The sequence below is a fragment of the Peromyscus eremicus genome, chromosome 8a (genome assembly GCF_949786415.1).
Source record: "Peromyscus eremicus chromosome 8a, PerEre_H2_v1, whole genome shotgun sequence".
Classification (NCBI taxonomy): Eukaryota; Metazoa; Chordata; class Mammalia; order Rodentia; family Cricetidae; genus Peromyscus; species Peromyscus eremicus.
In genome coordinates this window covers 92121807-92265985 of record NC_081423.1, presented here as the reverse complement: position 1 = coordinate 92265985, position 144179 = coordinate 92121807, and the positions used below count along the sequence as shown (strand labels likewise).

The following is a 144179-nucleotide window of genomic DNA, read 5'->3' as shown; positions in this document are numbered from 1 at the left end:
GTGTACTAATGTGGGAAGACAGCCAAGAGTCATGGGAGAGTTTAAGGAAAATATTCCATACAGTAAAATAACACATTTAAGACTGTATATACAAAGATAGTCATCAAAAGTGAACAGTAATTATCTCTGGGTAGTTTAAGGTGAGTGTGTGTGTGTGTGTGTGTGTGTGTGTGTGTGTGTGTGTGTGTAATTTTTAAGATAAGGTCATACTATGCAGTCCTAGCTAGCCTAGCACTCACTATGTTGACCAGGATGTTCTTCAAATAAAAGACCCACCTGCCTCTGCCTCCCTAGTTCCAGTATTGAAGATGTGCGGCTGGTTCCAGTCGTATATTCTTATCACGAATTTCTCTTATATTTAAATTTTTCAATGAATAATTTTCAATAATGATAATAAAAAGCCTAGTATCTGAAATACAGAGGAAATATTGGGGGATGAGGGAGAAGTGGACATCCACAATCTGCAGTTGACTCCCTGGAATTTAGTCTACTGGTATTGTATGCCTTGGAACACGTAGCAATATGCCTGATACTGAAGTAAGCAGACTCTGAAAGTCTATGTTAGAAAATGCGAAGGAATTGGATATTGCAAATGTAGAAATACACTGACTCAAACACACTTCATAGTAGCTTGGTAAATGAAATAAAAAGTAGCCTAACAGACACTAGTGATGCACATTTTCTTTTCCGTTTTTCACATACATGTGTACAAACCAAAAGTCTGAAAGAGTGTATATCACAATGCATTCTGCAGTAATTAGTCATTTTTTGTTTTCCTCTTCTATTGAATATTCCTATAATAAAGAAGTACTATTTATGTACATTTTAAAGTTTTAAAAATACTTCTTGCAGATTTTTTAGATTTTCACAGATGGAGGATTCTTTAAAAATGGTATTAATCTGTGAAAAACAAAGAGATGAGAATCCCAACCCTTGTATCTGGGAGGAGCTGCATCACCAACACACACACACACACACACACACACACACACACACACACACACACACCATTTAGCTAATATGCATCATATTAAAAAGAACTGTAGGCAACAACACCACACACCACGCAGGAGGCCCAAGGTGCCTATTCTGACTGGGTGTCCCGAGTTATAAAACACACTAGCTCAGGTTACAGGCTCAGCATGACAAGTCCGTCTGATACAACCCAACAAAAGCATGTGCGCTGAATGAGAAATTTACACATCTGGTTCCCCAGGATGGAGTGAATTACAGAAACAGAGATTAACTCAGTAGGGTTGGGAGTGTCCCTGCTATATCCCTATTCCCTTCTGAAGTCGGCCTTGTGAGCATTTCTTACATGACTTACTTATGACTACATTTAACTCAAATAAGCTCCTGTTGTTTTTTTGAGGTGAATAGGAAAAGAAGTGAGAAAGACTGGCTTCTAAAAGAGTCAAACATGTATTTTCAGGTAAACCAGGAGATGCTAGACGGGCCTCCCTCCCTCCCCCTCCTCTCTCCCTCCCTCTCTCTCCCACTAAGAAGACCATTCTGGCTGATAACAATAGTTTTCTCGCCCGGGTAGTGTAGATGACACATTTTTCCTGTGACTTGCCTTCCTGTAATGTGCAGGAATTCCTGCACTCTCTGGTACCCTTCCTGTTAACTTACATTTCAGATTTCCTCAAAAGGCACACTACTGCTTTAATATTTGAAAAATGTCAGCTCAACCCCAGACAGCTAATACAAACAAGCTGAGAAGCACACCACCTAAACTCACAACTGTGGAAAACAGAATCTCTTTTTAAGAAAATTCTTTCTTGGAATCTCACTGTTGGTAAGGCTAGGGAGAAGGCACCCAGTCCTTCCAGCTCCTGGGCAGTCTGTAATTCTTTGCCTCTGCTATGCCTTAAATTAGAGGTCTGTAAAACTGAATTATAGTGATCTAAAAAGTTCATAAAGGTTTGTGAATTGAACATGTTGTTAAATTCTTCAATACTGTGAGACTGTACCCACCTCTCACTTTTTTCCCATTTCATTTGCCTAAAGTATTAGAAAGAAGTCTGGAACCAAGAAGAAGAAGAAGTAGAAGAAAAAAAAAAAAAAAAAAAAGAGTGCTTTTGGCCATGTAGGAGAGCCTGGCTGTGCTAGGCCAAGTCCACATAAAAAGTCCAGGCCAAGACTCCTTGGCCATTTCGAAAATGATTGCCCACGTCTTTCCACCAATAATTTTCTTTTTGGACAAAAACCTCATGTTCATACCAGATATAGTTTGCAAGCAGGATTCCGTTGAGAACGTTCATCTGCAGAAATGGAAACTAACTTGAGGACAACCAATCCCTGATCAAGAGTGGGAAAATGCCACACAACAACCCTGTTAGCTTCCCAAGGAGAAACAAACAAACAAACAAACAAATGACCTGCCGAGAAAGACCAAAAACTATGCAAGGAGGAAGTTAATTTAGAACCCAAGGCCCAAAACAAGTGGGGAGGATGGCAGTCCATCTAAACCTCTTCAGGCAACCTCCTGACAACTTACTAAGTAAAAGAACCACTGTGGCCTCTACACTCTGTAGCCCCATTTCTCTCCAATAGCTGGGCTTTTAAAAAATTTTTTATTACATTTTTATTTATTTATTTTGTGTGTGTATGGGCTGTGCAGGGTGCACGTGTGGAAGTCAGAGGACAGCTTGGAGGCATTTCCTTCCCCCATTTGGGTTTGGTGGATGGAATTAAGGTGGTCAGGCACCTGTCCCCACCAAGCCATCTCACTGGCCCAATCCATGCTGCTATCTTGTGTCACAAAAATTTCCTCACATTCCTGCTTTCTCAAACCAGATGGTAATTCTTGAAGAAAGAGACTTCATTTTAAATATTCTTGTGTATCCCAAAATTCTATGCACATATACATACATGCAAATCTACATGTGCCTATACATATATAGTATGCATGTATGTTTACAGACATAAGCATGTATATCATACATACAGATTTTAAGCTGAATTGAATGAATGAGTGAATATTTACCAAATACAAAGTAACTAGAAGTCATCTCTTAAGTATGTTATAGCATGGACTGACTCTTGTAAACTCTTATTTCTCTGCTCAATTACAAGATTTTGAGTTTTCCCTTAATATCTACACCTTAAAAAAATCCCCATTTCTAGATTCATAGGCACACTTCTGAAATAGCTAAAATATTTCATCCTCCCCTAATATTAAATACAAAACAAAAGCCAACAACCACCACAAGCAATCTTACTTTAAACTCTGACGAACATTCCTTTCTTCCTGGGATCAGACACACCACGTTCATCAGGTAGAATTAAATCCTATCACAACTCCAAAAAGAAGTGTGGCAAAAAGCTTATTGGATACTTTAATGTCTCCAGATCTTATTCCAGTGGTATTCCCAGGTAGACTAGCTCACCAGCAGCTAGCGCACCTTTCATTTTGGGGGCGTTTTCAAATGATATCTGATTTCTCTGTGGAAAGGAAGATTGCTCCCGAAACAGGTCATTAAAGGTCTCTCTCACAAGCACCTAAGGGCCCCTTCAGCTCTGACGCCATACCAGGACGTTTTTTGTTTGTTTGTTTAATTCCCTCCACAGAACATCAGTAAGTCTGCAAAATACACCCTTACAAAAAAGTTTTTTAATTAAATAAATTTGAGAAATAAAAAGAAAAAAAGACAGCCACAGCCCTGAACTTCTGACCTATTCTGACCAAATATATGCAGTTACACACTTAGAAGATTTCATTGCAATTGTCAGTGAGATGGTATGGTAGTCTTATGTTGATGCAATGCTTTAAAATGCAGTTACCCCCTAAAACCCTTCCCCAGGTGCAAAAGCATCTTCCAAATGGCCAAACATATTCAGGTCTTCACCACTACAAGCGACTGATAAAAGTGTAAAATCTCAGAAGAGCAAGGCTTGCCTACTTTATTTTTTTAATAATATATTGCTCTCCACACTTCACCTTTACTTCTCTTAAAAATCAAAAGTTGCCTAATGTCTAAAGCAAAATCAATACAAATTTAGCTGAATACTGGCACCGCAGTAGCTCATTCCCCCAAAGAATACAAGATCACATTAATTTCCTAGTAGTTTAAGTCGAGTTTTACCTTTCCTCTTCACCTCGAGACTTTTCGAAAGTTTGGATTCCTGTTGCACACAAAATTACTTAGAATGTGCGTGCATACTAAAGAAATGTACTATTATATAAAGCATTGCACATTTAGACGCTACCAACCTGCTATCTCTCTCCTGACTGTGCAAAAGGCAAAAAGGCTCAGTAATCCTAGCAGAAGAATGCAAATAATGTCAATGCACAGCTGAACTGCAAGCCCTGCCTTACAGGAACTCTCTGTGTCTGCAAAAAAAGACACACACTAAACAGGAAATGCAACTGAGCTGTGGAAAACCTCAAACTTAAAAATGCAATCGCCGGGCGAAAATTGCATCCATGCATTCATGAATGCATGCATAAGCCTTTGCATTTTTTGCAACTAATGCAAACAGGCTCTTACCTTTCGACTGAGACATTTTCCCCTTTCCTTTGATGGGGGAGGGGAGCACAAAAGACTTTGCCTTGCTTCTCTTCTGTAGCTAGTTTTGCAACAAAGATGCAAGCTGCAGGCGTGCAATCTTCATGCAAGTAGAGTTTCTCTTGACCGATGCAGCAGATGGACTTTCAGGGAGTCAAGATGGAATTGCACACCTTGCAAAACAGTCTGGAAAGTGATTTTTCCCCTAGTTGCAACGTTAGGGAAGGCTGTGCTGCAGCTACATGATGGGCCAGGGCTGGCAGCTAAAAGCTCCAAACTTGGAACTGAGTATCTTAGTGCGCAGACGTCCTTCCTGCGAAGGGCGCGAAGCCCTCTGGGTAATGTAGTTCTCCTGTAGAGTTCACGGGTCTCTGATTTAAGGAAACGTGCTCCTGTCGGTGGCTGAGCGAGATGACTGACTGAGCGCGACAGAGATCTCACTCAGATAAACAAATCGGACATACACTCCTTAGTAAGTGAAGGGTGACCGGCGGCAAGGTCCATGAAAGGAGGCATTTTGTTCAAGAAAAGCCCCTGAACCAACAGCTTAGAGAACACAGGGGTGGCTAAGGCGCTTTTGTCACCCGTAGACTAAGGTTTAATTGGGGGTTCAACGCGTTGGGTTTTTTTTGTTTGTTTGTTTTTGTTTGTTTGTTTTTTTCTTTTCTTTTCTTTTCCAGTTTTGTACTGTTCTGCCCGTAGACACGTCCTGACAACTCGTTTCACAACAAACATTTGTCTTGAATGGGGATTTTGGTGGCGATCTGGCCCTTCAGAGTAGACACAAAGTTTTATTTAGTAAGACAAGATCCTGGTCAGTTCTTTTCAAGAAAGCTGAAATTCAGTGCTAGGTAGGGCCGAAGGAGAGAGATTTGGGAAGTTCTTATTTCTTACGGGATAAGAAAAGAAATTTTGTTTCTTATATATCAAAGCCAATTTTAATCAAATTAATATTTGATTTTTTTTTCTCGCCTGAGGCAGGTGGGGATGAAGGGGGAAGTCCCCGGCCTTGAGAAGAAAGGAGTGGGTGGTGGGTAACAGTACTTTTAAGTAAATAAAGTGGAATTTCTTCCTTGTTGTCAATACCATCAAGAGATGTTTGCTGGGAGCCCAAAGTGTGCCCGGCATCTTCCCAAGGCTTGGAATTTTCCCTTTTTCCTACTGTACTCAAGGATAGAGGGTGGGTGGTCTGTATCCTGATGGGGAAAAGCATCTCCGCTTTACTTGGAAGTCAGAGATGCAAGCAATCCCTGAAAGGGGTGGAGAGGAATGGTCAGGGTGTGTGGGCCGGGAGCGCCGGCTTCCCTAGTACCTAGTATAGCACCCTCAGGAATGTTCTTTCAAGGCAAATAGGGAGGGTAGGAGGGTTTCGGGCTGCTGGTCTGCAAACAAACCAGTGTGGTTCTGGAGAATGAGGACCAACTATCCATTCCTGGGACGCTGAGGGTACCATGTTGCCTTGTAAGCAAGAGTGGTGGTGCTCAGAATTAACCTGGTGTGGGGGATTCTACCCCTCTTTAACTGTTTGGGCTTTATTGGAAAACACATAGGAGATGAAAGGTTCTGAAAGGGGAAACTTAACCAAAGCACTGTTTTAAGAATGTAAATTTTCCCTCTGAGATCTAGGTGGGTTGGACTTGGGAGAGGCTAGAGATAGGGAGGGTCATTTGTGGAAAGGCACTAGAGTCACTTTGAAAGAAGATTCATATGTGACGGCTGCTAATGAAAATTCCTGGAATTGTATTAAGAATTCTAGGAAGCCAGGACCATCTGAGTAATGCCCGAGTCACAGAGAAGGCCACCATGTGTTAGCTGCAAATCAACTCTTGTTTTCTCTCCCTCAAGTGCTGGAGATTGAATCTAGGGCCTCAGGCATTCCAGGCATGCACTCTATCACTGACCTACAGCCTCAACCCCCCACCCCTACAGCCTCAACCCCCCACCCCCACCCTTTTTTTTTTTTTTTTTCATTTTGAGGCAAGATCTAGGTGAGTTATCCAGGTTGGCCTTTGAATCCAGTCTGTAACACAGACAGGGCCTGAATTTGCAATCTTCCTGCCTCCGCCCACCCCCAACAAAGTTAGCAAATCAGCTCTTAAAACAAATATGCGCCGGGCGGTGGTGGTGAACACCTTTAATCCCAGCATTTGGTAGGCAGAGCCAGGCGGATCTCTGTGAGTTCGAGGCCAGCCTAGGCTACAGAGTGAGTTTCAGGAAAGGTGCAAAGCTACACAGAGAAAACCTGTCTCAAAAAACCAAAACAAACAAACAAACAAACAAACAAATATGCATTGAATGGGGGTGAGGGGTAGCACTAGTTACTTCCACTGATGCCCTTTACTGACATTTTTACCCCCTTGAGATATTGCCTTGACTGGCTGGCTAGGAACTCAATTTGCAGTAATTCTCCTGACTCTGTGCCCCTGATGGGATTGCAGGCGTGTCCCACAATTCCTAGCTTCCTTGACTGACATTCAGGAAAATTCATGAAGGCCACGTCACATAGGGAGGGGCAGCCTCTACCTGTAAGAGAATAGCTTTCTATCTCATGTATCCAGATGTAAGGATTTTCTTTTACCTTCTCTGTCTTTCATGTCTTGTGGTGATATTGTGTTCCCCAAAATATTGTGCACCCTAATAAACTTATCTGGGATCAGAGAACAGAAGAGCCACTAGATGCAGAGGCCAGAAAATGGTGGCACACACCCCTTTAATCTTAGCATTCCAAAGGCAGAGATCCATCTGGATCTCTGTGAGTTCAAAGCCACACTGGAAACAGCCAGGCATGGTTTAATCCCAGAAGTGATGGCAGAAAGCAGAAAAGTGTATAAGGCGTGAAAACCAGGAACTAGAGTCTCATTAAGCTTTTAGGCTTTTGAGCAGCATTTCAGCTAAGATCCATTTGGATGAGGACTCAGAAGCTTCCAGTCTGAGGAAACAGGATCAGCTGAGGAATTGGCAAGGTGAGGTGGCTGTGGCTTGTTCTGCTTCTCTGATCTTCCAGCATTCACCCCAATACCCAGCTCCAGGTTTATTTTTATTAATAAGATCTTTTGAGATTCATGCTACAGGGGCTGGAGAGATGGCTCAGAGGTTAAGAGCTCTTCCAGAGGTCCTGAGTTCAATTCCCAGCAACCACATGGTGGCTCACAACCATCTGTGATGAAATCTGGTGCCCTCTTCTGGCCTGCAGTCATACATGCTGTATACATAATAAATAAATAAATCTTTTTAAAAAATTCATGCTACAGTGTCTAATCCATGCTCTACCTCTCTGCCTTCCTTCTGCATATAGGCTTAGAGCCTCCTTCATGAGCCTATTTTTCTAAGTCTCACTGAGCCAGGAGACACTTGTGTAGGGATCCATTTCAACACACCACCACTTTCCTTTTGAAACAATGATAGGAACGCCTGTTCCGTACAGGCACCAGGATAGCTTCAGGTAGCTGCTATCCTGGCTTAGTCCAAGCAAGAGCTGAACAACTGCCTAGAGCTGTCCATTTGTATTCCATGTTGTCATCTGCACTGCTCTCTAATGAACCCAGTCTGATTTATAAAAAGAGTTCTTTCCTTTCGTTACAATTATTCAATGTGCCGACGTGCGTGCGTGCGTGCGTGCGTGCGTGCGTGCGTGCGTGCGTGCGTGTGTGTGTGTGTGTGTGTATACACGCACGCATTTGTACACACGCCTAACACCACAGAGCACATGTGAAGGTCATGGGGCAACTTAGCAGAAATCATTTGTCTCCTCCCACCATGTGGGTCCCAGACTTGGTGCCAAGTGCCTTTACCAAAGCCAGCTCGACAGCCCTAGGAGAGCTCAACTCTCAGCTGGTGTGGTGCATTCTGCTCCTGTGTTTGGGCTTGCACTTTGTCAGAATAAGCACACAGAAGTCACAGCTGCTAAATGCAGTGCATTCTGAAAATCAATCTGCCCTTCACTCTCCACGGAAACAAAGAGGTGATGTGCACACGCAAGCACACATACACGAGACACCTCTTAACCATAAGCCAGCTGAACCATATATTGTGACATGACAGAGTGGACCATTTATCTTATATATCCTGAATTCTGAGCAGGTCCCTGGAATGACAGGGAATTCAACTTCTTTGAAAGGGTTTGAAAAGGAAGTTCTCCCTTTGGTGCGAAAGGGTGTCTTCCTCCTTGATTCCCTGCATGGTAAAGGAGCTGCGCCCCCTTGTTCTGCCAGGTTGCAGTGGTGTGAGAAAGCAAGAGTGACTTCTGACAGTTCCTTTATAGGCACATCAAGTGTTTATCTTGGGGTGTGGTGGTATTGTGTTCCCCAAAATATTATGCACCCTAATAAACTTATCTGGGGTCAGAAAACAGGACAGCCACAATATTAAACATAGAGGATAGTCAGTGGTAGCACACACCTTTAATCCCAAGAAGTGAGCCTTTAATCCCAGAGAGTGATGGCAAAAACAGAAAGATATATAAAGTGTGGAGACCAGAAACTAGAAGCATTTGGCTGGTTAAGCTTTCAGGCTTTGAGCAGCACAGTTCAGCTGAGACCCATTCTGGATGAGGACTCAGAGGCTTCCAGTCTGGGGAAACAGGATCAGCTGAGGAACTGGCAAGGTGAGGTAGCTGTGGCTTGTTCTGCTTCTCTGATCTTCCAGCATTCACCCCAATAACTGGCCTCAGGTTTGATTTTATTAACAAGACTTTTTAAGATTCATGCTACATTGGGATTTTCCAGACTTCAGATCCGTCTAAAATGTAAATCTGACAGATTCTACTCATCTTCAGAACCAATATCCAAACTCCTTGGCATAGTACCATTGGCTCCTTAGGACCTGAGCCCTGCATGCTTCTCAGCTTCATTCCTCATCCCAGGCTGATACCATACCCAGGAGAGAGCAGGATTTCTGGCTCTTTTGAATACACTGCTTCTCTACCTGAAAGACCCTTTCATTTTCTAATGGTTCTGATTTGTCCTTGACCACTCTCAATATGCTTTCTGTATTAAGGGTGTCCCTACCAGCACACTCCATGGGAACTCGATGCATTCCCTAATTCTGTCATACCTCATGTATGTGTCTCACCTAAGACTCATCCCAGGGCTGACAAGGGTTCCTTTGTCTATGTGTCCCTGTAGGAGGCTAGAGTACTAGAGATCAGAGATTTTACCAATGTCTCTACTTCTTGGGGCCCAGGACAGCATTTAGCAATGTCATACACTTCAAGACCTGCTGCAATCATGCGTGGAGTAGATGGGGTGAGGACCTGTAACCTTGGCTAGCCTGGAATAACTAGATTCCAACAATAGAGTTAACACCTCAGCAGATCCCAGAACACCTGGGGAAAAAAAACCCATGCTGTCAGGTTGAAAGTGTGAAATTCTTGGAAGGAGGCCCTTAGGTTAGGTCATACTGGTTTCTGAAGTAGTTATTCTGGAGTTATAGGTTGGGTGGGGAGGTGGTAGCATGAGTATCAGGAATAATCCAAAGGCCAGGGAAGGTACCTGCTATAACTTAGTGGTAATAGCTCTCCATCAGTTCACCTCCTGGGTGTTCGGCAATGCCTGCTTTATTGTAATGAAGAAGAGGGGTTGACACTAGCATCTACCAGATAGGAATTACTAGATAGGAATTCCATGATACACGGGAAGTCCCGCCCTCAGCAAAGAACTATCTGGTTCAAATACCAGTGTTGAGTACGAGAAATGCTGTTGCATAGCATGAGAATTTACTCCCTACTCTACGTTAATGTAAACTAATGAGATTTGGTAAGATGTGATTATTTGGATGTGAGAGATTTAGATTTGAACCATGGCTATAGACATGAGCTGTGTCTGCTGAAGCAAGCCATTTCGCCTTTCTGCAATTCTGTTGGTAAAATAAGTGTAAACTAAGGAGAGTGAGCCTCAGGCCTGTGTCAGTTCCAGCCTTCCAGGGCTCCTGACCCAGCTCACATGTCTACTGAAGCCACTAATGATTTAAGAAGTACTTTTTTTAAAAATCAGCTAAACATCTTTCTATTCAGTAGTTAGAAGGGTTACTGGTCCCTTATTTGGCGACATGAGGAGTGACCATCCTAACATGTCTTAACAGATGAGACAAGAAATGTTCTTATGATGTTTCTCAACGTGACCTCTGAGGGAGCAGTGCTGATATGGGCAGGACACTTGTGAATGTTTTCCAGAAGTGTCTACTAGACATCAGGAGCAAGGGAAAGGAAGGCGTAATGTTAAAGCTGTTAAGTTGAAGGGTCCAAGGTGAAGCATAATGGGGAGAAGCCCACAGGGATTCATTTAGATGTTTGGTTGCCTTTGCACAACATTGCTAAGGCTTATTTCCATTTTTGTAATTATATGCATATGTGTGGGTATGTGTCCATGAATACAGGTACCTGTGGAGGCCAGAAGAGGGTATCTGATCCCCATAAACTAGAGTTACAGGTAATCATGACCAACCTAATGTGGATGCCAGAGAACTTGGGTCTTTTGGAAAAGCAGCAAGCCTTCTTAACCACTGACTCCTCCTCTTCCCCTTATTTTATATATATATATATATATATATATATATATATATATATATATATGTATATGTGTGTGTGTGTGTGTGTGTTTACTTAAAGCATCCCAGTGAATGATGATTGACAGCAGAAAATTTGGTTCAACTCTGCTCTCCATGTCCTCCCCAGCTGGCACAGCTATACCTGTTTAGCCTTATCTCCCACTCAGCAATCTGATCAACATAATATTCTTATTCTATTAGGTTATATATTTTAGTCCACAGCTCTGTCTTCTTATGGCCTCCATTTTGGTCTTCATTTTCTGTGCTCTACTCTCCATCCAAAATTCAAAATCATTCCTCCAATGAAGATGTTCTTGATGGTATCATCCCTATATCCTATTTAAGAAACCCTCCCCATTTAATCTAACTTCACATTGGCTCTTATAAGGCCTATATCTAGTGAAGCATATATCTACTAATATCTCACAGTAATCTTACTTGCATACAAATATTGTATTTTTTTAAGATTTACTCTTTATTTACATGTATGTATATGTGATATTTGCTTTGAGCCAAATGTCACTACTGCCCCTTTATCTCTCTCATATCCCTCTCTTCGGTATCACAGACTACTATAAATGGAAGTTTTTGTCCTGCCAGCAATTCCCAAATACCCAGCAGCTTCTTCCCAAATAGTTGACTTGGAAGCTTAATATTACTTATAAATGCTAGGTCAGTAGCTCAGGCTTATTACTAACTAGCTCCTACACTTAAATTAACCCATAATTCGTATTTATGTTTAGCCACGTGGCTTGGTGCCTTTTCTTAGTATAACATTCTCATCTTGCTCCCTCTGCGTCTGGCTGGTGACTCCTGACTCCTCCCTTCCTCTTCCCAACATTCCTAGTTTGGTCACCCCACCTATACTTCCTGCCTGGCTACTGGCCAATCAGCGTTTTATTAAACCAATTCAAGTAACTAATCTTTACAGTGTACAAGAGCAGTAAAACAAGTCCACAGCAGACTGCTTTAACTCCTCAGGAACACACTTTGTGGGCACCCTGGATTCCATAGACTTTGATAATACCATAACCTTAGTACTATCACCCAGTACTATGTCCAAATATTCGCAATGCCTCCATTCTCTGTGACACATAAGTATACCACTGCCTATCAGCTAGGTGGTCTGGGACTTATGTCCTGGTGTTCCCTTTTCCAAAGCTAGGGGTTGTGCCTGGTGAAGAACTCTTGCCAATTCCCATCCCTGAATTTAGAGCGACAGGGCATGAGAAATGAGCAATTCAGGTCATACCCCTTCTTGCAGCCCTGGGCATAACTGCCAGTGTCACCACTTTTTTGGCCTGAAGGCATATATACAGGCAGAGCACTGTGTACATAATACATAAATATTTTAAAAAAATTCTTTTTGTTTGCTTGCTTTTTATGGTTTTTTTAAAAATATTTATTTATTATGTATACAGTGTTCTGTCTGCAGGCCAGAAGAGGGCACCAGATCTCATTACAGATGGTTGTGAGCCACCATGTGGTTGCTGGGAATTGAACTCAGGACCTCAGGAAGAGCAGGTAGTGCTCTTAACCACTGAGCCATCTCTCCAGCCCATAAATAAATCTTTAAAAAAAAAAAAAAAGAAAGAAAGAAAAAAAGAGTTTGATGCCTCTAGCCAGTGGATCACTGATAGTCCAATATGGAACTGGACACTACCCTTCTTAAACCCTCTTCTCTTCCTTTTCTTAATCCTACTAGTTGCACTCTGCCTTAAAATTTCTTGTCTAGATTCCTTCAATAACAGATCCAAAAGATTTCTAACCAGACTTTTAACCAGTTACTATTACAAGATTACCAGCCCCTAGCTACTGAGTCAGAAACCTACAGCACCTGGTTATATCCTGACAATGAAGATCAAGATTGCCCCAAAAACCTCAGTGCCCCAATTCAACAGAAAGTAGTCTAATGATAATATCGCCCCCTTTTCAACCCCAGTTGTTTATTAATAAACAAAAAGGGGGGAATGTGGGGTAAAGGGGCCAGTCAAAGAAACACACCCTGATCCTGAGACCAGAGCCAATTCACTGGCCCAGAAAACAGAGCCAAAAGGTTAAGAAAGGCCAGTAAAAGAAACACACTTTGGCCCCGAAAGCAGAGCCAAAGAAACACACTCTGCTCCTGACGAATTCAGCACACACACAAAAAACAATCTCTGAGCTTGTCCCAGCTCAGGGACTGAAATCCAACCAATTCCCACCCTGAAAATCTTCACTCTGGAAAAACTCTGCCCCTAGGAAGCCCCATATAAGTCCTGTACTTGTTCAGTTGGGAGCTGCCTTTTCCACCCTGGCAAAGCAGCCACCCTCCTGGACTCCTCCCTCCCCACAAATCTCTTGAATGAGGTTTGAGTGAGACCTTCTGTCGCTGGAATAGAGTAGAGCAGAAAAGTAACATCTTTCACAGGAGCAGAGCAGAGCAGAATTGTAACACTTTCACTTTGGAAACTTTCCCCTAGCAGAGCTGAGTTGTTACACCCCAGGGGACCTGAGCAGAACTATAACAACTTCATTGGGGAAACCCTCTCCTGCAGGGAGCAGGGCTGTTACATTGGAGAAACCTTTCCCTGGAGCAGAGATGTAAGCTGCTATGCTTACGGTGACTTGGTGGTATTCCTCTGCTCCCGACTGCCAGGATCCCTTTCCATCCCAGTTTCAGTGCTTACAGTTCCTACATAAGTTTATGTACACCACGTGGAGATCACAAGAGGATATTAGGTACCCTGGAGCTGAAGTTACAAACTATGATGAGCCTCCCAGTGTGGGTGCTGGGAAGAAACCCATGTTCTCTGCAATAGCAGTTAAGTGCTCTTAAACACTGAACCATTTCTCCCAAATCTTACATTTTCTGTGAGTGGTGAATTCCCTGCACATTGCTCAGGCACTACTTTGGGAAGACCTCTTTGCTTGTCTATTTTTAACCCTTAACTCTAAGCTTAGCTGAAGATGGTTTCATGTTCATTGAGTCTTTCCAGGTTGCCATGGAGACAATATGTACTCAGCCTATACTCATTCATCTGATGTGGTCATGTGTTTACTACCTAGATAATAGATGATTATCTATTAGCTTAGGTCAGCCATCTTTGTGAAAAGTTAAAGAAATACTTGAATAGGGATTTGTTAGAAGAAAAATTATGATGTCTTATTAAAATATTTTGGCTGATATTTTAAGACTCCTATAAAGATTCTAGAGTTTCAAACTACTGTGACTGAACTTTTATAACTGGCAGTGCCTGTGAAATGCTGACAGGCTATCTAGTCCTGAAATGACTACATTCTTGTTGAATTAAAAGGAAAAAGTATGATATGATTGTTGAATGTTCCTTAGCAACTCAGAAGTCATATAGAACTCCAATATAATATGATTTTAACCTTTGCCCCAAATCGCAGAGTCCTAGATAGGAATGTTAACATGAGCTGACTGAGAAACAGTTAATAGTTTCTAGGAAGGTAAGAGTGAAAATCATTGCCATGAAACCCTATAAATGTTTCAGGGCATCATCTGTGTGGAGTGTTGAAGTTCGGCACGTAAATAAACACCCCAAATCATTAGAAAGTAGCACAGCCCCACAGAGATTTCCAATGCTGTTCAAGAGACAAAATTGGGACCCTGTCTAATCAAAACTTCTGCAAAATGTTTTTTTTCTCTTCCCTACACCTGATGCCTGATCTCTTTTTCCATATTCGTATGGAAACATATACACATCTGTACATATATAATATATATATATAATATATATATGCGTGTGTGCATTTATCTATCTGTATAATTTTCTCTCTGATACAGTACTGTTATGTAGCAGTTTCCTCCAAGATATAAAACATTCCACCTTGGAGGGAAGCTTGTTAAGATGCAAGATATTCTACAAGCAGGGTTGAGGAGGGTGGGAGTAGAGAGGAGAATGTGAAACATCCCATGTTTCAGAGGAGCTTCTGAAGACTTAGGCTATTCTAAGGGGAAGTGAAACATTCTAACTTTCAGGGAAACTCCTTAAGCAGACAACTCAAAAGTTCCAGGAAGACCCTAAAACTGATCAAACTCACCAGTTCCTTCCTCCCCCCAGCAAATATAAGCTTTAAGGACTGTTGGGAGACTCTCAGACTAGCCAAGCTGCCTGGAAGAAACACTGTCCAACCTGTCAAGCTTCCAAAAGTTGTATGATAAGCTCCAGGTTTCCAGCTTTCATGAGCCATTACATCCATGTTGGGTTGGGCTTATGGTGATGCAGCTGTCTTTTGAGTCATTTCCACTCCTGAAAATCACACCTCAGCCATACTCCTGTGAGTAATTCCAATAAAACTCGGCTCACCAACTTGGACTTTGGTGGTATCCTTATGTTGTTCTGTTGTTGGCTCCCTATCTAAGTGAGTCCAATGTTTGTTTACATCTCCATAGAGAATAGTGTCACACAACAAACACTAATTTCCTGCCAGAATCTAAGTCTGTGTTATATAAGACAATTGAAAAGAAATTTCACACTGTCCAAAAGGAATTCAAACTGAACCTGGGTCCTTTGCAAGAACATCCAGTGCTCTTTACCACTGAGCCATTACTCCAGCCCCATTGGGTAACTTGATATGGGCTCTAAAATGTACCTCTTTTAAGTTAAGAGGAATATGGTAGCATTTTGAGTCATTTTATTATCGTTTAATGATACAAGCTCAACTCATGAGCAAGCAAGTCCATATAATGTGTATATAAGTCCTTTATATTCTGTGCCTTGGACAAGACACTGACAACTCAGTAAATACTGCAGTTTTTGAGGATGTGTTAGAAACACTGCTATAGGACATAGTGTCATGCCCTTCAAGCCTCCTTGATCTGTTTATGTTGATATTAATAGACGGTTCTGGGCTCCTTTCACAGACACAAACTATTCCGGTCATGCTGACCTGATGCACTTTGTAAAAAACTATTAAGTATTCTGGGAAATTTCTTACGTAGATGACATATTAAAGATATAGAAAAAAAGTACAAATTGTCCACAGAAAGTTAAGCTGTTTGAAGTACAGTTATACAGAAATAGCATACCTTTTTTTGTAAAATCACTTCCTTTGAATTAATATTCAAAGGGTATATTTTGTAATTGACAGTGTATGTTTATGACAGGAAACTAAAAATGATACTGATTTTTCCATTTTACTATCCTTTTTAAAAGTTCTATTTTATGTTTATGAGTATTTTGCCCGAATGTATGTATGCGTACCATGTGTGCCTGGTGCCCAAAAAGACCAGGAGAGGGACTGGAAATGGAATGGGAGGGAGCAGGGGCAGGTATGTGCAGGTTAATGCGCATATCCTCAGCAGCCAGTGGCATCAGATCCCCCCTGAGGCTTAGGTTGCAGGCAGTGATGAGGAGCCTAACATTGGTGCTAGGAACTGAACCATGGTCATCTAGAAGATCAGCCAGTTCTCTTAACCACTGAAGCATCTTTCCAACACCTCCAACTTCTTTAAGATTTGTCCATTAATGATTTTATTTATAGACCAAAGTAAAAAAAAAAAAGAACGCAATTTATTATCAATATATTATATAACTGAGTAATAGTTTTCCTAAGTATTATGTAAGTATAAAGTATTTCTCAGGCACTACTTGAAAATGTAAGAACATTTGAATAAAGTGGTCTTCATACTATCCATAAAATGTAAGGTCAACTAAGGTCAACAGCATGACCTAGATATTATGCACATCCACAGTTCTGCCTATAGTACCAGAGACAAAGTAGCAGGCTGTATCCCATTCTGCTCTGCTACCACTGGAGTTCTTCTGCAGGAGTCTATCCTGAAGCCTCTTTCCAGTACTCTCACTTGATTGCCTTCAGAAGAGTCGTGAAGAGAATCGAGGAATCATGTACTCTTGCTAAAGGCAACTGGAGATTTCCATTTTATAAATCCTTATTGTTTCTGTTTAAAAACAAACAAATATGAATAGGAAGGTACATTTGTTAACCTTTTAGAAGTCTATGGCCAAACCACTTGGTATTGTAGATAAAATAATTGTAAAGACACAGAATACCATTTGATGCTGTGCATAAACTTTTAAATGCTTGTGACATTTTCAAAGGAAAGTATTGGATGTTTTTCTTATGTGTTTCTTAAATTTATCCCCATAAGTTTAGGAAGCTCCTTATGCAAATTGTCAGTATGTATTGAGATTTTAATATACCAAATGGTTCTTTATGAAAAAAATACATGTTTTTAGTCTTTTGATAACATTCAGTATAGGAACATCTACTAGTAGTTACTTAAAACATGTCCTGTATGGTGGCACAAGCCTATAATCCCAGCAACCAAGGAGGTAGAGGCAGGCCACTTAGGTGTTTGAAGAAAGCCTGGACATCATAACAAGATTGAGGCTAGCCTGGTCTTCACAATGGAATCCTATTTTTAAAATGCTGTATAAAGTTTCGAGCCCATTTTTAGTTATTCTTAATGATGTGTGTATATGCTAGCAGTGATGGTGTGGATATGTGCACATGAGTGCAAGTGCCCTTTGAGGCCAGAGGCATCAGATCCTCTAGATCTGAGACTGCAGACAGTTATGAGCCATCTGACATGGTTGCTGAGAACCAGACTCTGATCCTCTGCAAGAGCAGTGTATTCTCTTAACCACTGAGCCATGTCTCCAGCCCCCTCAAGTCCATTTTTAAAATAAAGACTCAACATGTGTTGCATGAAGAGTTATTCTGATGTCTTCTGGGTATTTTTTTTCTCCCTCAGATATTCAATTTTAAATGGGAAGGGAATTTAATAAATAAGGCATAAGCTTATGTTGGATTTTCATCTCCTAAATTATGGTTGCTATGACTTCAGGCTCAGCAAATCACCTTTCTCCACTTTGATACACAGCACCTTTGGAAAAGATGTTAGTAATGGGACCTTTCCTCACAGGGTGACAAGATTACTTCAGTCAGTACATTCAAAACACTAAAAAAATACCTGGTACTTTTGTGCTCCAAAAACCCTGCTGAGAGTTTTTCTCTTTTTTTTTATTTGTTTGTTTCACGTATATGAATGTTTTGCCTGCATGTGTGTCTGTGCACTGCTAGTGTGCCTTCAGAGGCCAGAGGAGGGCATTGGATCCTATGGAACTGGAGCTACTGGCAGGCAGTCATGAGCCATCATGTGGATGCTGGGAACCAAACACAGGTCTTCTTCAACAGAAGCAAGTGAGCCATTCTCTTCAGCCCTGATACTGAGGATTTTAACTCTAACTGTGGTGGTGTTCCCAAGCACAGGCTCCTTTCCTAAGAATGAACATACTGCATTTGATAGAGGATGTATGAATCTGTTTGCATGTATGTCTGCAAGCCAGAAGAGGGCACCAGATCTCATTACAGATGGTTGTGAGCCACCATGTGGTTGCTGGGAATTGAACTCAGGACCTCTGGAAGAACAGTCAGTGCTCTTAACCTCTGAGCCATCTCTCCAGCCCCCGAGGATGTATGAATCTGTACTCGATCAAGTAAAAAGAAAAAAACAAATTTAAAAAACTCTATTTTAAAACCACAGGAAAGAAAACTATGAAATTAGAACATAACTACCAACATGAGGAAATATGAATAGAAATTCTTAGATGAATGGAAAGAAAGAGAAGGGGAATTTTTTTTTTTTTTTTTTTTTTATTGCAGCAAATCAAAACACGGTTGGATGCTTACTTAGAGGAAATGGAGGCCATCTGGAGAAAATTGTATTCCATAGGGTGGAATGGCTTTTAAAAGCAGGGAATAGCTAGGACTAATGAATCACACAGGCCTTGGGCCGTGGGGTGTCAGAGAAGAACAAAGCAAGCAGCAGGGCCCATGGTGGTGGTTAATGAGAGACTGGCAAAGTTGCCCAGAGCCCATCAGTCATGTTTAGGATGTGGTTTCCTTACGAGAGGACTAACATAATGGCATTATTTGGGTTCCTTGTTATCACCTGATAGTATTAGAACTTTAACTCTATGTGCTTCCATTTAATTGATTCTATCTATAGGTTTCTTTTCTTTTTCTTATTAAGTTCATTCTTTAACGTTTTCATTTATGTATAAAGTGCATTCTAATTCATGTTCCCTCCCACCCCTATCAGTCCCCCTGCCCTAAACCCCTTGCCCATATTCACGTCTTTTTGTTTTGTTTTGTGACCTATTGAGCTTAGGCATAGCCACCTGTTATAAGCAGGGGTTCAGAACCATCCCCTGGAGCCTGGTGGGCATATAGTGAGCTCACAACTGAAGACGGTGATTTCTTCCTCTCCTCAAATCTTTCAGTAGCCAGCATTTCAGCAGGGCAGGACCTATCTACATATTTTTTTATGGCCATTGCATTTGCATCCATTGTAGCCATTACTAATGGTTGTGCATTGTAGCCATTACTAATGGCTGCTACCTTTTGGCTAATTAATTTGTCCATTAATTAGCTCAGCATAAACACATATATTAAGCATATTTTAAGATCTTCAAGATGGGTTTCCTCCAGTTTCTTACTTATGTAAAGCATAAACAGTAGAGGGCTGTTTCATTATTAATCAAAATGTCAATCCTATCATTAAAGATCACTTCAGTCTGTATTTAGAGTAACTATTTAATGTCTGTCCAAAGTGATCCACACAGTGAGTTTGGAATTCACAGGGGCAGGAGAAAAAGCAATGAAGCAGAGGGGAAATCAGATGATTTTCTTATTAGCTAAATACTTTACTTTCCATCACAACGATTTTTAAAACCTTTGTGGAAGTTGGATGTGGTATCACTTGTCTTTTATCTCATCACTAGGGTACAGACACAATAGAGTTTGAAGTATGAGGCCAGCCTGGGCTACATAGTCATACCCTCTCTATATATGGAAATTGAACAGCCTTCCCTTTTCTGTTCTAAGAAGTCAAGTCATAAATGACCTTCTACAAAAAAATCTTCAAGGTCCAAAAGCTTAGAAAGAATTATACTGAAGCTTTTATATATTCAAAAAATTCAAAAGGCCTACCTATTATAAACAGACCATACATGCAACCACATTTTTATGACATGTTATTAGCATTTTCTGTCATTACTATGACTTCTAAAGCTGAGTTTCTTATTTCAGGGAAAAACTGTATATATTTAACCATTTGTTTTATTTATTCAGATCAACTTATTTTAGGAATTAATGGCCAATGTTTGTTTTGAGAAGATAAGTGAAAAAATTTAAGATTTCATTTTTTTTCACAATGAAATTCCACCAAAGACAAAAATATCTGCAGGGTTAAATATCCATTAACACACCGTTTTAAAAACGACTGATTTATTTATTTTTATTTTGCATGCATTGGTGTTTTGCCTGCATGTATGTCGATGTGAGGGTGTTGGATCCTGGAATTACAGACAGTTGTGGGCTGCATGTGGGTGCTGGGAATTGAACTCGGTTCCTCTGGAAGAGCAGTCAGTGCTCTTAACAACCGAGCCATCTCTCCAGCCCCTCCCCCATTAACACACCTTTAAAAAATGAGTTGAGCCTTCCTTGTCTCTTGAAAATGGTACTTTAAGAAATCAGTCATGGGGAGTGCTGGTGAAATGGTTCAGTAGTTAAGAGCACTTGCTGTTCTTGCAGAGGACCTAAGTTTGGTTCCCATCACCCATGTCAAGTAGGTCACCACTGCCTGTTACTTCAGCTGCAGGGGATCTGACACCTTCTTTTGGCTTCCACAGGTGCCTGCACACACAAACGCATAAATAAAATATAAAATTAAAAAAATAATTCATAGGGGAAATGAAGAGCTGGAGAGCAATGTTCCTCAGTGGTGGGTGGTATTCCAGTTTCCTTTTCCGTCAGTTTTATATACCGTTCTGGATGCAGAATGATAACTAATATGAAATCATTTTTCAAGTTGCTGTGTGCACACACTCTTGGTTCTATTTCTGTATTCATTGGAACAGACAATTTATGTGGTGCACTTGAAATACTCCCAGAACAAAGACCAATTTCCCTGAAGGTTATGAGCACTCTTGAGTTTGACAAATACAAAGGGAAAAAAAAATTACTTTCCTATTGTCACATTTACATAATGAAATGTGCTAGATTTACAGAGTCCCCGATGAGCCTCAGGAAGCATGCCCACTGTGTGTATTGATTTTATTTGAAGAGTCACAGAGTGACTGTAAGCAGTTCACAAGCAGCATTGACAACAGTAATTAACAGTGAGTATTTCGGAGAGTGGGAGGCTGAGAGGATGTGGGCCTTAGCTCTGAACACGGGTAGCTTCCATTCTTGGGAAAGCAAGTGTTCTATTGATCTGTTTATCTTCCTTAGTCTAGGTTTGGGGACTGGAGCATGATTCTGTGTGTGACTGCAACCAACCACCTGTTTTCTTCAAATGGAAGTGAGAAGGTCGCATAAGGACAATACATTAATCCTTTTGGCATCTGATAGTCATTTGCTTGTTTTGTTTTCCTTAGAAGAGGTACGTGGAGCTTTGAGCAGAACTGCCTTCCATTTGGACCCCTCACGTGACTTCACCCAGTCTTTCAGCACGCTGTCTAAGCACACAGTAGTAACGCAGGGGATTCCAAAGTTCAGAGTAACCCTGAGCCTTGGCTCCCTCTGCTTTTCTCCGGGAATGTTTACACAGTGACTCTGGTTTTCATTGCACCGATGGTGTCTTGCAGGAGAACTCAGTCCCTCAACCTAGGTAGGAGCAGTATTCATGTTTAAAGTGTTCGTTACTGCCTGGCGAACAATCAAATGTGCAAATCCACGCACCACAAGAAGCACAGCAGCTGCACTGTTTTCTTTTTCTGTTCAAGAAAATCAACCTGCGGGAGCAGAGCCCAGAGACTGGTTGTTTCGTCTGTGGCGCACACTTCCCCTGAAGCTCCCCCACGGTTGGGGGCGCAGTCCTGCCCGAACTTGCTTCTGTCACATTCCACACCCAGGGCAGAGTTCTGCATGTGGGAACACCATGCCCTTGCCCAGGACCTTGTTATGTAACAGCCATAAATGCTCTCATGTGCCTGTGTACAAGCCAGGAGGAAGAAGGGAATGCAAAACTTAGCTTTGAAGCCAGCCATGGTGACACATACCAGCAGTGCCAGCAGCCAGATGGCCGAGGCAGAAGGATCGTGAGTTTGAGGACAGCCTAGGCTACATAGTAAGACTCTTGTGTCCCAATAAGCCAACGACTACAAAAAAAAGTCAAACTAAGCCTTGATTTCATTTCTACCCAAAAGAGAAGCATTAGGGCCTTCTCATAGCATACAAGCCCTGGCATAAAGGCACTTTTAACTGTTTTACTGAACATCACAAATACACTTTACGATCGCAGAGGGTGACTGAGACAGAAAAAGGGTAGGAATTTATAAACATTGTTGTAGTACTGAGTGCAGAAATTTAAGGCTGGTTTAAAGTTTTTAATAATTTGCTTTATTAACTGATAATTGGATTCTAGCTGCTGAAAGACCAACATGCTCATTCAGGTATATCCAGCCATTGGAGTCATCGCATTCTGTGACTGGTTGGAACCATTGGTTGAGGGGAATAAAAAAGTGGGGTGGGAAGCAGGAAGTAAAGATTCAAGTACCTAAAGTGAAACCAGAAGCATGCTTTGAGGTCAGCATTTAAAATAAGGTCTGAGCATAACGTCACAGATTGTTCCAACAGACAGAGAGGGAAAATACGGTTATAGGGATCTGGCAGTCAGCTTCTTTCATTCTTCCACTAATTTAAATGCTGTTTCATTTCTTCATTTGCTCACTCATTCATTCCTTCAGTCTGTTTCACAAGGAAGAGCAAAATAGGGATGAGAATGAGTCTGCGTATCTGATTTGATGATCTCTTTCTTCTGCAGAGGTGTGCTTTTGTGTTGTAGGTAGGAAGACCTTTGATTGTAAAATCAGTTTTTGATAGCTATGTTTAAATGGTTGGCAACCACAACCGTCAGTTTTTTTTTTGTAGATGCATTGGGTGGCTTGGAGTGTAGCTCAGTTAATTCCCATCACTGAAGGGGGAAAAAGAAAAAAAAAGAAAGAGAGAGAGATAGAAGGGAGGAAGGAAGGAGGGAAGACACTATGCTTTGGGAATCTGAAAAGCTATTAGCACCAATGCTCTAGCCTTTGGCAAAAGAAAAGGCAGATAATGAAAAAATAAAACGACAATGAAACATTCCCTTGCACTCTTTAGGGTAGACACTAGCAAACATAAACAAAACCAAAAGAAAGAAAACAGAGCTGAGTATGGTGGTCTACTCCTGTAATCTCAGCGCTCTAGAGAAAGAGGCAGGAGGATCATAAGTTCAAGGTCAGCCTGGCTGACAAAATAAGACCCTGTCTCAAAACAAACAAAAAACCCAGAGAAAAGAAGTACTGGAAAGACATATCTGTGGGATCCCTTGTGTATTGTGGGCAAGAATGTACACTGGTATAATCATTGTGGGAAGCATTATAGAAGTAACCCTCAATTTAAAGATAGAATTATCATATGATCTGTCAATTCCAGTTCTAAGTTGATACTTAACTAAAAGCAAAAGTTTGAAAAATATTTCCATATCTGTATTGTATCATATTCACAATGACCAAGGCGGGGGGGGGGGGGGGGGGGGGGGAACCTAAATACTAATCTATAAGAGAACAGATAGAAAAAACAGGGTGTTAACATACAATACTACTTAACCTTTAAAAAGAATAAAATCCTGACGTAAGCCACCACATGTTTAAATCTTGAGGGCATTTTGCTATGTGAAATAAACCAGTTACAAAAACACTGCAGTATTTAATTTCTGTACAGTCACTACTGTGGTGAAATAAAAATAGAAAATAAAATGGTGGTTTTCATGAAGTAGTGCTAATGAAAGGGGGAAAATTATTGTTCAACTGACATCATGTTTTATTTTTGCAAGATGAAAACTTTATAGAGATCAGTAACTCAGTACACAACAACCTGCATATTGTGGAGGTTTGAATGAAGTGACCCTCCAAAAGCTCATATATTTCAATACTTAGTCCCAGTTAGTGGAACTGCTTGAGAAGGATTAGGAGGTGTGGTCTTGTTGGAGCATGTATGTCACCGGGGGTGGGCTTTGAGGTTTCAAAACCCCATGCCATTCCCAGTTAGCTCTCTCTGCTTCATGCTTGTGGAATGAGATGTAAGCCCTCAGCTACTGCTCCAGCTACTGCTCCAGCACCCTGCCTGCCTGCCTGCCTCCATGATGGTCATGGACTCTAGCCCTCTGGAATTGTGATTGCCCAAGGTAAATGTTTTCTTTTTACAAGTTGCTATATCATGATGTTTTTTCATGACAATAGTAAAGTAACCAAGACACGTATAAATAACACTACGTACAAGACATCTACAGTCAGGAATAAGAGTGAGGCATGCTTGTGCTTTGCTTTTTCTCCTTTTCATTCAGTCCAGGACCTCAGTGGATGGGCTGACACCATCCACAGTGGGCAGGTCTTTCTACATCAGCTAAGCTGACCTATATAACCCCTCAGTGGCATATCCAGAAACCTGTATCCCGGGTGATTCTTGAGCTCATCAAGTTGACAGTCAGCACTAACGGTCATACACTTTCCTTGGCTTCATATCTATGCAGAGTAAGAAGCAAAGTCTTCTCAGTAGCCCCAAAGCAGCCCACAGGACTCAGTGTTCCAGCCATACCAGCTTCCTGGAAATTCCTTGAAACACATGCACACTGAAGTGTCAAGGCTTTCCTACCAATTTCTTCTGTTTCTAACCTCTTTCTTATCTGGATATCCATATAGCTTGCTTTTTCATTGTCCAAACTTGTGTTTTCCTGTCACAGTGAGACATTCTTTGACTATACAGTTTAAGGACACACCAAAACCCATCCCTGGTGTGTGTGTGTGTATTTTAAAGAATTTTTTTTAAAATTATTTTTTTGTATATGGAAGTATGTCTTTGTATATATGCCACATACATGCAGGTACCCTTCAGGTGTCAGAGGGCATCAGATTCCCTGGAGCTGGAGTTAACAGGCAGTTGTCAACCAACTGATATCAGTGCTGGGAACAGAACTTGGAGCCTCCACAAGAGCAGTACATGCTCTTAACCACTGAGCCATCTCTCCAGCTCCTTCATATTCACTTTGTTCTAGACAAGCTAGACAGAACAAAAGTGAATGTAATATGGTACTTACCTTTAAGGAGCTTGTGATCTCATCAAGGCACACAAAAATAAATAAATGAAGCCAGCAGAACAAGATGTATAGCATAAAGGGAAAAATGAAGACACTTGTGATTTCAAGGGATGGCACTGGGCTGTAGGAGAAGTAGAGGTAGGTAAGGATGCTACTTGAGGCACCTTTTCTGACTATCTATCTCCAATCTGTTATCTGAACAACTTCTGCTGTACAAATGTTGACTAAGGGGTGATGCCAAGCCTTGCTTCAGTGGCTCTTTATCCTGTATGCCTCTCTATCTGCAGGGTGGAATCATACTTCATGGCATGGTAAAGTAGGTCCCTCTAATCCTAGCTTCCTGCCCAGACTTGCCCATTGCCATTCTCCTGCAGAGAGCCCTTACCTCTGAATAGATTGGTAGTAGTATGGGGTAAATGTGTCCATTCAAGTATTTTTTAAAATCTTAGGTTTGTTAATGTATGTGAATGTTTTGCCTACATATATGCATACACACCACACACATGCCTAGTAACCTAGGAAGTCAGACGAGAGCTTTGAATGCCCAGGAAGTAGAGCTATGGATGGTTGTGAGCTGCCATATAAGTGCTAAGAACTAAATCTGGATCTTATAAGTTCTCTTAACCCATTAATAAGCCATCTCTCAAGGTAAATACCAAAATCAAGTAGACAAGAATGATGTTATAGCCAAGATTCAAGTAACCAGAATACATGATATAGATTTGTATCTCTCTATATGACTGTTTCTATTTATTCAAAAACTTATTGGTTCAATATTAGTTAACTATTCAACTTAGTATGCAATTGAATAATTCAGTAATTGGAAGTCTAAGAGTCAAGCGTTGTCCCAGTTTTATGACCTATTCATGACTTCTATAAAATAAGTTCTGTTTTCTCCACTAAAGAAAAATGAGCTTGGCATGGTGGTGCATGCCTTTAATCCCAGTACCTGAGGCAGGCAGATATCTATGAGTTCGAAGCCAAACTGGTCTACATAGTGAGTTCTGAGACAGCTAGGGCTATGTAGAGAGACTCTGTCTCAAACAAACAAACAAACATAAACAAAAAGAACAAAGAAGAAAGAAAGTAAAGTAGAGGAAAGGAAAAGAAAACTGAAGCTGGAGTTTAGGGCAGATTGTTTCACAAGGTAGACTCCAGGTCTAAGCCTCGCTCTTTACAAAGTCAAAGATTTTTTTTAAGTACATTGGTACTTTGAATGTAGTTGGCCCCCATAAACTCATAGGAAGTGGCACTATTAGGAGGTGTGGCTTTGTTGGAGTGGGTGTGGCCTTGCTGGAAGAAGTGTGTCATTGTGGGGGCGGGCTCAGGATACTGCCCAGTCTTTCAATCAACTTCCTGTTCCCTGCAAGATGTAGGACTTTCAGCTACTGCTCCAGCATCGTGTCTGATTGCATGCTGCCATGCTTCCTGCCATGCCAATAGACTGAATCTCTGAAACTGTAAGCTACCACCTAAATTAAATGTTTTCCTTTAAAAGAGTTGCCGTGGTCGGGCTGGAGAGATGGCTCAGCAATTAAGATCTCTTCCAGAAGACCCGGGTTCAATTCCCAGCACCCACATGGCAGCTAACAACTGTCTGTAACTCCAAGATCTGAAACTCCCACACAGACCAAATGCAGGCAAAACACCAATACACATAAAATAAAAATAAATAATAATAATAATAATAATAATAATAATAATAATAATAAGGGTTTCCGTGGCCATAATGTCTCTTCACAGCAATAGAAACCCTAACGAAAGCATATATGAATGTTTGCCTGTATGTGTACCTTGTTCACTGTGTATGTGTACTGCCCTCAGATGTAAGAAGAGGGCATTTGAGCCCATAAAATGGGAAGTTAACTGCTGTGGGATGGTCTGTATGTCAAATTGCTCTGATTGGTCAATAAATAAAACACCGATTGGCCAGTAGCCAGGCAGGAAATATAGGCGGGACAAGGAGAGAAGAGAATTCTGGGAATTAGAAGGCTGAGTGGGAGACACAGCCAGCCGCTGCCATGACAAGCAGCATGTGAAGATGCTGGTAAGCCACAAGCCATGTGGCAAGGTGTAGATTTATAGAAATGGATTAATTTAAGATATAAGAACAGTTAGCAAGAAGCCTGCCACGGCCATACAGTTTGTAAGCAATATAAGTCTCTGTGTTTACTTGGTTGGGTCTGAGGCTGTGGGACTGGCAGGTGACAGAGATTTGTCTTGACTGTGGGCCAGGCAGGAAAACTCTAGCTACAGTTAACTGTTTCTGAGCTGCTATGTGGGTGCTGCGAATCAAACCTGAGTCTTCTGCAAGAGCAGCCAGTGCTCTTAACCACTGAGCCATCTCTCCCACTCTTCATTCTTAACACTGCCAAGCATGTCTGCCTGTGTGAATCTTAACTCCAAGATTTCATTACAAAGACACATGTCTCTGAATTGAAGAAACCCTTTTGCACTAAATATATAGATATTTTGATGGCAACCCACATACCAGGAATTATGGTTCGTCAGAGATATTTGTCTGATCAATCTGTAATTGTATCCTCAACTCATTGAAATTAATAAATCAGCTGGTAACAGTTTGGGTTCAGCATGTTGGCTTGGGCAGGTGCACAGCAGGCATGGTATCTAATTGCAGAATGCGCTTTTGTAAAGACAGAATAGTTGAAAGACTGCTATCAGCAATTCCTGAATTCCAAGCAGCAGCTGACAGTCCTTTGAAAAATCCCCCTGGGTCTGATGGATTTTGTTTTATATGAAAATGCAAAGCAATTGAATTTCTTGAAACTGAATTCCTTAATTGTACACAATTTGTATTGCTTATTTCTTAAAGTTAATCTTGGTTTCTTTCAACTCTGCAAAAATATTAGTAAATATGGAAAAAGACTGGAAGATGATATAGAAAAGAAGATACCTTTGGTCTAAAGGAAAATGTTTGGTCAAAAACTCATGTAAATCAGATGATTTGGTCCCCATTTTTGAAAATCTATGGTTTCCCATTTTTATTTTTTAAATAATATTTTAATTAATTCTTTTGAGAATATAATGTGATATGTTTTGATAATATTCACCCTCCTTTCCCTACTTCCTCCCAGATCCCCCACACACTTCCTTACGCTCCAAACATTCTATGTCCCCTCCCCCATTTTACCCAGAGAGTCCATTTGGTGCTGCCTAAATACTCTTGGTTGTGGGACCAACTGTGGAGCATGACTGGACCTACCAGGGTTCAAGCCCTTAAGAAAACTGACTCTCCCCCTCCTAGAAACTATCAGTTGCCAGTAGGTCCTTAGATAGAGGTGAGGGACTTCATGCCCACTTGACTCTTTCATTGGAATTTTCTCATGTTTGCTACATTACTCTTCAATTATATACATTCATTTGAAGTAATTAACATAAGAGCAATATATAAAAAATATGAACATTTAAATGCTTATATTTTCAACATTAAACACCAGGGCAGGTACCACTAATGCATAGTCAACCTTTTTTGCATATGTTCAGATAAAGGACAGGTGCCGGACTGATCACAAGAAAGATAAAATGCTCCTTCCTATCAAAAAATAATTATAAATGCTACTGTAATTAAAATATTATGTTTTCTTGAATTCTGCATAAGACCAAAAAAAAAAAAGGAAATGAAATTGAAGAAATTGGTGAACTTCACACGTTTCTTCACCACAGAAGAACTCATTTCCTAAAATATGTCTGTAAAGTTAACTTAAAAAAAAAAAAAAGCACAGGTATAAAAGAAAACAGAATCAGTCTGCTGTTTGGTTTGGCTTTTTTGCTTTTCATTAGCTTGTTTGTGGCACTGGGGATAAACTCATGACTTTATGCTTGTGAGGAGATTCTGTTTTAAAATACAATGTTACTTCCATTTTGGTATCCATGGACTATCTTCTGTGAAAGACTGAACTGTTCTTCCTCCCATTTCCCATGTGAGGGAGAAGATTTTGAACATTATATTGTCTGTTGTATTCGCATTCCTTTCTTTAACTATAATCTTCCTGGCTGTGGGGCTCTCTGTTCAGAGAGATTCAAAGTTAACACCACACTTTCACTTCTTGTTTCTTTGTTCCTAAATTCTTTTCTTTTTTTGAGACATCTGAATTTTGTTGTCTAGCATTCAGAAGGGCTCATAATTGCTTCTCTTTAAGTAATTTCATGTTTGAGCATATGACCTTACAAGCAGAATGACCAAGCAAATACAATAGAATGTTCTTTGCGGCATCATCCCATCAGTTTGTAGGGAGGCTCGGACTTCAGTGTGCACACAAATTACCTAAGACTTTACAGGCTGAGCCATCTACCTGGTCTTCTCTTTTCTCTTTTCTTTTCTTTTTTCTTTAACTAGCAAATAAATTGCTAATAACAAGTTTCCATATGGTGTTTTCATACAAGTTTGGTTTTGGTTGATCACCTCCCCTCCCATTCCTGTCCATCCCCCTGCCCCCACCCCCACCCCCCACTTACACTTTTCTCCCTTACTTTCATAGCACACGTGTTCTACTCTCCCCACCTTCTCTCTTCAACTCCCTTCTTTCCCTCCCCTCTCAGGCCACTTACTGGTTTCCTGACCTCTGTCAACACTGACCCCCCCCACACACACACATACTTAATTATGCATGTAATAAAATGCAGACATTGGAAGACTAGAAGGAAGAGCTCCTTAATTGGAGCCCTACAAAAAAATCCAAAAACTGGAGGGACAGCTGGCCATACTGAAGGAAAAAAAAGCAGCAAAAGCGGTTTCAGCTAGATTCTTGTTAAACTCTTAAGTGCTGGTGTTTACCTGCCTCAAGGTCTTCCACCTGGAACTTTCCCCACCTCCCATGGCCTCAGGGATGACTCCTTTACCTCCTTAAAGTCTCAGCTCCAATCTCACTTTCTCTGGCCCTCCTGACTTCCCCCTTTCTCTGCTTGTTGTTGTTTTTCTCTAGAGCACCTGTCTTTTCCCAGGGTACCCTATCATTACCACTTCTTTGTATTTTCCCATCAGCCTCTCCTGCTCTGCTCCTCACTCCCTACCAAGGTCAGGAAGCAGAACCCTTTCTGTCTATCATACAGCATCTGGCCTGTGGTATTTAATCAATGCGAGCTGAATTTGTTTGCTTTTCTTGCTCTCCGTGATGCGGAGGCTCAAAATCCTGTGTGGGCCTTTCTACTGTTACCTTTGTTCTTCTCAGTCTCCTCAACAACCCATGCCACATATTTTTTAACATAATATTTTCATTGATTATTTGGGAATTTCACATAAGGCACCCTTATCGTACTCACTTCCCAGTCCTCCCAAGTCTGCCCCTGACACTCCTGACCCTCTCAAAAGACGAAAGCAAAATAACAAAAAACAACAACAACAACAAAAAACCCTCACAAGTCCAATTTGTGTAGCCCATACACTCACTGGAGCATGGTCAAACACCCAGTGACTAGCCCCTTAAAGACAACTGAGTTCTCCCCACTTGCACAATCCATCAATTGCCATGCCATATATTGTAGACCAGGCTGGCTTCAAACTCACAGAGATCTGCCTGGCTCTGCCACCTGAGTGCTGGGATTAAAGCGTGCGCCACGCCCGCCTGGCTGTGTCCTTGACCACACCAAGACTCTGCCTACCAAGTGATCAGATTAAGGGCGTGTGCTAAAACCGCCTGACTTCTGTTTATGGCTATCTGACCTCTGATCTCCAGGCAACTTTATTTATTAACATACAAATAAAATATCACATTTCAGCACAAATAAAATATCACCACAATATATTTTGTTGGAAGCAGTCTTGTGCCTAGAAAACCTGCTCACCCAAACTACATCTCTAACTGTAGCCAACTCAGAGGGCTTTGTTCAATGGGGCAATAGAGAAACACATACATAAATATATATGTGCATATATAATATATAGAGATAAACACACACATAAATGTATATAAGAATATATACTATATATTCTTAATTTCTCTACATCATTTTGATGGTGAATTAGGCTAGGAGGGAAAAAAAATATGTCAAATCAGAATTTAAAAGCCTAGGATTGTAGCTAGGCGGTAGAGTGCTTGCTTAGCAACCACAAAAGCCTGGGTCCATCCCTGGCGCAGCATAAATGAGGTGTGGTGGCACACACCTGCAACCCCAGTGCTCCAGAGACAGAAGCAGGAGGAACAGTGATTCAAGGTCATCCTCAGCTACATAGTGAGTTGAGCCTGCCAGCCCTACATGAAACCCCATTGTAAAAAGGGAAGTTCAACTATTTTTTAACTGATTTTTATTTCTTTTTAATTAAAAGACATTTTCTGTGCTGGGGATTAAAGCCAAGGCCTTGTGCATGCTATTTTTTGTTTTTTCACTTGCCTTTTCTCCTGGTAACTCCTGCCACGATGCAAAAACCATTAGTATGAATTAATCTTCACTAGGTGGGTGATTTCTGTAAGTGGCAAAGCTATCCTATAAACACTTTTATAGACAGTTTGCTTGAACCTCTGAATCCTAGGCACTTTTGGTAGAAGCTGTAATGATGCCAGCTGTCTCATGGATTTCAGGACTGCTTAGTCTAAAATCAAAACATATCTTACAATGGATAATTATCATGATTGTGTCTTAGACACTTTGCCAAGTGCTTAATATACTTGTTACTTTATCCTCAAAGTAGCTTAGTGACTTAGGCAAATTAAAGAACTTTATTTTCGGGGCTGAAGAGATGGCTCAGCGGTTAAGAGCACTGCCTGTTCTTCCAGAGGTCCTGAGTTCAATTCCCAGCAACCACATGGTGGCTCACTACCATCCATAATGAAATCTGGCGCCCTCTTCTGGCCTGCAGGTGTATATGCAGACAGAACACTGTATACATAATAAATAAAAATAAATCTTTAAAAAAAAAAAAAAAAAAAAAAAAAAAGAACTTTATTTTCATTGCTGTAGGTTGAACTCGAGGCTTCACACAAGCTAAGCAAGTGTCCTACCACCGAGCTTCACCTCCAGGCCAGGAAAACGTTTTAACAGACTTCAACTCTGTTATAAGTATAAAATAAATGTATGTCCCAGATCTTATCAATTCATTGTTTAATAAGGAAACTCATAAGTTGTTGTTGATTGATTGATTCAAAGGAAAAACTTATAAACCACTCCTGTGCAGCTGGAAGTGAATGTACATATACATGCACAGACAGAAAGGTAATATTAGCAGCAAGGGGCAAACTTTAATATATCTTCAAAGTACCCTTTGTTTTTGTTTTACTAAAAACCTTTTTGGAAAAAAACTAAGTTTGTAATGATCAGAAATAGTCCTATCTGTTACATTTCTAACAAAAAGTGATGATCCCAGAAGAATTTCAGTCGGTCACTTTAAACTTTTGAATGCATGCTTCCCAACCTAGAGCTGAGTATCCCTAGCTACCTAGCTACTTTCTTTCCTTCTTGGCCAATTAAGAAAGAGTTACTAGGCAGGAAATTCTGTCAGGGTCAATGGTCAGCTCCATCATTGTACTATCCCCACCTCTAATGTACATATCATGCAATAAATATCCTGTCTTCTCATCATAAAGAAAAGGAAGTCAGCCCTCCCAAATGCTCTCTTGGATCTTTAAAACCATTGCTAACCACAAAGCCCCTGAGAGTTGGCAATTCCCTAAATCTCCCCCAAGATGATGAGTATATAACTTTCCACTGAAGGTGCTTGAGCAGTTATAAGAAACTGAAGGGAAAATTGACCTCACTGTGCCATGTACCAACAGCCTAAAGTATGGATATTATAGCTTTAGGACCACAAAGGTGGAATCTAGTCAAGTGATCCCCACTAAATACTCCCTCCTCATCACTATGAGCCTATAAAAGCAATACCCCAAGAAACCCTAGTGTGGTCCTCACTATGAGGTCCCTGAACTGCTTTATACCATGTATGCTTTAAAAAAAAAACAAACAGACAAAGAAAAATCTTTCTCTTCTAAATAAATCATTTGTTTGCTGGCCTTTTGTGCCTATAAATTCTTTCTTTCTTTTAAAGATTTATTTATTTATTATGTTCAGTGTTCTGCCTGCATGTTTGCCTGCAGGCCAGAAGAGGGCACCAGATCTCAATATAGATGGTTGTGAGCCACCATGTGGTTGCTGGGAATTGAACCCCAGTCCTCTGAAAGAGCAACCAGTGCTCTTAACCTCTGAGCCATCTCTTTAGCCCCCAAATTTTTTCATTTTTTTTTATGGCATTATAAATTTATTTGGGGAGATTAAAAATATGGTATGGCATGTGTGTGGAAGTCAGAGGACAAACTGTGGGAGTCAGTTCTCTTCTTTGGTCATGTTGGTCCCAGGGATTGGACTCAGGTTGTCAACTTGGTGGCAAGCACCTTTATCCACTGAGCGCCTTACTGGCTCCTACTTGTATATTTTTCAAGGCTGAAGTTTGAACTGAGGGTTTTGTACATACTAGACAAATGTTTCCCCAAAGTTGGTCATCGAATAAAGTGAATAAACAGAATATTGGAATGTAATCAATATTACAAACCAAAGCTCACATTTTATAGGTAAGAGTCCAAAGAGAAGCAGTTTGCCCCAAATCAGAAAGCTGGCTATTAGCTCACCTGAGAGACAAGCAGAGTAAATCAGGGTTTTCTCCTTAAGTATTAATAAATAGGAAGAAGCAAAAAAGTAAAACCCACATATTAAATTTACCTTTAAACACATTGCCTTTAATGAATTACCCTTCTGAGATAAAGATACATGGAAAGGAACACCAGTTAGGTAACTACCATCCCTGAGCTCCTAACGAAGCAAGACCAGAGGCTGTGTTGGTATCAGGAAGCCTGTTTTCTTCCACCACACCAAATATCATGAATTCTCATTATTTAATTATGCAACTACAATCATTTTAAATTATGAATATGTTCTCCAACTGTAAGTTTGTACTGAGATAATGATTTGATTTAATATATATGCAAGGAGACATTTTCTGGGAAGACTCACTCATCAGCTGACATTCTCTTTTTAATTAAGTCAAAATATTCCTCTGCCTTAAAGATACATTATCAAGGAAGTTCAATTATAGATGTGAAAGCTGGTTTTGTATAATTAAGGGTGTGCCTGACATTTAATCCAACAGAGTGCTACAAAACTTCCATTGAAAGTTCAATCATGAGTTAGGCCCAGTGTTACACCCCTTTAATCCCCACTCAGGCAGCAGAGGCAGGCAGATATCTCTGAGTTCAAAGCCAGGCTAACTTACATAGTGAATTCCAAGCCAGTTAGGTCTATGTAGTGAAACCCTGTCTCAAAAACAAACAAACAAACAAACAAACAAATAATTGCCATTGTGTTCAGACTTCGCTCCTATGTAACAAACTTGTATAAGAGGCAAGTCATTTTTCTCACTTAAGCTGCTGAACTGAAATACAGGGAGGTTGGAAAGTCCTAGAAAATCTGATGTGTTCATTCAGTTTTTTTTGTTTGTTTGTTTTTTGGTGTTTTTTTTTTTTTTTTTTTTTTTTTTTTTTTTTTTTTTTCGAGACAGGGTTTCTCTGTGTAGCTTTGCGCCTTTCCTGGAACTCGCTTTGGAGACCAGGCTGGCCTTGAACTCACAGAGATCCGCCTGGCTTTGCCTCCCGAGTGCTGGGATTAAAGGCGTGCGCCACCACCGCCCGGCGTTTTTTTAATTTTTAAAAATTTTCACGTGCATTGGTGTTTTGCCATGGGTGTCAGATCCCCTGGAACTGGAGTTGCAGACAGTTGTGAGCTGCCGTGTGGGTGCTGGGAATTGAACCTGGCTCCTCTGTAAGAAAAGTTAGTGCTCTTAACCACTGAGCCATCTCTCCAGCCTGCTCAATCAGTTTTACATCACAAATATAGTGAGGAAAACACACACAGGACCCTGAGCCAGACTGTTGAAGTAGCTCTGTTGTTCCAACTTTTTCCATCTCTGAGCCTTGTTCTCTTTGAGAAACATTCAATCTGATTTGAGGAAGGCATGTCTTCTTTGATTATAGCCACTGATCAGTCAGCTGCAGTACTGGAGAAAGGTCACTTAACTCTCATTTGATCTTAGCCCAAAGGCCCAGAAGCAATGGCTCTCTTAAATGACCCCAAGGCTAGCGGCACACAGGGGAACCGGAGCTGCAATCTCTTTGGGACACAGTATCTGTCTTTGAGGTAGTGTGTGCTTGGCTTAAAGAAATCCTTTGTGCTAGCAAGGGCATGGACTTTTCCAACATTAGGCGATTGTCTTTCCAGGTAGATCTTGCACTGGGAGAAAAAAGCAAAACAAACAACAACAACAAAAAATGCGGGAGAACTTTGTGCATGCCCATTCTTGAAAAGCTTCTTTCAAACCATCCTTGGTGAGTTCTAGGGGCTTTTCCTGAAAGACAACACGTGCACCTGGTTATCTGATGAGGTCCCATCTGGGTATGTCCAAGCCATTGCCTGTCATCTGTCATTAAAAATGTGCCTGATATTTTCAATGCAAAGTGGGCTTTGGGTTATATTATATAGTCTTAGTCTGTTCATGCTTTAATAAGAAAATTCCATAGGCTGGTTGGCTTAAATTACAAGCACTTACTTCTTTTTTAAAGGCAGAAATGTGATTTTGGCTTTGAAGTTTTATTTTGTTTTATGAGTATATGTGTGTGCCTGCATGTATGTATGCGTACATCACGTGTGCAGGGCCAGCTAAGCCAGAAAAGGGCCTCAGATCCCCTGTAGTTGGAGTTACAGGTGGTTGTGAATTGCCCAGGGTAGACACTGGAAACAAAATGTGGATCCTCTGCAAGAGCAGAACGTACTGTGAACTACTGAGCTGTCTCTCCAGCCTCTACTTCATTTTTTAAAGATTGATTTTTTTAAAAAATTATGTTTATTATTTGTGTGTGTGTGTGTGTGTGTGTGTGTGTGTGTGTGTGTGTGTGTACCTGAGTACAGTACCCAGAGAGACCAAAAGGGAGCATGAGATATGAGATCCTCTGGAGCTGGAGCTACATATAGATGCTTCTTTGTGAAACTCCAGGTGTGGGTCTTACAGGTCAAACTGGTCCTCTACAAGAGCAGTATGCGCTCTTACCCACTGGGCCATCTCCAGCCTCTCTCTATATATTTTTTATGTTATTTATTTCTCCTCTTCATCATTAGAATTGAGTCTGTCTGCCTTTCTGTTACCTCTTTAGCATTTATCTAGTACAGGGTGGCTTAGTATACAGTAGGTGCTGAGTAAATATTTTGTTGAATAAATGAATGAATTAAATTAAAGTGAAGAGACTCAAAAATGACTCTGGAAAACCTTACAGTCCCTATCTTAGTTATATAGGTTAGAAATGGTACAGCCCAGTCTGAAGCCATGATACTCTAAAGGGATATATTGGCTAAGAAACAGAAGAGTCACATTTACCCATCCCTAGATTTAATAACTAAGAAGTATGAAATGTAGCTACCTTGCCCTACTCTGAGACCTGCTATGAAGGAAATATATATATTCCCCCAGAGTATATTCTCACACACACACAAGGTTTCTCTGTGTAGCCCTCGCTGTTAAAGGCATGCACCGCCACCACCTGGCTTGAAGGCTATATCTTTTGAAGACCTCCTGGGTACAGGTAGGATTTTGTTTTGTTTTGTTTCATTTTTCTCCTTGCTTTTTTCACAATACTCATAAGCAGTGTTGTTGTTGGTTTCTGAAGCTTAGCTGTTCCCAGTCACCTAGGATCATCAATTCTCTGTCCAGTCGAGACCATCAGTGATGTTTCTGAAGAAGCTCAGTAGTGGCTTGCCCCTGAGCATTGCCATGTTTCAGGTCCAACTATGGGCCCCAGCAGAACTCAGTTCAAAATCGATGCCAGTAAGCAAATGTGGCTCAATGATGTCTCCCTTTCAACCACTGATATCAGGCACTCATTCCAGATGAGCTATCAATGTTGGAGTGTAATAGCTAACACTTATTTTGTAAGGAGAATATCCTTCTCTCCCATGTGCTCAACATGTCTGGAGACTTTTGCATGTTCTCCAATTCAGAAGCCACACTTGGTCATTGACTTGTCATAGGACAGTTTAGCTGGCAGGTCCATACCTATGGCCTGTAGGACTTTCTAGACTTGAACTTGGGCACATAGCACTGACAGACCCCCATGGTTCAGACAGGAATGACGTTGGGCCTCGTAGGTGTCCTTGTTCCTGAGGCTGACCACAGATTACTTCTAACATGGCTTATGTCATCTCTTTCCCCTCCAGGGTTTGGGGGGGGGGGACTTTCCATGCATCTGAGTTGCTCCTGGATCTCACAGTCCATGGGATGGATGATGATATGACATTCATCAGAAAAGATGTAGAGCGTGGGTCTCACTTTTCTGCTGAGAAATGCAGGGCAGTGTCTTTCTACCTGAATCCTCCATGAAGAGGGCAGAGATGACTCCACACATGCCCATGTCACATGGGGCAGTGCACATGTCTTGATGCAGTGCATCCTGACATGATTTTTTAAAATATTTATTAGCAGATGTCAGTGCTGATCTAACAGTGTTCCAGGATAGTCTTGGTATGGCTACTGAGACCTCAGTCCTGACTGAATTGTGGTGTCTGTTGTTGTTGCCATAGTGGAGGATGGCATGGCTATGAATAAAATAGCCTTTCTAAAAAAAGTTGTTGCTGGGCGTTGGTGGCACATACCTTTAATCCTAGCGCTCAGGAGGCAGAGGCAGGTGGATCTCTGTGAGTTCAAGACCCGCCTGGGCTACAGAGTGAGTTCCAGGAAAGGTGCAAAGCTACACAGAGAAACAAAAACAAAACAAAACAAAAAGTTGTTAAAAAGGGGTGGTGGTGGCAGTTAATAGTGCTCATGTAGAGGTCCTGGGTTTGGTTTTCAATAACCACTTGGAGTATCACAACTACCTGTAACCCCAGTTTCTGAGGCTCTGTTGCCCTCTTCTGGTCCTTGTGAGCATTACATGTATGTGGTACACATACACAGGCAGGCAAAACATACACGTATAATAAAAATAAGTAAATCTTTTATTGTTGAAACGAATTTCTTACTTTATAGACTGTTTTCTTATGTAGACATGATATGAAATTATAATCAAAAAAAGTGACAGAATTGAGTCAGCATGGAACATTATATATTTATAGAAGGAATGTGGGCATATGTTTATACAAAATAAATGTTTTTCAAATATATCTATATAGCTGTCTTGTTATTTATGGAAATGAAAAAGTCAACCAATAGATTTCTCTAAAAGTTTTACATTTGTCATAGGAAATGTATGTACGTATGTATGTATGGGGTAAACTAATACTCATTTAATGAAGTTTCATATATACATACATTTTTGTCATATGTATATTAAATAACATAGATCTAGTACATCATAATCTAAAGTATATATATATATATATACATTTGTTTTTTAAAACATAGGCTGTTAGTCCTTCTATTATGTTTTTACATTTTTTCCTTTATTTTTATGCTAGATATACATGCCTGCATGTATATCTGTGCACCACATGTCTGCCTGGTACCCTCAGAGGTCAAAAAGAGGCATTAGTTCTACTGGAGCTGAAGTTACAGTTGTGAGCTGCCATGTGGGTGCTGGGAATTGATTGAATCTTGGGTCATCTGGAAGAGTAGCCAGTGCTCTTAACTTCTGAACCATCTTTGCAGCCTATATTATGTTGTTTTTATTTGTTTGTTTGTTTGTTGTTTTTTTAAGATTTGTTTTTAGTTTTGATAACATATATGCACGTATCAGGGGAGAGTGTACATGTCGATGGAATGGGCATAGGATCCCCTGAAGCTGGAACTGTGTGCGTTTCTCACCAACATGCGTTCTGAGAAACTGACTCAGGTCTTCTAGAAGAACAGTCTGTGCTCTTAGCCACTGGGACGTCTCCCCAGCCCTCTATTTATGGCTTCAGATTATGGTGATGTGACCACAGCAGAGTGAAATGATACTCCGAAGAGACATTCTGTCATTGGATGGTAGGCAGTCTCTGAGAAGGTGATACTTTTTGTATGGGATACAACGAGTTTAAAATGTTAAAACAATTAGAGGTCTTCTGGAGGTTCCCGGTGATAGACTGCTTCCCTAGCATATGAAAGGCTCTGGAGTTAGTCTCCAACACCACAAAATAAACAAACCAACCAACAAACCATCAGGAAGGGAGTGGGCAGCAAACACTTGGGCTGTATCATTAGTCTTTGGAAGATGCGTCAGGGCAGTAATGGTATAGATTTGTAAATTGTCTTTATTGGGGACATGGTTGAGACCATACAAACAAATGAACAAATTAAGTTAGCATAAACATAAGTAAATATATTTCAAAACTATATTGTTATTTTAATTACACATGGGTATTACTAATTTGTTCCCGAAAAGATGCTGCTTATCAATGTTTTGAAAGTATAAAAACCTAAAGAGGCCATCACCGTAGCATGCTCATGTTGGAGTTCAGTACCACAATGTAAGAAATATTTTGGTAGGGACTAGGAAAATAACTCAGTGGGTAAAATGCTTGCCTTGTAAACTGGAGGACCCAAGTTCAATCTCCAGAACCTATGTAAAAATGCCAGGCCTAGTGGTGTGTGCTTGTAATCTCAGCTGTGGGGAGGGAGGGGCTCACTGGCCAATCAGCTTAGACCAGCTGATGAGCTTCAGGCCAATGAAAAATCCTGTCTGAAAGAAAGCTGATGGTGTTCCTGAGAATGACACCCGAGGTCATCCTTTGGCTTCTATATATGTGCACGCATGCACACACACACACACACACACACACACACACACACACACACACACACGCACAAAATTTTAAAACATGTTCTGGTGGATTGATAAGACCAGACTCAAAGAATTATGCCAGTTTCACTTCCCTTTGATCTGTTTCAAACTTTCTCATGCATTGGATCACAGCGTGCTTGGATTTCTTTTAGTGTATCGATCTATTATTTTGCCTGACCTAAATGAGTGATGCTCCGTGGTTTACCTCAATGCTCTTCTGGAAATTTACTGGGTGAGAGTCTGCTTTTGCTACTAGTTTATAGTTTTATACAGGAGGTGATACGTCCAACTATCTTGCCAACATCTGCAGAATAACACACACCATGATTCAATCTAGTACAACATACATCTAGGTCACCAGTAATTCTTTCACAAAGCTTCAGGGAGGGTATACATTTCATAGCATGTAAGATCTGATTATATGTCTATATTTTGGTGTTTGAATACAGTATATAGGATAGAGCCTGACACATATTAGTTGGTCAGTGAATACATGTAACACAAATGAACAGAGGTCTTGTACAAAGATGATAACAGCCTGAGTTATTCCACTGAGGTTCTCTCCACTCCTGTAAGTATAAAATTTGACCTAGTCAGTGGGCTGAGCATAGGAATATAAAATGTGAACTCTAACATAAGCTCTCGAAACACTCACATAACAATTTTTGTTGGTATGTGTAGGGCTAGAGATTTGTGGAACCCCAGGACCTCATGCAAATACTCTACTGCTGAGCCACACCCACAGTGCAAAGACTATTACTGTCAACCTAAGGTTTTAGTTTTCAGAGCTGGTCTTTCCCAAAAGACAATCATAGCTGGAGTTTCAGGATTTGAAATCGACTAAATAACAAGTAGCAAGGAGAGACTATATGAAGAGCGAAAGGACCTTGCCTTTCACGCTCATCTTCATCAACTTTGCCCTAATTGTAAGACGGTGTACCTGGACTTTAGGGACTCTTTGAAGGTTCCTTTGCCCTGTCCTCTATAATTTGTTCCCAAGAAGCTGGTGAATGATACAGCTCTGAGTCTGTAAACTCTACAACAGAGAGGACTCATGTGCCACCTCCCAGATGAAGCCTAAGGATGAAGTAAATCAATTACAGGAAACCTTTCCCACCCAGAATAGTGTAATAGTGTCCAAGAGTAATGCTGTCATAACCTGAGTAGCTTTAAGTGTCAACTTGACACCACCTAGAGTTATCTAGGAAGAGAATCTCAATTAAGGAATTGCCTAGGTCGAATTGGCCTGTGGGCATATTTCGGGGGGGGGGGCATTGTCTTGATTGTGGATCTGTATAGGAAGGTGGGCGGCACCATTCCCTAAGCAGATGATCCTGAATTGTGTAAGCGAACTATGTGGCAAACAGCATCTTTAAGGTTCTTGCTGTACTTCTTTGACTATGGGGGTCACATATCTGATATCTTGCATATCAGATATTTACATTATAAGCATAATAGTAGCAAAATTACAGTTACGAAGTAGCAACAAAATAATCTTATAGTTGGGGGTCACCACAACATGAGCAACTGTTTTAAAGGGTCACAGCATTAGGAAGGTTGAGAACCAATGGTTTAGAGGAGGATTTATTTTAGCTCATGATCCCAAAAGTTCCACTGCATGATTGGCTTTGGGCTCGTGAGGCAGGGCTCCATGGCAAGAGAGGGCACCATGGAGCAGATCTGCTGAACTCATGGTGCCTGGGAAGCAGAGATAGGAAGGAGGACATAGCCCCCCAATCCTGTCTCTCATAACCTACTTCTTCCAACTAGACTCTAGCTTGGAAAGTTTTACTTACCTCCCAACAAAGCAATCAAACTGTGAAATCACGAATAAAGACTATGGTGGACACATCTAAGCTTCCATCTAAGGCTATACTCCAGTATCTTCCTTTAGTCTCCATCACAGCCTGTACCACATACAAGGGATAAAGTGGTAGAAGTTTAATACTAGTTCAGAATATATGGAAATTGCTTTGGATTGAACTGTGTTGTCCTTAAATCCATATTTGATTGTATGTATGTATGACTCCAATATGACTGTATCTGTTAAGAGGGTTACCAGGAATTAATGGTACCAGACTTGGCCCCAACCACAGAGGACTTTGTTTTTTATTAAAAAAGGAATATATTTCTTGCTCTCCCTCTTATTTCTGACCAGGCAGTCATCTACAAGTAGGAGGAGTCCTCTCCAGATATTAAATCACCCAGGAATTTGATCTTGGCTTCTAATGCACCTAATCCATCCTATTTTGTTATAGCAGCAGCAGCAGACTAATATAAACATTTTAAACAGGATGTGTGACACATATTAATAATTCAGTTTTGGAAAGGTATTACCAGTATAAGCCATTCTAGTAGCTGGAGAGATGGTTCAGAAATTAAGAGTGTGTACAGATCTTTCAGAGAACCTGCGATTTTTGTTTTGTTTCTCAAGATCCATGTTAGTAGGATTCAGAGTTGCCTGTAACTCCAACTCCAAGGGATCTAATGTCATTTTCAGACCTCCCCAGTCACACTCCTCCTGGACACTTACACCAGTGCATGAGCATGCACACACACACATAAATAAAAACAAAATACATCTTTAAAATAAATAAATAAACACCATCCCATCAGCACACAAGGAGGCTCATGACCTTACACCCTCAACCCAACATTTATGGGATATAAATCATTATTTTTTTTTTTTCTAAATTTCATCCTTTTAAAGGACTAAGCTGCACGTTCCCACCTAGGTTGATGCTAACGTTGTACTGGACTCACCACAAAATTCACAGCATAGACTATTGAACAGTGGCAGGTTTTGCCAAAGAGTGACTGTTGACAGTCATCACGAGGGCAAATAACAATGGTGTGAGTTGGTGTGTGAGTCACTTTTCCATTCTGATCCACTCCTGCCTCACCTGCTCCATCTAGGGTTACTTTTCTGTGAACCACGCTCCGGTTCCCTAACTCTGCCCTGAGCTGGCACCAAGTCTGCAGAGATGAAAATATCTCTCACGTCAGTCCTCTTGCCTCAGAACATTCTCAAGCTGTTTTCCCTATTTTAGCATTTCAAGTGCCATTCTTTGCCACTGTCTCCTCTGAAAGCTGCTTGGGTATCTAGGGAAGCCATGCCTGCTGAGTTGATAATAGAACAAAGAAAATTATATCCACCTGGACTGGCCATAGCAGACAAAAAGGGTGCACCAATATCCAACAAAGATAATTTCAGGAGTCAATTTAAAAACAAGATTTACTCATTTTTATTTTTTCTGTGTTATTGCTTTGCCTGCACGTATGTCTGTGCACCACCTTCATGCAGTGCTCACGGAGGCCAGAAGAGGGCAGTAGATTCCTCTCTGAACTGGAATTAGAATGATTCGGAGCCACTATGTAGGTTTTGGGACTAGAAGGCAGATCATTGCAAGAGCAACCAGTACTCTTATCTGCTGAGCCATCTCTCTCGCCCCTCAGAAGTCATTCTTAATGGTGTTCTTTTCTCATGGAAAACCCAAGCAGGAATGTTCTCAGCCCAGAAATTTTTTCCTATGGACTTTGAGTTGGCATCTTAATGTTATTTTTATACCCTGTATGCTGGTTTTCATCTATTATATAAATAGAAAAAAAATTCAAAACCAATGAGCAACTAAGTTGAGGAATTAGAATAGAAATTTGAACAGTGAGGAATGGGGAGAATACAAAAGAAAAATACCATTTCCTCCCTCTTTGGTGATTCAGAAAGCAGTCACAGCCAGGAGTGGTGGTACATGCCTTTAATCCCAGTCCTTGGGAGGCAGAAGCAGGAGGATCTCTGAGTTCTAAGCCAGCCTGGTTTACAGACAGAGTTCTAGGACATTCAGGGCTACACAGAGAAACCCTGTCTTAGAGGGGTTTTGTCTAATGTGTTTTAGACAGAACAGAGGTGATGCTATTGGGTATGTGTCATTTACTTGGAATTAAATTAGTTTCAGATTTAGTAATTTGCTGTGGTCATTGCAGTGCGGAAAATGACGTCCTTCAGTTCTATAGAAAATTATTTGACTTTGTATTAGAAGGCAATACAGTTGAATGCAGCTGGGAAAATAGCTTTGTTTGTGTTTCCATTGCAGACTTTTAAAAGAGACTCAAGTATAAATCAAAGGACAGGAGCTGGAGAGATGACTCAGTGGTTAAGAGCACTTGCAGTTCTTGGAGAAGAATCAGGTTCAGTTCTCAGCATCAATACCGTGGCTCACAACCACCTGTAAATCAGGTTCCAGAGGGTCTGAAACTCTTCTGGCTTCTGTGGGCACCAAGCACACAAGCAGTGGACATGCATACATGTAGCAAACATTCACACACATAAAATAAAAATAAATACATTTTTAAATTAGAAAAACACATTGATTCCTATAGAAGATTAGGCAAATGGTATTGCGTTTAGTTTTGGTGACTAAAGTGTGTCCCCTTTGATAGATGGCAATACCATGCTACAATACTTTATCCAGGATGTAGGGAATTAAATGTATTCGTGTTTCCTACTCAAAACAAAACTTTCTTTGAAATATAAAACTCGGATACAAGAATAGTAACTCAGCTTTATCAAGACTATCCAATATGATAAGTATGTTGTAAAATTTTAGACTAATTAGAGGTTAACAAGCTCTGATCTAAATGCAAAATAGCAATATCATATGAAGACTTTGTGACAGGTGGAGTGTCACCCACAGCTGCAATCATACTTATCCCAGTCAGTTTTATTCTTGTTGGTAGGACTACTCTTAGTCTTAGAAAATAGCCCCCCCCCCAGTATTTATGGGGCAAAAGAGAATAATAGATGCAATTCACTCTTAAGTAGCCATAAAAACTACATATAAAGATATAATGAAATGTAGATTCTCTTAGATCTTCAAGAAACAGAATATGGCTGTTACTCAAGATTTGCTATCTCCTGTCTCTGATTTGGCCTCTCTCTCTCTCTGTCTGTCTCTGTCTCTGTCTCTGTCTCTGTCTCTCTCTCTTTCCTTTCTTCTCTCTTTTTCCCCTTGTTTTGTTTTTGTTTTTGCAAAGTGTCTGCATAGTTGAAACACTTCCCTAAGATCTAGGTGGAGCCATATAGCTATCACTCATAAAAACCAGAGACAGAAAGGTCTGTATTCATTCCCCCCCCCCTTTTTTTTTTTTTTTTTTTTTTTTTGAGACAGGGTTTCTCTGTGTAGCTTTGCACCTTTCCTGGAACTCACTTGGTAGCCCAGGCTGGCCTCGAACTCACAGAGACCCACCTGGCTCTGCCTCCCGAGTGCTGGGATTAAAGGCGTGTGCCACCACCGCCCGGCTATTCATTCCCCTTTTAGCATCAGATGTTCTCACAGAGTCCTTTGACATGCCAGGGCTTTACCTATGTGTGATGGCCAGTTTTTAATGTCAACTGATTGGAGCAAGAAACTTGAGGTTTAAAGCCCATTAATGAGACACATCTTTGGGTCTGTGTGTGAGGGCATTTCTAGAGAGGATTGATTGAAAGGGAAAGACCCACTAATGTGGATGGCACCATCCATCCCAAGGGATGGAATCTCTAAACAAATGAAAAGAGAAAGGGGAGAAACCAGATGAGCTCTGACATCATCCCCACTCTCCCTTCTGCTTCCTGATCCACCCAGATGTGAGCCAGCAGCCTTACACTTCCGCTGTTTCAACTGACAGCAGCTCTTGTTACATGCCCCCCCTCCCCCATCCCACCATGATGGACTGTGATCCCAGACAATGAGCAAAACTCACTTGTCCTTTGTTAGTGATTTTGTCAAAGCAAGGAGAAAAGTCATTAATCATATTGATATTCTAATTCTATTTTCTTTTCTTTTCGTTCTTTCTTTTTTTTTTTTGTGACAGAGTCTCTACGTAGTCCTGGAACTTGCTATGTAAACCTGCAGACTGGCCTTGAACACACAGAGATCTGCTTGCCTCTGTCTCCTGAGTGCATGCCTGGTGGTATTCTATTTTGTAAGTTTATTTTTGTAAATTGATCTTCTCAAAATGTGATTATAGCACACCTCTTTTCTTGAGAATTAGGTACATGAAAAAGATGGTATTAAGTAACACAAGCCACATTTTTCTAAATATTAATAACAGTATTTATCAGGATTTTTCTCAAAGTTGGCTAAGAATCAGAATCATGTGGAAGGCTTTTTAAACTTCCTATTTATTTTTATTTTATGTGCACTGGTGTTTTGCCATGGCTGTTGGATCCCTGGAACTGGAGTTAGAGATAGTTGTGAGTTGCCATGTGGGTGCTGGGAATCGAACCTGGGTCCTCTGGAAGAGCCATCAGTGCTTTTAACCACTAAGCCATCTCTCCAGCCCTAAGCTTCCTATTTAAATTCGTATTTCATATTGCTCCTCTCCAATCTATGAAAATGATTAGATGTAAAAGCACCAAATTAATATATAGAAATATATATACACAGTACTTTAACATATAATTGACTTTAAAAACTATTTGTTTATTCAATATGTATGTGCTTGAGTGTGTCTGTGCTACATAAGTACAGGTGCCCACAGAGGCCCGAAGAGGGCTTCAGATCTCCTGGAACTGGAATTCCAAGGGGTTGAGAGTCACATGATATGGGTGCTGGGAATGAAATCCAGGACCTCTGCAAGAGCATCAAGTGCTCCAAACCACTGAGCCATCTCTCTAGACCGTAAAATTGGCTTTTGAAAGCTGAGAACTTTTTAAGTTTAGGCAACTTGTATAAAGAACCATAAACATGTTTGTACTGGCTGGTTTTGTGTGTCAACTTGTCACAAGCTAGAGTCATCACAAAGGAGCCTCAGTTGAGGAAATGCCTCCATGAGATCCAGCTGTAAGGCATTTTTTCCATTGGTGATCAATAGGGGAGGGCCCAGTCCATTGTGTGTGATGCTACCCTGGGCTGGTGGTCCTGGGTTCTATAAGAAAGCAGGCTGAGCAAGCCATTAGGAACAAGCTAATAAGGAGCATCCCTCCATGGCTTTTGCATCAGCTCCTGCCTCAGGATCCTGCACTGTTTGAGTTCCTGTCCTGACTTCCTTCAGTGATGAACACCAATGTGGAAGTGTAAACAAACCCTTTCCTCCCCAACTTGCTTTTTGGTCATGGTGTTTCATCATAGCAATAGAAACCCTAACTAAGACATACTTCAAATGCTCTTTCTTCTCGTTTCCAGTGTCTTTTGGCAGAGTTTGCTAATAAACAAAGGTGCTCTTTTTTCACAAAAGTAGGATTTGGCTTTAGAACTCCTATTCACCCAATATTCCATGCAATTAGTACTGAATTATGTGGAGAGGCATGTAAATGAGAAAGTGATTATCCATCCTTTTTTTTTAAATCTCATTTCTTAATTTCTTTTCATCCCCTCTTGCCTGCCGTTTGAATTCCCCACCCTGACCCCAATCACTTTCCCTCCCCTTTTCCTTATTTACAAGTATTGTATCTTTTAATTTAAAGTACTGTACCTTTTCATTGAAGGTCAGTAAGAGATCACCTCGGTGCAAGGTACTAGCTAGGAGAGACTCACAGACCACAAAAGATGCTGAAATCACTCTTTACAGAAGCAATTTAAAGCACAGAGCAAAAAGCCAGGGAAAGACAGGTGATGATACTAAGGCATTTAGGGAAATGTAAAATTGGTATTGAAAGATCAAAATTAGCCGGGCAGTGTAGCTAGAGTTTTCCTGCCTGGCCCACAGTCAGGACAAATCTCTCTTACCCGCCAGTCCCACAGCTACTCAGACCCAACCAAATAAACACAGAGACTTATATTGCTTACAAACTGTATGGCTGTGGCAGGCTTCTTGCTAACTGTTCTTATAGCTTAAATTAATCCATTTCCATTAATCTATACCTTGCCACATGGGTCGTGGCTTACCGGCATCTTCACATGCAGCTTGTCATGGTGGTGGCTGGCAGTGTCTCTCTCTCAGCCTTCCACTTCCCAGAATTCTTCTCCTTGTCCCGCCTATACTTCCTGCCTAGCCAATGGCCAATCAGTGTTTTATTTATTGACCAATCAGCAACACACTTGACATACAGACCATCCCACAGCAGGGCAGTGGTGGCGCATGCCTTTAATCCCAGCACTCGGGAGGCAGAGCCAGATGAATCTCTGTGAGTTCGAGTCCAGCTTAATCTACAAAGTGAGATCCAGGACAGGCTCCAAAGCTACACAGAGAAACCCTGTCTCGAAAAACAAAAACAAAAAAACAAAACAAAACAAAAAAAAAGAAAGATCAAAATTACTGGAATTCTATAGCACAAGATGTTCATACATCTTCTCTCCCATCTGCCTGCATCATTTTTTTTTCATGCTAGCTTTATGGCTATAATGAAGATCAGAGTTTAGAGTGAGCTAAGAAAGATCAGTAGGTAGAAAGCGCCTAGTGCCAATTCTTGATTGCCCTACCAGAAACACTTAGGAGCTTGTGTGCCTGGCAACACTTAGACCTTGCTAATCAACCACACAAATTATCCAACTACTTTGAATAGAGCCAAAATGAGTCTTCATAGATATTTAGTGTTGCATGTGTTTCACAGATATTTAGTGCTTACCTGGTTCTCCCATTTCTTCCTGTCTATACATTCAGCACTTGTGAGATCTACTTAGTTCAAATCTAATATATCTATACAGCTCTTGTTTGTTTTGTTGTTGTTTTCTTTTATTTCTACCTCGTAACTATACCCCCTGCCCCCGTCCTAACCCCCTCCATTGTCCCCCTCTCTCCCTCCAGTGGCAGGGTGACATTCAGGAACTTGTACATCACTCCACCAAGGGAGCCACATCCTCAGCTCAGAGTCACATATTCTATTTTTGTTTCGTTTTGAGGCGGTGTCTCGCTGTGTAGCCATAGCTGGCCTAGAACTCACTATGTAATGAAAGTCTTTAAGGTGCCAGCCTCAAAGACTTTCTCCCAGAGTTTGAAGAAGACTCTACAACCAGCTAAGGATCTAATCTGAGGGCTAAGGAATGAGTCTATGCACCATGCTCTTTCAGTCCACGTCTCTTTATTGTTCTAAGTAAGCTTCTCTAAATCTACAGCTTCTTTTCAGCTCTCATTCTTAGCCCCTCTCTTGCCTGACTCCTTACATTTCTAACAGGAGATTCCTTACATTCCTGAGAAAAGCTTCAAAACCCTCAAGGTCATAGCACATTTCTAGAATAGATGATAGGGAGCAGAGCCTTTACCATGGTAATACAAGGTTCCAAAGTTTCAGGGCCAGAAGGAGGGGGCACAGTACCCAGTGCCACAAACTCTGAGACATAGCTTTTTATCAGCAAACTTGGCAAGGAAGAACTGGCGGGCTTTTCTTAGGGTATTTTGTGTTAGTAACCTTGGTAGACACCTGCAACTCTGACCTTGTGCATAACTGTAAAGTTTTAAACTTATGATCTGTATACAAAGGCCTTTAGTTTAGTTTGAACTTGCTGTGAGGTAAAAAAATAAGCTAAATGTGGGCAGTTTGTGTTAGACTGAGGAGAGATTATTATTTTGTTAGTCTGAGTAAAAGGAACAAGGCAGGCTTTAAGTGTCTACAGTCTGGTGGGACAATAGATCTGGCTATGAAGCATATCCTAGTATTTTCTATATACCAAAATTATACAGCTAAATGAAAAGTCATCTTCCTGACTACCCGCAGATATATGTACCCATAGGACTGAGATATAATCATAAGATTACACATACACATTTTATGAAAATGCATGGCAATGGGGAGATATCATAGCTGTTATTGCACAAGAAATCTACAACAAGAAACAGCCAATTCATTCAAAAGGCAATAACTCCAACACACCTTTCTTAATGGCTTAGTCCTCCACCAGACTACTTGGTTCTGATGGACTGACTTTTATCAATGACAGCTGAATCCCTACTGCATAGTCCTGTGGGCTGTAATAGCTCATGATAATGGCTCCTGACAACTATGTAGACCAGGGTGGCCTGGAACTCACAGAGGTCCACCTGTGTCTGACTCCCAAGAGCTGGAATTAAAGGCCTGTGTCACATGGTCAGCCTCAGAATGACATATTCTTAAATGATACAGCAATATACAAATAAGTAGTCACTCTTAAAATTTTTAACATTCACATTGGATCTTAAAATATATGTAAAATTAATAACTATAGGCATCCATCAAAAGACAAAATTAAGAAACAAAAATTTTAAACTGATTTCATGTTATAGTATCTTAATTTTTGGGAGTTATAATATGGCAATTACACATTAATATTTATGTAGTTTCTCAAATATTTTAAACTAAATTTCTTTATTTAGTGTTTATTCTTGCATATTAAAGCTTTCACTAGATATATATTGGTTCTTATGAAATTATTAAGGAAATTTATCTCTTATTTAAAATATCTCAGGAGTAATTTCCTCAGATCTATTTTCCAGTCTACTAATCACTTCTTTCACTGTATCTAGCCCCTGTTTAACCCATCAGATGAGCTTTCTTTAATTTGCAATAGAATGCTCAATGATAATAGGGAATTTGTTTGTCTCAACCTTCTTAACCTCTAGAACTTAGAAGAATAACAGAATTTAGTAAATGTTCAACAATTATTTGTCACCTGTATAAATAAAATGACAAATCCCTATTCGTTTTCAAATATTTCCATTTTTAATCTTACTTTGTTCTTTCATTTAAGTTTTATTTTACTTATATGTTTTCAGTCACTTTATGGATTTTTCTTTGGTCATCACTTTCAAGTTATTTTATTTGCTTAGTAAAATACAGATTTAGGGAACAGTGATATTTCTATTTGTTGGGTTTGCTTAGTCTGCCTTGTGGCAAATTGTTTCCTTATGTAGCATTCAGTTTTTAATTATTTATTCTTGTGCATCGTGAGGGATTTATTTGTGCCTTGGGTTATGTAGTTATCTTTATCAAGGACTTTTACATTTGCTTTTGTAGGTGCCCAGTAATTTCTGTATGAGCGTGGGATTCTATTTTCACACCATAATGTAAAATTGGACTTCTATAGTTTGATACTTTGAATTTGTATGTGAACCATCACCCTGCTGAGATTATTGGGTTTCAACATGGGAGTCTCAGCAAGTGCCTTAGGTTTCAGAAAATGAAAGCTTTCTTAGGCTCTCACATGCTTTACACAAGAATGCTAGTTCAAGTTCCTTGTGTCTTCAGAGGCACCGAAAGCTCCACTCCTGCCCTTTGGCACACTGGCTTTGAGTTTCTCTGTTATGGATGTCTAAAGGCTGTGAGTTCTCTATTTTGGCTTCAGTTTTATGCATCAAAACATTATACTCTCTGTATAGATAAATCAGGGAGGAAGCAAGAGTCTGTCACTCCTGGGTAGAAAGATAATCTGGTCTTGCTATTTTTACCAACATGTCATTCAGATCACCTAAAATACTATTTATTGATCATCTCAATTTTTTTCTTCTTTGAATTTTGGGTAGTAGTAGGGTTTGAAGAGATGGCTCAGCAGCTAAGTCATACTGTTGTTTCTGAGGAACTGAGTTCAGTTCCCAGCACCCCTTGTCGGGTGGCTCACAACAATCTATAACTTCAGATCCAGGGAGTCTGATACCCTCTTCTGGACTCTGCAGGCACTGTACTCACATGTGTGGGCAGGCACACACACACACATACACACACACACACACACACACACTTCCATACACATACACAAACACACACACAATTAAAAATGAAACAATTTTTAAAAGAAGCTTGGATGCTAGTATTATGGATATAATTATTGAAATCAGTTCCATAAATAATACTGTTATATTTAATATTTAAAGATATATTGATGACTACGATATTATCTACACATAAGAGTCGAGCATTATGCAGAGATGGAGAAAGACTCATAAATAACCACAACACAGAAAGTCCTTAAGTGCTGCAGAGATGCATATAGCTCTTCAGAATAATGCATGTTCCATCTATTATTGAAGAAATTACTGAACTGTTTAAAGAATAGAACAGAATCAGAAGAAGGCATTTTCTAACTATTGTCAGGTTAACAGGGGACACTTCCTGGTTAGCTATGCTAATTGGAATGTACTTGAAAGAAGGGTTGGAATATCTAAGAGATAAGGGGAGGGTTTGTGCAGAGGGAGTGCCTTTTTCAAGTAGAAGTGAAAATATTCACTTAGATAAGGGACATTGAGGAGCTTCAATAGGAAGGTCGGTCTCATTTCGAGGTTCAGCACTCAGAAGGAGATTAATACTAGTATATACTGGATTATACTAGGAAATGAAAGGGAAGCACAGGTGGGGGTGGTGTGGTATAAGGCAGACAGGGAATTGAAAGGTCCCTTAATTTTCCAATTTCTTAAAGTTATATTGATCTGAAGAGAAAGGATATTGTTGGGTTGATAGATAGAGGTGAATTTGCAAAGCAGAGTCGCTTAAAGTTTGGGGTGGTGAGTTTCTTCCCAATGTTCGGATCCTTTGGTTACTTTCCTTAGTTTGCTAGAAGGTAAACTCAATCAGCATTTTGTCTCTGAGGCGTACAAGTACCATCTAGTGGTAAAAGAAGGAACCCACAAGAACAAGCTTATTAGAAGGAATGAAAAACAAAAACCAAAAAACAAAAAACCCACATTAGCTTTTCACTTGTTATTTATAGTATTATTAACTAATAACAGAAGGCCATATTGTAATCAGATAGTAAAATAAAGCCGCCTAAAGCAACTACTTGGCTTGATTTTTAGACTAAGAGAACACAAGATAACGGGTTCTGAATAAAGGGTTTGTAACTTCTAAAATATTTGAAAATTTCACCTGGGGAACTTCACATCCCATCACATTTTAGAAATAAACCTTGAAACAAGCTCTATTTGAGTTTGGAGAGAAAGTCGAGAAAAAGAAAAGTCAGTGTAAATAAAAACAAAGCTGAATAATGAAGACAAAAAGTTCTTCCAGAATATTCTCTTTCCCTTTTGTCCAACTTAGTTGGCCTTCAGATCTTGAGACAGGTGTTCCTCTGGACACATCCTCTCAGGGTTGGATTCAATCAGTCTCTGATGTCCTCCTACAGCCCAATGGCACCTCCATGTGACCATTTTCCATGGTCACTTCCTGTCTCAGAGCCCTCCTCACAGTCTACTGCTTATCAGTTGGTGCTGAGTCTGTTTCTTTCCCAAGACTGAGGATGGTACCCGACATCAAATACGCCCTTCATAAATATTTACCAAATGAGTAGGCAGCTTAATGAAGAAAGCAACCACAATAGAAATGTGCAAGGCACAAATATGGGAAGCCACCATCAGTCAGAGGAAAATGAAAAAAAAAAAAACATTTCCAGGAAATTATTAGCAGAACATGTTTTTGTTCACCGTGTATTGATTTCCTGCCTGCTGTCCATTTGTTTGTAATCGCGAGTGCTTTTTCAGTTTTCAGTTACTTATCTCCTCTCTACCTCATTCATGAAAAGAAAACACAGGGCTTCTTTTGTCATCAGAGATGACATGAAGTGCTACAGAGAAAAATACGGAAGAGTGGGCAGCAGAGTTGTGCTGATCAACTGTGTTTTCTTATTTCATGCAACTCGTTTCCTGAGCTCTCTGAAGCAGCCCAGATAGTCAGAGGTGGTGGCTATTTTTAATAATAATAATTAATAATAATAATATGATTGGGGAAGTTATCTGTGAGTGGTAGGTAGTAATGAAGGCATGTCTAACACAAGGTTTCTGAATCCACAGTGTTTGAGTCGTAGGTTCGTTGTCCTTCCTGTAGCATCATGTTTCTTAGCTAAGGGGAGAATATCAGAGAAGTGACATTTGATTCTCAAAGATCACAGTGCTACAATGCAGAGGATGAAGAGCTATTATAAGAATTACATGGGGCTGTACTGGAGAGATAGGCTGGGCGAGCCATCAGAAAGCTTGATGATCTTACAGGAGATCTGAGTTTGTTTCCCAGCATGTTGGTTGGCTCACAACTGTTTGTAACTCTAGGTCCAGGGGATCTAACACTCTTGGCCTCTGTGGGTGCACATGCATGCATGTGCATGCACGCTCGCTCATGCACACACACACACACACCTTTATAAAAAGATAATAACAAAGGGTCTATTAGTTTTCTATTGCTATTGTAACAATTACCATAACCTTAGCAATTGAAAACAGTACCAATCTATTGTTTTGCAGCCCTAAATTTTGAAGTCTTAACACACGGGGCTCATGTTCGTAGGTTCTGTTGTCATCTTGAAGCTCTGGAGGAGGGTCTGTTTCCTTGCTGTTTCAGCTTCCAGGGCCATCCGTGTTCCATCCTCCATCTTCACAGGCAACAGTGGTGGATCAAGTTCCCACACTGAACCTCTCTGCCCTCCCCTTCCATAAGGATATATTTAGGAACCAGGACCACTTAAAGTTTAGGTTGGGCAGTTTCCTTTATTTAAAGTCCTGATCCTCTGTTTCATTAACTTCAGCACTTTTTCAGCTTCCTCTACCTTTTACGGACCCATTAATTATACTGAGTCCACCAGCATAGTTAAGGATAATCCCCCTGTCTTAAGGCCATCTGATTTACTAACAATAGTTGCACCTGTAATACTAACTCCACACAAAATGACACCTTGCTCTGTTCCCAGGATTAGGGTATAAATACTTGCGGTGACTCCTTATTCTGCCTTTTATGCAGGTGGCAGATGTAGTGAATTTTCAGGGAGTAGTGGTTGAGGAGGAAATGAAGGGGGAAAGGCGAGGGTTGGAACTTCAGGTGGAAGTGGAACAGGCATGACCGCAGCTACCCCTGGATATTATTGATTTACACTGATCCTGGGAGAAAGCTGTGCCCGGCGGCTCGTGCCCGCCATTCTGACTCCACTTCTCTAGAGCTACCACAGTAAAGGGTTTTGGAGGCTGACACCAAAAGATTGTTAGGACTTTTAGGTTAAACTACATGGTGAGTCCTAGCCCAGCTTAGGCTACAGCAGGAAACATTGCTTCAAACAACAGCAACAACAAAATATTGGCATACATGCACACAGTAAGACATCTGGGTGCTTTGTACATGATACACAAAAATCCATACTATTTTGTACCTGGGTAGCCTTATTGTTCAACTTGAATGTAGGCATTTCCATATATTTCAGTTAAATTTTGTCTTTAAGGTTTTAGCTCAGAATTCAACATTCAAAATAATTTCATTTACTATTTCTGTCTTTAATCATATTTTCAGTGCTATGTAGTTTTTGATTCATTTTTGAATTGATCAGAAAGAATTCTGTGTTTTTGTTATGGAAAAAAACAGAGCACAAATATGACTAACTTTGAATTTGTCTAATTATATTAAACATTTCATCTGGGGTCTTTCCCATAAAAAGGTCATGAAAGATAATAACTAAATGTTTTGCTGAAATCAATTTATGTCATGCTTATAAAATTTCACACTAAGTCAAGGTCAAGTAAGCAAAGAAGAACAACATGGCTTATTTTAGTTTGTCTTATTTCTAGCGACCACTAATGTATTTAATCATCTATTCTGAAATTGCACTTTTCTGATCAGAAGTTTTCAGTAACCACCCCCCCTTTTTTTTTTATGACCTGTTGTCTTTCATGTTTTACAGTTTCTCAGAACTTACCAGCCACGGGGCTTGGGTTACCTGTAAACAGCTGTGGGATGTAATTTGTGCCTGGAAACATGAGCTTATTTGAAACGGATAGGTGTTTCCTTACTCCTGCCTCACCTAGCTCAAGTTTCAGTCATCTTTCTGTGTTTCAGCTGTACCAATCTAAAGTCCACGTCCTTTCCCAAAGTAGGAAAGAAAACCCAAACAGAGACAAGCCTGTCTTGACTTTGTTCTCTCAAGTCAATTGCTAACTCCGTGCTTATAAATGCCTAGGGAGTCTGTCTTTTCTCCACTTTCCACTATGTTCTCCTCATTAAACCTGTTCTTCCATCTTTTCTTCTTAGAGTTACCAGATAGCTCTATCTTTTGACAGTTTGTTCTTTATAATTTAACAGTGAAGCAGATATTATCTTCCATGGTTTGCTGGTTTTTTTGTTATTGTTTTTGTTGGTTTCTGAGATGGTTTTCACCAGTTACCATACTGATTTCTACCTCACAGGCTCAAGAGAACTCCCTCCCCAGCTTTCTGAGGTCTGGGACTATATGAATCCCTTTTGTTTCATCTCTAAAAAGTTGGATTCATTTATTATGTAGAGACAGGGTCTCTCTCTACAACCTCAGCTGACCTTGAACTTATGATCCTCCTGCTTCAGCTCTGCTTTTCTAATACCAGACACTACCCAGCTTGGTAGCACAAGCCTTTAACACTATCCTAGCCCTTGGGTGGTAGAAGCAGAAGGATCAGGAATTGAAGTCCAGACTTGGTTACATAGGGTGGTTGAGGCCAGCCTGAGGTACAGGAGACCCTGGTTCAAAAAAAAAAAATCAAAACAAATCAACAAACAACTAAAACCCAGACACTTAGCAAATACTTGTTGGGGGGGGGCCAAGTTTTAAACATTGCTTTGACTTCATAGTCTTCAAACATCAGTTTCTTTGACAACCTTTTTTCTTTTTTTTCTCCCTCCTGTTTAGGGAAGCAAAAATGAGGAATAATTTATTTTTTTCTTGTGAAATAGGCACAATTGTGACAACAGTGACAATATTAATAGTAAGAAAGATCAAACTGAAATTACCACCAACTCACTCCTTTGGCTACCTCCCTGGCAACCATCCACAAGCATTCATCTCTTCTTGAGCCACTTAACAGTCATTTCAGCCACAGTTGGTATGACAGTCAAGACCTCTGCTGTCACAGCTGCTTCCTTCTTGTTCTTTGATAGCCTAGTCTGAGTTTCTTTGTCATGCCTATGCTACACCCAGGTTATCAATGTGAAAGTCTTTCAAATTATACCTACTTTAGAAACCACACTACTTCTCTTGGCACCTTTCTTAACTTCCAGAAGTGGCAAACAACAACAACAACAACAATAATAAATGTTTAGTAAGATTTAAAGATGGTACATAGTGTTTCCAACATACTGATAATCATGTTCAATACTGTAAGAACAGTATTAGACAAAAAGTTGCTGTAATGACGATTTAATTACTGAATATTGCTGTGGGGAGACACCATGAACAAGGCAATTTATAAAAGGAAGCATTTAATTGGGGACTTGCTTACAGTTTCAGAGGGTGAGTCCATGACCAACATGGCAGGAAGCATGGCGGCAGACAGGCATGACACCGGGGCAGTAGCTGAGAGCTCACATCTGATCAAACTGCAGGGAGGGAGAGAGAGAGAGAGAGAGAGAGAGAGAGAGAGAGATAGACAGACAGACAGACAGACAGACAGACTGAGGCTACTCTGAGCTCTCAGTGTCATAACTCTTCTGAGAAGGCCACGCCTCCTAAACCTTCCCAAAATAGTTTTACCAACTGGGAACTAAACATTCAGATACACAATCTTATGGGTGCCATTTTCATCCAAACCACTAAAAATGATTTAATAATCTTGCCATTAATTTTAGAAAGATATCCTAGAAAATCCATTTAATTAAGTCTTTAGTGTCTAGCAAGCAAGAAAAGGGACACACATAGCCATTGTTCATTGGGTTGTACATTAGTATTCAGGTAGCAAGATTTATTCTCTTTCTCCACATTAAATGTTGTTAAAAATTGTGGCCTACTGTAATTTTCCTGGCTAGGAATCTTCTCAAAGAGCAAGCTGGAACGTCTATGATTTGTGAACTCCCATGTGGTTCATTTGTCTATAAGGTCTATTAATGAGATGTGAGGATTTCAGTTGCCACCATGACAACCAAGACGTGAGTATTGCTTCTTTCCATTTCCCAGCTACATAAATGTAGAAAGGAGCATCTTTCTCTCCAGCGGCTGTTTTAATACGAACATCTGGTAACCGTGGAAATTGAGGTGATCATGTGACCAACATGGTTACAAGATGCAGCCTGATAAAGAGCTTGCTCAGAGGCAGTAAAATATGTCATAAACCACACATTAATTTGTAGCAATCTTTTTGTTTAAAAAAAACCTTGCTTGTGTTCTGTTGTTCTCACAAGCCTATAATTTTGCTGTCCATCTTAAAAGGTGAGTGTGTGTGTGTGTGTGTGTGTGTGTGCGCGCAGTGTATGTGTATCTGTTTCTGTGTGTATGTGTTTGTGTATGTGTGTGTGTATATGTGTGTGTATGTGTTTGTGTGTGTGTATGTATATGTTTGTGTGTGTGTGTGTGTGCCTGTGTGTCTCTGTGTGTGTTTGTGTGTGTTTGTGTGTGGCTGGGGATTAAACCCAGGACCTTGTGCATGCTAGGCATTCTGTCACTGAACTACAAGTCCAGCCCTATAACAGAATTTTAATATTTTCTGCTTGTATGTGTAAGATTTTGTTGGGTGAGTAGAGATATTTTGTGAAGATAAAATATTTACATACTCTTTCTTGTATGTGTTTTCTCCCTTCAGTAGTACTGTTAGCAACATTTACCATATACTATAGATCCACAAGACCTATAAATTTAAATTGGTGTGAGAAAAAGCTCTTAACGTCAGACTATTTATCATGTAGCTGGAGAGATTAGCACATAACAAACTGAAATGGATCATATGATGCAGTGTGTGATGATGAGAGGAAAGAGATCATTTTCTCAGGATGATGGGAATTGAAGTGCAAGTACAGATATGTCAGAGAACACATACATACAGGCACAACATCCATATACATAAAAAAATACAGCAGAACAAATTCTTCAGATTTGGTTTAAGTTTGGGAAGTACACACACATACACAAAAGAAAGAAATGTATGTATGAATGATGTACACATTTACAGATTTTAAAAAGTCTTTGAAAGTAACTGTGCAACACAGCAACAGTAACTGCATGCACAAGACCCATTGAAGATTGAGCCAGCTAAAATCCCAGCATGGTGTGTGTGTGTGTGTGTTATGAAGTCCCAACCCTATCCGAGGAGCTGTTGGCAGTTGGTAGGCTCTGCATAAGAAAGCTGGTTTCCGTCAGGGATGTGTAATTTTGGTATTGTGAATTTTACATTGAAATACCTTGACCACTGCTTAGGTCACTTCGGGTAAACAAAACTCCAAACCTCAGATTGCATATTAAGTATGAATTAAGTGTGGTATATAATCTCTGCCAGAAGTCCTATATTTGGACTTTGGAATAATTCAACTTTTATCATACTTGCAGATTTTTACGAGGGTATTTGAAGGAATCCAAAGCATCCTCAATTCCAGGATGTGCAGGGTCCCCGGTCTGAGGCTGGGGAATGGGGCGGCAATAGTTACAGAAATGAGGACGCTGCAGTAGGATGAAGGAGCTGCAGCGAGACTTTCACAAAGCCTTTAAATGCAAGGAAACAGAGGCAGATGGGAGGGCAGAGGACCAAGGTCGTCCTCCAGGAGGAGGCAGGAGTGGCCTCAAGGCTATCGGACCTCTATAGAGAGTGAGGCAAGCTCGGCAGGAGGTTCGAGACACCTGAGCTTGAGTCAGCAGGACTGGCTGCAGCGTCAACGCCTCAGAGCCCCGCCCACTCGTAGCTCCGCCCCCAAGCGCGCTCCCGTCTTGAGCCCCAGGAGCACGAGCCTTACCCTCGCGTGGTGCTCAGGTGCGTTCCGAGGCGGCCGGGGGGGGGCGTGGCTCCGGCGGCCGGGGGGGCGTGGCTCCGGCGTCGCGCGCGGCTCTCGGTGCGTAGCCGGGCGGCGGGCGCGCGCGCGCGCGCTCTCGCTCTCGCTCGGTCTCGCGTCCCCGCATCTCTTCTGAGAATTTCGGAGCTCCGTCACTCTGGCGGTCCCCGCGGAGGAGGAGAGCTCGGCGGCGTGGTGGGCCTGACGGCGCTGCGGCTGCGACGCCGGGGCGAGGAGACGCCGAGGCCCCAGGCGCTCGAGGCCTGCGGTCCGGCCAGTCGCGTCTGCGGACGGAGGTGACGAGGTGGCGGGGACGGCCGAGCAGCCGGGGGCCCAGGAGAGGGTGTGGCGGGCCGCCGGGGGCCAAGGATGCTGGTCCGCCTAGGATGCTGGCGGGTGGCGGGCGCTGACCGGGACCTACAGCCAGCGGGTGGGCGACGTGGAGCGCTTCCACCCTCAGAGCTTCCAGAGAGGCAGAAGGAAAAACAAACAAAACCCCAAACCACACCGGAGTCTCCCCGCCCCCGCCCCCGAGGGCGAAGGAGCATCGCCCCTCTTAGGGGACTGATTCCCTGGCGGGTCTGTGTGGCTAGAGGACTTTGGGGTGAGAGGAAAATCCGCAGAGCTCGTGACATGGTTTTGGGGACTGTAAATATCTGAATTTCCCAAACATAGCGAAGATTCCCGAGCGCGGAAACGTTTCAGGGAGGAAGAAAAAGCGAGGCAGATGGGGGGCAGCCGCCTGGAGGCGATCAGAGTTGAGGGTTTCGCCCGAACTCTCTTAGGCTTGACTTTACGTTTTAAAAGGATCGAGTCTGGGGACAAAAAAAAAAAAAAAAAAAAAAAAAAAAAAAGAAAGAAAGAAAGGCAGACACTTGTACTTTCTGCCGAGGACATTCTAGGGCCCGAGACGAGGTTGCTTGCATCCTGGCTCTGAGCCAGGGTCAGCATTACTTCATCTTGACAGCAGCTCTGAGGTTGGAGATGGTACTCTAGTTGAGTAGATGTGGGAAATGGCTCTTAGAGAGGTTAAATAACTTTATTAAGGTCCCAGCTGGGGAAAAAAAGTGAAGTGCTGAGATTCTACCGCAGGCATGCCAGACTCCTTAATTCCAGTGCTCTGCCCAATGTATTTTATGTTTGTCCAGAGAGCATTTTTATGTATCTTCAGAGAAGACTCAATAGATGGGGCATTATTAGAACACTTTGTGGGCGTTTACCCAGAAATCATACTTAGGAGACAATGGTCTTTGAATGTGGGTCGTTTAATCGGATGTATTCCTGAAAATGAAAAACTTCAAATTAAACACAGGGAAATCTTAAATTTGGTATAAATTTATTAATACTTTACATTTATTGTCTTTTACATTCCAGATAATAATTTTGTTCCTAGAATACAAAGGTGAATATAATTTTTAATGTCTGCCATTGAGTTTAATTGAAAAAGTAATTATATAAAAGCATTTCATAATATAAATTGTAATCTTTATTAGTGTGTAAATTGAACTGGAAATAGTTTAAAGTGCAAACTTTAAACTTTTATACGGAATTAATATTGTATATAAGAAAATCTATTAGCTAACTTGCCATATGGGCACCATTGCCTTGTTTTCTCCAGCAAAACATAAAATTTAGGTTAATCTTTATTGGCATTAATATTTTGTTTTATTATGTCACCACTGTCATAAATTTTAAAAGATCAATGAAGAAAGCATTTATGATTGATCTTCTATTAAATTTTGTCCACTGAGAAGCCAGTAATATAGTTGGGTAGGATTTTCTTTCAGCTCATTGTTGGATAGGTTAATAGCTCTTTTCAAAAAAATTAAATCTTACCTTAAAAGTAAAAACTAAAGCCAGAGTGCATTTAAGCTTTTGTGGTTTAGAGTTCTAGGGAAAATGGAGTCTTTACTTTAGGCTGTAATGGCATATTGTTTAAAATGTACATGATTACAGGCACAGATGTAGATAAGTGGATAGACTACTGGAGAAATGTCTTTTGACTGCTTCTGTGTTCTCACTAAAGTAGGAATCCAGATCACTCTTGGAAAATGATGCTAGAGGTAGAAATGTAGGCAGTTTTGAGGATGGGGAAAGTGAATGGGCTTGTAAAGTGTGATTGGCAGGCAGTGGAAGCATGTCCCTTAAGGTGCAAAAGGGGTTTAGAGGTGCTTCTTGGCTGTGCACAAAATTAGTGTTTAGTTTTTGCGTGGAAGGTATTTCACAGTCTGTTTTCAGTTTTTGTCTTTATATTGTTTTCTAGGGCATGCACCCATATTCTGTCCCAATTCAGTCTGTATTCTGCCCCCACCCTCTGCTCTTTATTTTACACAAGTCAAGGCTTTTGGAAATCTAGCTTTCCTATAGTTTTCTCTGTGCTTAGAAATTCCGTTTGGCCCTTTCCCAAACTGTTTCCCTCAACTGGGATTAGAACATTGCCTTCAATTTTACTTACCTGAAGTTAGTGATAGCAACATACTTTTTTTTTCTGTTTTGTAGAGAAATTCTTCAGAAAAGTGACCCACTTTTTTCACTTGCTTCTGTAACCGGTAGCTGATAAAAGGAATTAGTCAGCTTTTTTGGATAAATAGTAAGGGAGTTAAATCTTTTAGGTTTTGAAGACTGAGTAGAAACTGTCTCAGCTTAACTCTGTCCTCATTGCAAAAAGCAGTCAAAGACAGCACATATATGAATCAGCATGGGTTGGGTCTCACTTCTATTTGCTTTTCTGACACTTCAATAGGCCCTGAAGTCTGAATTTCATATTTTGACCCATCACAAGTTATCAGTATTTAATTTTTCCTCCAATCATTAAAAAATGTGGATACATGCTAGGCAGGTGGATCTTTGGGAGTTAATGGCCATCCAGGGCTACCCAGTGAAATCTGGTCTCATCCTACCACTCTCCAAAAACCCCTCACACATTGTTAACTCTTGTTCAGAGCAAGGTGGGGGTTGGGTTTAGACACCACTACCTTTTCCATCTTTGTTTGCAGACCCTTAATCTGTAAGGACTCTCAGGACAGGGTTTGATAAAGGAATTTGTATTAAGGTAATATTGGTATTACCATTGGTGGTGTCAGAAAAGCAAATAGAAGTGAGACTTTTTTTATTTTTTCATTAAGGATCTCATGGTCAGGCTCAAGGTTAAGACATAAAAAATGGTAATGCAGTATGTTAACTAATTACAGTTATGTGTACTTAGTGAAAAGGGAAAATAAAACAGTAGTAATTAGCTTTGCTTGAGTTGGCCAGGCATGACCTCAGACGAAGTACAGAACATATTTTAAGTTGAGAACCTTTCCAAGAGTCTTTCAAATATGCTAAGAGGGTCACTGACCACATCTTATCAGTAAATAGTTCTGATTGTAAAGATTGCTGTTTCTTTATAAGATATAATCTTACTTCATACATCATAGAAGTAAATGTGGATGAAAAATGGGCTGTACATAATAAATTTTAATTTCAAGGTGATTTTGCCTCTTACAAAATGGTATTATTTATTCCAAAATATTTGATGTATTACTAGCCAAAATGCTTGGTAGAGGTAATGGTAATATTAGATAAATTGGAGATCCTTTTTTTTTTTTTAAATGAAGAGTCTCTTAAGAAAAACACATTTTTTTTTTTTTTTTTTTTTTTTTTTTTTTTGGTTTTCTTTTTGAGACAGGGTTTCTCTGTGTAGCTTTGTGCCTTTTCCTGGAACTCACTTGGTAGCCCAGGCTGGCCTCGAACTCACAGAGATCCGCCTGGCTCTGCCTCCCGAGTGCTGGGATTAAAGGCGTGCGCCACCACCGCCCGGCTAAGAAAAACACATTTTAAACAGGCAATTAATAAAATAGTATAATTCTCTTACATTTAAAAAATCTCTGTAACTTTCAAATTTTTCATTTAATAAACAATCTTGATTCAGTGAAATGGCATAGTGGGTGAATGCACTTTCTGCCAAGCCTAAAAATCTATAGTCTGTCCCCTAAACCAACATGTAACAAGTTTTTCTCTGTCCTACCAGCCAGCAATAATGACAAGGACACTTCACGTTAATTATGAAAGCTCAGCCTATAGCTTAGGCTTGTTCCTAACTAGCGCTTATAACTTAAATTAACCCATTTATATTAATCTACGTTCTGTCATTACCTCTCTTTCATCTTGTACCTCCTGTTTCCTCTCCATTTCACCTGGTGTCTCCTGTGCATCTAGATTCTCTCCTCTTCCTTTCTCTCCCTGGATATCCCACCTGTACCTCCTGCCCAGCTCTTGGCCATTGAGCTTTTTATTACACCAATCACAGCTAATACATGTTTACACAATGTACAAATACCCTACAACACCCACATGGTGGAAGGAGATAACCAACTCCCAAAATACACACACATACACCCACAGTAAATAAATAAAGTTTCCTAATTTTTAACTGACTTTCTGGTATTTGGCTTGTGTAATGCTTTGTTTTTAAGTTGATTACTTATATATTAGGAAAGAAAGATTACTTCAGTAGACTTTCCGATTTTCTTTTTACAGTTGTCACTAGTGTCTAGTCAAGTTTTACTACTTGGATAGAAAGAAGCTCAAAAATATTGAAATGTAATATTTTTTACACAATTAGATCTGCTTTTCAATAAAAAGTTCATGATCAGTCATCATACTGATTTGTCATATGTAACAGATTTTATACTTCATTGTTTTCTCCTGTTTGTTCTCTATCATCATCCATGCTGCTGGATTCTCATGATGCGGCCTTACTTCTAGTTTACCTGTTTGTCTTTAGAAGTTATTGACACTGTAGAAGTTCTGTTTCTGCTCATTTCAGTTCCATTGCTTTTTCTTGAATCACTCTGTTGTTATTCCATGAATATGGTATTCTTTATTATTATTTGTGACTATTAGTTCTACTACTTTAATATACATTAGTGATCAACATTTATAATTAATTACTTGCCTTGTACCAGAATTTGTTTTACATGTACCAATTTGTTTACTTATTTTAAGAACCCCAAAGAAGTATTGTAATTATTTTACAAAAGACAAAGAGACAAAAAAGTTAAATAACGTACCTAAGATCTCATAACTGAAATGAAAGAGGCAGGATAGTTGGCTTGATTAGAGAGGTCACATTCTTAACCACTATACTATACCACTTCAAGTATTAGTAATTGTTATATTTGTTGATTTTGGTGCCTCTCTTGTGTTGGTTAAGATGCTTTTGGTTTTAAGAAATAATTATGGGAAGATAATAGAGCATCTGCCTCAAGGAAGAAAAATCAAGTTTGAGCATAATAAGAATTTCCCATTAGGTGAAAACTTAACAGCAGAAAGTTAAATTTTCATAAATGTTGTCTTTAAGGTAAATTCAGTTCCCATAACTTTTGGAAGGCAGAGGCAGGTGAATCTCTGAGTTTGTGACCAGAGTGAGTCCAGGACAGCCAAAGCTACACAAAGAAACTCTGTTTCAAAACAAACAAACAAACAAACAAAAAACAACAAAACCCCCAAAACAAACAAGCAAAAAAAAATCTATACTGCTAGAAGAAAATGTAATGAATGCAACGCAAGGGGTATTTGTAGTGGAGGAAATGGAAATGGTGTTTTTTGTTGGGGTCATTGTTGGGAAGTAAGACTTAGGGTTTTTATTTTGTTTATTTTTTATTATTTTTAAAAGACATGCATGGTCTCTTTATATAGCCCTGGCTGACCTGGAACTCACTGTGTATACCAGACCAGCCTCCATCCCATAGAGATCCACCTGCCTCTGCTGGGATTAAAGACATGCTCTACCATACCCAGCCTGGATTTAGTTTTGTTTTAAAAAGTTCTCACAAGATGTGAAGTGGATAATTAGATTTGTGAACTTCAGACAAGAGACTCAAATTTGAATTCAGGTGACAGTTCAAAGTAAAAATATGAGTCCAGCTATTCTGTGGAGGATTTGGTATATAAAAATGGAATGTTAAACATTCAATTTGATAATTAATAATTTTGTGATACTTTCTAAGTTGATTTTTGTCAGAAAAGTTAGGAATATTCACGTTGAGTTGGTTGATGTTTCTGTTTGTTTTGTAGCAAATTACCTTTGATTTGCTTTTTCTTCTTTTCTTTGGCCTAGATGTGATTATCAATGTACTCTTGATTGCTTTTGTTGTGCTTTTCTAATTTCTTTTAATCATTTTACAAAGTGTTATTATTTTTCCTGCGTAAGTAATTATATATCAGTGACAAAGTGGAAAAACAAAAGTAAAAGCTGTAATTTTATTGTTATTAAAAGTTGTAGTCTAATCATTTTTCTATGCACATAAAGAGGATGCTCATTTAAGTTAACTTTCAATAATAAACATTTATTCAGGAGAAGATATACCACTTCTAAAAAGTTATTTGCTTTTTTATCTGAAGTGGAGACAGTCAGAACTTGCAACAGATTGTCCTTGCTTTGGGGAAGACTCATATCAGTGGCCTTCATTAGGTATATTTCTATAAAACAAGGCAGCACCAATGGCTTTGGAAGGTTTAACAAGACCTTGGTTTGTTTGTTTGTACTTTGGGTTTTTTTTTTTTAATTATTCACAATTTCAAAAATATATGTGACATACTTTAATCATATTCTGCCCATTATCTTCTCTTAGTTCCTTGCCCTTCCATTAAAAAACTTTCTAACAAGACCCCCTGTTAGTTTTTTTAAACGGAAACAAACAACTTTTATTTTTGTGGCCCAGTGCACATAATTAGAGTTGTTTGCAGGCGCATGGGTGGGTGGATGGGGGTTATTTACTTTAGTAAGGAAAACTTACCAATGGCACACCACTGAAGAATGTGACACACCCAAACAACTGTTTATGGCTTCTCAGGGAGGTGTGTATTGTTCCCCCCTGCCCCTCAAAGCTGATAGCTGCACTAGTCATTATGGGCATAAACATAGTTATTTAGAAGGCAGTTTAAGATACACATCATGTCCATGTAGCAAAACAACAGTAGTGGTTTTCCCACCGGGGCGCATGATTTCCCTAGGCATGGGCTTTTGATGGGTTTACAGATCAGGTGTAAATTCCCTCCTGTGGCATGGATTTCAGATCCATTAGAAAGTGAGTGGTTACTTCTGGAACAGACTTGCCACTCTGTACCAGTTGTTAGTGTTGTATGCAGGGTTTGCAGTTAGTGATTTTATTGACAGTTTTACCCTAGCACTGTGCGTCCTAGCCACCAGGGAGGGACTTCCACTCTAGTTTCAAATTTATTTCTCTATGTCTCCCAAATCACCAGCTACTTAGAAGTTTTTGTCAGATAATTCTAAAATTTGTGTGTAGGAACTTACAGTCCTTCAAATCTTAGCCAGAACAACTCCTATCTTTCAGCAAACACTGTTTGCTGTTCTGTGTACCAGACTGACACTATATAGAGCATTCCTTCCCATGGCCTGAGAGTTTTCTGAGACCAGCAAAATCTACAGTAAGAGCAAGGATAGAGAACAAGCAAACATGTAACTTTCTCAGAGCCTAGTTTTATCTTTGTCTTCTGTTACCTAGGCTTTAATTCCTGCTCCAATTTTGCCACTGCAGCATTGATTCTTAGTCCAGTTTTTAAATTATTTGCTTATTTACTTGAAATCAGTTCTGCTGTACAATTATAGCTGTGTAAAATAAGAACTTCTTAGATGGGAATGGTGACTGTGGTGCACCAAGAGTCATCTATCTAACACTCCATGAATAACCTTTTATACACTTCCTTTTTTTTTTTTTTTTTTTTGCTTAGTAAGCTGGACAGATTTGACTCTGGTTTATCAGTAGCATCACAGTTTGAAGACAGATGCTGCTTTTGTGGCTTTTGGTGAGAGTCATGCAGTACTGTCATTTTGATAGTGGGACATTGGCCATTTGCCAAGTAATTTGCCGTTGTTTGAGACATTGGGCATTTTATTAATTTTGTGCAGATGTTGATACTTTCTGTTAGTACATTGTGAAGGTATTTAGGTTTTGGCTGTAAATTTTTTTCCCACATTCTTTGAACTATTTGCATCTTCAGTTGAGTTTTCAAAAGGTTTGTAGTTTGGATCTTTCATGTGCATGCTGCCTGGTGACCAGTCTGGATCAGGCTAGTGGTGTCTGCTGGTTTGCTTTCTCTAGTCTTTATTAACAGTCATAGGAGAGACCCATATATTCCTAGTTTGGGAATTAATTTAAGAGACAATAAAAAACTTTATTTTTTGCATGTGCATTTCAGAGCTCCCCTTTTTATTTGATCTCCCTATTTTCTCTTTCTGGCTGCTTTTTTGGTCCTTTAGGGAGAAAGTTTCACTGTGCCACTTAACTTCTGCAGCAATAACCACTATTCAGGACCCAGGGGTAGGAGAGTAATGTACAAAGAACAGTGGGGAAGAAAAACCTAGGAATTGGCCCATTGGAATTTTCTTGGAGAGGAAGTTTCTCTTCCTCAGAGTTTTGTGACATTAGGCTTTCATTACTGTAGTCTGGAACTGCCATGAAGGGGATTTTTCAGAATAGGGACACAGAAAAGAATGGGAATAAATAAAAACAAACTTGACATTTTCACATCTCCTTGAGTATTAAGACTAACTTTTCCTCCAGTCAGAATTATAAGTTAACTTCTGAAGCCCTTCTGTCTTGGTGCTCAGTTTTCATGTGCTCAGTTTGAGTGATACCAAAGGAGAAAAAAGGGTAAGCTCACTGCTAGTTTGGGGCTGTTTCACATTTTGATGTCTCCCTGTTTCATATGTTGTCATATACTTTGTAGAGCTGTCAGAATGTTCTTTCATGCATTCTGTACATGTAGGAGAGATAGCTTGCAGTATGCTTAACTTCATTTTACGTAGGAATGAAAAAAAATTCACATATGCTTTCCTGTGTAGTTCAAGCTTTGTTTGTTTTTCCTTTTAATAAGCTGACCCAGAGAACATGGCTACTGCAATTAGGGATGTGGGAGTTTGGAGACAGACTAGAACACTTCTACTGAAAAATTACCTAATTAAATGCAGGACTAAAAAAAGTAGTGTTCAGGTAAGTTAAAAATACTCATTATTTTGTCTTCGTATGGTTTGTTTTGCTTTGATGTGTTCCATTTTAGGAGAATTTTTTGGAATACATTTTTATTATAATTTTATTTCCTTCAGTTTGCTTATAAAATAAAAGCATATTATATTGTTTATGATAGCAAGAAAAAAAAAAAATGAACTAATGCTCCTAAATGTATCAGTGATTACTCAATTCAGTTAACTTCTAACATCATCATGTCTCTTTTGAATTTTAGGCATGCATTTTCTCCCCATTGATGAAGTAATATTCCACAGATAACTTTTTGAAACAATATTACACAATTTTATACCCCACATTTTCCCAATTTATGGTTTATGAGTTAAGTTGCCAAAGAATACTAAAACTATGTCACAAGAGTTGTACCCTAGCATGGTGTGCTTTTGGTAAAAGAATGAAGTCTAGCTAAGCAGTTGGCAATAATTTCAGGTATGGGCTATCCTCTGAAACTAGCAGAACAAGGAACAAGATAAAATAATAGCTCATGCCTAGTAAAGCAGACCATAAACTAATTAAGTGTAATTTTGGTAGTATTTTAGGTATTGTTAATAAGGTACTATTTTTAATTCCAAACCAGTGAGTTTTTCATTTACTTATTTACTTATTTTTCTTTTTCTAAAGTTCATTTCAGTTTAATGATAATCTTTGTAAGGATTTGTTCACAAGTTACTTTGGAATTTTATGAGTAAATATAAAATGGGTATTAAATCAGTACTCTTAAGACATTTGAACATTATGTCACTTTATTATATAATTTGAATATTAAAACATTTCATTAAACTGAATGCATATTGAAAATGATCAACTATGTTTTGGGGTTTGGTGGGATGTTCAATATAGTAATACTTTTAGGATAGGATTGCTTTTACTTTCTCTGTATATGAGAGGACAATAATTTCTTTAATAGTACCTGTGTTATTTGCATAGAAATCTTGATTTTGCCACCATCCTTATACTTTGTAATAACTTTGTTTCTTTTATTGTAGGAAATTCTTTTTCCTCTATTTTTTTTATTCTGGCTAATATTAATTAGCATGATGCATCCAAATAAGAAATATGAAGAAGTATCTGATATAGAACTTAACCCCATGGACAAATCTAGCCTTTCTAACCTTATTCTTGGATATACTCCTGTGAATAATATTACAAGCAGCATCATGCAGAGCGTATCTACTGATCATCTCCCTGATGGTATTGAAGTCTTTTCTAAAAAAAAAAGATTTATTTTTATTTATGCATATGTTGTATGCCTTTGTGTGAGTGTATGTACACATGTGCAGGTGCCCATGGAGGCCAGAAGAGCCCTTAAGATTCCTTGGAACTAGAGTTACAGCAATTCAATTAATTAGCTAGGTGTCATGTATGAGAACATTAACATTTGAAGAGTTAAGTCACTAATGTGAAATTACACAGCTAATGGATAATGAAGCCAAGTACCAGTCCTGTGTTCCTTTACCACAAATTCTGGAGCTTCTGTAGTGAAGTTAACTTACTGTAAACAACATGAGAAAATATTTTTAAAGATTGTCTAACTTACGTGATAGAATGATGGCAGTGTTTTCTCCATTTCGCTTCTGAAGAGGAATAAGCAATATTAGGTATAAATGATGATTTTTATTCAAAGAAGACTTCGCAGAGTTTTAGCATAATTGCATAATTGCTAACATGCATGTAGGGATGCTCAGCTGTGGATCCATGGGCTGCATTTAGTTGAAGTAGAGGATAGGTATGGATATGGCTCCACACAAAATACTTAAAACATTAGTTTTTTTTTTTTTTTTTTGTGGTGGAGGGGCGTAACTTGATTGTGTGCTTTTTAGCATGAACATTGTGGATGATTATTTTGTACACAGTGTCAAACAGCTTGCCATGCCTGGAAAAATTTTCTCTATAAAAACAAATATTTAAAAGTAAGACTTCAATTACTAGGAGTTATTTTACTTTGAAACAGGTAATTGAACTACATTATTATTTTATAATTTCATTTCTGTCTGAAATCTTACAGACTTTAAAAAGTATAGCTAGCATATTCAAGGACCTAGGTTTTTTTTTGTTTTGTTTTGTTTTGTTTTTTTAAGATTTATTTATTTAGTATACAGTGAGTGTTCTGTCTGCAGGCCAGAAGAGGGCACCAGATTTCATTGTAGATGGTTGTGAGCCACCATGTGGTTGCTGGGAATTGAACTCAGGACCTCTGGAAGAACCGCCAGTGCTCTTAACCTCTGAGCCATCTCTCCAGCCCCTAGGTTTTTTTCAGTACCAAAACCAAGACATTTAAAAGTGGAGATGATATAAAAACTACTCAGCATTAGAATATAGAATTAGAATGTATAACAACACATTGAAATTATCAAATAATATATTTTGAAGAAATATTCTAAATATTGTTTCATATTATACTGTATCATAGACATAAATTATGTATTATAATGACATAATTTCTGCAATCAGGTCACAACTTATTATCTGTAAAATAATATTGTTGATCATTTTATGTCATTGTTTTCTTTGCAGTTACCTTCATTTTCTAAGAAATTAGTGACTAAGACAAAAGTACTGATAAAATATACCATTCATCAAATATAATTACAAAATGATTCTACTGTATTTCAGTAAATGGTTACAAGTTCTGAGTTACTTGTTCTAATATTTTATAGTTATAATTACTGAAGAATATGCAAATGAGAAAGAAATGCTAGCATCCAGTCTTTCTAAGTCAAGCAACTTTGTAGGTGTGGTTTTCAAAGACATCATGTCCTATGAACTTCGTTTTTTTCCTGATATGATTCCAGTGTCTTCTATTTATATGGATTCACGAGGTAAGTAACTTTATATATAATCATTGAACTCAGTGTTAAGTGCATTTCTTTATAATCAAAATAAGAGTGTGTCCAATATTGTCATTTTCAACTGTACTTACTTGTTTAGGTAGGAAAACTATCATGAGCAGCATAAAAAAATTTAGGTATGAGGTCAGACATTGTGGCACTCACCTTACTCCCAGGCAGCTTTCTGTGTATGCAAGGTCAGCCTGATCTACATAGTTAGTTCCAGGGCATCTGGGGTACATGATGAGACCTATATCCAGAAATAAAAATTGTATATGTACATTTTTCCAAATATCTATCTACACTAAAGATATGCTATATAAAATAACTATAACATTCATTTTAATTTTAATACACTTACGTAAATATCATTTACATTAAAAAATTGTATCTTTCATTTTATGAGTTTTTAAATGTATAATTTTTCCTACATGTAATCGTTTCCACTGTGGTATGATATAAATGTTCAAAGTCTCAAGGTCTCCTACCAATGAAATTTCTTAAGTTTACGTTTGAAACATGGAGAATTGCCTTCAGTTGTTTAAACCCATGAAAAGATAATATCAACTCTGTTTATTATACAATATTAAAGTCACTGTATTAAGTACAGAAAGTTTTTCCTTTATTCCAAAAACTTGTTAGGAAAATTCTTATTTCGCTTTTTATGAACTTGGACCTACTCATGTGTCAGAGATAAATGTGCATTATAGAATGATTTACCTTAAAACATTAAAGTGACTTACTTATTTTATTTTGTATTTATGAGTATTTTGCCTGTTCATATGTATGTGCATTATGTGCATGCCTAGTGATCACAGAGGTGAGGAGAGGGTTTTCAATCCCTTGGAACAGGATTTTCATGTGGTTGTGAGTTATCCACTGGGTATTAAACCTGGGTTCTCAGCCCGCCCTTCCTCCCTCCCTCCCTCCCTCCCTCCCTCCCCCTCTCTCTCTCTCCCTCTGTTTTATTTACTTATTTGTTACTTAAAATAATTTTAAATTTAAATATATTTTGGTCATATTCTTCACCTCTCAGACCAAGTTTGTCCAGATTCTTTCCTCTCCCTACCCACCCAACTTAGTTATTTCTCAAAAAACCAAAAACCTAATACAACTACAAAATATTTAAAATTTAGAAAACAAAATATATTTGCCAAAAGGGAAAAGAAAACAAAACACCAAAACTGTTACTAAATAAAAACATATACACGAAAGACCTATGGAGTCCATTATTTGCTGGTCAGCTACTCCTGAACATGAGATCTGCCCTGGAGTAGTTGATATACCCAGTGTCATTCTGTTGGAGAAAACTGGTTTTTCTGTCTCCTAGCAGATATAAATGACAGTTCCATTGTTAACCTATACCCTAGTGGCAAAGTTTATATTCATTCATTCATTTCATTCATTCCATTTTTTTTTTTAGAAATATAACAAAATAAAATATAAGATAAAACAGAAACTATCACATTGAAGTCAGACAAGACAGATCTACAGAAGGAAAAGAGCCCAAGAGAGGGCACAATAATCAGAGACCCACTCATTTGTACATTCAGGAATCCCATAAAAAACATTAAACTGGAAGCCATAATATAAGTGCAGAGGACCTGGTGCAGACACATGCAGGCCCTATGCATGCTGCTTCAGTTTCAGTGAGTTCATATGAGTTTTGCTCATGTTGTTTTAGAGGGCCTTGTTTTTATTGGTGTCCTCCATCTCCTCTGGCTCTTAGATTCTTTTTTCCTCATCTTCCCTGGGGTTCCCTGAGCTTTGAGATTTGATGGAGACATCCCAGTTAGGGCTGGCATTCCAAGGTCTCTCACTCTCTGTGTAATGTCTGGATTGGGTCTCTATATTCATTCCCATTTGCTGCAGGAGGAAGCTTCTCTGATGATGATTGAACAAAGCACAGATCTATGAGTATAGTAGAATATCAGTAGTAGTCATTTTATCACTACATTTTTTTTTCTTTTTTGTTTTTAGACTTGGATTATTTGGGTTTGCCCTAGGTCCCTAGGCTAGCTAGTCTCTGGTTTTTAGTGTTGGTTATGGGTTTCGTCTCATGGAGTTTGCTTTAAGTCAGATCAGGAATTGGTTGATAACTCTCACAAACTTTGTGCCACCATTGCCCTGGCATATCTTGTAGGTAGTACACCATAAAGGTTTGTGGCTGGCTTTGTGTTTCTGTTTCTCTTTTGATAGCATATAGAGTACCTTCCTGTAACAAATTTACCCTGTAGCATAGAGTGAATGCTCTATGTAGGCACCAGTTTGACATCTCCATGTTCAGTGAGTTGTGTAGGTGTTGTCTTCAGCAGTGGGGCCTTGATGTCAGTTTGTAGAGAGAAGCCTGTAGTGTTGGCAACAGCATAGGTTGTTTGGGGATTCCTGGGTTGTTTCTTGGCTTTTGGCTAACAGCTCAACTAGTTATAACTCAAACCTGGTACTGGAAGCTTCATTTGGTGACAAGAGATGGCCAGTTAGGTCTCTATCTATTCCATTATTTGGCATTTTCATTTAGATCAACTTCATATATGTATATATTTTAGGAGGATTCTACTGTATTAGGTTTTCATACTAACCTCCAAATGCCCCTTAATTTTGTCTGTTTCTACTCATATTCCCTCTCTCATCCCTCCCCTTTCCATTCATACTTGATCTTCCAATCCAGAACCCCCCCATCAATATGTTCATAAAAATAATTCTGTTTCTCTTTCCTAATGAGATATATCTGCTATTTCTAGTCTCTTACTCTATACCTATCCTCTGTGGTTCTATGGATTGTAGCTTGGTTATTATTGACTTCACAGCTAATATCCACATATAAGTGAATACATTCTATATTTGTCTTTCTGGGTCTGGGATACATCACTCAGGATGATTTTTTTCTAGTTCCATCCATTTGCCTGCAAATTTTATGATGTCATTTTTTTAAACTGCTAGATAATACTCTTGTGAAAATGTACCATATTTTCTTTATCCATTCTTCTGTTGAGGGGCATCTAGGTTGTTTGCAATTTATGGCTATTATGAAGAGAGCAGCAATGAATGTGGTTGAACAAATGTCTCTGTGGTAGGACGAAACATACTTTGGGTGTAGTAGTTAAAACTTTGAGGTAGATCGATTCCCATCTTCCTGAGGAACAGCCACACTGATTTCCATAGTGGCAGCAAGTGTTCTTAATCACTGAACCATCTCTCCAGCCCTAGAAAAGTGACTTTTCAATAATTGTGTTTATAATGAATTTATATCTTTATTCATTTACCATCTAGTATCCTATCATTTTTTTGTTTTATGTGATATGTGTGATATGTGTTATATGTGTGACTATATGTAAATCCACTGCATCTGTGTTGGAGGCCAGAGAACAACTTTTGGAAGTTGATTTTCTTCTATCTTGTTGAGGCATGGTCTTTCTTGTTGTTTCTACTGCTCTGAACTCCAGGCTAGCTGGCCCATGACATGACCTTCTTGGGTTGTTCTGTCTCTGTCTATCATCTCACCATAGGAATGCTTGAGTTACACATACAAACCACCATATCTGGCTTTTTGTAGCTTTCATGGATAGAATTTGGGTTATCATGCTTGTGGGGCAGGTACTTTTACTCACTGACCCATCTTGCCAGCCTCTAACATGTGTAATTTTGTCTGAGCATTCAAATAAGTAGGAATCTTACAGATACTTGTCTTTGAAGGTTAGTGGCATATTCTCTTTGGTCCTGTAGAGAGTGATTGATTGTGCTACATTGGTAACCTTCCATGTGTTATTTTCAGAAGAAAGTCCTTACAATATTGTAAAGATTCTTATGTCTCGTATTTTTCTCCCTATAGCTGGTTGTTCAAAGTCGTGTGATGCTGCTCAGTACTGGTCCTCAGGGTTTACAGTTTTACAGGCATCAATAGATGCTGCCATTATACAGGTAAATGTAACAAAGGAAGAAAAATCAAACCACAATTTAATAATTATTCCTCAATTCTTTAAAGTTGGATTTGGTTAAGTTACTTAAAAATATATATAATACATAACATAATCATTTGAGAAAAAAGATAAAATAGAAATAATATTTTCTAATTTAATACTTCTTGAAGTCTACTTTTATTGTATAGTTTTATGAATATTATTCAGCATACTATATATCAATACCATATATTTATTGATTATAGGCAATATTTCTGAAATATTCCTGTATTATGAAGGATCTGAAATTTTAGACTTTTCACTTGAATGCAAATAAGTTAAAGAAGGCGACAACCTTTATTATCTTAATTGTAGTGCTAGATTTTATTTTCTATTCAACATTTATCCCTTATTTATTAAACAATGTTTCTAAGTTATATTCTCATATAAATTTATTTAATGTTTACCAACCCTCTGAGACTGAAACTGAAAATAAAGTTATATCAAGTAGCTTCATGACCCTGAATTACTGGCAGAGGATCAGATTATGGTCTTTTGACTCCTAAGTCTAAGCTTTAGTACAATTCTGCCTCTAAGATGGTGTATAAATTCTTAAATTATGCTCTAAAGGTATGGCCTTAAATTTTGTGCCTTAAGTGAGAGCCATTAGAATTACATATCACGCCGGGCGGTGGTGGCGCACGCCTTTAATCCCAGCACTCGGGAGGCAGAGGCAGGCGGATCTCTGTGAGTTCGAGGCCAGCCTGGGCTACCAAGTGAGTTCCAGGAAAGGCGCAAAGCTACAGAGAGAAACCCTGTCTCGAAAAACCAAAAAAAAAAAAAAAAAAAAAAAGAATTACATATCACATTTCTACATTTTCCCTAGTATCTGTGGGGGTTTTTCCTATTTGCTTTTTCAATTTGAAATTTACTATAAAATATTTTAATATAAAAATGCATACAAGCAGTCTTCTCTACCAAACTGTACATTCAGAGTATGCATGATACAATAGAGGTAGGATTGGAGTCTGTAAACAGCAGTCTTGTCTCTTCTAGCTGTTAAACTTCTAGGTAGCACACTGACTGTAAATGTAATACTTTTTTGTGACAGGACTCTTGTAAGAACCAAATAAGATAATGTGTGTAGAATTGTTTTAAAAATGATTGCAACTTGCATGCTATGGCTATATTAGGGTTTGTAATACTGTGTTACTTCAGTTGTACTGTTAAGATAAAGATTGAAATATTAGATGTGTCTCTATGATGATACTACAGAACTTAATTGTGTTTCAGTCAGACATTAGCCCTCACAAGCTTAGACCACTGTGTTGTCTAGTACAGAGTTGTATTTCAGGCATTTATTTGAATATTAGAAGTATCAGTTGGTAAATATTTTAATTACATAATTCTGTAAATATATCCTGTGTATCTATTTTATTTTATTTTATTTTATTTTGGTTTTTCAAGACAGGGTTTCTCTGTGTAGCTTTGGTGCCTGTCCTGGATCTTGCTCTGTAGACCAGGCTGGCCTTGAACTCAAGAGAATTCTGCCTGGCTCTGCCTCCCAAGTGCTGTGATTAAAGGTGTGTGCCACCACTGCCCGGCCTGAGTGTATCAATTTTAAAGCAGTAAGAAAACATGCTCTTGCCGGACGGTGGTGGTGCACGCCTTTAACCCCAGCACCCGGGAGGCAGAGCCAGGCGGATCTCTGTGAGTTTGAGGCCAGCCTGGGCTACAGAGTGAGTTCCAGGAAAGGTGCAGAGCTACACAGAGAAACCCTGTCTCGAAAAAAACCAAAAAAACCCAAAAAACAAACAAACAAAAAAAAAACCCATGCTCTTTAAATAAAAGAGCCTTTTAAAATATAGCCCTAGGAATGGTGGCTGTTAATCATTCCTATAAGCCTCAGCTTTGAAAAAGCAAGCATATTCTTAATATGCCTTTAATCTGCTTAATGTGATAATAAAATCATATGATTTTATTTTATTGGATGAATTAATCAAAATTTATTCATTCCAATTCTTCAAACTTTTAATTTCCAGAATGAATTAAAAGGAGAATTCTGCTTTATATGATGATATTATGGTCACTCACTTTATTTCAAGAGTATGGTTTTTTTTTTTAGTATTTTATTTGCATGAGGTTACTTACTAATTTTAGGTAATAATAATCACATTTTATTCGGAGCTATTGTCAGAACTAAATTAATTTAATGTGTTTACATTTTGTAATTATAGCTGAAGACCAATGTTTCTCTGTGGAAGGAGCTGGAGTCAACTAAAGCTGTTATCATGGGAGAAACTGCTGTTGTAGAAATAGACACTTTCCCCCGAGGAGTCATTTTAATATATCTAGTCATAGCATTTTCACCTTTTGGGTACTTTTTGGCAATTCACATTGTAGCAGAAAAAGAAAAAAAGTTAAAGGAATTTTTAAAGATAATGGGACTTCATGACACTGCCTTTTGGTATGTTTAACGATTTATTACTTAGTATAGTTAACAGTTGTATTAAATATACAGATCTTGAGCAGTATACTCTAATTTACCCAATTTGTTGTAATGCTGATCCTGAACCTTGTAGTATTTCCGTTTTTCTTAGAATTTGAGATTAGCTAATTAGTTGCTTGTTTTACTGTAAGGGAAAAGCAGTGTGGGAAGTTTGTGTTGACAGTACATTTAAATTTTATCTCACATTCTGTTTGAACCCATGAGCCATGTACCATGTATTTCATCTCATCATTGCACTGAAGATATGAAATCTCTAAAAATTAAAAGTTGACTATTAATGTCCTTCCCTAATGTCATAGCATATACATAACACTGAAAATTTAGTTAAAAAGATCAGGGTCTGCACATGTAGTTCCTGAACTCTTTTCCCCACTTGAAAACCAGTAAAGTAAGATGAGGAACATATAGGTAATTTATAGAGACACAGTGGAGAAAAAAGTTCCCATGAGTGAGTGTTACTATATCAGCATTTTTATACAGTGCTAATTTTATGGAGGCATGAATATTTATAAATAGCTAAGTACTTTTTTTTCTTTCTACTGTATATTAAGACACATTGTTTATAAGCTGGCTGGCTTGTGCCTGCCTATAATGCACTCAAAAATTAAGTCAGGAGGGTCTTGAGTCTGAGGCCAGCCTAGGCTACATTGTCAGATGCTGTTTCAAACAAAAACTGGTTTCTTTTAGCTCATTTAGAAAGAAGGTTAGTACTGTGTAAGTTGCTATTAAAAGATGCATTTACACATTTTTATTTGGCCTATTGTAACAATTATAAAACTTTTGTTATGTCTTAACATTTTCTTTACTTTTTAAATTTATTTTTATTTTGCATGTATGAATGTTTTGCCTGCATGTATGTCTGTGCACCATGTGTGTGCAGTGTTTGCAGAAGCCAGAAGAGAGTATTGGATTCTCTGGAACTGGAATTACGGATGGTTCTTAGCCCCTGTGTCAGTCCTAGGAATCAAACCCAGGTCGTCTGCAAGAGCAAACGAACAGTCTTAACCACTGAGCTATCTCTCCAGCCCCATACTGTTATTTTGAAAGAGGTCTCTACAAGTAACTCTGGCTGTCTTGGAACTTCCTAGGTAGACCATGGTGGCCTTGAACTCACAGGGGTCTTCCTTCCTCTGCCTCCTGAGTGCTGGGATTAAAGGTGTGCGTGACTACACCTAACTTTTCTTTTTTTTTAAATGTTCTAGAAATGGCTTTTAAGAAGCAATGGATTATTATTTTTGTATTGAAATTGCTAGATGAATTTAGCTCTAAGTGATAAATATATATTAACTCAAATAAATGTTTAAATTTGAAGTTTTCTTTAAAATGATTTTTCTTCAATGCTAATGGGAAAAGAAATAAAATGTGAAATTAAATACTATAATAATTCCATTGAGCTCTGATTTGAGGGAAATTCTTGAGTAAAAATAGTGACTCTAGTTTGATCTTATTAATCAGCAGCTCACATGGTGTGAGTGTGGTAATTATGTCATTAATTGGTAAGGACTTTTGTGTTTTTAATAACCAAAGGTTCAGGGTTTAATTATAGTTCGTTTCATAAAGAAAACAATTATATTGACTTACTAAACTTTTACAGTTTAAGAGAATCAGAGATGCTGGTGCTCTTTTAGATTTTGAGAGTATTAGCTTTAATCATGAATAGCTATTACATTTTAAAACTTTTTGATGCTGAGAGAGAGCATTTTATCTCTATATCAGTCACATTCACCTATGACTTGACTAATACTTTATTCTTGGTTATTTAACAATATTAATTTTCAGTACATGAACACATGCAAATAAATTCATTTAAAGAATAAAATGGCTAAAACAAATTTGAAGCTTAGTTTAAAGCTTTTTTTTTTCACTGCTGAAGTGCGTTCATTTGACTTTAAATGTATTTGCACTTTCATTGTAGGCTTTCCTGGGTTCTTCTGTATACAAGTTTGATTTTCCTTATGTCACTTCTTATGGCAGTCATTGCAACAGCTTCTTCCTTATTCCCTCAGAGTAGCAGCGTTGTAATTTTTCTACTCTTCTTTTTATATGGATTATCATCTGTGAGTATTTTAACCGGAAATATCAGAGTACCTTCGTAATGCAGTTATAATCTTTTCATTGATTAACTTAGTCAATTTTCCATAAAGATATTTACTAAGTTACAGATAAATAACTAAATAGTACATGATGTAGTATTATATAATAATGCTTTTAGAAAAATTATAATCTCATGTTTAAATCTAACTTGTTTTTGGCATATTATATTTTACATGTAGTTCTGCTATTGTCTTTGTATAGTTTGTAGAAGATTGTACACTGCTGTATTTTTCCCCCTTTCATGAAGCCTTGACTTTTTCAAATTAGTTTATGCTCTAGGACAGTTAGTTTTTTTTTTTTTTTTTTTTTTGAGACAGGGTTTCTCTGTGTAGCTTTGCGCCTTTCCTGGAACTCACTTGGTAGCCCAGGCTAGCCTCGAACTCACAGAGATCCGCCTGGCTCTGCCTCCCGAGTGCTGAGATTAAAGGCGTGCGCCACCACCGCCCAGCGACAATTAGTTTTAAAGGCTTTTTTTTTTCTTAAATGTAGTTCTTTAGTAGTCTGATAGTCATTTGGTATGCTAACTGATGAATATAATGACTGACCATTGTTTTAAATGATTCCAGTTTTCATTATGATTGATTTATGTGCCTGTCTGTATATTGTTAAATACTTTTACTATCATTTCCATTCTTCAAAATAATAAATTATAAATAACTCCTATTTCTAGTATAATGACCTAATATATCATTTTCAACACTCAGTTTAAAACATAGATTCTTTGTTTAAAAACTTACTGGGGACTTGGGTGGAAGTGCTTGCCTGACGAAGGTAAGGACCTGAGTTTAGATCTCCAGCACCCACATAAATGTATCTGAAACCCCAAGGTGGGAGTTGAGGATTGGGAAGGTGAGGGGATAGAAACAGGTGGGTCCATGGGGCTAGCTAGCCAACACATGGCTCCTCATGGACTCCATTGTATAAATGTGCTTATGTTTCCCTATTATACAGATAAATGTAGGCATTAACGTTTGTCAGTTTAAAAATTTTAAATGTGTATCTCTATTTCTGTAAAAACAAAGCTTCTTCCTGTAGCATTTAGAAATTATATTTTAACAGCTGTAGTTTCTCATTAATGCAACTTTCTTTCACAAAAAAGTTAATTTGCTTTTCTATCAGTGTATATGAGTTATAAATTAACCTTAACATTTCTGCTTTTTAGGTGTTTTTTGCTTTAATGTTGACACCTCTTTTTAAAAAATCAAAACACGTGGGAGTAGTTGAGTTTTTTGTCACTGTGGCACTTGGATTTGTCGGCCTTTTGATAGTCCTCATGGAAAGTTTCCCCAAATCGCTAGTGTGGCTCTTCAGCCCTTTCTGTCAGTGTACCTTTCTGATTGGTATTGCCCAGGTAGGTAATGCATTCATCTTTCATTCTCCAAGTGTTTTCTTTGCTTGCCAGTTGGTTACAGTGTCTTGTCCTACCACTAATAGCACCTTTTGTTTGTAAACAAACAACACTAACACTTCTTGAGAAAGAAATGGAAGAAAATTGTTAAATTTCATCAGAAAGAAATATACTAGAGTATACCTTATATTTACTGTCACTTATAATGTCTCCAATTTTAAGTTTTCAGTTAAATGTCTTGCTTACAAGTTCTTCAGTTTTTGCTTTAGTGTATCTCATAACTCTGTTTCAGTGTAATAACTCAGTTTATTAGAAGTCATTGGTTGAGTTCCAAATAATCTTCATTGCTCTATTGTGAACACTTAAATTTATTTCAGAAGAATGCTGAGCAGAAAATTGTATATGACACAGAACAAAGTTATCACGAGTAAAATAATAAAATATGTTAAGTGTGTAGGGAAGGTTTTATTAGTCTAGGAGCCATGGAATTGTCATTCATCTAAATAATATTTAGAATTAGGGAAACGAGAGATATCTTAGTGGTTAAGAGAACTAGCTACTTTTCCAGAGGTTCAGAGTCCAATTCCTAGCACCCCCATGGTGGCTTTCAAGTGGCTATAATTCTAGTTATAGGAATCTGATGCTCTCTTTTGCTCCTCCGGCACCAGGCACACACCTGGTGCCCAGACATACATGCAGGCAAAACATCTGTATACATAAAGAAATTTAAATTAAGAATACTTACATTATAAATTTGTTTTTTTATTTTTCTTACATGTATAATCAGAGTCAAATGAAAAAAAAATCTCCTAAGAAGCTATTTATAGAGTAGAACATAAACTCAGTTATTATATGTGATTTATGTTTGATGTTATGTAGATGTTTTATGAGGTAACATTGCAATTGATTATTTATAAATATATTAATCAATTGATTTAATTACTTGAAACTTAAGAGTCATTGTTACACACTTTGAGACTGTACTGTTGCATACAAGCTTCAGAAGCATAGACTGGGAAAAGGAATTAAAAGGTGGGCATGGTGGTGCATGCCTGTAAATCCTTTAATCAGGAGACAGAGACAAGTAGATCTCTGAGTTCAAGGTCAGCCTAGTCTACAAGACCCTGTCTTAAATAAACAAAACAAAAAAACTCACACAGAATAGAAACCATGATTAAATGAATCATTTAGATTCATTCTCTCTCTCTCTCTCTCTCTCTCTCTCTCTCTCTCTCTCTCTCTCTCTCTCTTTGGGGTGGTCCTTACTATTTTCCTTATAATGGCTTGTTTCTAGTTACTTTTTAAATAGTTTTGTTAATGTCACTCTGGATAAAACAAATGATGCTTAGTAGTGTTAGCTTTGTTCTAATCATCTTTGTGAATAAAGTTGGTGTTTTTGTTTTCAGGTCATGCATTTAGAAGATTTTAATGAAGGTGCCTTATTTTCTAATTTGACTGAAGGCCCCTATCCTCTAATCATTACTGTTGTCATGCTGGCTCTTGATAGTGTATTCTATGTCCTCCTGGCTGTTTATCTTGATCAAGTCATTCCAGGTATGTGCTTGGTTACTGTAAAGATTCTAAAGAAATTTTGCTCATATAGGGTCAGTTTAACTTTTTTCCCCTTCCTAGTCAGAGTATTTTAAGTCTTTGGTGGTTTAATTTGCTTTTAAGTAATATATGTGCATATATTCACAATATACATTATGTTGTGTATTCACCAGCCACTAGTGAACATAAGGAGATTGTGTAAAAAGAGAGATGTTTGTTTTGAAAAGTTAGTTGAACTTCACAGCTCAATCCTTACTTATGTTAATTTCTTAAAACTATTTTATTTAACCCTTTAAAATCTAAAACTATGAAGCAATCTTGTAACTCCAAACACTTTTCTTCACCTTTTAAAAATTTAATTTCGTTTTTAAAAATTAAAATACAATTACATTATGTGCCTTTCACTTTATTCCCTCCAACTCTTTTCATGTCCCTGCCCGCCCCCCAAATTCATGGCCTCTTTTTTTTGTTGTAGTTACATCTATCTGTCTTTCTGTCTGTCTATCTAAATATCTGTCTAAATGCATAAGTATGTAAATACAACCCACTGAGTACCTTTAGTGATGTTTGTATATGATTGTCACCCTTCATCATTTACCATGTGTTCTTGATGTCCTTATTATATTTTTCTGTATTCCAGGTCTATCTAATATGGTAAATACCAGCTAATATGACTTTATTTAATTAATTATTACTAATTTTCTTTTGAGACAAGGTCTTACTCTATAATCTTTTCTGGGTGGAACTTGCTGTGTAGTTTCTGCTAGCTTTAACCTCAGAATCTGTCTGCCTCTGCTTCCCAAGTGCTAGGATTCAATGTGTGTGCTACCACACCCATCTAATATGACTTTTAAAATCAAAATTAAGAAAATAAGGTTATTTACTATCTATGATTTTAAAAATGCTTTCAGAAAGAATTTCTTATAGCTCTGTTTTTAATTTCTATTTTTAGGAGAATTTGGCTTAAGGAGATCATCTTTATACTTTCTAAAACCATCATATTGGTCAAAAACCAAAAGAAATTATAAGGAGCTATCAGAGGGCAACGTTAATGGGAATATTAGTCTTAGTGAAATTGTTGAGCCTGTTTCTTCAGAATTTATAGGAAAAGAAGCTATAAGGTATGATTCATTTTTGGAAGTATAGATAGAACTGTTGATGGAAATTGTGATATTTAAATCCTGTGTTATACTATCATAAAAGATGTGGAATGAGAAAAATCACATTTGTAGGCAGTTTGATATTGCTGACATGAAATGACATCTAGTTTATATCTCCTTTAATGAAAAATGAAAATAATCTGTAAATTCCTTGAAGCAAGTGCTTCACTTAGAAGTTATCTGAGCATGAAAAGGAGTGAATGATACAAAAAATGGAGAGCAGCAGTGTACTTTTGTAGCTTCTTAGATAATTGTGTCCTTAATGTCACTTTTCTTTGTTTTTTTTTGTTTTAGCAGGAAGGTGGTTTATTATTTTTCCCTATTAAATATTTCAGCCTTTTCTTTCCTCCTCCATTTTTTGAACAATAATGCAAATTTATTCTTGTTTTGAACATGTGATTATAAAATATCCCTCTAGTTCCACCCATCCATTTTTTTCTCCAAATTTGAATATCTGTTACCCGAGGTACATGTGTACATCACTATCTTAAATAGTGTGGAGTGTATCTTATATTGCTAGAGATGTATAGCTAGTTCAGAATTTAAAAGGTACATCTTAAGGCAATTAAGACAGCTTGGATAAAAATATCATATGTGTAAACACATGTAAGCATACATTTTTGTGTATATTTCTAATATAAATCTGTGTTTTTCAGAATAAGTGGTATTCAGAAGGCTTATAGAAAAAAAAATGAAAATGTGGAGGCTTTGAGAAGTAAGTACCCTGCCCAGAATTTAGTCCAATACATCATAGTACAAATGGAGAAGTTTAAACTAACTGTTAAGATTTTCTGTCTTGCCATTATAGATACTTTATGTGACCTATGTTGATAATAGAACTTACAACATGGAAGTTAATAAAGCCAGAAAGTGATATCTGTTAACATGGGAATACCCAACTATTTGAACCAGTTTATATTCTGTTCTTTTACACTTTATTATTGTGTACATGTATATATATTAGTTATCTCTTTTTAAGATTCTGTTTGTTGTGATGAACTATCTTGAGAATTGGGGTTCATTTAGCAATATGTCAATATCTTCCAGGATCAGTAAAATACACATACACTGACATTTTTAATCTATGTGACTTTACTCTGGTAGGGTACAGTGGTATGTTAGTATAGTTTTATTTTACATTGGCCCAATACATAGTGCTCCTTATCATTCCTTCATTGGGCATTTGAATGTTCTTTTTTCTAAAGTACCTATTTAAATTTTTCATTTTTAATACTTTAGATTCATGGCTTGTGTTGGATAAAGGTATTCAGATATCCTATTCTAATTTGAAGCATGCCTTTTGGTTCTGAACAGTGTGTTTTGATGAGCATAAGCAAATTCTTAATTTAAATTAGGCCCAATATATGAGTCTATCATTTCTGGCTGCAGTGCTATTAATGATAAATGATTCTTTAATTGTTTTACTTGACATTAAAAGTTAGGTATTGCCTCCAATGTGAGTTATTCAACTGGAAGTTACTGCCAATGCCAAGAAGCAAGAGAAAGAAATAACGATACCCAGGTTGTAAAGGAACCAATGAAATCAACTTACTTTTAGATGAAATGATCAGTCTCTGTAATAAATATAGTAAAACTAAAAATGTGCTTAGAAGAGTGACAGGGTCCAAGATAAATATATATATATATAAAATCAGTTGTGTGTCTGCATCCCCTCATCAAATAATTGAAAATTAAAATAAAAAGCAGTATTCACTATAGCATAAAATATTATACATTTATAGATAAATCTGAGAAAAATGTAGAAGACTTATATCTTAAAAAGTACAGAACATTCCTGACAAAGCTTTAAGAACTAGACAGAAATACCATGTTTAAGGATTGGAAGAATGAATGTGTAGGTGTGAATTCTATACAGATTTTATAGATTCACACTCAATCAAAATTCTGTTAGACTTTTTTGTTCATTTTGAAAAGTGAATTCTAAAAATTATGTATAAATTAAATGACTTAGAATTCCCCAAACAAATGTGAACAACAACAACGACAGATTTGGAGTTTATCATTACCTTGCTTCAAGATTATAGTAATCACGACTTTTTTCTTGGCATAAAAGAAATAGAAAAAGCAGTGAAATAGAGAACACAGAATGCTGTGGGATAATGCCCTTGTACACTGGTTTAATAAAACACTGATTGGCCAGTAGCCAGGCAGATAGTATAGGCAGGGCCAGCGGAAGAGAAAATGCTGGGAAGAGGAAGGGCCGAGTCACGAGTTGCCAGCCAGACATAGAGGAAGCAAGATGACAAGGCAGAATTGAGAAAAGGTACCAAGCCACATGGCTAAACATAAATAAGAATTATGGGTTAATTTAAGTGTAAGAGCTAGTCAGTAATAAGCCTGAGCTAATGGCGAAGCAGTTATAATTAATATAAGCCTCTGTGTGCTTACTTGGGGGATGCGAGTGGGAGAGATTTGTCCCAACTGCTGGCCAGCTGGGACATAGAAAAACTCCAGCTACAGCTGAAATATTACTTACATTTTTATAAGAATTAAATTTTCAATAAAGTTTAAAACAAAACTAGAAAAATATGAACTGTGATCCATGCTGAGCACTGTATACAAAACCTAGTGGAAATTGGGTCATACAACCAAATACAAAACTTATGACAATAAAACTTAAAGAATTAAAACTAGGAGAAATATTTTGAGACTTGGTTAAACAGAAGTTTTATAGTTATGGTTCCAAAAGCACAAATTGTACCCGATTGAAAAAGTCTTCTGCTCTTTGTAAGATACTGCTAAGGAAGTGAAAAAAGTAATAGATTGGAAGAAAGGTTTGTAAATCCTATGTCAACAAAGCACTTTTATCTAGAATATTTTAAAATGCCTCAAAATGCAAAATAAGAAAACAGAAGTGTAGTTGGAAGTTTTCCTGTCTCCCACTGGGTCCTGTAATCACTTGGTCCCAAGTAAACACACAGAGCCTTATATTAATTACAAACTGTATGGGCTATGGCTCAGGCTTCTTGCTAGCTAGCTCTTACAACTTAGCTCAACCCATTCCTATTAATGTATGTTTTGCCACGTGGCTTCGTGGCATTACGTCTTCTCTCATATCTTCCTTCTCATGGTGGCGGCTTGCAGCATCTACCCCAGCTCTGCCTTTCTCCTCTCTATATATCTTTGCTTGGATTTCCTGCCTGGCTACAACCTGTTTTGCCATAGGCCAATGCAGCTTTATTTATTAAACAATGGGAGCAATATATACTCACAGCATACAGAAAGACATCCCACAACACTTTCCTTTTTCTTTCTAATAAAAAAGGAAGGTTTTAACTTTAACATAGTGAAATTACACACACCAAAACAATTATCAAGCAATAATTACAGTTACACTAGCTAGTCTATTTGTATTTGGCAAAATTAGAAAATACTCTATCATCCCCTATTTTTGTGAGTACAAAGTTTTATACCTAATTTATCTTTTATGATGACTAAGGAAAACTATAATTATAACACTCTAGTCGTCAACTCCATCAAAGATCCCAGAAGGATATAATATTCCCTAAGTAAACGGGAAATGCATTATAAGCAACTTCCAAAATTCTAGAAATGACAGAGACATCTGGCTGTCTGGGCAGTCACCCAAAGTTCCTCTGCAACATTGAGGCATTCATCTTCAGCCTGCAGGTCTAGAGTCTCTGGAAGACTTTTTTATGAAGCAGAAAATTTGAAGGATTGTCTTACCTATTGGCAAAATTCATCAGTCGCTTTCCTCTATGTCCTGCAGAATGTCTGACAGTATCTTCTGTGAAGCAGGAACCTGAAGGACCATCTCACCTTGTTTTGACAAAGCTTAGTGGTCACTTTCCCACGAATCCTGCATGTCCAATTTATACAATATACTGTCAAGCATTCCAGGCAAGAACAGTTTCTTGCCCAAATGGCCAGTTTTGCCAAGAAGAAGATAAACTCCATATGGAGTGTCTTTGATGCCCATCTTCCTCCTCGAAGTAAATTGGTGCTGCCGGGAGCAGATATGTCTCACTGTCCAGAAAAGTCTAAGTTTTTAAAACATTTTAAATGCCATATTCTGTAGGTCTTTGAAGTGTTTGAAGATTACCTACCTAATTGAAATATATCTATATATACCTAGAAAACTAACATGACTATAAGTTTATCATAGATAAGTAATTATTATTAATCTGTATTTCTTCCTTTTTTTTTTTAAAGATTTATTTATTTATTATGTATACAGTGCTCTGTCTGCATGTATGCCTGCAGGCCAGAAGAGGGTGCCAGATCTCATTACAGATGGTTGTGAGCCACCATGTGGTTGCTGGGAATTGAACTCAGGACCTCTGGAAGAGCAGACCATGCTCTTAACCTCTGAGCCATCTCTCCAGCACTTTTTTTTTTTTTTTAATTTTTTAAAGTTTTTTTATTATTTATTTATTTGTTTTTTCGAGACAGGGTTTCTCTGTGTAGCTTTGCGCCTTTCCTGGAACTTGCTTTGTAGACCAGGCTGGCCTCTAACTCACAGAGATCCGCCTGGCTCTGCCTCCCAGTGCTGGGATTAAAGGCGTGCGCCACCAACGCCGGCTAACATTTGTTGATAGTTACCATCTGTCAAGGTTCAGGAGGTCTCACTTAATCAAATCTGATCCATCTTAACCAGAAACAAATCCACAGCCTCTTGCTTCCTGTGGAAACAAAAGCAGAGCCTCCTTTCTAAAGCAACATATCCTTAGATCCAAAGTTTGAAGTCAAGATACCTTTAAAATATATATATATATATATATATATACATAATTTAGCCATCTTTACAATCAAATGTCTTTCTGCATTTAGCTAATTAACAGTCAAAAAATTTAAAGAAAACACAATATACATAATCCAGCTCTCTGTATTTTCCATATTTATGTGGCTATTTCTTTTATATTACTTTATTGTCTCTAAAGACTTTATTTTTTAAAACTATTTATTTCTTTATATAACTGCCTTTATTCATTTTCCTCTCTTTTCCAAGTCTATGTACGTTTTTACACACACTATAAACTGTTTAGAGGTTTATTCCATCTGTATCTGTCTTACTATGTATCTATAATCCTTTTCTGACCAGGAGAGATTTTAAACTGCTAAGCTGCATAGCAGCTTTGGCTGACTCTGCTCAGTTAGGTTTCCCATCATGGCCTAGGTACGTTTACTGCCAGCTCTGGGAGCCATGCTCACCACCAGCTCTGGGAAGCAGTGGGTCTGTGCCTCCATCAAGTAGCTTGTAGCCCAGAAACTTTTTTTTTTTCCTGTACTAGCAAAAGCTAAACCCGCCACACAGCGACACCTTGGTGTATGGTGGCAGGAATCCACAATGCTGTGCTCAAGCTCAAATGCTGCATCTCTGTGCTGCAGCTCACATGAGAGACACAAACTGGGAAGCTGCTCTTGGCTCTGTTTTAGAACCCTTTTTTTAAAGCTTTCTCAGGTTTTAGGTAGAAATTCTTGCCCCACAATGGAACACAAGATGTAGCTGGAAGTTTTCCTGTGTCTCACCCTGTCCCACGGCTGCTCAGTCCCAAGTAAACACACAAATGTAAACATTAATTACAAACTGTATGGCCTATGGCTCAGGCTTCTGCCAGCTAGCTCTTTCATCTTAAATTAACCCATTTCTGTTGATCTATATGTTGCTGCATGGCCATGACATTACTGGTCTGCTGACATTTTGTTGTTCCTTGGGTTTCAGGCTGGTGTCTCTCCTGACTCCACCCTTGTCTCCGTCTTCAGTTTGAATGTACCGCCTAACCTTATTCTGCCTTGCCATAGGCCAATGCAGCTTTATATGTTAACCAATGGGAGCAAAATCAACTTGGGGAAGAAAGGTTTTATTTCATCTTACACTTCAGTCCATCAGTGAAGGAAGTCAGGGCAGGAGCTAAGCTGAAACCATGGAGGTACTTTGCATGCAGGCTTGCTTTCCCTGGCTCAGCTTTCTTATATAACCCAGGACTATCTGCCCAGAGGTGGCACTGTCAACTGTGGGCTGGGCCCTCCCATACCAATCATCAAGAACAGGTCCCACAGACATGCCCACAGGCCAATGTGAGGGAGGCAGTCTATCAATTGAGACTCAAAAACTTGGGGATGTGTCCAGTTGACAGCTACCTAGGAGGCCATGTAATAAATGGATAAACTATTTAAACATGTTTTACCAGTGAAAAAAAAATGGGTAGCAAATCGGCACATGAAATTATGTTAAATATTATTCATTAAGGCAATACAAATTAAAATCACAATGCGATAATTAAAATTACAAAGACTCATGATGTGTATTAATGAGCATATAGGAAATATATACTTTACTGAACTATTTTGGTTGACATAGGTATGTGTGCACAGATTATTGGTATATTTGAGCTCCTCTGAGGTAATTATATTCATGATCTTGTTACAAGTTTCTTACTAAATGTTTCCTACATTATTCTTTTAAGATCCCACAGTTTTAATTTGTTCGTTTTTTAAGAAACAAGGTTTTGCCATAAAGCCTAGAATGGTCTTGAACTCTTGATTCCTCCTCTCTCTGCCACCTCAGTGCCCCACCACAACTAACTCACTGCCATCATTAGCCTGAGCTACTGACTTGGGATATGAGACTTCCCTCTCCTTCCTCTTTTACATTTCAGTTGTGGATGCAGAAACACAGCTCTCACTCAGAGGATTAGGAGAGTTTATTCTGGAGCCAAATATGAGTGACTCTGGCCCAGGAACACAGATTTAGATTACCTCAAATTTCATGTTCCAGGGTAGTAACAAAGCACACAAACTCAGCAGTGTTTCTATTTTCAAGTAGAAAGCAGGGTGGTGGACAGATATAGGCCTCAAGTGCTAGCTGATATACTCTTAGCTTTTTGGTTGCTGGAAGCTAGTTGCCTAGTAATACATTTCAAAGGATTTTCCCTGTTAGTCACAGGGACACTAGGTCAAACACAGATGTGGGGAAGGAATGACTATTACAGGGGCACACAGTAGCCCAAGATAAATCATAATTAGGCTCTGGACCTGCAACATTTCAACCTCTCCGGATCATGAAAGTTCTAATCAGTCAGTCAGCCTTACATGGCTGAGTGAACAGTGAGGCTTCCTACCAGGAGCTTTCTCTCAGTCTTAGGGTCGTTTCTTGACTAGTTCATTCCTGCTTTGTCATTTGAGTTGTTCATATCTGTCCTCCTTCAGTTGATTATAGAGCCATCTAGTTGTACATAATTCATTAAATTGAACTCTTAGGGGCTGGAGAGATAGATGGCTTAGTAGTTAGGAACACTGGCTTTGTTTCCAGAGGACCTGAGTCCAATTCCCAGCACTTACATGGCAGTTCACAATTGTCTGTAACTTACACTTCCAAGGGATCTGACACATGCAGGTAAAACATCTGTGCACATAAAATGAAAATAAGAAAAATTGTACAAATTTAACCTTTTACGTATTCTCTTAGCTATTCCTGTGCTTCTGGTATCAACTCCTTGTTTTGTTCTTTTTGTTTCCACTGTATTTAACATGTCTTCAGATACCTTTGTGAGATAAAATTTTCTTTTAATTTCCTTGATAATTTTTAAAAGTCAGTACACAGAAAACCTTCAAATACTTTGTGTATACCTTAAATCTTAGTGTCAGAACAAATTAATAACAGTTTATTTACATTTCCTGTTATTTAAACCACTGACTATGTTGATGCTACTTAACTGCATAAACTATGTTGTTACCTTTATGTATTGAAATTTGTCTTCCTTAACATTGCTTGGAATTATGAATTGCCATATATAGCTGAACAGAAATTAAAAACACATTTGAGCCTTCTCTTTTTCCCTGAACTAGATTTGTCATTTGACATATATGAAGGTCAAATTACTGCATTACTGGGTCATAGTGGAACAGGAAAAAGTACACTGATGAATATTCTTTGTGGATTGTGCCCACCTTCTGATGGTAAGAGTTTTCTCACTTAGAAAAAAAAAATCTTAAAATTTTGTAAGCATTATTAACAAAGGAGTCACAGTATGTAGCAATTATTTGTCTCTTTACATGTATACTAGATGATTTATGCAGTGATTTGGAATAGCTATTTCTACATGTATAAAGAAGTTTTTTTTTTTGTTTTTTTTTTTTTTTACTATATACACTATTTTTTTAAAATAAGAAATTGGTCCCATGATATTTAATAAAGTACAAAAAAATTAAATTTTTAACTACTTTTTTGATTAACTTTATTTTTTATTTATTTAATATACCTATTTCCATCACATGTTTATATGTGTACAGGTCCTTATTCCTTACTTACATGAGAAAATAAGTCAGTAAGTAACTAATTGGAAATTAAATTGATATTGGAAAAAAACACAAAATCTCAATATGCAGATGAAGGAAAGAATGATAAATATCAACACTATCTTCTAAAATAAAATTTTAGAAGCAGTACCTCAAAGGTATAATCTAGATCTGCGATTGCTTTATAGGTGTAAACTCTGTGTGAAATTCTCATGTTTCTGCAATTACTATATTGTCAGTGAAGTAAATTTTATCATAAAGGGACCAGATAATATTGAATCTGCATTTCAACTTTGTAAACAAGACTTGAACTTTGAAATTAGTGTGACCTGTTCTTTGTTTTTATTTGCGATGTTCTCTGACATTAGTTGTAATATCTTATACTTTAGACATACGACTTTTGTTAGAGTTCACCATACATTATCACGTGATTTAACAGTTCATAAGTGGAGTGTATTATCATTCATTTGAGAAATAAGAAAGCTGGAATTCAAGACATTATGTTCAAGATCATACAGCCAGCTTGTGCAAAATTTGTAGATCTTACTTCATTATCTCATAGTATCTGAAGTTGAAAGAAGTCTTTATGAACCATAAATATAAATAGTGTCACTGTAGTTATATAGATGTTTCATGTTAAGCCTGTAGTTTATTGTTCTTTCCACTATATAATATGGCCTGGAAATGAAGGAAAATGAGTTTCAAATATAAGTGAAAACATACCACCAATACTATCTAAATGAGAATGTTATGTCTTCTAACTTTATATTAATTCTGGCTTTGCATATGTTGTAACATTTTGTTGTAACAAAATGAGTAAATTATTAGTTACATCAAAACATGAATTTTTTTAACACTCAATGTCTTTAATGTAAATATAAATATTTTGCTTTTAGGCTTTGCTTCTATATATGGACACAGAGTCTCTGAAATAGATGAAATGTTTGAAGCAAGAAAAATGATTGGCATTTGTCCACAGTTAGATATAAACTTTGATGTTTTGACAGTAGAAGAAAATTTATCAATTTTGGCTTCAATCAAAGGAATCCCAGCCAACAATATAATACAAGAAGTATGTTATCCATATATAAACCATCACTGTATTTCCTATAAATTAATATACTTTGTAATATTTGTGCAATAAATATGCTTGAAAATCTAAACATATAAAACCTGTCTGGGCCAGTAAACAGAAAATATGAAGAATTAGATGGATGTGGAGTACATACCTTAGCACATGTGAATAATTCTGTTTTCGTCTTGAAGATACTTTTCCCTCCCTTCCTCTCATCTGCTCTGCCCTCACCCCTCTTCTGCACATCACTTTCCCTGCCTCAGTACACACAGAGCCTTCAGACTCATCTTTTTCCCTTCCCCATTACCCAGCAAGGCACAAAATTGAAACAGACTTCCTCCAAGAACCTTGTTACTTATTATTTCCAAAATTATGTATAATAGTCATAAAAATTAAGCACATCCTAACATTTTTAAGTTGATATTAAAACTAATTTAAAAATTATACTGCTTAAATGATGCTTAAAATAATACTTCAAAACTTAAGATACATAAAACTTAAGATATATAAAAACTAATTTTGATGATTATGGAAATTATATGGTTGTTAAAATGACATTGTTCACACTTTACTTTTACAGGTGCAAAAGGTTTTACTGGATTTGGACATGCAAGCCATCAAAGATAACCAAGCAAAAAAATTAAGTGGGGGCCAAAAAAGAAAGCTGTCTTTAGGAATTGCAGTTCTTGGGAATCCAAAGGTAAATATAGTATTAATTTCACTGGTGAGATAATTTTAAATTGTATTAGATATAAAAGGTTATGGGGCTGGAGATGTACCTTGGTGGTTAAGAGCACTGACTGCTCTTCCAGGGGACCTGTGTTCGTTTTTCAGCACCCACATAGTAACTCACTCCAGTTTCTCACTCCAGTTCCAGGAGGATCTGATACACTTTTCTGGTTTCTGGGGCACCAGGTATACATGAAGTGCACAGCCGTGCATGCATGCAAAACACTCATACATATAAAATAATAAATAGATTTTTAAAAAGTTAAAACAAGACAAAAATTAAAGGGATAATTAAGTTAGCCACTATCTGGGTGCACTGATTTTATATGTGTTTGTTCCCTAGCTTGTAGAAACAGAGAAGCAACTTTGCCTTATGCATAGTTAAAAAGCTCATGTATGTGTTTATGACATAGAGCCTATGGAAACCACTCTCCTGCTGTGTTCCTCCTTTCTACTGTAGCATGGGATCAGGATGGATTCTGAATTTTTTATCACCTGTACTTTCTGCAAGCACCCACTATCGTGTTTTTTTTTTTAAATTTTTTTATTTTGCAATACAATTCAGTTCTACATATCAGCCACGGATTCCCTTGTTCTCCCTCTTCCCACCCCCTCCCCTTCCCCCCAGCCCATCCCCCTCCCCTTCCCCCCAGCCCATCCCCCATTCCCACCTCCTCCAGGGCAAAGGCCTTCCCCGAGGACTGAGATCAACCTGGTAGACTCAGTCCAGGCAGGTCCAGTCCCCTCCTCCCAGGCCGAGCCAAGCGACCCTGCATAGGCCCCAGGTTTCAAACAGCCAACTCATGCAATGAGCACAGGACCCCTTCCCACTGCCTGGATCAAAATGCCCAACAGTCCAATTAAGAAATGGGCTATAGAACTAAACAGAGAGTTCTCAACAGAGGAAACTCAAATGGCTGAAAGACATTTAAGGAATTGCTCAACATCCCTAATCATCAGCGAAATGCAAATCAAAACAACACTGAGATACCACCTTACACCTGTCAGAATGGCTAAGATCAAAAACACTGAAGACACCTTATGCTGGAGAGGATGTGGAGCTAGGGGAACTCTCCTCCACTGCTGGTGGGAATGCAAGCTTGTACAACCACTTTGGAAATCAATATGGCGCTTTCTTAGAAAATTGGGAATCAATCTCCCCCAAGATTCAGCTATACCACTCTTGGGCATATACCCAAGGAATGCTCAATCATACCACAAGAGCACTTGTTCAGCTATGTTCATATCAGTATTGTTTGTAATAGCCAGAACATGGAAACAACCTAGATGCCCTTCAACTGAAGAATGGATAAACTATCATGTTTTTTAAATTAAAAACAATTTGAAGCCAGACGAGGTGGTACATGCCTGTAATCCAGCACTTAAGAAGCTGAGTCATAAGTTCAAGGCCGGTCTAGACTATACAGTAAGAGTCTATCTTAATAAAAAGTTCCCCTAAAAAAATAGAAAGAATAAATGTCTCGTCTCTTGAAAATGCTTACTTACCTTGAAATGATACAGGACATCCTCTAAAAAATCACTTGCTGTATATGCAGATTCAATTATATATAGCAATATACTTAATATTTTTTCACTTTATTTGTCCGATTGATATACCAGTATCTTATATATAAGTAACCACAGAAAAGATTCACTTATAATTTTAAACATTTATACAAACTTTATATAAGAGTGAAAAACAGATTTTCGGGTGAAAATATTAACTTGAAATAGAGAAATTTTCCAGTGTCCACATAAATTTTAAATATTTGGTTTTCTTGCTTTTTTTTTATACCTATGTTCACTCAGATACTACTGCTAGATGAACCAACAGCAGGAATGGACCCCTGCTCTCGTCACATTGTTTGGAATCTTTTAAAATACAGAAAAGCTAACAGAGTGACAGTATTCAGTACTCATTTTATGGATGAAGCTGACATTCTTGCTGGTGAGATTTTTGCTTTACTTTATAAGATAAGTTCACAAGCCTGAAGAGAGATAAACATGGAAATGCTAAATCCCAAGGAATAATTATATCATGGTGTACAGTCTAAACAAAAATATTTTTAAAAATGAAAAATTATATATTTCTGTGTTCAGTGTTTCCCAAATCATCCTGTTTCAGTGAGTTCCCAAAAGAACTCATATAAGATTTTTCCATATTACCATACTCATTATATATTAATTTATTAGAGCAAAAGGCTGTGAAGCAAAATTGGCAAAGGGCTAAATCATATGAGGCACAATCTGGAGGAAGTCAGGCACAGATTCCCAGAGTCCCTTAATTTCTCCGTAACTTACTTGTACCATATTTATAAAATATTGTCTTATAGTTTATTAGAGACTCAGTATCCATGATTCCTGTTGGTACTGGTCATAGAGCTACTCTTCCTAACAGAGCAATTCAAGACTTCATAACACAGAACAATTCTAGACTCCTTAAAGGAAAACAAGCATTCAGCATAAACTATATTTGTGTGTGTGTAGAGTTTTTGACACTAATAGGAATCTTCCTCCATCCAGATTCCCAGGTACTAGTCAAGGGCGAGCTTTATAAGCAGATCATTCTAAGGCAGGTTTCACTGGCCTGTTAACCATTTATGTGCAGTTTTGTATGGACACACACAGAGTCCAGGTTTATGTTAGAATTGGTTTTTTAACACCTAGAACAAAGGTCTGAGAGTTTGAACTACTATAACTTCTTTTTCTAGTTGCTTGTATAGTATAATAAATGGATAAGTTCACTCATCTCTTCAGTAGTATCTCTATCAAAAGAATCCAATGAACTAATGTTTTTATTGTTATTATGTTTCCTTTCTTTGTACATTTGGTTATACAGGAATTATGAAACTCCTGTACTATAAGTTCCTTTAAGAAGAGTCTGAGCTATGTGGGGTATGCACTCTGGAGTTAGGCTGCCTGAGTACAGTTCCTGACTTCATTATGGTAGTAGATATGCGAAACATGTCTAAACAATGTGTATTTGTCTTCTCAATATTCTCATCTGAAAAAAATAGGTGATGATATTCTAGTGTCTTCCTCATAATGTTGTTGTGATGATTAATGATATAATACTTGAATGTATGCTAATTAACTTAGCCATTGAATTGTGAATTCCACTTTGTAGATAGGAAAGCTGTCATATCACAAGGAATGCTGAAATGTGTTGGTTCTTCAATTTTCCTAAAGAGTAAATGGGGAATCGGCTACCGCCTGAGGTAACACTTATTCTTCTCTGACTTTACTCTATTTGTATTTGTGCTTGACCTGCTGTTACTACTTTTAGGGCTTGCTATATTGTGCCTTAACTATGTTAGTGATACAATTTAAACATTCAGAATTTAGTGTTGGTTGTTTATGGAATAATCATAAAAATCATGATTTTGGCTTTCTCTAGCATGTACATTGACAGATACTGTGCCACAGAATCACTTTCTTCACTGGTTAGGCAGCACATACCTGCAGCTACTTTACTGCAACAGAATGACCAACAGCTTGTGTATAGCTTGCCTTTCAAAGACATGGACAAATTTTCAGGTATACTTTTACTTTTCAGTTTCTTGATTGACTAGGACTTTTGTTTTGGGAATAGGTTTTTTGATGATTTTTCTATGTAATAGTCCCAGCTGCCAGAACTTGTAGTTTTTTACTTTATCTAGTCTTTGAGCCTGAAATACTGAATACTAATGTGTGTGCTTCTTGTTTTTATCTTTTTACAAATAGTATGTAACTATAATTTGTTAATTTAAATATTCAATGCAAATAAAGAGAATTATGTTTATGTTGTTAAGAAAAAAATTAGCCAGGCGGTGGTGGCGCACACCTTTAATCCCAGCACTCGGGAGGCAGAGCCAGGTGGATCTCTGTGAGTTCGAGGCCGGCCTGGGCTACAGAGTGAGATCCAGGACAGGCACCAAGCTACACAGAGAAACCTGTCTCGAAAAACTAAAAAAAAGAAAAAGAGTTAATTAAGGCTTGGTTTGGTGGTGCCCGTCTGTAATCATAGCACTTGGGAGGCAGAGGCAGCCGGAGGATGGCTACAGGTGTGAGGCCAATCTAGTCTGCATAGCACGTCCCAGAGCAACCCAGCCAGTTCTACAGTGGCCAACCCTGTGTCAAAAAAAGCCAGAATTTGTTGTGGGTTTCCTGAGGACAATATGCGTATGTCTGTGTTTTTTGTTGTTGTGGTTGTTTGGTTTTGGTGTACATGTGTGTAGGGAGGCTTTGTGCATGTTTTCAAGTAATTTGTAATTTCAGAATAAATTACAAAGTAATTATTTTAATTTAGAATTATCATTTAAGTGCTATAAATATTTATTAATTTTAATTTATAACATAATGGAGTTCTAATATTTTTCCATAAATAAAATTTCCTTGGCATTCTTTGGAATTTATAATAATGTTAAAAGTATCCTGAGACCAAAATCTTTGAGTACCACTATGCTGACTAAATTTAATAATTATCTAATTTTTTCTTCCTCTCTCTCTCTTTCTTTCTTTCTTTTTTTATTTCTTTCTTTTTCTTTCTCTTTCTTTCTTGGCTTGGACCTCACCATGTATTGCCGGCTGCTCTTAATTCCATGCTAGTCCTCTTGCCTCAGCCTCTAGAGTGCTGAGGTCACAGACAAGAATTACTGGGCCTGCCTGCCTGCCTTATACCCGTTTTTGAATGTATTTTAGACTAATTTGTATTATTTTTGAGTGGTGTTATAGGTCAACTTATATTAATTTTATTTTAGATTATGTGTGTGGGGAGAGGGTATTTGTATGTGAATCCAGGTGCCTGTGTAGGCTTCTCGGAGGCATCAGATTCCCATGAGCTAGAGTTGTGAGTTACCCCAACATTGGTGCAAGGAACTGAACTTGGGTCCTCAGTAAGAGCATATTTGCTTTTAACTGCTGAGCCATCTCGTAAGCCTTCTGCATGACTTATGAGAGCTCTATACCATTCGACCTGTGTTTTTCTTTCCTCTAGGTTTGTTTTCTGCTCTAGACATTCATTCAAATCTGGGTGTTATTTCTTATGGTGTTTCCATGACAACATTGGAAGATGTATTCTTAAAGCTAGAAGTTGAAGCAGAGATTGACCAAGCAGGTAAAAACAGAACTAAAAATATCAGTCAGTGAACTGGACAAGACAAAAAATTTTATAAGCAAATAAATTATGCAACTTTATGAAGTTTGTGTTGTTTTGTGGAACCAAAGACAGAAGTAAATAAGTAGCTGAAGTATTTGTGAATAGTGATAGAAATTATGAAGGAAATGATATGATATTCTTGGAAGGTTTTATTGTCAGGGAGGACTTCATTGAGAAGATATTTGAACTGAGATGTCAATTACCATAAAAATCCAGACATGCAAGTATTTTAGGACAAAATGTACTATATAAAGAAAATTTCTACTTTGCAGTTGTTGAGACATTAATTAGATGTCTTTGAAGTATGAAAACTCAGGTCACCATGGCAGGAACCATGAAGAAAGTAATATTACATTGATGTCGGAGAGTACCCCAAGAGCTGGGTCATGTTTTGCTTCTGAGTATCTGAGAAGAGCTTTCTTTAATTTTTTTAGTACAATGTCAAAGGGTTGTAGAGCAAAGGAATAACTTAGTAAGTCCTGATTTGTGTTTTAGTGAACACGTTCTTGGTTGGGAAGGTAGCTCCGTTATAGAGCACTTGTCTGGCATCTCGAAGATTCTGGGTTTGTGTCCAGCACTGAAAAAAATGTTTCTAATTATTGAATGATAATTGTACTATGAAAGAAGAGCAGATCAGTGAGGAAACTTGTGTGTAAATCTTTGAATTAGGATGGCAGTAAAATCTGCAAGAAGTGGGTTTGTGTTGTATTGATCTCAGCAATAATGATTTGCTGAGGATTCTTAGGGAGGGATCAAGAATCAATCTCAAGTTTTTGCTTTGGGAACCTGATGCAGGATTGCTACTTCCTGAGAGAAGGATAGGGTTATGTAAAGATAGGATGCATTTTTACTGTCATTGTTTGACATGTATCTGAAGCTAAGTGAAGATGTGAGGGCTAGACATGGAAATTCTGAAGTCACAAAGATACTGTTTTATGTAAATAGGTAAGAACACTTGGTGGGAGAATATAGAGGTATAAAGGGCAACCCCTGATGGTAAGCAGTCAAGGAGCAAGAGAAGGGCTGACAATTAGAATTTTCTTTCTTCATTAAAGAACAGAGAAGGGAAATTTGAGAAAAAGCTGTCTTTGGGGAAAGAGAAAGTGGACATTTAATTGTCAAATAGCATACAGAGTAAAGTGAGGAAAGAAAATAGTTTTGGAAACGGGATAACGAGGGGCTTGGTAGTGGGGAAGACACTAGTGACCTTGCCAAGAGCATCTTGTGTGGTGTGGCAAAGAGCGAAGCTGGAGCTATGTAGTACAAGATGAGAATGTGAGCTGAGAATTTTATGATTGAAACTTAGCACGTGTTCAACTTGAATAGATGTTGACAAAGTGTATAAGAGTTCCATTTTTGTTCCACATCACTGCCAGATTCATTCTGTAAAGTTGACATGTCTTAGTTTTTAATCTTTGTATTCCAAACATATTCCAGAATTTTTGTTTGTTTGTTTAATTTTATTGGCAAGTAGATTATAGCGTATTTACACAGCAGCCCCTGGAAGAAGAAATGGACTCAAAATCTTTTGATGAAATGGAACAGAGTTTACTTATTCTTTCTGAAACAAAAGCTTCTCTAGTGAGCACCATGAGCCTTTGGAAACAGCAAGTGTCTACAATAGCAAAGTTTCATTTCCTCACATTGAAACGAGAAAGCAAATCAGTGCGCTCAGTGTAAGTGTAATTATCATTCTTCTGAAAACTTGTCCTTTTGAGGTTGCAAATTGGATTTGCTGTCTGAACTTTTAAATAATGACATGTACACAGCTTTGTATTTTTGAAAGATTAACATGACAATTTCACAGTATCAAAAGGTACAGTAATTTTATCACAGACTCATTGTACTTTATATTTTATTCATATTGATTGATTGATTGATTGATTGATTGAGACAAGAGTCTCACTGTGTAGCACTGGCTGGCATGGAACTCACTATGTGCATCAGGCTGGCCTTCACCTAACAGACATCCACCTGTCTCTGCCTCCTAATCCCTCTGGGATTAAAGGTGTTTACCACCAGCCAATCCCTGTACTCTTTTTATCTAAACTGGTATCTGTTGTCTTATCTTTACAATGATGAAGTGACAAGTATTACTATCTAATGTCTAATTTTTGAGTTTTGTCATTATATTTAAATTTTATTTTGCATTTGTAGCTTTTCATAATTTTTCCATTCATTAATTTTTATAATTGTTTTTATTAAACAGCAGGAAAGTTAAGTTTTATCCCTGTTTATCAGATGAAGAAAACTGAAATACAAAGAAAGCTATATAGCTAGTAAACCTATGAATTAAAAATTCTCTACATAATTTTATTCTCTCTCAGTTAATACCCCTTCTCCTCATTCTGATAATGACCTTGGGAAATTATATTTCCTGCTTTAATATACCATATGTCTGTCTTGTTAGAGCCAAAATGATTGTAGGAATAAAATTTAATAATAAGAGCATTCATAAATGTCTGAAATATTCTGGAGTTATTTGAGGTTTTGACCAAATTTATTTAGTATCAAACAAGTGCTAGTCAAGCATCTGATTTGTTTCTATATCGCTTGTCCTGAAAAAAAAAATGTTTATTTAAGTCAGCATATTTTAAATTTATTTAGTTGAAATCATTTTGATAATACATTCTCTGGAAAACAATGAAAGTGACTTAATTCAGATTGCTGTAATAAAATTTCATGAACTGTGTGTTTTTGGAGGTTAGAAGTTGGGGATCCCAGGTGTCAGCATAGTAAAGGCTCTTTTCTTTCCTTGAAGAAGGATGCCATTTAGTTGCATGCTTTAGTTATTTCTTTTTTTGTTTGGAAAGAACATGCAAACCAGCACACTAACACGTGCTTGTTGGTGTCAGTTTTAAAAGGGTGCTAATCCCATCATAAGGGCCTTATCTAATTCGCATTACTCTTCAGAGTTCCTGTCTTTAGATACCATCAGACTAAGGATTAGGGCTTCACTATGTAAATTTGAGGGGACGCAAACATTGAGTTCAAGACAAAAATGTTGTATGGTCAAATATACTAGGAACTATTTCTTATAATTCTCTCAAAGAATAGTTAACATGTAAGAACACCATGGAAATTATTTTTCCGGTTTTGTAATATAAAATTTTAACATTAATCTGAAGCTTCCATATATTCTTGTCGTGATTTTTGTTTTTCTTTTTTTTTTGTGGGTAGAGATAAATCAATAAATTTTATATTCAGTTTTAAAAAAATGCAATAAACATTTCATGGTATTGTTACTGGGATAACACAGTCCCAGGTGATACAACATTATAGGTTCCTGCTCTGTAATAATCAGCACATGACATAGAAATGCTAAGAGGGAGAAAAAAAAAAAACCTTACTCCCGGACTTTCTTTCTTTCTTTTTTTTTTTTCATTTTTTTATTAAGAAATTTTCTATTCACTTTACATACCAACCACAAATCCCCCCCTTCCCTCTTCCCACCCCCCAGCCTTTCCCCCTAACCCACCCTCCATCCCCACATTTTCCAAATCAAGGTCTCCTATGGGGAGTCAGCAGAGCCTGGCACACTCAGCTGAGGCAGGTCCGAGCCCCACCCTCTGCATCAAGGTTGTCACATCCTAGGCACTGGGCTCCAAAAAGCCCGCCCATGCACCAGGGACGGATCCCGATCCCCTTGCCTGGGGGCCCCCCAAACAGTTCAAGCTAAACAAATGTCTCCCATATCCAGAATGCCTAGTCTAGTCCTATGGAGGCTTCATAGCTATTAGTTCTCAGTTCATGGGTTTCCACTAGTGTGGCTGGTCATCTTTGCACGTTTTCCCATCATAGTCTACATGTCCTGCCCACAGAATCCCTCCTCTCTCTCATTGATTGAATTCCCGGAGCTCAGCCTTGCGCTCTGCTGTGGATCTCTGCATCTGCTTCCATTAGTCACTGGATGAAGGCTCTATGATGACAGTTAGGGTATTCACTAGACCAGGCACCCTCTCAGTAGTCCAAGGTGGGGTCATCCTTGTGGGTTCCTGAGAGCTTTCCCGGCACCCTGCCTGTTCCTATTCCCATGATGTCTTCATTTATCATGGTCTTTCCTTGTTCTCCCACTCTGTCCCTGTTCCAGATCGACCCTCCCATTTCCTTATGCTCTCATCTCCCATTCTTTGCCCTCCATTCCCTCCACCCCACTCCCAGTTTGCTCATGTAGATCTCAGGGCCATCTATGTGTCTCTCTTAGGGCCCCTCCTTGTTAGCTAGCTTCTTAGGAGCTGTGGGTTGTAGTCTGGTTATACTTTGCCTTACATCTAGTATACACTTAAGAGTGAGTACATACTATGTTTGTCCTTCTGAGTCTAGGTTACCTCACTCAGGATGATATTTTCTGCTAACTTACAGATTTAGATTTAAATACAGCATGTTCTAAGGGATGCTGATTTCACAATATTTAAAATAATTGAATGATTTTGTTTATTTGGTTTTTGAGATAGGGTTTCAAACAGAGGTTGCTCTCAAATTCTGAATCCTCCTGCTTCAGCTGCCCAAAGACTGGGATTATATGAGTGCATTACCATGCTCAGCAAAATACAGGTTTTTAAAATACAGGTGGTTTAACTGGAAGTTAAAATTATTAAATAAAAAATTATAAATAATTGATAATCTAAACTCTTGCTACTGAGATACATTATATAATCTGTAGATACTTCATAAGACAAGTAACAATCTCTATGATACTACAATGTCCTTTTGTACTACTATATATTCATGGTACTACAATATGTAATGTAATATAGTAATAGGCAGGTATATGTATAGTATAATATGCATCTTATATATTATGGTTTGACAATATCTCAGTGAACCAGCAGCAGTTAATGTAGTTAAATTGTGATAAGGATGAAAATTTTAAATTGTAGAGTTTTCACTGTATTTTAATTTTCTTCCCTATGCTTACAATATTTTTGTTAGGGTATGAAAAGTAAATGGCTAGAATAGAGTCCGAGTAAGAAACACTTCCATCAGGAATATAGAAACATAGACATTTATGGCAATACTTAGTTCTTTAACAATTTTATGTTTATATATCCTATAATTTAAGAGGGAATCTGGTCTAAATATACTTTTATAACTTTTTCTTCTCTTTACTTAAAATTTAATAATCTTTATTTTTGATATCCCATTTAACTTTTTCTCTAATATTTGTATCGGGTCAGTTTTAGAAAATAGACTTTTAGGAAGTTTTTCTTTTTCTTTCTTTTTCCTTTTTTTGTTCATCTTGTTTGGTTTTGTTTTTGTTTTTGTTTTTTAATTGTCTGAGTATCGAATTTATATTAATGTGAAGGAAGATCTTTGATAGATTTGTATGCTAATGTATCTTAAGCTATATTATTATTTTTTTCTTGCAGGTTGCTTCTGCTTTTAATTTTTTTTGCAGTTCAGATTTTTATGTTTTTGGTACATCATTCTTTTAAGAATGCTGTGGTTCCCATCAAACTCGTTCCAGATTTGTATTTCCTAAAACCTGGAGATAAACCTCATAAATATAAAACAAACCTGCTGCTTCAAAATTCTACTGGTGAGAGTGTGTGAAGGTCTGTGAATGTGTGTTGGTTGGGGATGGGGGTGAAGGGTTGATGGAATGCAGAGTAAAGCAAGCATGATCTATCATTGTAAAACCTAAATTAAATATTTATCTTAGTGATTCGGAATAATATCAGAAATAAAGTTTTGTTTTAAATGTAATTGGCAGTTTTTAAAATATTCTAATTTATACTGCTTATAATTATTAAATTCTTTTTAAAAACAGTAATAAGTTCCTACTAGCACATTTTACCTCAAAGTTCATGATGAGCTTAATGAACTTGAGGCTGTAAAATTTTCCCTAGCAAGAGCTATAGTATTTATACATACTCATTGAGATATAATGATTCATCAGGAACTATTTAAAGAATTAGTTATAAGTAAAAAATAAACCTTACTTACATATAAATATCTATACCTGAATATCTTAAGTTTGCCATTGATAATTTTGTATTTACTATTTTTATTCTTACTGTATAATTGGCAAAAAGGTTTTTTTCATGTTTTTATGGATTTGAGCTAATTTTAAATTAGGATTCTAAGTTTTCAAAATATTAGAACTTAGTAAAGAATTTAATTTATTTATGATAAGCTTTCCTATAACACCTGCTTACATAAATAGCCTGTAGTCTGAAGACTTGCAGAAACTATGTTGCTTTGAAGTCATTACTGTTAAAATACAGTGCTAAGTATGATAATCTTAATCTTTTCTGAAAATGATGCATTTAGCATGGACAGTCCCTCCAATTAGGAGATAATTTTAGTTTACTTTTTTCATTTAAAAATCTTGTCTTCAGTTTTAATATGTATTTTATGTAGCTAGAATACAATACAATACAATACAATCTCATATTTTTTATGTATATCTAAAAATTATATATGTATCTCAAATCTTTCTGTTCTTGCTCTGTAGAAATTCTCGTATTTTCAATGTTTGTCTCTTCCATTAATTTCTGTAGTATTGTTTCTTGCTTTTGGATCTGTACTCACTGGTCCAAAATGTAGCTTATATGCGTATTTGTGTCTCTGTGTGTGTGTATGCATATGTAACATATATGTATATACAATACACACAAGCACATGCACACACACACACACACACACACACACACACGATATTTTTTTACCCTTCTTTGAGAGTATAAGTTACGTGGTTACATCACATGTAGGGTAGTTCTTTTTTGAATATACAGCCACTCTGGTAGTTAAGAGATCAGTTAAGGTCCTTGGTTAGGAGAAAATTTTGTGTCATGAAGCTGAAAAGCATCATTTTTATGGCATTTATGTTTGGTACTCAATCTACCTTGTCATTATGTTCATTTACTGAGAGTGTTTGGTTTTGTGAGATTTGGGTTTCTTTCTAATTCACAAATGTTTTGGTTCCTGGCTTTTGTGGTGATAGAGCAGGAGTGCTTCCACTCATCAGACATGATGCTATACATTTAAACACAAACAGGAGTCTTTTGGTTTTGGGCCATTTAAAGAATGTAGGTAGAAGACTGATTTTTGTACTTGGCTACTTTGGTGCAATTAAAATGACCAAATAGATTATTAATATTTCTGTAGGCAGCAGATAAAAGTTATACAGTTACCAGGTTCTGTTCAAAGCCTTGCATATGTATTCTGTCATTTAATTGTCACAACCAATGTCCTTATAAAGTAGTTATACTTACTTCTCCTTGACAGAGGAGGAAACTAAGTTCTAGAATATCCTTGTAACTTTCTTGAAGGATATATAGTGTAAGTGGTACAACTTGGGTTTGAATCTTGTCCTACTGACTACAGAGCCAATGCTCTTACCAATATCTAGGCTGAAGATAAAAGATCTCCTTGAAAGAGCATTATCTCCTAATGTTATTAAAAGTCTATTATGTATCTTACTTAAACTAATTCTTTATTATTCTTATTTTCTAATACCAGACTCGGATATCAATGATCTTATTAACTTTTTCACACACCAGAACATAATGGTGACAATGTTTAATGACAGTGACTATGTATCTGCTGCTCCCCATAGTGCAGCTTTAAATGTGGTACATTCAGAAAAGGTATGAGTATTATACGTGAGTACTCATTTAAAAGTTATAAAATACTGAAATGATTACTCTAAAATTAATTAGCAGAACTTATCCTATTAGTCATGAATTAGAGTATATTTTTAGATATAATTAAAAACAATTCATTTTGTTTGTGGTAGTTTTATGCCCTGGTAAGTGACCAGTAACATTTTTTATTTTCATATTATATTTTTGCTTAAAATATCTGCATATTTAAAGCTAGGTTATCTTACCTGTCATTATTTTTCCTATCCCTTGTTGAAACAGTTTTTTCACAGTATCTAATAAGATTTAATTAATTAAAATATTTAATTAATCTAATAAAGTTAGTTTGTAAGAAAAGTTTGGTCCTTAGTGATATTAGTATGCTTATATAAGTAATGTATCAACTCTTCTCTTTAAATTGTAGGACTATGTTTTTACTGCTGTTTTCAACAGTACTATGGTTTATTCTTTACCAGTAATGATGAACATCATTAGTAACTACTATCTATATCATTTAAATGTGACTGAAGCTATCCAGATCTGGAGTACCCCATTCATTCAAGTAAGCAAACATACACAAAGATGAATTCATATGTGGAAATTTCCGAAAGTTAAAAGTTGAGGTGGGGAATTTAGGAGTCTCCAGGATTAGTTTGCTTCAAAATCCAGAGCAGCTCTATTTGATGCTGATAGGTTTGTGAATCCCTGATATATTAATTGTAGGCAAGAAATGAACATGGTTTAGTATTTTTTTGGGGAGGGTCTGGTATCTAGTTACTGAGATATTGAAAGAAAGCTTAAGAAGTCACACAGACAACCATTTTTACTTCAAGTAGATGTCTTAGTTAGGCCTTTTTATTGCTGTGAAGAGACACCATGACCACAGCAACTCTTGACAAAGAAAATATTTAATTGAAGTGGTGGTTTACAGTTTCAGAGGTTCAGTCCATTATCATGATGAGGAATATGGCAGGGTACAGGCTACGTCTTGACCAGAAGGCAACAGGAAGTTGATTAACTGTCACACTGAGTGAAGCTTGAGGAAAGAAACTTCGAAGCCTGCCCCCACAGTGACACACTTCCTTCAACAAGACCACACCTACTCCAACAAAGCCACATCTCCTAATAGTGCCACTCCCTTTGGGGACCATTTTCTTTCAAACCACCACAGTAACAAAATGTTGAAGGCCAGGGACAAAAAGACACTATGTACTGTTTCTACATCATCTGATGAAAAAGTGAGCCAGGGCCAGGGTACTTGTTAGACATGTAGATTGTGTCCTAATACATAGTACCTTTCCTGTTTAATAGAAAGGGTAGAGCCGAGTCCAGGATTTACTCTTAGCATGCTCACCTAGCAGGTGCAAGGCACTGGGTTTAGTCTCTAGCACAGAGATCAGTGTGAACAAGGATAGAGAAATGGGCTTGTTGAGGCTAGAGGATAACACCAAAAGCAACCTAAGTCTCAGGTCATCTGCGTTTGGATGTCAGCTACTTTCTGGACTGCCTGGGAAAGTTAGCTGACTCTTAGGGTAACAAGGGACATGGAACTATAGGAGTTAGAGTCACTCTTGTCTGGGAGATGTTCTTGATTCGTTAGGAAGATAAGCTTGGATATAGCTTTTCCCAAAGGAAAAAAGAAGGGATCAAGATCTTATTTGACACAGTCATGGTAGTGTTCACACAGTCACTGGAAAGTACCAGATATCATTCTTAGGTATTATCATTGCATCTGGCCATTGGTGGATATGGTAATTGTTTATTACACATACTAATTAGTGGCAGAGTTGGCAGTGTAGTCTAGCACTTCTTGTTAATAAACCTGTTACTTGTCCGTACCCTGGATAGATACCTTAATGTCTTTCTTTAGAGATTTAATATTCTAAGGCATTCTAAAGTGATTCTCAGATTCATTTTCGATTGTTTTTGTCTTTCAGGAAATTACTGACATAGTTTTTAAAGTTGAGCTGTATTTTCAAGCAGCTTTGCTTGGAATCATCGTTACTGCAATGCCACCTTACTTTGCCATGGAAAATGCAGAGAATCATAAGGTAATTAATCAGACAAAAAATTACAGTATCAGGTTCTGTCAAGCGCGAGGACCTGAGTTCAACCCTGGAATCCACATGGTGGAAGGAAAGAACTGATTCCGCCAAACTGCTCTGTGATATCCACATGTGCCACATATACACGGGCACACTTAAGTAAATGTAAAAAAAAATATTTTTTAAGTTAGTTAAAAAAATAAATGGTGTTGGATAGATGCCTTAGCAGTTAAGAGCACTTGCTTTCCTTACAGAGGACCCTGGTTCAGTTCTGAGTATCCACATGGCAGCTCACAACTGCCAGTCACTCTAGTTCTAGGGAATTCTGTACCCTCTTCTGCCCTCTGTGGTCCCCTGCATGCATGTGATACCATAAACTCAGACACACATACACATGATTAAATATTTTAAATAAAATAAAAAAATTACAGGTATCAATTGCTGCTAGTAAGAAGCCTCATGGTAAACTTTAAGAGTATTTAATTTTAGAATGTCTTAGTTTTGTTTCTGTTGTTATGATAAAACACCATGGCCAAAAACTTGGGGAAAAGGTTTTTTTGTTTTTGTCTTTTTTTTTTTTTTTTTTTTTTTTTTTTTTGTCAGAGCTGAGGATTAAACCCAGGGCCTTTTGCTTGCTAGGCAAGCGCTCTACCACTGAGCTAAATCCTCAACCTGGGGAAAAGGTTTTATTTGGCTTATACTTCCAGGTAACAGTCCATCACTGAAGGAAGTCAGGGCCAGGAACTGAAGCAAAGCAAAGGAACCTAAAGGCAGGAGCTGAAGCAGAAGTCGTGGAGGAAAACTATTTACTGGCTTGCTCATGACTTGCTCACCCTGCTTTCTTACACCATTAACCTGATCTCTGTTTTTGTGATTTTTGTATTTCAAATGCATATAAATGGAATTATAGTATGCATTCGACTTTACTTTTTTATTACTGTAACTTCCTAGTGCTTTCTTGAAATTCATGAATTTTGTCTTAGGAGTCTCTGTAGTCCATTCCCCTTTTTATTACTGAGAACTACTACACGGTGTGGGTGTATCATAGTTTGTGTAACCATTGCTTGTTAAAAAGCATCTGAACTGCTGTTGGGTTCCACTATTAAAAATACAGTTGCTGTGAATGTTTGCATATAGGTGTTTATATGAGCACCAGTGTTTGTTTGAATATGTGTCTGTTCACTGCATGCCTGAAGTACCCACAGAAGCCCAAAGAGGGCATCAGATTCTCTGGAACTGGTGTTATAGATGGTTGTGAGCTCCATATGGGTGTTGGGAATCAAATCTTGGACCTCTGGAAGAGCCGCAAGTGATCTTAACCTCTGAGCTATCTCTCTAGTGCCCCACTTCTTCCTAACTAATGTTTTATTTCTTGTTTCCCATTTCTCACTCTATTGTCTGCTCTCTGATATAATACTCATAGTTATTATGAGAATATAGTTTTAGAAGTAGTACAAATCAAATGAATAGTATTATTAGGTATCAGGATTTGGGAAAGATTTTTACAAAAAATAAATAATGAGTGCATGAGAAGGAAAACTGATTTAAGTATTAATATACATGAAAATAGTAGTATGAAAACCAAGCATTATTGTACTATGCAATTTATTTTAAAAGTATTTAAAATGTTTTCAAATGTATTTTCTTTACACAAAGTTTCACACATAAACTGAAGTTCTGTGAAGATCCAGAGGCTATTAGGCAGTTTATATGTTCTTACTAGAAATAGCTTTTGAGCATGAGAATTCTTTTCCATTTAAATGTCTTCATTTATTTTTGCATAGTTGTCTATGAACAAGTTTGGCTGTCATTGATGGCATACTCACCATTTCTATGTTACCTTTTGTTTTACTATATTCTGATTGTTAAAAATTTTGTTGAGATTGATAAATCTTAAATGAACCTAATTAAAGTCTAAAACGAATGCATGTAAAATTACTTTTTTTGTTTTGTTGGTTAGAATGAAAAGTTCTACAATAATTTACTTGCTTTTTATTTGTAAAATGTTTAAGATTTTAATAGTTTTTCTCTTTTTTTTAGATCAAAGCTTATACTCAACTTAAGCTTTCAGGTCTTTTGCCATCAGCCTATTGGATTGGACAAGCTGTTGTGGACTTTCCCTTATTTTTTGTTGTTCTGACTTTGATGCTGGGAAGTTTATTTGCATTTCATCATGGACTATATTTTTATCCTGTAAAATTTCTTGCTGTGGTAAGTTAGCATCAGTTGTGCTCATGATATTTATAGTTAAATATTTCTTAAAAATCTATTTATGTATGCATATATGACAGCTGTCAGGTTGAATAACTTGTGTATTAGCTTTTTAAAAACAAAATGAAGCAAATGTTTGTTATTGTATATGGTACATTTAATTCGATTTTTATTACAAGTGATTTTAAAAAAATGCAAGCTATAATTCCTTATAGCTGTTGTGGTCTTTCAAGTAGACTACCTACTTGCTTGCATCAGACACCAAAATACAGTCTTCTTTCCCTGTTCTCACATCTAAACATTTTACAAGAAACGGGTTCATTTTTGAAAAAGACTTGATTTAATTAATGTACATAATGGTGTGGGTATGTATGTATGTGTGTGCTTGTGTGCTTTGTGTGTGTGTGTGTGTGTGTGTGTGTGTGTGAGAGAGAGAGAGAGAGAGAGAGAGAGAGAGAGAGAGAGAGAGAGAGAGAGAGAGCGCGAGAGCGAGCGCGAGCGCGCGAGCACTCCTGCCAGTAGCTATAGAGGGTAATCGATTCCCTCAGAGCTCAAGTTACCAAAATTTGCATGTCACCTGGCTTGTTACAAGGGTACTAGAATCTGAACTCCAGTTCTCACAGTTGCCTAGTTTTTAACCAGTGAGCCATCTCTTAAGCCTTAGGAAAGAAATTCCTTCTCCTAAATTTTATGTGAAATTTGAAAGAAATGTGTAACTGGCGTTCATGATCTGTGGAAATGTCTAATTAAGAATTCCTTTTGCTAAATGGTTTATAGTAGGAAAAAAAAAAACAAACCAAAACACTACAGAGCCATGTGTGAGGATGCTGGATGCAAATATCAGTTTTGCTAGAGACCATTTGGGCTTGATATATTAACTTCTGCCCTATAAAATACTCTTAGAAGTTATATTAAAGCCAAGTGTGGTAGTATTCACCTTTAACCCCAGCACTTGGGAGTCAGAGGCAGAAAAATCTATGTGAGTTCTAGGCCAGTCTAGTCTACTTGGTGAGCTTCAGGCCAGCCAGAACTACATTGTGAGACTCCCATCTCAAAATAAAACAAAACATAAAACCTAACTAAAACAAAAAAAGTCATATTGAATGTGATGTATTTAATTAGTTGCTAAGTGCTGGAGAGCTGGCTCAGCAATTAAAAGAACTTTGTTATTATCACAAAGGACCTGGTGTTGGTTCCCAACACCCACATGGTGGCTCACAACCATCTGTAACTCCAGTTCAAAGGGATCTGATGCCATCTTCTGACCTCCATGGACACTACTCATGTACATGGTACACAAACATACAAGCAGGAAAAGCACATGTTAAAATCAATACATCTAAAAACAATTTTAAAGAATGGTTGCTAATATTTGAGAGATAGACAGTTGTAACTAGCTATAACTAATTTTAATAATAAAATAATGAGAGCTCGTGTGTGTGTGTGTGTGTGTGTGTGTGTGTGTGTGTGTGTGTGTGTGTCTGTCTGTCTGTCTGTCTAGCCCTGACTGTCTCAGAACTCACTATGTATACCAGGCTGGCCACAAAAATTGCAGAGATCCACCTACCTCTGCCTCCTAAGTGCTAGGATTAAAGGTGAGCACTAATACCACCTGGCATTAGAGAGCATTTTACTTGCTATAAAAAATTACAAGTAATGCCGAGGTTAAATTACTTGGAGTTGTATAAAACAGTAATTTAAAAGCATGATTTTTATTGGCTTAGTAGAGTCATGGTTTATAACTGTTCAAATAAGCTCAATGACAGTTTTTGGAGTGATTTGTTGAAGAATGAAATTTGAGAATAAAAATTACTGAATATTTTAATATGACCATGATATTTTATATTGTATTATAAACTATTTATATTCTTATAGGACATGCATTTCTGATTTACAGGTTTTTTGCCTTATTGGTTATGTACCATCGGTTATTCTATTCACTTATGTTGCTTCCTTCACCTTTAAGAAAATTTTAAATACCAAGGAATTTTGGTCATTTATCTATTCTGTGGTAAGTCTCACTTTTATTTTATTCCAGTTTTCCAAATCAGCATAGGTAGAAGCTTTCAGGCATGCTCTGGTGATGGTACTGAGTGTATAATGTATCTTTCGTAAGTAGAGAGTGTATGGAGAGAGCTAGCAGTTTCTTCAGTGGATGTATTGATCTTCCATCTCATCTACTCCAAGGGATGTTGCTCACAGTATATAACAGCTAACAATTGATGCCAACATAATAATGCTTCCTTGGATGCATGTGAAGATCAAAAACATAGGTGATGCCAAGGCACAATTCGTAGCAAGTTTATATAAGATTTTAAAATACTCAGTCACTTATTTTCTTGTTTCCTCTTTAGACAGCATTGGCTTGTGTTGCAGTCACTGAAATAACTTTCTTTTTGGGATATTCAGTTTCCACTGTTTTTCATTACACCTTTTGCATAGCCATTCCAATCTACCCACTCCTGGGTTGCCTGATTTCTTTCATAAAGGTACGTCAGTAATGTTTCAGAAATTTTAAAGTCTAAATATACATTCTTTAATCTTTGATATCTTGGTTCTTGTACTGAAAATAGTAACAAATATAAGATTAACTGCTTGATTATATAGTCAATACAGGAATTTAAAATAACAGATATTTTCAAGTATGATTTCAGGTTGTCAAAGGAGAAAAACTGTTTACTACATGGTTTCTGATGCTCAATTTGATATGCATAATTAGATGTGTGGTTTTATTTTTATTTTTAGGAATTTCTCAAGGATCAAGTAATGTGTTCTATAAAATGATGAGAAAAAAATTAAGTGTAAGAGATTTTCTCCCCCAGGAAAACATTAAGGAAAAACATCAGATTAATTTGATCATGGATCATTCAAAGATATTTTCATTTGATTAGAAAAAAATTAAGCAGTTGAGAGGAGTAGGGGTAATTATGATCAAACTACATTGTATGAAATTCACAAATAATAAAAATGTTATATTAATTAAGCAGTAAATTCATACTTTATGATTGCTGGATAATTCCATTTTCCTACTCTGGTTTAATATGTTTGACTGTACTGGCTTCTAGAAATATTGTGTAGCAGGAAGATTTTTAAGTTAGACATAACATAGCTTATTAATAGGAACACCTTATTTATAGAGGTTGCATGTTGATGACTAAAACATATTAAATATTTTAAAGCTAAATATTTGTGTATACGAGTTATAAATATGCTTTGTTTTAGGGTTCTTGGAAGAATATACCAAAAAATGAGGATGCCTATAATCCATGGGATAAGCTGTTAGTTGCTGTTATAATGGTAAGAAATAACAAAAGCTATTTTTGTATGTTCATGTGTCCTATTAAGAGTGTTTGTAGGGGAAGAGAGATGACTCAGTGATTAAGAGCACTGGCTGCTCTTCCAGAGGACCCAGATTCAATTCCCAGCAACACATGGTGGCTCACAATTGTAACTCCTGTTCCAGGGGATTTGATGCTCTCTTCTGGCTTCCACAGGCACCAAGCATTCATGTGGTACACATACATTAAAACAAAACAAAACAAAACAAGCCGGGCAGTGGTGGCTCACACCTTTAACCCTGGCACTCGGGAGGCAGAGGCAGGCAGATCTCCGTGAGTTCGAGGCCAGCCTGGGCTACAGAGTGAGTTCTAGGAAAGGCTCCAAAGCTACACAGAGAAACTCTGTCTCAAACAAACAAACAAAAAAACCCAACTAATACATATAAAATATAAAATTTAAAAAATTAAAAATGGAACTGTGTATGGTCTCAGAACATAACTCAGTTGTTAAGAATGTTTGTCTAGCATATATGGAGCCCTTGGTTTGATCCCTAGCACAGTAACAACCAGGTGTGATGATATACTCCTGTAATTGCAGCACTTTGTAGGCAGAAGCTGGATGATCAGAAGCATGAAGTCATCCTTGGGCTACGTAGTAAGTTAGAAAAGAATGACGTGTTTGTGTTTTATTTTTAGTTTTTGTCCTGTTATGTAGAGAATAAGCCTATAAGTTAAGTGTGTTAATGATAGTGAATCTGCATTTTTGTAAAAATACCTTTTGTTGACCAATTATTTTTAGTTCAATATACTTGACTTTTCCATGCTACTAATTGTATTTTAATAGAACTGGCTTCCTCAGAGGAAGAACAAAATCTGTTGTTGTTTGAGACAGGGTCTTAGATAGCCCAGCCTGGCTTGGATTTTATAGTGTTTCTGTTTAAGCTCCCCTAGTGCTGAGATTATAAGCCATTGACACCATTCCCAGCTAAGCTTTTATACTTGATTATATTTTGTAAAACTAACAGTAAATGAACTTATAGGGGCAGAAAACATATGAAGAATTACTTTATGGGAAATAACATTACTTTCTTAGTATTAAAATTTATGACTGGTGGTGCAGTTAGTGGAATAACATAAGCTCTGTGTGAGGCCCCAAGTTCAATCTCCATCATCAAGAAACTAAACGAGACAAGTTATTTTTAATTATCTTTATTATAACAAACAAAAAAAGTTGGATTTCCCCCCTCTTGTTATGGTAAAGCACCTGATCTATGTAGTCTTGGTTCTGTTGGAAAAGCAAAGAAATGATGATTCAGTCATAAGCTGTTACGTATTCTTCTCTTAGCCCTACCTGCATTGTATACTGTGGATTTTCCTCTTACAACACTATGAGAAAAAACATGGTGGCAGATCAATAAGAAAGGATCCCTTTTTCAGGTTAGTTAATTTTTTTAACCTAAGTTTTAAAGTTTTGGTAAATTTACAGAATTGTAAAACCGTCACCATAATTTTAAACACCAATGTAATTTTAAAACAATTCCAGCACTGCAAGTAATTGTATCTATTAATAGTCACTCTTCTGTATTCCTTCCCATGCCTCTAGCCCTATGCAACCACTAATCTCCTATATTCATAAAGTTGGCCTGTTCTGAACATTATATATTACTGGATTTATAGATAGCATGTAGTCATTTCTTGGTTTTGTTCTTATGCTTTTCTTTTTGTGGTGAGCCACGGGAATATGAAATAGAAGTCCAGCTGTATATTATAAGCTATACCTTGACCAGACCAAGGGTCAGTCAAGTGGGAAGCCATTTAGCATTTGGTGTTACACAGCTCAATATTCAGTTGTGCCTTGCTATGATTTCCTTGTGCTCATAATTCTCCAAAAATGTGAATGTGTGTGTGAACCCCCGTCTCAAAGTACTTGGATAATGTCAGGTAGACAGACTCTTCTGCCTCTGAGCTTCAGGTGCCTCTTTAGCATTTGTTTTGGGTATTTGCCTTTTGCAATATCCTCCCTAAGCTACTTCCTATTAGGGCCAACCCCAAACAAAGCCTTGAAAGACAGATACCTACCAGACTACCTGCTAGACTCCTTAAGGCACCCCTTCCCCCCCAACTGAGGTCTCCCAGGCCAAGTGCCTGTCCCCTAGATGCATAGCTTTGTTTCCTGTGCAAATCAAGTTCAGGTCTTCCCTCTTTCTCACCTCCCCCAGAGCAACTTTTTAGATCAAAGGGGTTTCCCCTCACCAGGTGCTTCAAGCTGTGATGCAGATTGACTCGCTATCAGGAAACTGGCAGCAGAGGAAAATAGTGATAGTTTAACTCTTAGTGACCTCAGATTTTCCCCACCCTGTCACCTGTAAGTTTGTAGTTGAACACATTTATCATAGACTTGTAATGCTTTCACCTAACCACGGTAAGGATCTATTTCTAACACATAAATTCCTTTTCTGATTTCTTCCAACTCCTAACTCCACTCTTGTTCTCTCCCCTTTTGGGTTGCAAATAAAGTTGCCAGGAAGCTTCTGGTGGGGACTTTGCAATCTTGTGTTGTATAGTAAACATGAGGTGTTGCTGCTTGGGAAAAGATATAGACCGGTCCAAGAGAACAAGGGGAGTTGAATTGAGAGAGTTGAATTGGTGGCTGAATGATGGTGACAGACGAATAAACTGAATTGGACAAAAGAGCTCTGTGCTTCTGGATTGATTTCCGCACGGATGGTAGAGTCCCTTCTGGGCCCCTGGGATAGTATAATATTAAGGCTGGGCCTTTAATATTATACAGAACCTTTTTTCCCCAAATAAACATTAATGTGTAGTGTCCTTCATACATTTACTGCATGTTCATTCTGGTTCTTTATTTCTCTTTTTTTTTCTTTCTTTTTTTTTCGAGACAGGGTTTCTCTGTGTAGTTTTAGTGCCTGTCCTGGATCTCGCTCTGTAACCAGGCTGGCCTCGAACTCACTGAGATCCACCTGCCTCTGCCTCCCAAGTGCTAGGATTAAAGGCATGCACCACCACTGCCCGGCATTCTGGTTATTTCTATAATGTATATAAAACATTTTTAAGAAAAGAAATAAATGTTTTGAAAATTTAAGCCACTAAAGACTGTGGCTCTATTAAGTACTTTAAGTGTATTTAAGGTGTATAGTTATCTGCTTTTTACTGTTGAAAAAAGTCAGATTGTTAAGATTTGAATTATTCATTTTTTATTATATTTTGTTTATTTTGTGTGCAGATGCATGTTCGTTTGTTTCTGAGTATGCATAAGCCACACAGTGCATGTGGCTCTCAGAGGACAGCTAGCAAAAGCTTTTCTTGCCTACTGTGTGGGTCCTGGGGATTAAGTTTAGGTCATCAGGTTTGGCAGCAGATACCTTTTCCTACTGAGCCATCTCACTGGCCCAATAGTGAGATGATTTTGGAAGGTTCCTCATTTATCCTGTAGTAGTGATTCATTAACTTTTAAAATTTCATTTTACCAAGTAACATTGTAATCACCTTTTCATATGCTTTATGTTGTCCACTTTAATGTCTTCTGAGAGGAAGGATTATTTCTATTAAAATGTTTATTAACATTTTTAAATTGGTTCTGTTGTATTTATATTATTGAGTTGTAAAAATTCTTTATGTATTTTGTATATGCTTATGTGAGTTGCAAGTATTTTCTCTGAACTTAAGTATTTTCACTAGGTTATTTTAAACTGGAAGAGTTAATATTTAGTGAAACATGGGTATTGGTAATAAACTACTTTGCAGTTTCCTTTTATACCTATCAATTTGTGTATTAGCAGAGTATTAGTGTATATAAACACTGGACAGTTAAATGTGTGGTGCCTGCTAGCTTTTCTAGTTCTCATGTTTGTGTGTACTTGCAGAGTATTAATGTATATAAATACTAGACACTTTAGATAATAAATGTGTAATGCTTATGAGCTTATAGTTCTGACATCAGAATATTAATTAATGTACATAAACACTGGGCAGTTTAGATGAGTGTGTGATGTTTATTGGAGTCCGCCTCTGCAATGTGGAGCTTAGGTCTGGCTCTCCTTACTTCCCCTCTTCCTATTTCTACTGGTATTTGTGGGGAAGGTTCCTATATCCACAAAGATAGTCTTTTTAATGTCTCAGCCTCTTTGTTTTCTGATTCTCCAAACTAGTAAGGGATTCTCTACCCTGTATCACCCACTTAACTTATGTCAGAGCCATGCCATTGGCATTCTTTTAAGTTTTTTATTAATCTTTTTTATTTATTACTTCAAAATTTTTATTAATCAATTAATTACTATTTTCCCAGCCCGATCACAGTTTCCTCTCTCTCCCTACTCTCCTCTGAATCCCCTCCAACTTCTGCCCTCCCCTTCATTCACTCCTTCTCCCTTCCCTTCAGAAAAGTGCAGACCTCCCCTGTATGTCAGTTAGCCCTGGGATATCAAGTTGCAGTAAGACTAGGTGCTTCCTCTCCTATTAAGGCTGGATGAGGCAACCCAGTAGGAGGAAAGGGTCCCCCAAACAGGCAACAGAGTCAGAGACGGCCCCCACTCCCTCTGCCAGGAGTCCCACAAGAAGACCAAGCCATGCAACTACAATCATGTGCAGAGGGCCTAGTCAGTCCCATACTAGTTTCTGGTTCGTGGTTCGATCTCCATGAGCTCCCATGAGCCCAGGTCAGTTGACTCTGTGTGTTTTCCCATGACATCTTTAGCCTCCCTGGCTTCCATAATCCTTCCTCCCCCTCTTCCACAGGATTTCCTGAGGTCTGTCTAATGTTTGGCTATAGGTCTCTGCATCTGTTTCCATTAGTTGCTGGGTGAAGCCTCCCTGATGACAGTTGGGCTAGGCAATGGTCTATGAGTATAATTAGGAATCATTTCATTGACCTTTTTTTTTTCTTTTTTACCAGTCATATTTGTTTCTATCCTAAGTCTCTGGGCTGTCCATCCTCTGGGTCCTGCCCCTCCAGGCATTGTCAGGGTCCCTCTCATTATATGGGTTTCAAGCTGGACCAGTCATTGGTTGGCCACTCCCATAATTTTTGCACCACCTTTGTAAGTTTCATGTGTCCCTGACCTTAAGCCTTCCTTGTTGCTTAGCTTCTTTGGGTCTGTGGATTGTAGCATAGTTATCTTTTACTTTGCAGCTAATATCCACCTATAAGTCAGTACATGCCATGTTTGTCTTTCTGGGTCTGCGTTACCTCACTCAGGATGATCTTTTCTAGATCATACATTTGCCAGCAAATTCCATGATGTCATTGTTTTTAACAGATGAGTAATACTCCATTGTATAAATGTACCACATTTTCTTTCTTTTTTTACCTGTATTGACTCTTTGTGGATTTCACATCATGCATTCTGATCCCACTTATCTCCCCATCTCCTCTCATCTGCCCTCTGCCCTTGCAAACTACCCCCCAATCAAAACCAAGTTTAAAAGAAAAATCAAACAAAAGAAAGAAACAAAGGAAAAAAAAAAAAGGAAGACTTGTCATGGAAGCTGTAGTGTGGCCCAGTGAGTCACACAGTTTACCTTTTAGTCCACTCATCTGTACTTGTAAGAGTTCACTGCCACGAGTCATCGATATGGCTCTTGGCCTCTGGTTTCTGCTACACTTACAATAATGGGCTCTTACTAGAGCTCCTCTTGGATATCCTGTTGTCCTGTGTTGTAGGGATCCTGCTGTTTTGGATCTGTAGGTTTGTCCCCTTCACATGCTCCAACAGTTCATAGATTCAGTGGATGCTGGAGTGGGCCAACTCATAACCCTGGTTCTGGGCATGGGTGTTAGCTGAGCTGGTCAGCTTGATAGCTTTCCCTCATCATCACTACCCAGGCAAGCTCTCCAGCACTGACTCAGCTAGATCACTCAGTGCATCCTACAGCAGGGAGAGGGGCCAGTTCTGTTCCTGGGCCCTCATATCCAGGTCCCTCTCACTCACATCACCAGGGCCAGCTCTACTGTTTTGCTCATAGAAGGTGCAGGGCCCTTTCTCTTGATTGCTGTAGGTGAAATAAGAGGGGTTGGCAGGGTCGCTCTCCTGTTGTTATGCCCTCAGGGTTGGCTCACCTGTCTGTCCCTTGCCTGCCATGCGGTGGCTCGGGTGAGGGAAAGATGTCCTCTGCCCTCCGCCCCTTGCTACTTGTGGCAGATGAGATAGAGCTGGCTCCAGGGTCATGAGAGTGAGAGAACTCTCCCTGCCTGCCACCAGCGGCAGCACATAGGAGAGTGGGTCCTGCACACTGCCTGGACAGCACACTAGAGCTGACCCTGTTGTCAGGTACCACATTTTCTCTATTCATTCTTCAGTTGATGGACATCCAGGTTGTTTCCAGTGTCTGGCTATTACAAGTAAAGCTGTTGTGAACATAGTTGAGCAAGTGTCCTTGTATGGTAGAGCGTCCTTTGGGTATATGCCCAGGAGTGGTATAGCTGAGTCTTGAGGTAGACCGATCCCCAATTTTCTGAGAAACCACCATATTGATTTCCAAAGATGCTGTACAAATTTGCACTCCCACCAGCAATGGAGGTGTGTTTCTCTTGCTCCACATCTTACTAGCTTGAGCTGTCACTTAAGTTTTTGATCTTAGCCATTCTGACAGAGTTGTTTTGATTTGCATTTCCCTGATGGCTGAAGATGTTGAACATATAAGTACTTCTCTGCCATTTGAGAGTCCTATTGAGAATTCTCTGTTTAGATCTGTACCCCATTTTTTAATTGGACTATTTGATTTGTTGATGTCTAGTTTCTTGAGTTCTTTATATATTTTAGAAATCAGCCCTCTGTCAGATGTGGGGTTGTTGAAGATCTTTTCTCATTCTGTATGCTGCTGGATTGTCCTATTGATGGTGCCCTTTGCCTTACAGAAGCTTTTCAGTTTTATAAAGTCCCATTTATTAACTGTCGATCTTAGTGCCTGTGAGATTGGTGTTCTATTCAGGAAGTTGTCTCTTGTGTCAATGAGTTCAAGGCTGTTCCCCACTTTCTCTTCTATCAGATTCATCAAATCTGGTTTTATGTTGAGGTTTTTGATCCACTTGGACTTCAGTTTTGAGCAGGGTGATAGATATTGCATTCTTCTACATGGTGACATCCAGTTAAACAACCACCATTTGTTGAAGATGTTTTCTTTTTTCCATTGTATATTTCTGGCTTCTTTATCAAAAACCAGGTGTCCATAGGTGTGTGGATTTACGTCTGTGTCTTTGATTTGGTTCCATTGATCGACCTGTCTGTTTTTATGCCAATACCATATAGGCTTTTTATTATTACTATGGCTCTGTAGTACAGCTTGAAATCAGAGATGGCAATACTCCAGAAGCTCTTTTATTATATAGGATTGTTTTAGCTATCCTGGGTTTTTTGTTTTTCCATATGAAGTTGAATATTGTTCTTTTAAGGTCTGTAAAGAATTGTGTTGGGATTTTGGTGGGGATTATGTTGAATCTGTAAATTGCTTTTGGTAAGATGACTATTTTTACTATGTTAATCCTACTGATCCACGAGCATGGGAGATCTTTCCATCTTCTAATATCTTCTTCAATTTCTTTCTTCAAAGACTTGAAGTTCTTGCCTTACAAGTCTTTACTTGCTTGGTTAGAGTTATACCAAGATATATTATTTGTGGCTATTGTGAAGGGTGGTTTCCCCAAGTTCTCTCTCTGGCCATTTATCATTTGTATATAGGCTACTGTTTTTCTTGAGTTTATTTTGTGTCTAGCCACTTCGCTGAAGGTGTTTTATCAGCTGTAGGAGTTTCTTGGTAGAATTTTTTGGGTTGTTTATGTGTATTATCATGTCATTTGCAAATAGCAATACTTTGTCTTCTTCCTTTCCAGTTTGTATCCTCTTGATCTCCTTTAAGTGTCTTGTTGCTCTCTCTAGAACTTCAGGTACTATACTTGAATAGATATGGAAAGAGTGGACAGCCTTGTCTTGTCCCTGATTTTAGTGGCATTGCTTTAAGTTTCTCTCCCTTTAATTTGATGTTGGCTGTTGGCTTGCTGTATATTTTGGCTTTATTATGTTTAGGTATGTTTCTTGTATCCTTGATCTTTCCAAAACTTGCATCATGAAGGGGTGTTGGATTTTGTCAAAGGCTTTTTCAGCATCTAATGAGGTGATTATGTGTTGTTTTTGTTGTTGTTTTTTCCAGTTTGTTTATGTGGTGGATTATATTGACAGTTTTCTGTATGTTGAACCATCCCTGCATCTGTGGGATGAAGTCTATTTGGTCATGGTGAATGATCTTTTTGATGTGTTCTTGGATTTGGTTTGCGAGTATTTTTGCATCATTGTTCATGAGGGATATTGGTCTGTAATTCTCTTTCTTTGTTGAGTCTTTGTGTGATTTGTGTATCAGGGTGATTGTGGCCTTATAAAATGAATTGACAGTGTTCCTTCTGTTTCTATTTTGTGGAATAATTTGAGGAGTATTGGTATTAGCTCTTCTTTGAAAGGCCAGTAGAATTCTGTGCTAAAATCATCTGGTCCTGGACACTTTTTTTTCTTTTTTGGTTGGGAGACTTTTAATAACTACTTCTATTTCCTTGGGGGTTATAGGTCTATTTAAGTTGTTTATCTATTCTTGATTTAACTTTGGTAAGTGGTATCTAACGAAAAAATTGTCCATTTCTTTTAGATTTTCCAATTTTGTAAAGTACATCTAATGATTCTCTGAATTTCCTCAGTGTCTGTTGTTATAGCCCTCTTTTCATTTCTGATTTTGTTAGTTTGAATATTCTCTCTTTGCCTTTTAGTTAGTTTGGATAAGGGTTTATCTGTCTTGTTGATATTCTCAAAGAATGAACTCTTGGTTTCATTGATTCTTTGTATTGTCCTCTGTTTCTATTTTATTGATTTCAATCCCCAGTTTAATTATTTCTTGCCTTCTACTCCTCTTGGGTGTGTCTGTTTCTTTGGTTCAAGAGCTTTCAGGCTGAGCTGTTAGGTTGCTAGTATGAGTCCTCTCTGATTTTTATGGAGGCACTTAGTGCTATGAACTTTCCTCTTAGCACCACTTTCATTGTATTCCATAAATTTGGATATGTTGTGCATTCATTTTCATGGAATTCTAGGAAACCTTTTATTTATTTCTTTATTTCTTCCTTGACCCAGTGGCACCTCAGTAGAGAGTTGTTCAGTTTCCATGAGTTTTTAGGCTTTCTGTTGTTTCTGTTCTTAAAACCCAGCTATAATCCATGGTGGTTTGATAAGGTGCAGGGGGCGGTATTTCAGTTTTCTTGTGTCTGTTTAAACTGACTTTGTGACAGCGGATGTGGTCAGTTTTGGAGAATGTTTCATGAGGTGCTGAGAAGAAGATATCTTCTTTTGTGTTGGGATAAAATGTTCTGTAGATATCTGTCAGGTCCTTTTGAGTCATAACATCTATTACCTCCATTATTTCTCTGTTTAGTTTGTTTTTGGATGACCTGTCCATTGGTAAAAGTAGGGTATTGAAATCTCCTACTTAATGTGTGAGGTTCGATGTATGATTTATCTTTAGTTATGTTTCTTTTATGAATGTGGGTGCCTTTGTGTCTGGGGCATAGATGTTAAGAATTGTAATGTCTTTTCGGTGGATTTTTCCTTTGATGAGTATGAAATATCCTTCTCTATCTCTTATTAATTTTGGTTTAAAGTCTATTTCGTTATATATTAGGATAGCTACACCAGCTTTCTTCTTAGGTCCTTTTGATTGGAAAATCTTTTTCTCGCTCTTTACTCTGAAGTAATGTCTGTCTTCAGTGTTGAAGTGTGTTGCTTGTATGCAGCAGAAGGATGAATCATGCTTTCATATCCATTTTGTTAGCCTATGTCTTTTTATTGGGGAATTGAGTCCATTGATGTTGAGAGATATTAATGACCAATGATTGTTAATTCCTTCTATTTTTTTGTTGTTATTGTTGAGTGTGTGTGTGTGTGTGTGTGTTTCCCTTTGAGTTGTGCTGGTGTGAGGTTATTTATTGCCTGTGTTTTCATGGGTGTAATTAACCTCCTTTGGTTGGAGTTTTCCTTCTAGTACTTTTTCTAGAGCTGGATTTGTGGATAGATATTGTTTAAATTTGACTTTGTCATGGAATATCTTATTTTCTCCATCTATGCTGATTGAAAGTTTTGCTGGGTATAGTAGTCTGGGCTGGTATCTATGGTCTCTTAGAATCTGCAAGACATCTGTCCAGGTCCTTCTGACTTTTAGAGTGTCCATTGAGAAAGTCAGGTGTAATTCTAATAGGTCTGCCTTTATATATTACTTGATTTTTTTTCTTTGCAGCTTTTAATATTCTTTCTGTGTTCTGTATATTTAGTATTTTGATCATTATGTGGCATGGGAAATTTTTTTCTGGTCCAATCTATTGGATGTTCTGTAAGCTTCTTGTACCTTTATAATAATTTCCTTCTTTAGGTTAGGAAAATATTTTTCTATGATTTTGTTAAATATATTTTCTGGGTTTTGAGCTGGGTTTCTTCTGTTGCTTCTATTCCTATTATCCTATATTTGGTCTTTTCCTAGTGTCCCAGATTTCCTGGATGTTTTGCATTAGGAATTTTTTTAGATTTAACAGTTTCTTTGATCAATATATCTATTTCTCCTGTTGTTATCATCAATGCCTGAGATTCTCTGTTTCATCTCTTATACTCTGTTGATGATACTTGTATCTGTAGGTCCTGTTTGCTTACCCAGATTTTCCATTTCCAGAATCCCTCCATTTGTGATTTTTTTTTATTGCTTCTGTTTCCATTTCCAGGTCTTGGACAATTTCCTTCACCTGTTTGTTTGTTTTCTTGGCTTTCTTAGCATTCTTTAAGGGACTTATTGATTTCCTCCAATTTTTGTTTGTTTTTTCCTCAATTTCTTTAAGGCAGTTTTTTATTTCCACTTTAAAGACTTCTATATCTTCATAAGATTGGTTTTAAGGTCATTTTCTTGTGCTTCAGCTGTATTGAATTGTTCAGGTTTTGCTTCATATGATAACTGCCCAATATTTTTGCTTTTTCCCTGTTCCAGAGGAAGTGATGACCTTCTCTTATGAATCATTGATTCCTTGTACTTAAGAATGTTGTTTGATCAGGTTTTTTTTCCTATTTCTCTATCATCCTTCTGATTCATGTATGTGTATTTGTGTGCTGTAGTGTATGTGTGTTTATCCATGTATATGTGCATGTGAAGGCTGGAGTGTTGATGTCTTCCTCAATCTCTACCTCAGGGATCCTGCAACTTCCACTTCTCCAGCACTGAGATTACAGAATTGTGCTGCCATACCCAGCTTTTTAAATAAATGCTGAAAATCCAGACTCGGGTGCTAGTGCTTATATGGCAAGCACTTCACCAAATAAATTATCTCTTCAGCCCCTTCCTTCAGAATCTTAATTTAGGAAAGAGGAATTTTTTCCATTAAGGACCTAAAACATCTTATTCAAATATAAATCCATTTCTGTTTCATTATATTATACCTGTTTGTGTTCATAATCAAACACCTGTCTTTAGTTGTTAACTCCCACTTTCTCCTTAATTTCTGAATAATTTGGGTCCTCTTAACTCTCCACTGATAGTATCATCACTATCTTTGCTTTGTCTAGTAGGCTCAGCTTGCTTAATTACTTTGTTGACTCCCCTTCCATATTCTTTTCTATTGTCCTTTTGTTTCTTATAGTGTCACCTTCATTTACCTCTTTGCCTATCTTCCTATTCAAATTTTCTTTGCAACTACTTCATTCTCTGTGTGCCATTCAAGAGAATATTCCTTTGGATTTGTATTTCAGCCTTATCTACTCAATTTTGTGTATACTTAGACTGCAATTTCTTTGGAGAAAATATTCATTTTTTTAAATTAAAGATTATGCCTTTAAAATTTATGTATATGTGTGTATGTTTGTGTGAGTGAAAGCCAAGGCCAAAGAGGGCATCAAATCCTTCAGAGCTGGAGTTATAGGGCATTTTGAGCCTCCTGATGTGGGTGCTAGCAACCAGACTCATGACCTGTGGAAGAACAGTGCATGTTCTTAACTGCTGAGACATCTCTTCAGCCTCTGTTTGTTTGTTTTCTCTGTGGAATAATGCCTTAAACATACTAGTTATATAATATAATATTGAATAAATGAATGGATTGGAAAATATCATTTAAGCACTAACAGTAAGTGTAAATCACCATTTGTAATTTTACTTTTCAGAGGTAACATTGTCTCATGTTGATGTTCTTTTAAAAACTTTTTTCCCTATATAGTGCCTAAATTTCTTAATATTTTAATTATATAACCATCCACTCTTTCTGTGTATCTAGGACACTCTCACAAAAGTCCAAAAATAAGAAGTTTCCAGAACCACCAATCAATGAGGATGAAGATGAAGATGTCAAAGCTGAAAGACTGAAGGTTAAAGAGCTGATGAGCTGCCAGTGTTGTGAGGAGGTAACTTACTCATTATTGCTAAGTCACATTAAGTCTGAAATGACAAATTACCAAAGGTATAGGAATTAATAAGAAATATTTTTCATTGCATATGAATGTGAAATTTATTTGTTCACTGCTGTTTTATAAGTGAATATAGTTCTCAGGATACATGTATGAGATATGAAATGATAGGCATCTAATTTATAACTCTATAAAACCTATTTTGCTTATTAGAAGCCAGCCATTATGGTATGCAATTTACATAAAGAATATGATGACAAGAAAGATTTTCTTCATTCAAGAAAAACAAAGAAAGTAGCAACAAAATACATTTCATTCTGTGTGAGAAAAGGTTGGTATTTATTTTTCTTAAGTAAGTTTTTCAGAAGAGTAATTTCCATTTTTAGTTTGACTTTAATATATAATTTTTCTCTCAATTCCTATAGGAGAGATCTTGGGACTGTTGGGTCCAAATGGTGCTGGCAAAAGCACAATTATTAATATTCTGGTTGGGGATATTGAACCTACTTCAGGCCAGGTATGATGTAAGAGTGTGGGTGATGTCTAATATAACATTTTTAATTAAGATAAATTTACTATTGACAAATTATGAATTTGATGGTCAAACTTCATGTGTGTTAGTATTTTTAGTATAGACTGATGAGATTAAGATATTTTGATCATCTGTGAAAGTAATACAAATGGTGAAATTATCACACTCAAATAGACACATACATATTCATAGTGTAGAAAAGGATTGTTCCACAGCAACTTACAGTTGGTAGAGCCCCCCAATGTCTATGCTGTTCTCCTTTCCTGTTTGTTTTCCCTTTGTTCTCTTCACACCAGATAGACTCACTGTTCTCCTATGGATTACAAGGAATATTCTTTTCTTTGAGATTTTGCCTGAGCTGTTCCTTATGTCAGTTATACCCTATATCCAAGAAATACAAAGGACTTATTTTACTTAACTCATTGGTTTAAATATGACCTTTCAATGAAGCCCCATGTTGGCAGTACTTAAAATTGTGGCTTGATTTCCCTCAACAGTGTAGAATTACCACCTTTTCTAGATGTTTCTCTAAACTCTGACTTAGCTATGCAAGTCCTGGCATCTTTAAAAAGCAATACAACCCTGGCTAAATAGTACTGTGGCTGAGGGATGGAATTTAAGTGAATCTACTTACTTTCTGTCTCCTTCACAATACAAGTAAGCAAAGATACTAAAATTTGGTTTGAATTTTTTGTAGATATTTCTAGGTGATTATATTTCACATTCAAATGAAGATGATGAATCCATTAAGTGTTTGGGTTACTGCCCTCAGACAAACCCACTGTGGCCAGATATTACTCTGAAAGAGCATTTTGAAATTTATGGAGCTGTGAAAGGAATGAGTGCAAGTGACGTGAAAGAAGTAATAAGTCGGTAAATTGATTGTCTTTAGATCGCTTTTGCTACATGGGGGCAGGAAGTGTATATTTCAAAATTTTTAAAATTTAAAACAAGCATTTTTGTAGATAATTTTCATAGAAAAATGATCATTACTTTTCATATATTCTTTACAAAATTATGATACCTATGAAAAAAGGCAACTCTTTATTTCTGTTTTTTTTTTTTCCTAATTTGTTGTTATTTTCTGAGATAGTCTTACTATGTAGTCCCAGCCAGCTTTGAACTCAGAGATCTGCCTGCCTCTGCTCTTAAGTGCTGGGGTTAAAGACAGGTGTGTCACCATTGCCTGGCTCTATTTCCCTATTTTTAATTAATGGAAGAAGGTACCCATTAAATAATATGAAAATTAAGTGAATCATTTAAAACAAGCATTTTTTGTAGATAATTTTCATAGAAAAATGGTCATTACTTTTCATGTATTCTTTACAAAATTATAATACCTATGAAAAAAAGGCAACTTTTTATTTCTTTTCTTTTTTTTTTTCCTGACTTGTTGTTATTTTCTGAGATAGTCTTACTATGTAGTCCCAGCCAGCTTTGAACTCAGAGATCTGTCTGCCTCTGCTCTTAAGTGCTGGGGTTAAAGACAGGTGCCAGCATTGCCTGGCTCTATCTTCCTATTTTTAATTATAGGAAGAAGGTACCCACTAAATGATATGAAAATTAAGTGACTAATTTATCAAGACAATTTGTTTAAAATGATATAAATTGGAGATTTTTTCTTATCTAATTATACTAAACATTATCTATCAAGACAATTAATTTGTTTAAAATGATATAAATTGGAGATTTTTTCTTATCTAATTATACTAAACATTACCTGAGTGACTCTTTTAGAGAGAACAGTGTTAGTGATCTTACATAATTTATATTTGTATTAATACAGATTCAGGTACATTAATTTTGTATTGACCATTTTACAGAATAACAAATGCCCTTGATTTGAAAGAACATCTTCAGAAAACTATAAAGAAACTACCTGCAGGGATCAAGAGAAAGGTACTTTCTATTAGACAACAAATACATCTATTGTATTATTAGTTCAGTGCTTTTTGCTCTCTAGACAGACATCCTCAGAGTGAAGTCTTAGTCCAGCTTCCCTCTTTCTTCCCTCTAGCTGTGTTTTGCTCTCAGTATGCTGGGGAACCCACAGGTTACTCTACTGGATGAACCATCCACAGGTATGGACCCCAGAGCCAAACAGCACATGTGGTGAGTATGACACTACAGACACTTGTCACAGTGCATTACATCATGGTTTAGAGTCATTATAGCTAATAGTTTCCTGTTAGTAATGTATACTTGATTTTATTAAATAATAATTAAGTATTAACCTTTTAAAGCTTTTATCATATCTTTGTTGAAATGATCATGATATTTTATATACTGCAGAACAAAAATGAATGTACAAGTGGTTATTAAAATAAATAATTCTTTCTGAATTGATTTTGGAAGCTTTTTCCTAGTCATTTAATGGTAAATTATGTTTTTCATAATATTATTTTGAATTGATGTAATTCATTGTAGTAGTTTAAAGAACTAGGTCATTGAATACTTTTTAGTCCTTAATTTAGGTGTTTATAAAGTATAAGGTTTGATTTAGTTATATATTAATTTATGAGTATGCAGCTTTTTTATAATACAAAAAAATCGCATTTTATCATACATTGATTGATTCATTCCTGCATGTTTTTGTACTTCCTCTTTTTTTTTTTTTTTTTTTTTATTTCTGGTGATTGACACCAAGATACTGTGCATTGTAAGCAAGTGCACCGTATCTGAGCTGTACACTAGCCTGGTTATTATATTTTAACCCCATGTATACCTTTGCATTTGTCAAGTTTCAGAACAAAAGAAAAGTAAGTTAGAATAGAAAAATCATAGTTTGGTAGGATATAATAGTTTATAGCAGTTGATAGCGGGTAAGTTTTAGTCAAATAGTTGGACTTTGAAAAAACTATTTCTATTAGCAAACGGGTATATTCCTCTTTTTTTTTTTAATTTTGTAGGAGAGCTATTCGAACTGCATTTAAAAACAAAAAGCGGGCAGCTCTTCTGACTACTCATTACATGGAAGAGGCAGAGGCTGTCTGTGACAGAGTGGCAATTATGGTGTCCGGGCAGTTAAGGTAGATGTTTAAACAGCATACTTTTCAGAGACTGAGAATTGAGGATATATTTTGAATATGATCTTTTAAAAACTTAGAAAACTGTGCATTAATTTGAAATGTCAAAACATATTTCTTTTAGTTTTTAAAATGTGTTTTCCTTGTAATTTCTTGGAAATACATAATTTTTTTCTTTTTTTTTTTTTTTTTACAAAATATGTCCAACTACCTGTATTAGTATGTTTTTAAGCCTTGTGTTTGTTATTTTAAAATTATTGGGCTATTTTAAAGTAACAGGAATTTTTTTGAATTGTAACACAAAGTATAAAATAAATATTTGAGTTTATATTTATATAAATAAATGATTGGATAAATAAACGTGGCCAAAGAGGCAAATTTTCCTTACATAATGATTTCAAATAGTATGTCTATGCTGTTCCCTCAAAGGAAGCTTACCCTTATTTGTCCCAGCTTTATGCTGGATATAATCAGTTTCTTCTAGAAAATTGAGTAAGGAAAAGGGGAAATAATAAGTTCACAGCTGAAAAGCTTACAGATATCTTAACTAAGCAGTGTGCAGATGCTGTACTTCCCTGAATATGGCATAGATTAATGAGAAGCATTATTCAGATTGTGGTTTTCTGTCCAAAAGTCATAACCCTATTTTAACATGAGGAAAATAACAAACACAAATTGAAGAAAATTCCTATAAAACACCTGATCAGTATTTTTTTTTAAAACTATACAAGTCATGAAAAAGAATGAATGGGTAAGAAGTGTCAATATCTTTGGAAATTAAAGAGACATAACAACTAAATATAACATGCAACAGAATCCTGGAACAGAAACGGCACTGCTGGAAAACTAGCAAAATCACAAAAATCCAGGTCTAACCTTGGCTAGCTAGCTCTGTATAATGTAGATTACTTGATTTGGACAAATTTGTCATAGAAATAGAAGAAAATATTAGGTAAGATGAAACTAGATAAAGTGTATAAGCATGCTGCATGATGCTTGCAACTTTTCTATACATGTAAAAGATTCCCAGAGTCATTTTATCCAAAAAATATGGTAGAGATTTAAGTGAGAAATCATTCTTTGAAACTGTCAAGCCATTTTAGCTCTTTCTTTTAAAAATTTCTTCAGATGTATTGGAACAGTACAACATTTAAAGAGTAAGTTTGGCAAAGGCTACTTTTTGGAAATTAAATTAAAGGATTGGATAGAAAACCTGGAAATAGATCGCCTTCAAAGAGAAATTCAATATATTTTCCCAAATGCAAGCCGCCAAGAGAGGTAACAACTTTTAAAGTATATTTAATATTTTTTATAGAGTAGAAATAATTAAAGGTTATATTTTCAGTTATATTTCTACCTATGTCTTTGAGTATCTTATTAATGTGCTGTGTCACCAGTACTGTATTGTGCTGTCAGGACAGAGGTTTGTATCTGCTTCAGGGTTACAACTACATGGTTTTACCCAGTCAGTTTGCACAATTTTTTAGGAAAATGAGTATCAAAGTATATTATTAGAATTTGAATTTGAACTTTAAAAAATTTTAAACTTTAGCTTTTGAACATACGCAGTAGTTAAGTTTTGTATTTTCCTGTGTTTTATCTTTGTTTTTCAGCTTTTCTTCTATTTTGGCTTATAAAATCCCTAAAGAAGATGTTCAGTCCCTCTCACAATCCTTTGCTAAGTTGGAAGAAGGCAAGTAGCATTTAAGAATATTGTAAAATAGTTTTCATATAATGAAAGAATTTTATTCAGAAATCTTAGAACTGGGAGCCAGATTATTGTTTCAATTATAGCAAGTAATCTTTTGTTCTTTTATTCTAAGATAAATAAATATGAATGTATGTATAATTACATACATACATGTAATAATAATTTAAAAAGGATTGGTTAGGAATTTGAAAGGGAATGTGGGAGACACAGGAGGACTTGAAGGGAGAGAAGGGGACGGAATAATGCAAATTCAGAACTCATGTATATAATTCCAAAAAACTTAAAAATTTGAGACGTATATAGAACTTTTATCATTCTCTGTGGGGATTCTGAATAGGACAAAATTTACTTTTATCTTACGTATCTCCATAATATCTGCAGAGTAATTACTAATTCTGAAATTTTTACTTTCCTGGTAATGTCATTATGATTAAATGATGGAATTTGGTATTAGATTGGATTACAAAGGGATTTGAAGTGAATGTAGGAAAGCTTATAGTGATCAATGTTCAGAATCCAATTTAAGAATCAAGAACAGGTTATAGCAGAGTTTGGAGAATGGGGGCTAGAGATCTAACACCGTAAGAAAACAAAAGAATAATGAGGAAGGAGATACAGGAAAGAAAGAGGAGATAACTTAGAAAATGTGAATTAGGTCAAGTAATGTTTAATCTTGATTGTTTACAGCTTAGGGTCAGTAGTGGATCAGTTTTGAGTGAGTTGTTGACAGAGTTTTTAAAAAACAGATACCTTATAAGTTATTGCCATTTAATTCCTTTAAAATATCACTGAGTAAAATGCAATTTTTATGTTTTAATAGCAAAACACACTTTTGCCATTGAAGAATATAGCTTTTCTCAAGCAACACTGGAACAGGTACTGTAAAGTTAAATTAGAAAAGATTACTATATAGTTAGGTGTGTCTATTAGCAATCGCTTGGGTTTATATTGTATAGACTGTGATATTATAGACATTTAAAACTATATAATTAAAAACGTACTCATTTATTTCATGTTTGGGTGTGGGTATACAAGTGGCACAGTGTTTTTGTGAGGGCCAGAGGACAACTTGTAGGAAGCAGCTCCCAGCCATGTGGGGCTTAGTGATTATACTTTGGTCTTTGGGCTTGGCAATAGGCATCGCTGAGCCATCTTTCCATTCCCATTTATAATTACAGCTGTAATTACAACTTGAGCTTCCTCTTTGCTTTTTCTTCACTTTTATTTTTAAAGAACCTTTAATTGAAAACTCATATTATTTATATTTATTGAGTACAGTGTTATGGTTTGATATATACATACACTATTGAATAATTAATTCAAGTGAATTTTATCTTGTTAATTTTGAATAGCCTTTTATTCATTTCTGTAAATATTTGAAAAGACTCATTGTAGTATTACATATTAGAATACTTGAAATTGTTGAAATAATTTTAAGTTATTATGACAGTACTACTTGATTAATCAGAAAATGCATTAACCCTTTAAGTATATGTTTGTCTTTCTATCTAAAGGACATCATTTGATTTGTTTGAATAGTATCGATATCAATAAACTCTTTTGATACTTGTTAATATAATTAGTTATGTCATTGTATCATGTCTGACAGTTAAAAGTCTTTTGAATTATAGAATAGTTTATTTTTCTTTTCCTTTTATCTAGGTTTTTGTAGAACTGACCAAAGAACAGGAGGAAGAAGACAACAGCTGTGGGACTTTAAACAGCACACTCTGGTGGGAGAGAACGCAGGAAGACAGAGTAGTGTTTTGAATGTTTGTGGCTCATTCTGCTTACTGACACTGAATTTATTTATTATTTTTTTTAACTGATTTTAAAAGTTTATTACTTGAATAGTAATTGAAGAAACATGAAAGCACTTGGACGTTTCCTAAACTCCTTAATTTATATGCTATGGTTGTGTGTTTGGCTTTCCCTTAAATAAATTTGTGTATAATTGTCAACCTGCATGTTTATATCTGAAGTATATTGAATGTAGTCTATATGCCATCATTTCCACTTTTCACAAAAACAGTATTTCTAAACTTGTGGCTTAAAGAAATTATAAAAGAATAATTCTGAATAATATATAAGTTTATACTATCTTACATCATTATAAATTCTCCAGTACTAATTAAAAAGGCCAATATATGGCTAATCCATAGAAAAGAGAAATAAGGCAATGAGGAAACTTTTGGCTTTTCCTTTAGAATTTGTAAAAGAAACTCTTAGAGGAAGTTGCTATCTGTAAAAGTTCGGAGGTTGAGGAGTACATCCACTAGGTGGCAGTCATTAATCATAGTAAACAATGTGAAGCCTTATTCTAGTAAGTGATTTTCAATATGGGTAATTAGATGTTTCAAGTTACATTTCTTTTGCCTACGTTAAAATTCAAATGTGTTTTAGTGATCGTAATTCACAAAAAGATTATTGCTAGAATCTTAGTATGCAATAGTCTGATTCTCTGAAACTACAATGACAGATGTCTGTGGAGGTATAATTAGTCTATATCTTCTCTCAAACTCTGTATGAAGATTAAAAACAAAAAGCTTTGTTGCCTTCCTCAAAAAGGGCACACTTGGGGCTGGAGAGATGGCTCAGAGGTTAAGAGCACTGGCTGCTCTTCCAGAGCTCCTGAGTTCAATTCCCAGCACTCACATGGTGGCTCATAACCATCTGTAATGAGATCTGGCGCCCTCTTCTGTGTACATAATAAATAAATAGATCTTTAAAAAAAAAAAAAAAAAAAAAAGGGCACACTTAATTTTATTCTTAGATAAGAAACTTATTAGTTAACCATTTCTATTGCTAAATTTTATTAGTTGATTCTTTCTTGAGTTTTAAGAAGATCAACATATATATTTCTTTAAAGGCCACCTTGTAATCACCTTGGAACATGGTAACTCCTTCAGGGGTTAAATTAAGAACTAAAAATCAGAGTTTCACTCTTATGACAGAGTTGAAATATGATACGATAATATAATCTTAGAAATATATGACTCATGAACAGGTATACTAATATAAATGATGGTAGTTGATACTATATTTCAATCTGTTGTATAAAGTATTAGCTTTGCAAAAACAAACATATTGTGGTGTGACTTTTGCATTACAGAGACATAAAGAACAACAGTAAGAACAGAGGACTTGCTCCCAAGTTACTTTAAATAGTCAAACTTTCAAAGAACTTACTAATTATTTAATGTTGGGAAGACTTAATGAACTTTTGGTACTGTTTGTTAATGAAACACCTGTGGTTTTAGGCACTAGTAGCTAATTTAAGTGTTCCTTTCTCAGTACAAGGTACATGACAGACACTTCTCCTTTGCTTTGACAATTTCTGTCCATATTCTCAAAGGTATTTGTTTAGTCTCTTATCTCAGAGGTCTCTAATCTAAATGAGCCATCCTACAAGTCTGCTTGAATTTTATGACCCCCAGCTAAGTTCTTGTAAAATTTCATTGGCAGTAGCTTGCCTCCTGATAACCAAATTATAATTTTGGATTCTTTAGAATCTTATATTTAGCTAATGATTACTGCATGACAAATATAGTCAAGACATATTTAAGAGGAAGTCTTTATCTTTGCTGATAAATTATAAATAGCACATTGTATTTTCTAAGCAAGTCACTGCTAAATGGTGCCGTAAACTTGAAGAGCTATCTTTTAGTATTTAAGTACGTTGGGCCTTTCTTTTGGGATGTGATTTTTGTAACTCTGTAACCTAGAACACATACCCTTAAAACAAACAAACCAACAAAAAACAAACTGTATTTATAGTTTACTAGAGCAGTTACTGAAAAAGGTAGGTTTTGTTTGTTTTTCAAAGCATTTGATCATTCTGAGAAAGAGTTGTTTCATAGAGATGGTGAACATAGACCATTATCACCCACTTTTTCATGTAGATATGTCCACTGTCTATTAACATTACTGAATGTGTGATCAATGTACAGTATAATTTTTCTTAGGGAGTGAAAGTTGAGATTATGTTGTCTAATAATTTTCTTGTCTGTTGTGTTATTTTATTTTTCTGTACATAAACAAAGTTTTGTAAACATTTTAGATAAGACCTTTGAATATAGCTTTAGTTTTCACACATTCAGTAAATATATTTTGGTCATGAACTAAGTTTTTCTTTTGGAAGCTGCTATCCACCCCCTTTAAGAGTAGTAACTGACTCAAGAAAAACAAGATTTAAACAATTCTTAAAACAAGGATAAGTGAACTGGGACAAAAGAAGTCAGAAAGTCAAATAGAAATTTATCATATTACAGTGTATAGTTTGTTTTGCACATATATGTATTTTAAAATATCTTAAATTATTGCTATCAGAACTTTGTTCCACATCAATACAAGTAAATAAATAGCTATATTTGTTAGGCAAAAGTTGAATACAAACAGCAACATCACCTTCCTGCCTTATATTTTCCATCTGTGATCAAATATTAGAAGTAGAGTAAAGGCAAAGCTCTACTGAGTGACTGAATGTTGAAGGCATGCTATCTTCAGCAGAGATGAACTAGTCAGCTTGGGACAATGAAAAGCATTCTTAGTAAAGTAAGGCATGCTTTACTTTGTGTGGGTTCTTCCCCCTTCCACTTCATTTTTTGTAAAAAGCAGTGTTTTTTTTTAAATTTTTTTTTATTTAATTGGCAAAAATTACTTTTAGTCAATTTTGGTTTTCACCATTAAAACATTTTTTTTCAGTAATTTAATTCAGCACACCTTTCAGTGACTGTGTTTCCAGAATGGGTTCTTTGGGTAGAAAGATGACCTGATTTTGGCTCTGTAAGCTCTTACATTCTATTAAGAGAAGGATAGATACTTAAATAATGATATGAAAATGCTTTGCCTCTAGTACTAAAAGTATCTTATAGGAGCACAATTAATTTTACTAGGGTAGGTGTTGTTTTCATGTTTCTTTGATGGTCACTCAGCTCATTCTGATTGCACTTTCTGCATTTGTTAAGATGCCATCGTATATTTTCATGTAGCATATTAGTAGGCATTAATTCTTTTACAATAGTAAAGGCTTTTTCTTAATGTATTTTTAAAATTGTTAACATTGGTTTTTCATCTTTTTCCTTGATAGCATATTACATAAATGAAAATTTATTCTCAGGTGAATTATTTTTGTATCAGCTATTCTTATAAGGTAAAAATTTACTTATTTTCTATTCATAATGTGTTGTATGTAAGCAATTCTCAATGCTGCCCTTTAAGAAAAATGAATGTGCTTATATTATTAATAATAAACTTTAAGAGCTAAAAATCTGAGACAAAGTTTATTTTGTATACTGAAATGGATTTTTTGTTATTTAGTGTTCATAATTAGATGAGTGACTTAAATTAAAAATTGAAGCAACACTATGTAACTTAAATAATATTATCTATTAAGAACCTTTATTAAGTAAGGGATAAGGAAATGTTGGCAAAAATTATTTAATCATGTTCATATTTTAAATTTAAACTTAGGCTATGTTTATTTTTTATGTTAAATGTATTTCATACAAACAGCAGTTATTTATATTTAATACATATTTATCTATTTCCTTAAATTTTTAAAATAAATTTGATTTTTTTACTTAGGCAGTACTTTGAATTTAATGAATAAATTCTTCCCAAGTACCTAAGCTTAACAGATAAAGGGCTTTTTTTAAAGTTAAGAAGTCAAGTTCTGAAGAATTCAAAACATCTTAAAACTAGGCTGCATTTGCTTGCTATCATAATTACACAAATGTGGACCCTGTGCCCAACTAGACACACCCAGAGGCATGTTTCCATGGTATTTCTAAATGCCACAAAGCCTGACAGTGAAGATTTTATCACAGTTGCTTATTTAATGATTGGGGTGATGAAAGGCCCAGTGATGATGAATTGACGTTAGCAGTTACAGGCATACAGCTTAGGTTTATAGCTGCTAAGGTAGTCCTTTCTTTAAGCTCACACTTTGATTTTTCAGCTGGTAGTTGGGACTTAATCCAATTTAGGTTTCATGTTCTAGCAACTCAGTATTTTCTGCTAAACTAAGATAATACATAATTTTACTGTTGTATTTCATCCAACCTCATAATAATAGAGCCTTCTAAGATCTCTGTTCTGACATTCTTCTGATCTTTTTTGTTTTGTTTTGTTTTGGTTTTTTGTTGTTGTTTTTTTGTTTTTTGAGACAGAGTTTCTCTGTGTAGCTTTGGTGCCTGTCCTGGATCTCGCTCTGTAGACTAGGCTGGCCTCCACCTCAAGAGATCCACCTGCCTCTGTCTCCTAAGTGCTGGTATTAAAGGCGTGCACCACTACTGCTCAGCCTTATCTTCTGATCTTAAAGGCTGGCTGAAAACCCTCCTAAATGAAGTTATAATTTTACTTTGCTGTTTTAAAATTAATATATAATAATTTTACCCCTTTATGAGATGAAATATAAATTCTTTTCTTTTTTCTGCTTGGGATTGAACCAGGAGCTTGTGTATTTACTTAAGCACACTATTCCTGAGCTGAGTATCTGCTACTTTGAGTTAGTTTAAATGTTATCGTCTATGAGGATGTTTTGCTAACAGAATGACACCATTGTTGTTTTGGAAAGTGGTTCCAGTCATTATTTATTAAAAATCTCTTTGACATACAATTGTAGGAAAAGGTATTGAGTGCCAATTTTCATTGGTTGTTACATAGTAATTTCTTTAATGCATTATACAAGAAAATTAATCTGGGGCCTCATGAATCCTGGACAGGTGCTCTACTATCAAGTCATACCCAGACCAATGTGATTAATATTGTTTTACAATAATAAATACATGCTTGATATTTGTTCTCTACTGATTATATTTAAATACATTAATGTATTTGAAATCACAGTTGAAACTGAATGAATTCAGAATTATTTGTCAAGTTTTATAAATTGGGTGTGATTTTATAGATATACTGTGATTCTGGAGAACAAAGTAGCTTATTAGATTTAAAGCAGGAATATATGCAATGAAGATGATTGGGGATGATAAAATTTTGAATAATTAAGGTAATTTTTTTATTTCAAGACAGGGTGTCTCTGTGTATCCTTGGCTGTCCCATGGAACTCAATCTGTAGACCAGGCTGGCCTCGAACTCAGTGATCTACCTGCTTCTGCCTTCTGAATGCTGGGATTAATGGCATGCACCATTACCACTGGTCAAGGTAATCTATTTTATAACAACTTATTGTGAGTAGATATTAAAAGTAGGTGTATGAAATGAATATAAACTGCTTATAAAGATAGTGTATCCAAAGGTATGTATATTAGCTTTAGTTTGAAGTTTAAAACCTCAAATATTCTTCTTGGTTGTGGGAGTGGCACTGTTGGGAGGTGTGACTTAGTTGTAGTAAGTGTGGCCTTGTTAGAGGAAGTGTGGAGGTAGGCTTTGAAGTCTCATGTTTTGCCTGAAAAATGTAGGACTCTCAGCTCTTTCTCCAGCACTATGTTTGCTTGCATGCCACCGTGTTACACCATGATGATAATGGATTAAACCTCTGAAAAGGTAAGCCACCCCAGTGAAATGTTTTTCCTTTATAAGAGTTACCATGGTTCATTGTGTCTCTTCACAGAAGTAGAAATCCTAAGACACTGGTGTTAATTGACTTCTAGTCATTAAAATAAACATAAGTATGTATTATTTTAAGAAGCAAACCCAGAATCTTGTCTTAGACCTTATAGACTCTACCATGCATCTAAAAGATACAAAATCTCAATAGTAGACAACTGAGAAAAAACAATTTTTTTTTGCTCAAGGAGCCACTGGACATATTTTTGTCATTTTATCTTGTTGAAAGTCAAAAGAACTTACAATAGCAATTTACAATTTAAATGCAGAGCTCTGTGTTGGAGAGAATGACTCTCACTAGAAATGTAGAACCTCCAAAATTACTTATTTGAGGATGTTTTATTTCTACATTAGAATTAAAGTTTGCATTTAAAAATTAACTCATTAGCCATAAGGTGTTAATCCTGTCAAATGGAAGAAGCGGCAGTGGAGGAGACAAGGTAGAGAAATGGATAAATCTTTTGACCACCAGAAGGCAGCAGAGGGCTGCAATGAAGGAGTACCTCCCTAATCCTAGAAGGGAATGGGAGCAGAAGCAGAGCCAGCAAGGCAATCTTGGACACCAGAAGCCAAACTATTGAGATAGATGGTTGTACAAGTGCTAGTCTATTTGGGAAATAGTAACAGGACTCAAGAGATAACACAAAAGAAATAGGAAGTGAGCCAATAGAATGCCCCAACCATTTGTCAAACTGAAAGCCGAGAAGCCATTACAAATACAATTGTGATGGTATTTGTAGGCTCAAGGCAAGAAATTACTAGTTTTCAATTCCTCTTTTTATCCCTTTAAGAAGTCACAAAATCGCCGGGCAGTGGTGGTGCACACCTTTAATCCTAGCACTCGGGAGGCAGAGCCAGGCGGATCTCTGTGAGTTCGAGGCCAGCCTGGGATACCAAGTGAGTTCCAGGAAAGGTGCAAAGCTACACAGAGAAACCCTGTCTCAAAACCAAAAAAAAAAAAAAAAAAAAAAAAAGTCACAAAATCTGGAGAAGTCTACAAAGTGTTCAGGGATGTTTTTTTAATTTTTTGAGATGTTATTTTAGTTTATGTGTATGAGTGTTTTGCCAGATGCATGTCTGTGCATCACATGCATGTAGTGCTAGCAGAGGCCAGAAGATGTCAGAATCCTCAGAACTGAAGTTACAGGCAGACAGTGGTGAGCTTCCATGTGGATGCTGGGAACTGAACTCAGGCCTTCTGGAAGAGCAGTATGCACTCTTAAACCTCTGAGCCATCTCTCCAGCCTTGTGATCAGGGAGACTTATCATTTCTTATTTCAAAAGCAAATTTTAGTGATAACTAGAAAAACTGGGAGCGGGATGGGCAAAGATGGGGAAAGAAAATCCCTAAAAAGGAATTGTTTGGTATCATCTTTGTTAATAGAGACATCACTACATCTCCAATTTATTTCTGTATCTCTCAACTCTCTTACTTTCAGTAGTAAAAACCAGTATTCTACATATATTTGAAGTATGTTTATTATTTCTCTTACAGAGTAATTTAAGGATTTAGTTGGTAATTCCCATAGTGAGAGTATCAGGATAACACATTAAAAATGTCATTTTGTTGGAATATTTGAAAATTAATTTCTCACCATTAGAAGATATTGACTTCATTAAAGTTACATGTCGGGGACAGGGCCTGGAAGGTAGAGGATTAGAAGACTCATTAAGAAAGCCTAGGTAGCAAAACAGTCTTTATTCCAAAGATACAGAGGAACAACATAGGGAATCATGGAAGGTGTTACGATTAGTGATAAACAGGTTATGTAGGGAAACAAAAAAGAGGAAACATCTCTTAGTTTTAGCTACAGGTACAAGGCAGGGGAAGGGATGACTGGGGTAACAAAGTCATAATCGCAAGGAAGATAAGCTTGACATCTCTGGTGAAAGACTGGCAGTCCTAGCTAAAGAGCAAGCTCACAGTTTTTGTAATTCATAAATCCAATAAGAGGATTTGATATTACAGTGACTCCTGCATGGTAGCTCAGCACTGGGAAAGAAATCCACTATGCTGCTTCTTATATCATCCACTGCTATAGCAAGTTACCATCTTGAGAGAAGGGCCTATTGTTTGAGACTGAGACATTTTGGAGATCTGAGGACAGAACAACTGCAATTCAAGGAGTCTGGAGATAGCCTACCACAGTTTCTAGTAGGCAGTGGAGATAGCCTACTACAGTGTCTAGTGGGCAGTGGAGATAGCCTACCACAGTGTCTAGGAGGCAGTGGAGATAGCCTACTACAGTGTCTAGGAGGCAGTGGCCACCAGAGGTGGGCATGGAGCAAAGAAAAGTCAGATATTGACAAGCTGAGTTTAATCATGGGGCTAAGCTAGGGAAGGCATGATAGTCAGCCCTACTCTGGTACAAGGACCAAGCCCTATCAGAATAACTGGAGAACAGCAAGATGTGTTTAATCATGGGACTAGAGCTGTGGAAGGCATGATAGACAGCCCTACTCTGGAGCAGGGCTGAGCTCTCTCATCTCAGAGTATCTGGAGAACAGGACTGAGACCATGGGGGTGCAGACTGGCCTTTGGATCTGCCTTTCTGCCATGTGCAGTTTGCTGCCAGGTAGGACTGAGAACATTTTTCCCTGATCCAACAGATCACTTTTTTTCCTTCAGACTCTTTTTTTCCCCCGTCATTTTGGTTTGCTGCGGAGAGGTACCTAAATCGAGACCAGCAAGCAGAGTGCCAGGTTCCCTTGGTTTTTCCCCTCCAGTGCAAATTTCAAAACTGCCTTTTCCATCCTCCAGTGTACTCAGGGACACCTTATGGCTTGGATATTAGCTACAATTTGATGCACAAAGTGCAAGGTCTCTGAGTGAATGAAAACCTGCCAAGTCCATAGGTGTAGTTCAGTGTGCTAACAGTGAATCCTGACACACAAAGAAGGAAAGCTTCCAAAGTGAGTTCATCTTCACAGTGACAACTGGTCCTCGTCTGGCTTGGCCATCAGTGCACAAACAGCAGCAGCTTGAATGATAGGAGTATGATACTTAAGCTACAACTGCACCTCTACCGTGGCTGGAAGATTCCAGCCTCAAGAGAGGACCCCCCCAAAAGACATCTATAATTCCGTTCTTTTAAAACATTCTTCCCCCTTTTTTTCTTATTCAGTTTTTCTTATTTTAACCCTCTTTCCTTTTTACTTAATATTTTCACTTTTGTTTTTACTTTGTGTGTATGTGTTTATTTGTGTGTGTGTGTGTGTGTGTGTGTGTGTGTGTGTGTGTGTGTCTTGCTAGGATCAAATCCAGGACTTGTGAATGTTAGGTAAGGACTCTACCACTCAGCTACATTTTAACCCCTTTGTTTTCACTTTATTTTTGGAAAGTATTTATGTTTTTCTTTTCATTTATCTTATTAACTTTCTCTAATTTTATCCTTTTTCTTTCTTTGTTTGTTTTTTTTGGGGGGGCGGATTTCCAGACAGAATTCCTCTGTGTAGCTTTGGAGCCTGTCCTGAACTCACTTTGTAGGCCAGGCTGGCCTCAAACTCACAGAGATCCACCTGCCTCTGCCTCCCGAGTGCTGGGATTAAAGGCATCCATCACCCCTGCCTGGCCTTTTTCTTTGTTTTATATTCAGATTTTTACCCATTACTCCATTACTCTTCCTTACATCCTCCCTTTCCCCTTTATATTTCTGTGGTGATATATTATGTACCCTAATAAATTGGCCTGAAGATCAGAGAATAGAACAAGCCACTAGATTAAACATAGAAGCCAGGCAGTGGTGGCACACACCTTTAATCCTAGCACTTGGGAGGCAGAGATCTGTCTGGATCTCTGTGAGTTTCAAGCCATCCTGGAATACATGAGATTGACTCAGTCTAGGAAGAAGCAGAGCCAGGCAGTTGTGGCACACACCTTTAATCCCAGTATATGGGAAGTCACACACCTTTAATCCCAATACTTGAGAGTCACATGCCTTTAATCCCAGCACTAGGAAAGTTGAGACAGGAAATGATATGGGTGGGCAGAGAAAGGTATATAAGGTGTGAGGTGATAGGTACTAAAGTCTTTTGGCTGAGGAAAGCTTTTCAGGCTGAGGAGTCCTAGAGGTAAGAGGTGGCTTGTTCCTTTGTCTCTCTGATCTTTCAGCATTCACCCCAATATCTGGCTCCAGGTTTTTCCTTAACAAGACCTTTTAGAATTCGAGTTACATATTTAACTTTGCTGCTTTGTTTTAGTCTTTCCTAGACCCTTTGTGTAACTCATTTTTTTTTGGCTTAGTTTTTAACTTCATTAGCTCACTCTGCAGTTTTTTCTTTTCTTTTCTTTTAATTATTATTGATAGGCTGGTTGGCCTTACTTGATTTTAAATATATTTCTCTATCTACCTTTGGTTTTGTGATTTTGTTGTTATGGTGATTTGGAGTGGTACTGTCAAGATCCCAAATAAACAGATACCCATCCATCAGATGCACAAATTGCAACACAGAAACAGAAGAAAAATGTGCAAAAGCAAGGCAGCATGATATCTCAGAGAGATCACACCTGTTCAATAGCTGAATCGTAAGGCACTGAAATTGTTAATTCTGGACAAAGAATTCAAAAGTCTAGTGTTTAAGGTGATCAGTGACTTCATAGAGGATTCAAATAGTCAGATGAATGAACTAAGAAGGTTATTCAGGACCTGGAGGAGAAAGTTCACAACTTCAAGGAAATTTAGATT

At 37.5% G+C, this 144179-nt stretch overlaps 1 protein-coding gene across 2 annotated transcripts; it reads left to right on the top strand.

The window, feature by feature from the left end:
* The first annotated feature begins 59575 nt into the window (after nucleotides 1–59575).
* Nucleotides 59576–134243, top strand: Abca5 (ATP binding cassette subfamily A member 5). 2 transcript variants are annotated; one of them, XM_059272044.1, is made up of 40 exons: nucleotides 59576–59771; nucleotides 60850–60877; nucleotides 68362–68477; nucleotides 69497–69701; nucleotides 71168–71329; nucleotides 75168–75256; nucleotides 77472–77701; nucleotides 79659–79800; nucleotides 81000–81188; nucleotides 82592–82739; nucleotides 83689–83857; nucleotides 84553–84611; nucleotides 91727–91837; nucleotides 93073–93248; nucleotides 93832–93951; nucleotides 95790–95928; nucleotides 97108–97198; nucleotides 97378–97517; nucleotides 98956–99075; nucleotides 100592–100793; nucleotides 104487–104656; nucleotides 106582–106709; nucleotides 107128–107265; nucleotides 108641–108754; nucleotides 110789–110959; nucleotides 112857–112970; nucleotides 113314–113448; nucleotides 114182–114256; nucleotides 115583–115674; nucleotides 126527–126653; nucleotides 126870–126987; nucleotides 127082–127173; nucleotides 127886–128061; nucleotides 129012–129087; nucleotides 129206–129300; nucleotides 130098–130217; nucleotides 131343–131492; nucleotides 131828–131907; nucleotides 132746–132801; nucleotides 133588–134243. In XM_059272044.1, the coding sequence occupies exons 3-40, from the start codon at nucleotides 68376–68378 to the stop codon at nucleotides 133693–133695; spliced, it is 4929 nt and encodes a 1642-aa protein (XP_059128027.1). In that variant the 5' UTR covers nucleotides 59576–59771; nucleotides 60850–60877; nucleotides 68362–68375; the 3' UTR covers nucleotides 133696–134243. The 2 variants fall into 2 exon arrangements, with proteins under 2 accessions (XP_059128027.1, XP_059128028.1); XM_059272045.1 differs by lacking the exon at nucleotides 60850–60877.
* The last annotated feature ends 9936 nt before the right edge of the window (nucleotides 134244–144179 follow it).

What these genes read in the sequence shown, in the direction of transcription:
- Abca5 (XM_059272045.1), top strand. Translation starts at nt 68,376, where the DNA reads ATGGCTACTGCAATTAGGGATGTGGGAGTTTGGAGACAGACTAGAACA. An exon ending in CTAAAAAAAGTAGTGTTCAG is followed by an intron (nt 68,478 to 69,496) that starts GTAAGTTAAAAA and finishes CTTTTATTGTAG; the next exon opens with GAAATTCTTTTTCCTCTATT. An exon ending in CAGTTCTTGGGAATCCAAAG is followed by an intron (nt 93,952 to 95,789) that starts GTAAATATAGTA and finishes ATGTTCACTCAG; the next exon opens with ATACTACTGCTAGATGAACC.